Source organism: Heptranchias perlo, chromosome 32 (genome assembly GCF_035084215.1).
Source record: "Heptranchias perlo isolate sHepPer1 chromosome 32, sHepPer1.hap1, whole genome shotgun sequence".
Lineage (NCBI taxonomy): Eukaryota > Metazoa > Chordata > Chondrichthyes > Hexanchiformes > Hexanchidae > Heptranchias > Heptranchias perlo.
The window spans coordinates 22,845,628-22,955,347 of record NC_090356.1 but is presented as its reverse complement, the minus strand read 5'-3'; the positions used below and the strand labels follow the sequence as shown (position 1 = coordinate 22,955,347).

Genomic DNA, 109,720 nt, shown 5'->3' with positions numbered 1-109,720 from the left:
AACATGCCTGGAGAATACTAAGGGCCAAATGGCTCAGTTGCCCAAAAATACTCCCCCTCCCTCAATCTGCCCTCACATACGCTGGGATTTTGTCTTCAAGTTTTTTTTAATTCATTCATGCGATGTGGGCATCGCTGTCAAGGCCAGCATTTATTGCCCATCCCTAATTGCCCTTGAGAAGGTGGTGGTGAGCCCCCTTCTTGAACCGCTGCAGTCCACGTGGTGAAGGTTCTCCCAGAGTGCTGTTAGGAAGGGAGTTCCAGGATTTTGACCCAGCGACGATGAAGGAACGGCGATATATTTCCAAGTCAAGATGGTGTGTGACTTGGAGGGGAACGTGCAGGTGGTGGTGTTCCCATGCACCTGCTGCCCTTGTCCTCTGTGTTGCCTCTGTATTTTGCTAGGAAACACAAGCCTAATATCACAGTAAAGTGCATGCCCCATCAGGAGAGTTTTAGCTTGGAATCATAGCTTGCTAATAATGCTGTTTGTTGGTTATTACTTTGCCCAAGGTTAACATCACATTAACAGGTAAATAAAATGATCGTTCCAATCGCCACAGAGGTTAATGCATGGTAATAGCCCGCATTCTTAAGACTATCATTACTTACTAATGGTAATAATGAACATTCCAGCATGTTTAATGCTGTAATAATGGTTTTCAGACTGGTTAAACAACTCGATGGCCCCCTTTGCACTTTGCTTAGCTCCACCTCTAGCATAAGATGCATAAGAAAGGTCCCCCATGTCCTTTGGGTAAATGCAGCCCCCCAGTGTGCTTTTGAGCTCGACAGACCAGAAGGTCATCGACCTCTCTCCACAGATGCTGCTTGACATGCTGAGTGTTTCCAGCATTTTCTGTCAGAAGTTCTCAGAATTGATCGCTGATTGGGGCACTACAGCCAGAGAGAGGTAAAAGCACCCAGGGCACTCATTCCTGACCTGCAACCAATGACTCCCACTGGAAAGTGCACCTGTAGATGTTGGGTACGTAAGGGTTGGGCTTGGCTGCAAACCCACCCCGCCCCCCAACACCCTCCAAAAATGGACAGCCTGCCAAAACTCACCATCAAGGCTCACACACAAACAGTGGCCACTTGGTGAGGTACCTGTGAAATGTACCCCACTCGAGTCAGGAGGAGAGAAAATTGGATGGACAATATTTGTCTCTGCCTTCTGAAAGGGGTCCTAAGTGAAGTGAATTTGGAGCAGTCTTAACCCAGCTCCTCTACCCTGCCCCTCAGCTGTATAAAGTGACCCCAAGAGCCACAAGCCCAGTGGGCAGCGGGTAGAAATTATCCCAGGTGTGATTGCCAGCCACTTGCTGCTACTGAGATAACAACAGCGATAACAACTTGCATTTATATAGCGCTTTTAACATAGTAAAACGTCCCAAGGCACTTCACAGGAGCGATTATCAAACAAAATTCGACACCGAGCCACATAAGGAGATATTAGGACAGGTGACCAAAAGCTTGGTCAAAGAGGTAGGTCTTAAGTAGGGTCTAAAAGAGAGGTAGAGAGGCAGAGAGGTTTAGGGAGGGAATACCAGAGCTTCGGGCTTAGGCAGCTGAAGACATGGCCACCAATGGTGAAGCGGTTAAAATCGGGGATGCGCAAGAGGCAAGAATTGGAGGAGCGCAGAGATCTCGGTAAGAATGCCAACCCAAACGTAAGCAAATGAATGTGTAATATTAGCATATGGGAGTGCGATATTAGCATATGGGTGCTTGATATCTGCATATGAACAAATGATATTAACATATAAATGTGTGATATTGGTATATGGGTGCATGATATCTGTATATTAGCATATAAACAAGTTATATTAGCATATAAATTTGTGATATTATCATATAAATGTGTGATATTAGCATATGGACGCATGATATCTGCTATTTGGCATGTCAGCCATGGCTCAGTTGGTAGCACTCTCACCTCTGAGTCAGAAGGGTAAGGGTTCATGTCCCACTCCAGGGACTTGAGTACAACATCTAAGTTGACACTTCAGTGCAGTACTGAGGGAGTGCTGCACTGTCAGAGGTGCTGCCTTTCAGATGAGATGTTTAACTGAGATCCCATCTGCCCTCTCATGTGAATATGAAGAAGAGCAGGGGGAGTTCTCCCTGGTGTCCTGGCTCATATTTATCCCTCAACAAATATCACTAAAAGAGATGATCTGGGCATTCTCACATTGCTATTTGTGCGACATTGCTGTTTGCAAATTGGCTGGCTGTTTCCTACATTACTACAGTGACTACACTTTAAAAGTACTTCATTGACTGTAAAGTGCTTTGGGACATCCTGAGGTCATGAAAGCAGCTATAGAAATGCAAGTCTTTCTTTCTTCTTTCTATATTAGTATATGAACAAGTGATATTAGCATTTAAATTTGTGACTATTAGCACACAAGCACAATGTGATCGTATCAAAGGAAAAATTCTGCGACCCTGCAATGTTGCAGCTTTATCCCTGAACTGTGTCCCCTGCATGTGAGGCTCCCCCACTGGTTTTATCGGAATGACGCCTTAAATTACTTGCCCACTATCTCAAACGGGTTAATGCCTGTGTTAAAATGGTGGACAAAGTCATTTCCATACGAACGCATTCAAAATCCAGCCGTTAATATCATAAGAGTCATTTTGAAGCTAATGTCATTGAAACAAATCACTGCGCTCGTTAATTTGGCCAACGTCAGCGGGTTCCTGGTAGTTTGAAGAATGCAGACTATTATTATGTGCTAACCCCCCCCCCCCGGTGACTGGAACGATCATTTTACTGACCTGTTAATGTGAGGTTAACCTCGGTCCACTAAATACATTAACAAATATTTGGCAAACGTCTTTCTTTGCTATTTTTTGCAAAACGCAGACATTATTGGGTGGCTTCACCACCATCATACTGGAAATAAATCTCGACATTTTAGCCCATTACAGGTTGTTTTAATTTGGACTTTATCTTTCCACTTTAACATCTGCCCTTTTATCACAAAAATTAAACCAACGCAAATGCTCCTGTCACATTTGCTGTGAGTATTAGAGGTGGGCAGGCTCAAGGTTAAAGACACACAAAATTTAGCCCTTTGGAGACTATCCGACTCCCAGTAATCATGAAAAAAAGTTTGCTAAAGACATACTTCTGTGAAAACAACTGCCTCCATTTTTTCCGGCTATTTTGTGGACTGCCAAACTCGCTACCACATGGAGTGGTTGAGGCGTTTAGCATAGAGGCATTTTGGGGGAAGTTAGATAAGTACATGAGGGATAAAGGAATAGATGGATATGCTGATAGGGTTAGATGAAGTAAGGTGGAAGGAGGCTCGTGTGGAGGATAAACACCAGCATAGACCAGTTGGGCCGAATGGCCTGTTTCTGTGCTGTGTAATTCTGTGTGTATTTTCCTCCTTTCCCTCCTGAAGTCAAGGAATTCTTGCTGAGGTAACATTCTACTGGCACATCACTCCCTATGAGAGGGTTGTTGAAGCTTTGGCGTTTGTGGGCCACATCGGTGCATGCCATGGTGCCTTGGGCCACATGTAAGGGGTGATACAACAATCAGGTGCTCCCATGGACGATGGAAAGAAAGAACTTGCATTTACATAGTGCCTTTCTCATCCGCGGGACATCCCAACGCGCTACACAGTCAATTAAGTACTTTTGAAGTGTCGCTGTTGTCATGTAGGAAAACAACCGCAAAATTTTCAGACTTTGCATTCCCAGTGGGAAGCCTGTACTTTTACGCTCCGACGTTAAACCCGGAAATAAAGCCGGGTTGCGGTCACGACCCAAAAAACAATTATTTTCAACTCCCACCCGCCCCCAACCCACCCGTTCTTGGGGTTTAAAATCACCCCTATGTGTCTGTAAATCGGCTTCCTAACCCTACAGTACCTCACCCATTGCTTATTTCTCATATGTGAGCCTTGGTAGTAAGGCTATTCTCCCACAGGGGCCATCACAGCCAAGCCCAATTCTGCCAACACCCGCACTTTTCAGCTGGGGTCACTAGATAGTGATCAGGAGGCGGGATGAGGGGGGATACTAGCTGACTTTCCCCTCCCTGTGCAAAGGGGGCTGAGCAAGCTGTGACTCCCCTACCCCTGCCCCAGTTGCAATCAGCTAACTCAGCACAGCTTATGGATGGAATCTCGGCCTTCCCTGGTCTGTAAGGCTTAGCCACTCACTGGATGCAGCTGCTGAGGCTTTAGTGGAGCTCATTAAAAAGCATTGCTAATTATAACCCTGTGCAAACTAAATTTCAAGAGCCAAAGCAACGTTAATTAGTGCACATTTTTGCTTAAAAACTTGAGCACATAATCTAGGCTGACACTCCAATGTAGTACTGAGGGAGTGCTGCACTGTCAGAGGTGCCATATTTTGGATGAGAAATTAAACCAAGGCCCCATCTGCCCTCTCAGGTGGATGTAAAAGATCCCATGACATTATTTCGAAGAAGAGCAGGGGAGTTGTCCCCGGTGTCCTGGCCAATATTTATCCCTCAACCGACATCACCAAAACAGATTATCTGGTCATTATCACATTGCTGTGTGTGGGACCTTGCTGTGCGCAAATTGGCTGCCGTGTTTCCTATATTACAACAGTGACTACACTTCAAAAGTACTTTGTTGGCTGTAAAGCACTTTGGGACGTCCTGAGGTCGTGAAAGGCTGGATGTAAATGTAAGTCTTTCTTTTCACATAAAAGGAGAGTAGCAGCAAGGTCTCATTGCCACCATCATCAGTCTCCGCAGGCCAATGACAGTGCCTAATGGTCACTTCTTTTGAGAACTTCATTCCGTGAGCCTGTGATTTTGAATTGTCCATTATCTGTAAGGTGAGTTGCCATCTGGGACCTGGACCAAAACCCAATTCTCTCGTAGTTAACAGCCTCACACATGGTCCAGGGACTGGGGCAGAGCAGTTGAAATCTGAAGGATTAAATAAAGAATGTTCCAGACTAATCCGCAGATATTTCCAAATCCAGTGCTCCAGTCATAAAACAACAACAATGAATGAAGGTATTCATTTTGCCAAAAAAAATCTTTAAACTGGTAAACACATTCGAATGTTCTTATTCTAGCTTCTCTGCACCTGTGGTACTGAGCCATACAGACCAGGACGGTCCCAGGTTAGATCCCCAGACTGTGCTGAATTGGCTGATCTAAGCTGGGCTGATACTTGGGACAATACCGTAGGCCTTTAGTGCCCTTGGGTTAGGGTTTGTGAGGTTTGGCAGAACAGGGGTGAGAAGGAAATTAACCAACGTTCTACCTCCTGATCGATGTCCAGTGACTCCTGCTAGAATGTGTATGTGTGGGCCTCGGATTGGGCTGTGATTCCTCCTTCCCCTCTTGGTGACCTGTCTTGATTCAGTATAAAACAGTGTAAAAAATACTTTCAGATGAAATATTGTGCAACACTTTGGACCATTCCAAAAATGAGTCATATGAGCAGAATTTTGACTCAAAGCCTCAGGATTATCACTAGAAGAACAAAGTTAAAGAATTTTTTTTTCACGTAAAGTTATTAGAGCATGGAATGCTTGACCACAAATGGCTATTCAGGCAGAGACTATAACATTACTTAGAAAGGAATTGGGTAAGTATTGGGGAAAAATGGATGTAAAAGGATACGGAGAAGGGACAAGGAAATGGGATTATGAGAGGACAGCTGGAGTTGACTGGAACATGCATGACAGGCCAAATGGCCTCCTTTGTGCTGTAATTTCTATGATGCTAATGTGTACTGGGTCAGTTCATGTTAGATTAAGTCTAAATAATCTCGCTTACTTTCAGCTACATTCCTCCTAGTCACATAGTAAAACTCGGACCTTTTTCAAAACACATTAAGGAGTAATGTCGGTTGCTGACACCCACTTAACGTGCACCCTTCTAGTTGCCATATTGGCGCAGCTCTACTGACCTGGAATTCTGAGTCGGTTGGATTTGACCCATTGCATGAATGGAGTTGTCATGGGGACGCACAATAACATGTTTATTTGACAGTCGTATGACGAAGCTCAGATGGAGCAAGTGAATGGCGGAGGGGCTCCTGCTGTGAGTTCCTGCAGTAACTGGATGATCCCTTGGAAGCTAATGAGAAATGTCTCACCACAGGTCACACTTTATTGTTATGAGGATGTGCACAGTCAGTCCATAACTTATGCCTGGTCCCTAATACTGGTTGTCGACAGACATTTCATCAAAGTATTGGTCTCGATGAATTCTGTGCAGCTAATTGAGTGAAATAGAAGCATGCTTGTGGTTAATGCTTTCCCCCTCCACTCTTTTCTTAACTCTCTCATGAAGTTGCTGACTCTTCCTGGTATACAGTTGGTACTGTCAGATAACTGCATCATCACTATTCACATGGACCAACAGTTAGATCCTGCTCATAGCATTCATAGAGAGTATACACAATTAAATTCTGATAATGGTATTCGGGGAGAATATACACAATTAGATCTGGATAATGGCATTTGGAGTGAGTATACACAATTAGATCTGGATAATGGCATTCGGAATGAGTATACTATCCAGTGATTTCTACTAGAAAGTGCACATATATGGACATCAAGTAAGGATAGGATTGGGCTCAGTTGTGATATACCGTATGGTTGAATAGCTGTCTGCGCTTACACTTGAAAGACAGCAACTTCAGCAAGGTGTCAATGGGCTGCTGGCATCTGTGTAACTGAGGGGGTAAAGATGGAGGTCATTTTATACAAAGGAAACTGAAGGTGGCAGGATATGAATGGGAATTATTTTATCCACAGTTAGCTACACTAAGTGAGAATGTTGGGATAATTTCTCTCCATATTTTCTTCTGCCTCTCTCTCACTCGCTCTCTCATTCATTAACAGATTGTAATTCTCAGCAAGTATCACAGACTGAAGCAAATATGAATAATTGAGGTAATTACAGTTATTTTCATCCCAAGCGAACCAGTGCCAAAATGGAACAGTCCAACGGCAACACAAGAGGGATGAATCCACAATCCAGCAGGAATGACACCCTCACAGAACACATCTCAGGTAATTATGGTCTGTAAACAAAAGAATTTTCATTTATATAGAGCCTTTCAGAATCTCAGGACAACCCAAAGCACTTTTGTAATGTAGGGAAATGCAGTACTCAATTTGCACACAGCAAGCTCCCACAAAGAGCAATGGGATAATGACCAGCTAATTTGTTTTAGGTGTTTGGTTGGGGGATAAATGTTAGCCAGGACACCAGGAGAACTCCCTGCTCTTCTTCAAAATAGTGCCATGGGATCTTTTACATCCACCTCAGAGGGCAGATAGGGCCTCAGTTTAACATCTCACCTGAGAGACAGCACCTCTGACAGTGCAGCACTCCCTCAATACTGCACTGGAGTGTCAGCCTGGATTATGTGCACAAGGTCTCTGAAGTGGGACTTGAACCCACAACCTTCTAGACTCAGGGGCGAAAGTGCTACCCACTGAGCCACAGCAGACACTAGATCATTGTAACCATGGTCTGTATGCCGGCGATTTTCCAAGATGCCGGGGTAAATTTTAACATTGAGCCGGGAAGGGAGTGGGGTGGAAGATTTCCAGGTGCAAAACCCGGAAGGTAAGTGGGCAGAGATCACGGCCTTAATGAGGCCAATCAATTGTACTTCCGGGTTTCGTGCCCAGCAGCCAGCCTGATTGACAAGCTGGATGGCTGTCGGGCAGGAAGGCCTGTTGCAGCAGGCCACAGCCGAGGATCAGAGGGAGGGAGGGGAGAAGGGATCGTGGGTCAGGGCGATCAGGGTGGCCGGGGAATAGATCGGAGAGCGGGGAAGAAGATCGGGGTGCTGGGAAGAAGATCAGGGGGACCGCGAAGAAGATGGGGGGCTGGAAAGAAGATGGGGGGCTGGAAAGAAGATGGGGGAATGGGAAGAAGATTGGGGAGCTGGGAAGAAGATTGGAGGGCTGGGAAGAAGATGGGGGGACGGGAAGAAGATCAGGGGGGCTGGGAAGAAGATCAGGGGGGCTGGGAAGAAGATCAGGGGGGCTGGGAAGAAGATGGGGGGATGGGAAGAAGATGGGGGGATGGGAAGAAGATCGGGGTGCTGGGAAGAAGATGGGGGGACGGGAAGAAGATCAGGGTGCTGGGCAGACGATCGGGGGGGCAGGAAAGAAGATGGGGGAATGGGAAGAAGATTGGGGAGCTGGGAAGAAGATCGGAGGGCTGGGAAGAAGATCGGGGAGCTGGGAAGAAGATGGGGGGACGTGAAGAAGATCGTGGGGCTGGGAAGAAGATTGGGGAGCTGGGAAGAAGATCGGAGGCTGCTGGTGGTCAGGGTCGGAGGTAGGTGGGGATCCACAGTGGGAGGGGTTCACCATCAGCGGGGGGGGAGTCGGCTGATTGCGGGGTTCCTGTTGGCCAGGTGAGCTTGTTGGGCCTGGATGAGGCACTTCTACTCCTCCGGGCCCACAACCAGTGCAATATAGGCACTCACCTCATGGATCTGGCCCGTCCCACCTGCTTTCACCTGAGGTGATTTGGAAGCAATGGGAAACCTGAGCAGGTAAGGTTAAATTCATTTTATTATTCCAATGCACAAAATATTAAGTACCTCAAGCATCTCAATGAGGTACATTGCCCTTTTAAGTATCGTCCCGTCGGTTTTAAGTGGGGGGCAGGACCTCCTGGTGTCTACTGGCCACATGCAGACAAACCTGCCTGGGTTAAACCCAGAAGTGGACGTGTTGGAGCCAGGATGCGGTCCCACTCCAAAAACCTGTTATTTTAACATCCCACCTGCCCCCAACCCACCCGTTCTTGGGGGTTAAAATTTACCCCACAGTCTCTGTGAGCGTGGTCCCCATTGGAAACACCAGATCATGGGATAAGCACTTAAAAGATCCATCAAAGATAATTCCCTACATCTGCAGAGGTAACACTAGTACATAAAACTCTTAAAAGCCTCAGGATTAACACCATCAAACCGTGACCTATAGTATGTTAGTCCACTTCCTCATAGTATTAACCAGACCCGATCTGGGAGGCCTAAGTATTAGTTTCCTGAATGGATAGGTGATAGTCTATCAGGGTGTATCTCCCACAAAACAGAAATACACAACACAGGATCAGAATTACATCTCTTTGACCTCTTGAGTACTTAGTGCAAAGTGTTAGGATTAGCTTTTGACCTATTCAAATGTACCATACACGATCTGCCCTCTAATTAGGATTACCACAAACTGGCTGAACGTTGCAATCACAGTCAAGAAGGCTTAATGTCAACTACAACACAAGTGAGTTTACTGATTAACCTAACAGTGGAGAGAATACAATGCCTCCTACTCAGAAAGCTCCTGGTGGAATGACCTGGGTTTGTGTTTTTTATTTTGGAAACCAAGGTGAAAGGTCAAGTCCCAGGATGCAGGACACCACCAAAGCTCAAAACCGTAGGAAGAAAGAACTTGCATTTATAATAGCACTTTATCACATCCCAAAGCACTTTACAACCAAAGAATTATAACAGTTGTTAAGTAGGCAGAGCCATTTTAAACACAGCAAAGTCACACAAACAGCAGATGAGTGACTCGTTGATCTGCTCCTGGTGGTGTTGGTTGAGGGAGAAATGTTTTCCAGGACACCGGGAGGACTCCCTGTTCTTTTTCAGGTGGTACCATGGGAACTTTTACCTGAACAGGCAGATGTAGCTTTGGTTTGGGCAGGAGCTGCAACAACGCAGCATTGCCTCAGTACTGCACTGAAGTGCCAGCCTAAATGAAATGCTCAAGTTGTGGAGTAAGGTTTAAAGCCAAAACCTTTTGACACCAAGTTGACAGCACTACCACCTGAAGCAAACTGACACTTGGAGGAGATGGTACTAGAAGAGATAAAGCAGGAGTTAGGTGAGACTTGGGTTTTAAAGTCTGAAGATTGTAAGTGGGAAGTAAGGAGTGATATGGTTTGGCCTTTCCCCAACACATATCCCTACTGCTCAGAGAAGAGAAACAGTTTCCATAAGCAGCTTGAATCTCCAAATGAAGTAAAATCTGCACCTTATGTAGACCATGAGTGGATACTACGCCTTGAGACTAATAATTACCCCTTAGTGCACTGGAGACTACATATTCTCCTCTCTACTCTGAAAGAAGATAAATACCACAATATCCAACCATTATATTCAGGTTAAGACGGATGGTTAAGTTTATTTACAAGCAAGATAATTATACAGAATCAGAAATCCAAAGTATGAAACTATTAGTAAATGCTTGACTCACATTGAAGAAACAGTCCAGAATCCTTGTGATTTTTTTCTGTAGTTTCACATTGAGTCTCTGATGAATGTTTCATGGGAGGTAACTTACACAGAGCTTCTGTTAGTTCCCTTACACGATTGAGACAGTGCAAAGCATAGAACTGAAACCAAGGGATGTGCTGTAAATTATAATGGGTGTCCTTTCTTTGACATGAATGCAGGCCGCCTCATAGTCCATTTACTGTTGACACCTGCTGGTCTTCAAAACTGCATTTTATCCCGTTCTCACATTCGGTGCTTTTAAAACAATGTACAGCCTGGACTTCTCTTAGAACAAAGTTCCCTTGATAGTTCCACCATTTAACATTCAATGAATTCATCTGTACGTTCACAGATTTTAACAGGTGTCAGCAATTAAAATCTCATCATTATCTAATGGGCAGTAATTAGAGTCGACATACCAAATACCCATTGTAGCTCAGAGAACTGACACTTTGATTAGCTGCTACAACCATATTTCTGTATCCTGGCTCATCTACAGATCAAAGAACATGCCTGCATTCTTGCAGAATTTCCAGTCTCCTTTTTGAAGTTAAGGGAAGTCAGCTTTCCATCTTAACTGTAGTTGTTCCAAAATTGCATCAGAAGATACAGAATTTCCCTGTCTTGTGCAGAACGAAAATTCTGCTTTCATCACAGGACTTTCACCGTTTTGAAGTCCTGCGACTTAATGAATTAGAGTAGCAGACAGTATAATGAGCCTTAAGGCTTATTTCTCGATCAGGCATTCCCAGTGAGGAGCGATGCTTACAAGGAATGTTGTTTGGGAATCTTGAGCCCACAGCCCTGATTGCACGCCATTAATTCGATTCCTTTCTGAGGAAGAAGTGAGGAAGAGAGTGTGGGACAATGTATTTTCACCTGAGGAAGCAGAGAGGAATATTCAGAGGACCACTGACCGCATTAGTTCAATGTAATAGTATGAAGATTTCCTCTGTGCACCATGCCTAGCAAAATCATAAACATGTTCTTCATTAACAGGTTTCAATTTCCCTGCACAAAGTGAATCCTCCCTGATAATGATATGGAAAGGTCACAACAGAGAGGGAATGGGAGAGAGGGGGAGAGAGAAAGAGAATGGGAGCGTGCAGACTAGCAACCCAACAGTTGTGAACAGGAAAGTTGTGAATTTGAATGTAATAAACCTGGTCATTTGTGGGCTGGCATTGTTGGATTGTTGTAAAAATCCAACTTGTCCACTAATGTCCTTCAGGCAATGGAACCTGTCACCCCTACCTGACCTGACCTGCACGTGACTCCAGTCCCACACTAGATGGTTGACTCCTAATGCCCTCTGAAGTAACGAAGCAAGCTACTTAGTAAGTAAAACAGTGACCAGACGAAGTCCCAACACTAGCATCTTACAGCAACCATTGATGGACAATAAATGTGCCTTGCCAGCATTGTCCACATCCTGAAATCAAATAAAACAATGAATAACATGATAAATCTAATCCAAATACAAATTCATGACATTTGTTACCAAGGCACCAGAGAGCCAAAGGTGGGCAAATATATTTCAGGTGGTCACTATTAACAAGGTGGACCTTGTTCATCTGACCTGCCAGTATCACTGGAGGAACATATTTGAAGGTTATTTAAAGTTGTTTAAACTGAGGTTTATCCATCAATTATCAATGTAGGAACTGATCTTCATCAAATAGAAGAATAAAGGTGTAGGATTTAGAATTCTTACTCAATGAAGAAGGTGGAGGATATAATGGGAGCAGCCCAGTGTCAGCAGCATCAGGGGTCACTAAAGATCATATTAATCACAATGCTAAAGGCCTTTTGTAGTGAATGGAGACTCAGGTGTATAGATTCAAACAGGTTTGTTGAAATTAATCTCACAGAACAGCTCACATTGAACCTGGCATCAATTTGACTCAGTTGGTAATGCTCTTGCTTCTCAGTCCGAAGGTTATGGGTGTAAGTCCCATTTGAGGACTTGAACATATAAACTAGGCTACACTTCAGTGCAGTACTGAAGGACTTCTGCATTGTCAGACATGCTGACCTCTCAGGTGAGATGTTAAACCAAGGCTTTGTCTGACTGTTCTGGTGATTCAAGAGAACATAAAAGATCCCCTGACACTATTTGAAGAAGATGTTCAGGCCAACATTCCTCTCTCAGTCGACAGCACAAAAAAACAGATTAATTGGTCATTCATTGCATTTGCTGTTAGTGGGACTTTGCTGTTTGCAAATTCACGGCCACATTTGCTGTTTCCCTGTCTAATCGTGACTGTACTTCAAAATTAATTCATCGGATGAGAAGCACTTTGGGATATCCTGAGGATGCAATAAAGGGCAATATAAATATAAGCTCATTGCTGCAAACCTGATAAGTATGAACATAAAGTCCAGTGTGAGGAAAAGTCATTCAGACCAATCAAACCTTCTCCATCCAGACTCCATTTATAATGCATGATTGTTCGATCATGGACTCCCCCACCTGCTGATCCCTTACTTTAAGAAACACTAAGCTCCTTCCAACACCCCCCTCCACTGAAAAAACAGTGCTAACATCCCTAAAATCTTCAATTTCCCTCAACAGATATTGATCCAGATTTCATTTAAAGGTGTCAAAGGTCAAAGGTACGTCCGACCTCCGACTTCTTCCTAAGACAAAGTTCCCTTTCCTACTTTCTCTAGTCTGTCACTGAAGTCCTCGAGCAGACTGTCAGATAAAAAACATAGAATGGATCAATATGCTACGCCATTCTATTACTTTACTGAGCTGTTATCTCCCAGGACTGAGATCATTATGGTACCTGTCATTTAAGTAGAGAAATAATTGACCTTTTCCATTTTAAAGTTACAGAAAACACTCCACTCACTTAAAAGAGAGTGAATCATTGGGACTGACTCAATAGTTTCAATGATTGCAAACAAACAGCTCATTTATAGCAATCAGTTCAAGTGGGAGAATTTTTTGTGCTGAAGGACTGGTGCTGGTCACAGCAGGTTCTGCAATGATGTGTATGCAAGCTTGTTGACCGTAAGTGCCACACAGCTGTCATTTTATCACAGCACTTGGACTTAGATGTTGGATTGTACGTCAACTTGACCCAACAAAATACAATAGCCAAAGCTGCGGGCTCTGTAATTAGTTAAATATACTATATACTGGATGTTTTCCAAGGCTTTAGGATTAAATGTTTGAAAAATACAAAGCCACACGTGATGTTAAATCCTTAGAAAAACTCATGGTGAGAGTGGAAACGGTTTTTTTCACATGCTCCTTGAGCCCCTGGCACTGTCTGCACCAGTGATTTGAGAAGTGGACATGACTTAAGTGCCTGGTAGTGCAGCTGACTCATGGTGAGGCTTCTACATTTGTTCTGGGATGTGGGCGATGCTGATGAAACGGCATTTATTGCACATCTCTACATTTTTTGAGAAGGTCATGGTGGGCTTTCCTCTTAGCGATTGTTTGTACAACTGAATGGCTCGCTCGGTCACTTCACAGGGGATTAAGGGTCAATCCATCTTTCGGATGAGATGTTAAACCAGTCTGCCCTCTCAGGTGGATGTAAAAGATCCAATGGCACTATTTCGAAGAAGAGCTGATGGAGTTCACCCCAGTGTCCTGGCCAATATCTATTCCTCTGCCAACATCACTAAAAAAACAGATTATCTGCTCATTATCACATTGTTGTTTGTGAGAGCTTGCTGTGCACAAATTGGCTGCTGCATTTCCTACATTACAACAGTGATTACACTTCAAATGTACTTCATTGGCTGTAAAGCCCTTTGAGACATCCTGAGGTTGTGAAAGGCGCTATGTAAATGCAAGTCTTTCTTTTCAATCAAGTTGTGTGGACTAAAGTCGTGTGTAGGCTGTGCTGGGTTGGGCTGCTAGGTTCCTTCCCTGGAAGACATTTGTGAGCCAGTTAGATTTTATGACTAGTATAACTTGGGATGGGCAATTTGGGATTTGTATTCACAACCATGAGTTACGTTCCACCATATGAACAATGACGGACAGGAAAAGACGCTCAGATCCATCCAGCCTGTCCCACATCACTGCGATGCCTTGTGCATCACAATATATACACTCTCCATCCCACCCGATATCCATGTGATTTCCTGGGAGAGGTGAAAAACCAGATTAAAAACTCAAGCCATACCTGTGTTCCAGCTCACTCAGTGCCTTCCGATAACATCCTCCTGGACCTCAACATGAAAGAGCTTCTGGGATCCTTCCCAACTATGATGGTACATCCCACTTAGGTGGCATCAGACAGTTCTCGCCCTTCCCCAACCAGAGTAATGTGGCTTGAGACATGATGACAAAAATAGCCAATTCTGAATCATGTGCTCACTGTGGCAGAATCATATGGAACTCTGAAAACTCTGGTCCCCATACCTGGCCACTGCCAATAGCTGACTCGCCTAATGGCAATACTCTCCATGTAGCCCAGGCACCGTGACAGAGGTACATGCATTCACCCAGCCCGTTGTGCAAGTCTTTGGTGACAAAGCCACGAATCCACCACACATAGGAGTACACACAAACACTATTCCACAAGGATCATGTGCAAACTATAAGGCCCAAGATTAACTCCCTGTTATGCTGTGTCATGTATACTGCATCATGCATATGTCATGACAACCATGCATATGCGTGGCCTGCACTGAGTTTACTAATAGTTGGGACAATGGTAAACTTTACTTCAGCACCACTAGACTATGACGGCAGAAAAATCAGCTCCAGTTCCACTCCTAGTCACTCTCATGATGGAAAGTGAAAGAAAGAAAGGTTTGCATTTATATAGCACCTTTCACGAACTCAGGACATCCAAAAGCCGTTTACAGCCAATGAAGTACTTTTGAATTGTAGTTGCTGTTGTAATGCAGGAAAATGCAGCAGTCAATTTGTGCACAGCAATCTGATAATAACCATATAACCTGTTCTAGTGATGTTGGTTGAGGTATAAATATTGGCCAGGACACCAGGAGAACTCCCCTGCTTTTCTTCATAATAGTGTCATCGGATCTTTTACGGCCACCAGAGAGGGCAGACGGGGCCTTGGTTTAACGTCTCATCCAAAAGATGGCACCTCCAACAGTACAGCACTGGAGTGTCAGCCTAGATTTTGTATTGAAGTCCCTGGAGTGGGAATTCAACACAAAATCTTCTGACTCAGAGGCGAGAGTGCTACCACTGAGCCACAGCTGACACCGTGTGTGTAAGTTGGCTTGAATACGCTGCTGCCGCGTTGAAAAACGTGCTGGTGTTGAGGCGGCTCACACGTAGCCACTTGTGCGAGGTACCGGAGAGGTGCCGGCACTGGTCGAACTGTACACCTGCGGGAATTGGCGCCATCAGAGAAGGACGAGACAAAATGGAGGACCTTTTTTTTTAAAGATGGGAACTATTTTGGCATTCTCCACAAACTGATAACATCATTTTTGATGGCACCTTATGTTAAAAGCAAGAAAAGAAAATAGGTGGAGGTTTCAATTTATATCAGTGTCAGCTTGGTTCAGTTGGTGTACTCTTGCCTTTGAGTCAGAAGGTTGTATGTTCAAGCCCCACTCCAAGATTTGAGTACATAACCTAAGCCAACACTTCAGTTCAGTACTGAGGGATGTGCCGTTCTTTGGATGAGGTGTTAAACCAATATCCTCTCTGCCTGTTTGAGTGGATGTCAAAGATACTGAGTCACTATTTGATGAAGAGTCGAGTTCACCCATTGTGTTGACCAACATTCCATCCTCAACCACTAGCACATTAATAGATTAATTAATTGATTGTGAGATTTTGTACAAAATGCATTTGCCTAAATACTGCCATACATGTCAACTGTCAGTGTTTCACACTGATAGTCAGCATTTTAGGGGCCCAGTCAGTATGTCTGCATTTGCTGTCCAAAGTCAGTGAGGATCTTTCCCCTTAGTCCCACTCCTACCTGAACCTAGCTGCTAATAGGCCCGAGCAGACACCTCTTTTCTCAGTTCCACTCCTTCTTGAATCCAACTGCCAATAGACCAGACTGAGCCCCTCTCCCCTTGTGACTGTAGATTAGGTGCAAGTTGTGAAAAGTTTCATTCTGCAAATTAACATGATGATTCTGGGTTTAGATTCCCAGTGAAAGGAATTGGTCCCCATAAAGCTGTATTGAATAAAGGAAGGATTTATAATTATCTAGCACCTTATCATGTCCTCAGGACATTCCTAATCAACTTGAAGTCCTTTATTTTCATATTTAAAATATTTCTATTTTCTTTCAGGAGAAAATATTTTTGTCTTGAAAGGCAGTAGACTTCGAAATGCTGCAAGTTGCACCAAATATAGTGCCAAATATTAACATTTCCAGGCCATACCACCAGACTCTGGAAAATAAATCTGTGCTCACATTCCCCTTCATTAAGTTCTAAATCCAAACTGTGCTTTTGTACTTTAGGGTTTCCCCCTGTCAGCCTAACTCCTTGCCGTCATGTGGTTTTCAGGCCTAAATTCAAGGCTGTTTTCGAGTTGTCAGCGTTTTTTGAAGATACTGGTCAACTTTTGTTAGTTTCTAGGTGACCTTTTGGGCAAGGTTGCCAACGGGAGATCAGGGCTCTTCGAGCCATATCCCAAGGTGCATCAGTGCCTTCAGCGGAGGAGGGGAGAAAATTGATAATTAAATCAGTAAAATGACAAAGCAGATTCAGACAAAAGCGGGGTATTGGGCAGAAAAGGGCAGTGCAAGCAAATTTAAAGGAAATTTCCAGGAAAAAAAAATGGAAAAATTACTAAGGAGGAATATGACAAAGAGTTGATAAAAAGGGGAAAAAACAAAATTGACTGGAAGAGGGAGGCAAACGGTAAAGTGAGCGGAAAAGAGCTACTGCAGCTCAGAGCAACAGTCCGTGACATGATCGTACCGCTTCCAAAATGCTTCCTGTGGGCCTACTACAATGGATTAAACACGACACAGAGTTAATCTCCTTTGTTATAAATGCCAGAAACAGTCACTGTAAACTGCAGGCACCAGGTCCGATCCTGGCAAATGCTCTCTTAAAACGCAGTAGATCCCAAGCACAGCCTTCCCTTGTGTTCTACATTCCATGTTTAAGGAATCTGAGGCCTGCTGAGTGAGATGTAATCCCTGAGTAAGTGTAAGCACATGCTGGGTCCGTCTCCATGGCAACTAGTGAGGGGGGCCTTTCATCTGTAAATTTACCCAAGTAGTATGATGATTTTCTAAGTATAAGCAGCTCTCAAAGGCCACATTTAGCGATTGTTGGTTGATGGTTTTATGAACAGTATTCCAATTGACTTACTTTCTGTGCTCAGTGCCCTCCTTTACCATGTAATAGATTTAGTGTTTCTGAGCCTTTAAGTAAGTACTGTGCTACAGTCATTGGTTTGGGACCAGACCCTTTTCCTGAGCAAGTAAACAAACATCACCAAAAAAAAAACTGTGGAGTTTGCTATTATCATTAAGGTATAATTACAATTATTTAAAGATTTTGCTTTCATCCAGTTTGTGTTGAGTTATCTGACATTAGAGTAGCGGTGCTATAATCTGCCCAGAAGGGACCAAAAAATATCAAACAGGGTTCTTGCATCTCACAAGATAATTACGATTGAGGAAGGCCATTCGTCCCCTCTTAGTTCATCGATCCATGATAACCCGAAAGTCACATCAGCATCCAACTGGTTCTTAAAGGCTTCTAGGATTTTTGCCTGCATTATTTTCTGTGGAAGTCCAATCCATGTATTGATCACTCTTTGTGTGAAGAAGAACTGCCTGATATCAACCCTAAATTTGCCTTTTACTAGTTTGACTTTCATAATTTAAAGTAATTTTCCAGATTTGCTCCACAGTCAATTAATTACTTCTGAAGTGTGGTCACTGTTGTAATGTAGGCAAATGCAGCAGTCAATTTGCACACAGTAAAGTCCCACAAACAGCAATGAGATAAGTGACCTGTTTTGGTGGAGGGATAAATATTGGCCAGGAACGGGGAGAACTCCTGTGCTCTTATTACATCCACCAAGACAGGCAGATGAGCCTCAGTTTAATGTCTCCAATAGTGCAGCATTCCCACAGTGGTGCATTGAAGAGCCATAGAATGATGGAATCATAGAATCATACAGCACAGAAGGAGGCAATTCGGCCCATCGTGCCTGTGCCGGCACTTTGAAAGAGCTATCCAATTCGTCCCACTCCCTTGCTCTTTCCCCATAGCCCTACAAATTTTTCCTTTTCAAATATTTATCGAATTCTCTTTTGAAAGTTACTATTGAATCTGCTTCCACCACCTTTTGAGGCAGTGCATTCCAGATCATAACAACTCGCTGCGTAAAAACATTTCTCCTCATCTCCCTCCTGGTTCTATTGCCAATTATCTTAAATCTGTGTCCTCTAGTTACTGGTCCTCCTGCCAGCAGAAACAGTTTCTCCCTATCTACTCTATCAAAAGCGCTCAGAATTTTGAACACCTCTATTAAATCTCCCCTTAACCTTCTCTGCTTTGAGGAGAACAATCCCAGCTTCTCCAGTCTCTCCACGTGACTGAAGTCAGCTTAAATGACATACTTCAGTCCTGGAGTGGGATTTCAAACTCCATCCATTGTCTTGACTCAAAGGCAAGAGTACTACCTCAAAGTCAAGCTGGCACTTATACAATCTTCTATACCTCTCTAAGATGACCTCTCAGGTACCCTCAGCTGGTGGCTGGATAGGGCGTCTGTACATGGATCTTGGGTGAGGACTGGATCGGGTTCAGTTGCAATTCTTTCCCATAGTTGACAGCCGGCTGACACTCACCATCTAGGCTTACACGTGAATGGCTATTTGGGCCAGTTACTGGAAGCCCGCTTGTGCCTGTAGGACTGTACTTGGCATCTTTTGGGGAGAGGGTGAGAATAAGGGAGGAAGAATAATAGCAATGTTGGAGAGACTGAGGTAGAGCAGAAACTACAGCAATAACATTCCATACCTTGGAAAGGTCATCCAATGTTAGCCAGTTAGCAAGGGAGATATTTAACTAGAAGGTGGCGTGTTTGCAATCGTCTCACACAGTGCTACGTGGTTCTGACTGGCGTGGTCACTTCAGGGTTAGCTCAAGCCTTATTATAATGCAAAGTACTCACCTTCTGGGCAACTCTAACCTGCATAAATTAACCTCCATTAATTTAACCATGTCATCACCCACAACTCCTTTCAAAAGTTTAGAAGTAATCTGATGGAAAAGTACACTGTTATATAAAAGTTAAAATTCTAATTTACTTTAAAAATAAATTGTAGAAAGACTTGCGTGTATATAGCACCTTTCATGACCTCAGGACGTCCCAAAGTAATTTACCAGCCAATAAAGTACTTTAGGAGTTGGTTACAGTTGTAATGTAGGAATATGTAATGTTGTAATATGTAAAAATCAAAATTTGACAAAGTTCAGTCTTTCCCCCCAAATTGAGATTGTTTTAAATTGGTAGACTGGCAGTATTGTGGATTAGGGTCTCTCAGCTCTGGCACCTGTGTTCAAATTGATGTTTGAAGTTCTCCTCAGTCTGCTGGCTGTAAGGGTCCTGTGTGAAATGAGGTTGGCCAGTCTCAATCCAGTTCCTAGTGGACACCTCACAAAAACTGGCCCCCAATCTAACACCAATTGGTAATCTCACTCAGTGAGGCTACAGGATGGCCGGTGAGAGGAATGGAAGCAGTGTCACACTGGTGCAGTAGGGGGCACTCTTCTGAGGTTGGAGCTGAGTCGCACTGTTGGGGCAGGACAGAGGCAGTTTTACTCCGCATCTAACTGAGCTATTCCTGACCTGGGGAGTGCTGGATGGTGACACTGTGGTGTCTGAAGTGGGAAGTGTTCCATTCCTTACCTTGATAAGCACAAAATGTACGGAAAAGCAGTTATTCCTTAATCCATAATCGTTTGAGAAATACAGTTAAATTCCCACATGGAAAATAAATATTCCTCTTCTTTCTTCCAGATAATTCTGTGAATCAGCGATGCTATTCTGTGATCCATATCATGTTCCTCGTTTTATACTAAATTTAATGATAGCTTTGGGAAAATATGCAGCTTCAAAGGCTATTAGATATTCTAAGAAAGAACTTGCATTTATATAGTACATTATCCTTATGACATCCTAAAAGACCATACAACTAATAGGTTACTTCTGAAATGTAGTCACTGTTGTTATGTAGGCAAATGTAGCAGCCAACTTTACAGCATAAATAGCAATGAGATAAATGAGAAAGTAATCTGTTTTGGTGATGTTGGATGAGAACTCCCTGTGCTTCTTCAAATAGTGTCAAATGGGATCTTTTACATCAACTGGCACAGGATGACAGGGCTTCTGTTTAACACTTGACCCAAAAGATAGCACCTCCAGTAACGCAGCACTTCCTCAGATTCCTCAGAATTCTGGCCTCTTGCGCATCCCCGATTTTCATCGCTCCACCATTGGAGGCCGTGCCTTCAGCTGCCTAGGCCCTAAGCTCTGGAATTCCCTCCCTAAACCTCTCTCTCCTCCTTTAAGATGCTCCTTAAAACCTATCTCTTTGACCAAGCTTTTGGTCACCTGTGGCTCGGTGTCAAATTTTGAAGCGCCTTGGAACGTTTTACTACGTTAAAGGTGTTATATAAATGCAAGTTGTTGTTGTTGTTGCTGTTGGAGTGCCAACCTACATTATGAGCTCAGTGAGGCTTGAACACACAAGCTTCTGACTAAGAGATAAGAGGGTTATATTCTGGCACTAGACTGTTCCTCTCCTCAGTTTTCTCCCCTTCCTGTCCAGAAGGCACTAACTTATGCTGGTCAGGCTATTCAACCATGGGAGGAGTCACAGTGCTAGCCTGATCCTACCCCCATGAGGCATTCACACTTTTCAGAACCGTAACAGTAACCCGGGCCAATTTCCACCACCCCCCCAATTCCTATTCCAGGTGCACTTAGATCAGCTGTATCATCCTAACCGCTGTCCTGGCTGGGATCGGCTAATTCAGGACAGGCCCGCAATGGAACCTGAGACCTTGCTGGTCAGTGTGTGGCTCAATTCTATACTGAGCTGTGGATTCTCCAAGTGAGCCAGTGGAGTCCTTTTATTGTCGGAGGTGGGGGATTAAAATCTGCAATTGGAAGAGTTCAGCAATTGGGAAAGAAAGTGACACATGGGTGGCAAAGTCGTCCTCTCCTCATTATTACATTTTTATCCTCCGTTATGTGCAACTAACGTGTCTCATTCAGAGAAAAAGGCCTCTCAGCTCCTCCCCTGGGTCCTGACTTTAACTGTCAATCACCCACAGCAAACTGTCCCCAGTATAACAAGGTCAGAACATGGCACTCGATTTAAAGGGGCAGACATCTTTATTTTTGTTTGCCTGCAAATACATGATAGGAACACTGCAAACCATGTCAAAACACACATGAAGTGGCCATGGCAACAGTGACACAGAGGACTTTCACTTCTTCTTCCTGAGAGGAAAAAAAATTAGCCAAGCACTTTCTTCATGAGGATAACATGCCCCTGTAAGAGAAGAAATACAGAGCCCAGCAAGATAAGAAAGAAAGTTTACTGATTCTTTTCCCCCCATCTTTCTCCCAACCTGCCCTGAGAGCGCTGAGTCTCGCTGGGGAACAGTTCTGGGGTGCAGGGCAGTTAGCAGCCCTCCGGTGCCTTACCCAGGTGACCATTCTTCAAGTGTCAGTCTAAATAGTGAGTGTTAACAGGCTATTTTTCCATGGGGGGCATTACAGCTGAGCATGTTTTCCAACAAAGGAAGGGGGGGTGTCGCTGGAGAGTGATCAGCAGTGGGGACCCTGGCTGCTTTTCCCCCTCTCTTGCCCAGAGGTACTAAAACTAATCGTAGCATCAAAACCCTCCCCTCCCCCTGTCCCCGTCCCCCCCATCCCTCTCAGTTGCCATCAACTAACTCCACACAGGCCAAAGATCAAACATGGCAACTTACTGTACAGTTCCTGGAATCAGTCAATGTGGCTCTGGGTGTGAAACAAAACAACTTCTGTTTGATACACTTTTGCTTGAGGCCCAGGCAGTGAAGTGGAGGCAAGTCTACACTAACAGACACAGTGCACATCAGTCCCATTGGGTTGTTAGCTGTGGCTCAGTGAGTAGCACTTGTTGCCTCTGAGTTAGAAGTTTATGGGTTCAAGTCCCACTCCAGAGACTTTAAGCACATAATCCAGGCTGATACTTCAGTGAGACATTAAACTGAAGCCCCATCTGTCCTCTCGGGTAGAGATAAAAGATCGCGTGGCTGGGTATTCTACAGCGAGTGACTCACCTCCTGACTCCCCAAAGCCTTTCCACCATCTACAAGGCACAAGTCAGGAGTGTGATGGAATACTCTCCACTTGCCTGGATGAGTGCAGCTCCAACAACACTCAAGAAGCGCGACACCATCCAGGACAAAGCAGCCCGCTTGATTGGCACCCCATCCACCACCTTAAACATTCACTCCCTTCACCACCGGCGCACTGTGGCTGCAGTGTGTACCATCCACAGGATGCACTGCAGCAACTCGCCAAGGCTTCTTCGACAGACCTTCCAAACCCGCGACCTCTACCACCTGGAAGGACAAGAGCAGCAGGCACATGGGAACACCACCACCTGCACGTTCCCCTCCAAGTCACACACCATCCCGACTTGGAAATATATCGCCGTTCCTTCATCGTCGCTGGGTCAAAATCCTGGAACTCCCTTCCTAACAGCACTGTGGGAGAACCTTCACCACACGGACTGCAGCGGTTCAAGAAGGCGGCTCACCACCACCTTCTCAAGGGCAATTAGGAATGGGCAATAAATTCTGGCCTCGCCAGCGACGCCCACATCCCATGAACGAATAAAAAAAAACTATTTCGAAGAAGTGCAGGGGAGTTCTCCAGGTGTCCTGGCCAATATTTATCCCTCAACCAACATCACTAAAACAGATTATCTGGTCATTTATTTCATTGCTGTTTGTGGGACTTTGCTGTGCGCAAATTTGCTGCCATGTTTCCTACATTACAACAGAAGACTGCAATTCAAAATTACTTCATTGGCTGTTTAGTGCTATGAGAGGTCCTGAGATTGTGAAAGGCACTATATAAATGCAAATCCTTTCTTGTTAAAGTTGTCTCCAGCGGCAATCTGTTAAGGCAGTTTGTCCTCCAGACCAGAAGGCGGCAGCTGACTCACTGATTCCACCATGTGGTCTATGTAGGAATAGCAACATTTTATTTTAAACAGTCGAAATAACCTCTTGAAAGAATCATAGATTCATAGAAATTTACAGCACAGAAGGAGGCCATTCGGCCCATTGTGTCTGTGCCAGCTGAAAAAGAGCTATCCAGCCTTATCCCACTTTCCAGCTCTTGGTCTGTAGCTTTTTGGGTTACGGCACTTCAAGTGCACATCCAAGTACTTTTTAACGGTGATGAGGGTCTCTGCCTCTACCACCCTTTCAGGCAGTGAGTTCCAGACCCCTCCACCCTCTGGGTGAAAAAAATTCTCCTCAACTCCCCTCCAATCCTTCTACCAATTACTTTAAATCTATGCCCCCTGGTTATTGACTTCACTGCTGAGGGAAATAGGTCCTTCCTATCCATTCTATCTAGGCCTCTCATAATTTTATACACCTCAATTAAATCTCCCCTCAGCCTCCTCTGTTCCAAAGAAAACAACCCCAGCCTATCCAATCTTTCCTCATAGCTAAAATTCTCCAATCCTGGCAACATCCTCGTAAATCTCCTCTGTACTCTCTCTAGTGCAATCACATCTTTCCTGTAATGTGGTGACCAGAACTGTATGCAGTACTCCAGCTGTGACCCAACTAGTGTTTTATACAGTTCTAGCAAATCTCCCTGCTCTTATATTCAATGCCTCGGCAATAAAGGAAAGTATCCTGTATGCCTTCTTAACCACCTTATCGACCTGCCCTGCTACCTTCAGGTCCCTCTGTTCCTCTACACTTCTCAGTATCCTCCCATTTATTGTGTACTCCCTTGCCTTGTTTGCCCTCCCCAAATGCATTACCTTCCACTTCTCCGGATTGAATTCCATTTGCCACTTTTCTGCCCACCTGACCAGTCCATTGACATCTTCCTGCAGTCTACCGCTTTCTTCCTCACTATCAACCACACGGCCAATTTTTGTATCATCTGCAAACTTCTTAATCATGCCCCCTACATTTAAGTCTGAATCATTGAGATATACCACAAAAAGAACTCATTCGCGAATGAATGACCAGGCAATCTGTTTTTAGTGGTGTGACTGAGGCAGGAATCTTGGCCAGGACACTGGGAGACTGGTCCTTTTCAAATAGTTAGCATCCACCATGCCAGCCTGCGTTTCTCCACCCCATAAACTCCAACTGGTCCAAAGCTCAGCCACCCATCCCCTGATCTACTTTAAGTCCCAGACGCCCTATCTCGCATGATTTACATTTTAAAGTACAGTTGCTGCCATGATGTAGCAAACCGAGCAGGCAAGTCTATGGGCTTCATTTTAGCCCCCGCTATCGGGTGCGTTCCTGGCGGGGGGGCTCCGAAAATCGGGGAATCCCGGAGCGGGTCGGGAGCCCAGCTCCAACCCGCCCGCTTCCGGGTTCCCCACTGACGCGCCAGCGTGCACGCGCAGCCCCCGCATGTGGGACTCCCGCAGGCAATTAAAGCCAGCGGGATGCCACTTGACAATATTTATCTAGGTATTTCAGGTCATTAACAGACCTGATTAAGGGATTATGTGAGGAGGGGTGGGATTTTAGAGACAACTGGGACTGTTTCCCACACTGGGGGAAACACCCCCAGTTGAAATGGACGTGTTGCAGCTGTCAGCCTGTGGCAGCTGCAAAGGTCCATTTGACTGGTGGGGGGGGGAGACCCTCACTCATTGCAGGAGGCCACTCTGTCACTTGGGACAAAGTTTGGCCTCCACCACCCTCCTCCTGACAATCAAAGTCACCAACTTGCACACTTACCCCGGGGTCCAGAGACATGTACCTACCTTGCTGACCCCCTCAGATGTACATCTTCCGGATGGGGGCCGCCGTAGCTGCAGTCATGACCTCCTCGGAGGGCGAACAGCATCACCAGCCTCGCCATCCACGCCGTCCACCTCTGACACGTGGAGCTCCACAACACAGTGCTGTGACACATCCACCTGCACAGCAGAAGGGAGGGCAACCGCAGAGAGAGATGCGTCGCAGAGGGCACTACCCTCGCCACAGGGTCCACAGACCGAGGCTCAGCTTCCTGGACCTCTCTGAGCAGCAGTGCACACGGAGGCTCAGAGTCACTCGACATGTAGTCGTGGACATCTGCAGCCTCCTTCATGCCAAGCTGCTCCTGGCTGGCCTGAGCACCATCTTCTTACCTGTCGCTGTCAAAGTCACCACTGCCCTCAACGACCTCTCCTCCGCATCCTTCCAGGGTGCCACCGGGGACATTGCCGATGTCTCTCAGTCATCTGCACAAAAGAGCCCTGCAAATACACCTACACCCACTCTGCAGAGACACAATGGGTGTCATCAGTTGTGGGTCTTCATTGTGATCCTCAGGAAAGGGCATTATTGCACAAACCAGACAAGATTCGCAAAGACGTGGCAGTAGTGGTGCCAATATAATATGTAATGTGAGTTGGTCAGAAATTCGATATAAGTAAAAACCATGACAAACCCTCAGACACCCTTGTGCATCCCCTTCATGCTCACAACACATTTGCCTTACGCTTCCTACTGCACATATGTGATGCATGCCCCGTGGCTGCAGCACAGGTAGTGGCAGGTTGAGTGAGGCTGACCGTGAAAGAGATGCACGAGAGGGTGAGTATGAGATAGAGCCATGAGATTGTATGAGGATTGGGTTGAGTGGTAGTGGCGGGATGAGTACTGGCGAGGTGAGTAGGTGCAGGTAAGATGAGGATGAGCTTTGAGTGGGTGTGAGGGGTGATGTGACAGAGTAGTGTTGGCTGTGCAGAAGGAGATGTGGGGTGGGGGCAGTGATGTGACAGATGGAGTGTAGGGGAATGAGTAAGTGTACTCACTTTGGCTGACCTACTGAGGTCATTGGAGCACCTCCTGCACTGTATGCAGGTGGGCAATATGTTGGTGGTACAGGTTACCTCCTCTGCCACCTCGAGCCAGGCCTTCCTGGTGGCAGATGCAGGCCGCTTCCTCCCGCCCGCCGGGGGGAAGATCTCTGTCCTCCCCCTCCTCCTCACCCCATCTAATGATACCTGGAGTGAGGCATCATTAAACTGGGAGCAGCCTTCCCCCTGGGCTGCTCCATGCTGTAATTTTTGCTATTTGTTGCAGCATCTGTCAGTGGAGGACTGCCCCTTTAAATAGAGCTCCTCCAGCTGACAGACCTTACTGCGCATGCGCAGCCCGCCCGATGCGCAGATCAGCAGCGGGGAACCCGGAAGACCAGGTAAGTGAATCCAATCAGCCTACGATTGCGCGCGGGGAGCTGACTGATTTCGCCGGGCGCGTTACCCACACGCCCAATAGCCCCCCTGCCGTGAACCCGCAGCCCTGGTAACATCGAGCCCTATGTCTTTTTAAAATGAGCAAGGATGGCAAGTCTGTTTAGACAAGTAACAAATAAGAGTTCACACTGAGCTACACAGCAAAAAAGTACCATTTATTTGTGAATAAAACTCCACAAGTGCTCAGTACAGAAACATTGACAGATTATGCACCTGAACATTGGGACATTTAGATAAAAAACAAGGCAAGTGGTGACAGACTTGCACTGTAGTGTCACGTTGTATTTGTGTTACTGAAAACAGCAGTAAGTATAAATAACACAAGTATCAGGACCATTGAGAGACAGCAGGACAGACCTGGTCAAGGAAGTGTTTAAATTTTTGCCATATTTAGTGTGGAGCATGAAATATATTCTCAGTTCCTGGGGAGTAGCAGGCTATTGATTTTAAAGTCTGACTGTTACACTGAGGGGACATTCTGTGAAATTGTACCCTGTTTTGGAACTACACTGGTAACACATAACAAAATGTAAAAATTTGATGTAATTTTTTCCCAATTTTCTCCCCTCGTCTCCTGAAGGTGTTGACTCTTCCACCATGGAGAGCATCACAATCATGCCCGGTTACTGGATACCGATCAGGAGCAGGAATCTTAGTTGCCTTATTTTGCTCCCTTAGCCCCTGCGACCACAGGGAGCACAAAATACTTTATCAGCTACTGCAAGGTCAGTATGCTGGTTTCAATGCTCTCGCAACACACAAAAAGGGCCAGGTGTAGGCCAGAGGCCCAACCAACAATCCTCGGGCCCCCTGCAACACCTGAGCCCCACCAATCATGGCTCAAGGGCACTGAGGCTGAGTGTAACATCTGAACTACTGCCCGAATGAGATCAACTAACTCAGCATAGACTGGGAATCAAACTAGGGAGCTTCCTGGCCTGTGTGGCTCAGTATCACTCTGGACAACGCACTTACTGCCTGAGTCATCAGAGCAGCATACAAACTAGTTCAAGGAGAGGATTAAGTAGTGTCATTATAGGTCACAGTCAGGTGTGGACGTGGTGCTCAGCTTGGAAACATAGAGAATAGGAGCAGAAGTAGGCCATTCGGCCCTTCGAGCCTGCTCTGCCATTCAATATGATCATGGCTGATCCTCTATCGCAGTACCATATTCCCGCTCTCTCCCCATACCCCTTGATGCCTTTTGTGTCTAGAAATCTATCCAGCTCCTTCTTAAATATATTCAGCTTACGGGCAATGAGCTGCGACATACACTAAACAAACATGTCACGTGACTCAAAACAAAGTGATACATTTTATTTGGTGGTCTGTGAGCATGAGGCACACCGGCTGGGTGGGCTACGTTAATAGTGACGGCGTCTCGACCCTGCTGTTGGGGTTTGATGCGACACCGAAAACAGCCACGGTCGATAGAATTCGTTTCAAGTCTGACAAACACCCAGCTCCCCCCCGCTGGATTCATTAGTAAATACCCAACCTGTAGTCCCAAAGCCCTGTGCAGTGCCTGAGTCCCAACCAATCTGACCCTTGAAAGCCAGGCACCTCAGATCGATTTGCACTTGAAGCTTTTATTCACTGGTTGGCCCTGTTTGTATGTTGTGGGCCTGGAGGTTTGGAGGTTTAGTGCTGTTACCTCATTAGTGGGTAAATGCTACGTCACAGCACCAGGGTCTGTTAGCATCAGCAACTTGAAACTTTATACAAACTAATAGGAGCGGGGATTTAAATTTTATCAGTAGCCCTCAAGGCTCCAAGGTACCTACCTACATGGCCCATGGAGACAAACAACTTGGACACCCTTGGTGCAGAGCATTCCCCAGACCAGCTGTCCCGAGCTAATTTAATGCTAATATGTAGGCAGTTTTGTGCCTTGGGCCCAGGCTTACCTGATTGACTCTTTCCAATTTAACTTCTCGTCAGACCTTCACAGTCAGAGGAGACCTCAGTCTCGACTGGATCTGAATTCAGACCAGGAAAGTCAAGGCTTCGTCAAATGGCTCAAGTGGTGAAGGGACTGATAGCCGAGGCACACACGGCACAGCGTTCTCACGTTCAATCCCTGGTCTGTGCTGAGTGGACTGTTCGCTGCAGGGAAGGCACTAGGAGTGTGGCACTTGGCTTCCTGAAGAGGAAAGTCACCCAGGCTTCTGCCTCCTGACTACTATTGAGTAATCCCTGCTGGAAAAGTGTGTGTGAGTGAGTGAGAGTGCAGCTGTATGTGTATGAGGGTGTGAATGTGTTTGTGTGTGTGTGTGTGTGTGTGTGTGTGTATGAGTTTTTCCGCTGATGAGGGAGTCTAGGATAAGGGGACATAACCTTAAAATCAAAGCCAGGCCATTCTGGAGAGAAGTTAGGAAACACTTCTTCACACAAAGGGTGATGGAAGTGTGGAACTCTCTCCCACAAAAAGCAGGAGATGCTAGCTCAGTTAATAATTTTAAATCTGAGATTGATAGATTTGTGCTAGCCGAGGGTATTAGGGGATATGGAGCCAAGGTGGTTGGATGGAGTTAAGGTACAGATCAGCCATGATCTCACTGAATGGTGAAATGGGGGGGCTGAATGACCTACTCCTGTTCCTCTGTTTCTATGAGTGTGTGTGAGAGTGTGTATGTCTATATGTGTAAGAGTGCATATGTTCAATAAGGATGGGATTCGGCTTGGTTGTGGTGTCCTCTGCAATTGGATAGCCTGTTGACTGTCATTGTCTAAGCCCACACATGAAGCAAAGTGAAGTACTGGGGAGGGGCTGTTGAGGAGCAGGAGGGAGGATGGATGGGGGAGGAATTAGCAGAAAAAGAGGGTGGGAGAATGATCCAGGATGGTCCCAGGTCCAATCCCTAGTCTGTGCTGTGCAGTCTTAGCTGACCTATCCTTGGCCCCCTCCCATTTCTCATCTACATGCTGCCCCTTGGTGACATCATCCGAAAACATGTCCTATTCCAAGTGTGCACTGACGACACACAGCTGTACCTCACACCACCACCTCCCTCGGCCCCTCACCATCTCTGATTTGTCACACTGCTTGTCCGACATCCACTACTGGATGAGCAAAAGCTTCTTCCAACTAAATATTGGGAAGACTGAAGCCACTGTCTTTGGTCCCTGCCACAAACTCCGTTCCCTAGCCACCGTCTCCATCCCTCTCCCTGGCCACTGTCTGAGGCTGAACAGACCTTTCGCAACCTTGGCGTCCTATTTGACCCTGAGATGAGCTTTTGACCACGTATTCGCTCCATCACCAATTCCACCTACTTCCACCTCCATAACATCGCCTGTCTCCGCCCCTGCCTCAGCTCATCCCTCCGCGGCCTCGCCCCTCCCTATCTCTGTAATCTCCTCCAGCCCTACAACCCTCTGAGATCTCTGCGCTCCTCCAATTCTGGCCTCTTGCGCATCCTCGATTTTCATCGCCCCACCATTGGCGGCCGTGTCTTCAGCTGCCTAAGCCGTAAGATCTGGAATTCCCTCCCGAAACCTCTCGGCCTCTCTCTCCTCCTTTAGGACCATCCTTAAAACCTACCTCTTTGACCAAGCTTTTGGTTACCTCTCCTAATATCTCCTTATGTGGCTCGGTGTCAAATTTTGTTCGATAATCGCACCTGTGAAGCGTCTTGGGACATTGTACTAGGTTAAAGGCGCTATATAAATGCAAGTTGTTGTTGTTGTTGATCTCAATGATGAGGCAATGGGGCACTACAGTTAGCTTCAGACATCCTAGGGTAGGGAGGTCACTAGTAACCAGTGGCCCCGCCTGGGAGCACATCCATATGGTGCCAGATAAGGACAGAATCAGGCCCAGCCTGAGCCCAACTGCCCAGGCCACGCATGCTGAATTGTCCATCGCCTGAGATAGTAGGTTGCCAACAACCTCTGAGACTGTAACAGTTCATCGAGAAGATTACAGGAAGTTTCAGGGACTGTAAACAAGCATGGTGTTGCATGAATAAGAATTATTTGCATGTTGGAGCACACAGTCTGTGTGAGATAAGCAGTCTGTCGCTCCTACCTATCGGCACGTGCACCAACATCAGAGGTCATCTAAGGTTTAAAAGCTGTGCCCTTCAGTGCTTCCCCCTGTGGCTCAATTGGTAACTGCACCGTGCAGTGAGCCATAGAGACCAGAAAGATCCTAAATTCACAACATAGTCTGTGCTACAATTGTCCGCCGTGCATTTGGCACAAGCCAAGTTCGGGGGAATACCAGGGCTCCTACTCCTGATTGTCACCAAGTGACCATTCCCCCACTGGAATGTGCATATGAAGAAAAGGTCAGGCCGTGGCAAGATTGGGGTGGGCTGTGATGCTCCCTCCAGTGGAATAGCTTGCCAACACTCACTGCCTAAGCTCACACCTGAAGAAAGGCCTCCTGGAGAAAGCACTGGAGGGTGGACAGCGGGCAAGGAACAACACACCCCGGCAAGAATCAGCACCTCCTGCCGAGGGAGGGAGGAAATTGGAACAAGGGAATAGACAGTATAACACAACAGAACAGAGTGACTGAGAGACACTGGCTAGTGCGCACGCAGCTCCCTTTAGAAGCTGGAGGAATACAGGACAATACAGTAGAAATCTTCCCCCATTAAAGAATACTGTTTACAAATGGGACAGGCTGGATGGACCAGAAGGCCTTTTCCTGTCTATCGTCATTCGTATGTAAATACTTTTGAGCGCCAACTGATGATATCTGTATGAATCCACTTTTACTTCACAACACCGTTGCCTCACTAAATGTGTGAACACTGCAAAACCTGGAGTGGATCCAGCGCATGGCACTGGGTGTCAGTAGCCCAGACTGTTCCAACGATACTTGAGGTTGGACAGATGACATGGATCTTAGTTGCCCCGAAGGGTTGCATATTATTGGCTGGAAACAACTCTGAGCATTTGCACACGATGTTTTCACGCTATGAGAGGGACTTGCTGTGCGGTGATGACAGATCAAATGTCATCATGTTTGATCTACAAGGCCCATAGTGTGGGGACATCACCGAGGGTGAACGGGTGGGGGAGAAGATGAGATAAGTCAGGAAGTAAGATTAGAAGGTGTCAAGCTTGGGGTTTCAAAGCCTGTAGACTGAGGGAGGTAAGGCGTTCCATAGTTTTGAGGTCCTAAATTGGAACACTGTTATCAGAAGCAACTAAAGAGCAAAACAAACGGGCTTTATATCAGACTGAACTGAACAGTAATGCCCCATTGTGTGCACTTGGAAGTAGTATTACAACTCTTGCTTTGTAGGGCGCTCGTTCAGAGCTGCTGAGGCCTTTTGATCTAAAACAGGAGGTGGTGTCTCCTGAGAGGAGTCTGATGTGTTTATTGTGGAGGAGTCGGACACCGGGACTCCTTCTCTCTCTGCCAGTTGCCCTTTCGCCTCAGTCTGTTCCGACCTGGCTCCTCCATCGGATTCTGCGGCATTTGCCGACTCCTTGGTCTGTCGCTCGCTCTTGGACTCGGTGGCCGAGGCCTCAGTCGGCTTGTGATCGTCAGGACCAGGCCCTTTGATTTCCCCCTCGTCGTGCTGCAGCTCCTCCTCCGCCCCAAACAGCATCTTCATCAAATCATCTGCCTCAATCCTCTCCTGTGTGGCACAGAGTGAGTGAGAGCGCTGTTAGCACGGTTGGACACTTATCGGAACCAGGATGAGGCCCCAACCTCACTCCGTAATGGCAAAGAGTCCAGCTTAAGGCCACCCTCCTTTCCAATTCCCTCACCCCCACCCCACTCCCCCTCCTGAAGGTGGTGACCTAAACTGAGCCAGTTCCACAGGTCCTGGTCGCCCAATGCCCACTGCAGCACAATCAGCCACTAGTGTGTCTTCCCGGGATTGGACAGCTCCACCATCAACTCGTTGGGCGAATTGTTGGCCCACTCATGTAGGTGCTTTGGGACACAAGGACCACCGGAATGGCTGAGGAGGGAAGGGAACTAAAAATGGTGGGGGAGGGGTCACTCCCCCAGCACCGTGCTCCCCTCCCCCATGCTCCCCTTCCCCAGCACCATGCTCCCCTCCCCCAGATTAGATTACCAGGATTCTACCGTATTCTGCAATGAATCTCTGCAAAGTGTCGTACCCGTTCCTTCTGCCGCGGGTCCAGGGTGAACCAGATCGCCATCCCGCATCGCTGCCCTTTGGTCACGGCTTGTACCCCATGCGGATTCTCAGCCCCCGAGGAGAAGCCCACCACTCGACCACACTTCGGTTTCACCGTCGCCTGGACGGGGAAAGATAGTTGGAAATAGTTTCAACAAGTCTTAACATATTTCAGTTGAGGAACTGAGGTGAAGGGTCAAGGGCCATAGTGCGGGATACCACCTCAAGATCGAAAAGAGGAAGGGAGAGGATGAGATAAATCAATCAGAAGTAAGCAGGTGACGCCAACCTTGGGTTTTAAAAGTCTGTAGATTGTAGGAAGAAGGGAAGACTTGGGGGAGAAGAGAAGTAAACTATTCCACAGCTCTGAAGTCCTGGGAAAGAAAGAGTTAAAATGGGAGACAGTGCAATGGGTCTTTATTTCAACACAGGGAGAAGGAAGAGTGTGCAGGAACAAGCATTAAAAGGAGCAATGACCATAGTAGCATTGATAAATTAGAGTGAAGAAATGATGTAATGGAGAGCAAGAGGTCAGATGGCAAAGGTGAGATAGGCATAGCCTATCAGATGACAGCCTTTTCTTGTGTCCTATCAGGAGTACGAGAGAGGTATAGAAGAACCTCCCCAGATAGGAGAAGAGGAATCAAGTCTTGGATGGACTTGGGCTTTACAGGGAGTTGAGTTAGTGAGTGGAAAAGAAATGTTTGACAAGAAAGAGAAAACCAAGCTTCTTGGAGGTAGGGTTAGCGATGGAAGAGATGTGGGAATTCCATCTGAGATCAGAGAAGTTGGACCAGATCTTGCTAGAGTCGGGCATCTCAAGGTGTCCCCCATCAGTTAGACTTTTCTCTGCACCCTTGATCTCAAAATGTTTTTGTGCCGTAACTTGCTGAAAGTGCGAGCTGATAACAGCGCAGCAAGGGCAACGGGGCATCTGAGACCTTATTGAACGACGAGACCAACAGTCTATCTCCTTAATCAATGGGATTAAAGGATTGAGAAAGAAACAGAGGAACGACGGAGCAGGAGGGTGAATTAGAGTCAAATGAGGAACAGAAAGAGAAATAAAGGGGAAAATAAAAATTGGTTAAAGAGAGAGAAAAAAGACACAGAAAGGAAAAGTAAGAAAAACATTTAAAATTTGACAATTTTAAAATCTCTAACAATTGACTATGTGCAGGAACGAGATTGAACACTTTACATTGTTCCCATTCTGGGCTAGAAAGGTTGATTGACATTGCATTAATAATTGTCACGTTGTTAAAAATGTACTTACGCTCTTAATTACCAGACTTAACTTTCTGTGGCGAGTTTAATGGGCAATTAATATGCAAATCCAGTAAGTTCTTAAAAATAACGGGGAGGATAAGGGCAAGATGCTGTTCGTGAGAAGCAAATGGCGGAATGGCGTGAATCGACCAGCAAGTTCACTGTGTATCTCGTCATCCCCTGAACGTTCTGGCCGATTTGCCCTTTAATAACGGCGTGCGTCGTTAACACGCCGTTATCTTCCGAGCAAGAACCGGCCTACCGAGAACAAGAATAGGTTCTTATACATTAATATGAATCCATCACTACTAATGGATGTCAGCTGAATTAAATACCAAGGTAATTCTCTTACAAGCACCGGACTTAAAACAAAAGCCTTAGCACTTCCGCCAACCCGCTCAGGATGGTGGGAGTGCAGCGGAGTGGGATTTCCATCTATTGCGTAGGCCTCGCCTGGACTCTGTCCAAAATCGGGGTCATTAGAACATTCGGGGCAGGTAACATTTGTAGAGACGTAGCAGAGGTGCCCGTCCCACTATGCCAACGGAATCTCGGAGCAGCACCTGGCCGTTGTGGGGGGAAGGGAGAAGCCAATCCCCAGAACTAATAGCCCTCACCTTGATGAACAGAAATAACATTTCTTAAAAAATGTACATCATCAAAACAAATAAAAAAGCAAATGATAAATAAATTAAAACTTACTGTAATCATTTTAGCATCAATTTCTGTGAAAATGAAGTCCCCACCTTCAAAGTCGTGGTTTAAATAAAGGATAGCGCTAGAAAAGTACACAATCTTTGATCATTAAGAATCTGTAACAAACACTTGTCAGCATTCACAAACAACAGCTGAGGGTTTATTGTCATTCCCTGTGGCCATGATGGAGATGCTGGCTCAGTCCTCCCATTCTAGCCCAAGGATGCTGAGACCAAATATAAAACCCCGGCTGAGGTCGGCTGATTCAGGACAGAACAGGGATTGAGCCCGAGGCCTTCCCACTTCACACATCTCAGCTACTCACCGCTGTAATCCGCTGAACCGCTGGCACATGGTGATGCCACGCAGTGCACTGATCGCTGAGCCAACGGAGAGCTGGCATGAAAAATATTTTGTGGAAACTGTATCGTTGTGTAGAGTCCATCATCACAAACAACACAAAAGTGAAAGAGTTACAATCACACTCTGGGGAAAGTGGGATCTTATTTTCAACTTATTCAGCACAATACGAGGGTTTAATCTCCAACAACAACTTACATTACGTGGTGCATTTAAGGTAGCAAAATGTCCTAAGGCGCTTCACAGTTGGGGGTTCCAACCCAAGCAGGAGTTGGGTGGGGGGTGCGAGGGTAGGCGGCTGAAGGCAGAATCCACAACCTCATCCAACTCGTTAGGAATTGGACAGGTTTTCCAGGAACACAATCCGAATGTGGAAAGAATCACCCAGGGGATTGTTAACTGACCATAACGCACAACTCGCAGGCACTGAGGGTTCGAGGTTACATTATCTCACTGCTCTTCCCTGGGTAGTTACTGCTCATCACATGGGAACAGTTACCAGGCTGCCCGCTCACATCCTTGGTTCTGGTGAGGGTAGGACCAGTGGTTCTCCCCCTTCACCCGTGGTCCTTGGGAGACCTGTTGCTCCTCCGTGTTCCATTGTTGGCCGAGCTGGAATTTGGTGCCACTCCCTCCTGTTCGCTTACTCCCCAGAGGAAGAAGCAAGGGAAGACTATTTGGAGGCAGAGTAATCCCAGTTTTTGCGCAGTGAGTGAAAGGGCCCTATTAAAATAAAACCCATTTAATAAAATTATGGATCATATGTTTTTTTTCCCCCTCTCCCTGTCCAGAAGCACCTGCCCTCACTTGGCAGGTGGCCACAGTAACATCACTAAAATCAGCTCATTGTGTGGGGAACTATCTTACACCCTCCATAAACTTCAGTTCATCCAAATCTCTGCTGCCCGTATCCTAACTCGCACCAAGTCCCATTCACCCATCACCCCTGTGCTCGATGACCTACATTGGCTCCCGGTCCACCAAGGCCTCATATTTAAAATTCTCATCCTTTTATTCAAATCCCTCCATAGCCTCGCCACTATCTATCTCTGTAACCTCCTCCAGCCTTACAATCCTCCAAGATCTCTGCACTCCTCCAATTCTGGCCTCTTCTGCATCCCCAATTTCCTTTGACGCATCATTGGTGGCCGTGCCTACAGCTGCCTAGGCCCTACAATCTGGAATTCCTTCCCTAAACCTCTCTGCTTCTCTCTTCTCGTTTAAGACCCTCCTTAAAACCTACCTCTTTGATCAAACTTTTGGTCATCTGTCCCAGTAACTTCTTATGTGGCTCGGTGTCAAATTTTGCCTGATAACGTTCCTTTGAAGCACCTTGGGACGTTTTACTAGGTTAAAGGCGCTATATAAATGCAAGTTGTTTTTGATGTTGAAACCGTGCTGCGGTGTTCCTGAGAGTGATCCTTGAGGAAGACATTGCTTGGGATTGTGACCCTTGACAAAGTGTTAGTGAGTCATACCCTTGCAGGGCAGGCACTGACTTGGTTTAGTTTTACCTGTAATCTCGCTCGGTGTAGGCCGGGTGCTCCTTCCGACACTCCAGTGCCTCCGAGTTTAATATGCAGTTGTCAACATGGATTGAGTGGCTCAGATCAGCGCGTTTGTCCTGGATTCCTAACGGAGGGAACGAGAAACCAAAGGATTCTAATTTAATATCCCACAGAAACCTGGATCGTGAACAACTTATCGGTGAGACAAAACAGGAAAGACACAGTCAATTCTGGAAATCTGAGACAAGAACAGGAAATGCTGGAAATACACAGCAGGTCCATCAACATCTGAAAGGAGAAAAGACAGGTTATCACTTCGGGATATATAAGACAGCAAATGGTACAAAAATATAAATCCATGGCATTACTTCAAATTAAACTCTGACCGTAGATCAAGGGGGCACAGAGTTAAACTGGCGAGAGGTAACTTGAGGGCCTGATGTCACAAATACAGGAATGCACTTCTGGGAAGGATAGTAGAGACAAAACCCCTGGAAACATTTAAGAAGCTGTTGGATGTTGTTATGGGCAAACGTAGGGCCCTTCTGGATGGGCCGAATGGCCTCCTTCTCCTTTATCTGCCTTATTTCCTCTTTCAGATGCTAACAGAGCAGCTGTGTACTTCCAGAATTTTCCATTTTTGTAACAACTTATTGACATTAATGGCTCAATGTTCATCCAGTTACTCCATATAGAATGTGAAAATAGTCCTTCATGTCTCCCCACGGCTCAGTTGGTAAATGCATTGCCCAGAGAGGTACATAGGAACATTAGGAATAGGAATAAGTCATTCGGTCCCTCCGGCCTGTGCCGCCATTCAATTAGATCATGGCTGATCTGTACCTCAACTCCATTTACCTGCCTTAGCTCCATATCCCTTGATACCCTTATCCAACAGAAATCTATAGAACTCAGTCTTGAAAGCTCCAATTGTCTCAGCATCCACAGCCTTTGGGGAGAGAGAATTTCACATTAGCACCACCCTTTGTGTGAAAAAGTGCTTCCTGATTTCCCTCCTACATGGCCTGACTCTAATTTTAAGAGGATGCCTCCTCATTCTTGATTCCCCCACCAGAGGAAATAGTTTCTCCCTATCTACCCTAACAAACCCTTTTAATATTTTAAACACATCGATCAGATCACCCCTCAATCTCCAATGCTCAAGGGAATACAAGCCAGGTTTATGCAACCTGTCCACTATACAGACCAAAAGGTCCCATGTTTTATTCCTGGTTTAAACTGAGTTGGATAATCTCCTGTAGCATGAAACAGGGATGATACAATTGCCTTCAGTGCCCCTGGGATGGGGAGGGGAAAGGGAACAAAATCAGCCAAGGTTTCTGCTCCTAGGAAGTGCATGTATGTGGGTGTTGGGTGAGGATAGGATCCAACTTGGCTGTGATGCTCCCCCTGTTTGAATAGCCTGCCGATGCTCACTGTCTAGCTTCACACGTAAAGAATGGGCAGGTGGGTGCACTAATAGAAGGTGGTTGGTGACCATATCCTGTGATATAGCCAATGACCTCAGGAGAGAAATGGAGTGAACTGAAGAGTGCAAAGAAAGCCACTATATACAGAGACCAACAGCCAAATCTGTGATAGGCACGATCCATCCGGGTATATCCATGGAGAGTTGAGGGCGGGGTGTAGGACTGCACAGCACTGTCATTATCTGGTGGTTCAGCAGTTAACAGTATCCAGAAACTGAATACTTAAGCTATCCAGATGCCCTCACACCCAGGGAAGTTCGCTTTGGTATACATACCCTTCCCTCAAACTGAGTACCCCTCCGTGCTCCCAACTCTGTGCATTTCCCACCCACCATTCCCATCTTCTCTGCATGTCCTCACCAGAGGCAGATTAGATTCCCCTCTATATGGTGCCTCCTCAAACCATAGGCCCAGTCTCCTTATACTCCCAGTCCAGGTAAAATATAAATGATGACAAATTACTACTGTATATTACATATACATTATACGTATACGTTCCTACATTACCACAGTGACTACACTTCAAAAGTACTTCATTGGTTGTAAAGTGCTGTGGGAGGTCCTGAAGTTGTGACAAGTGCTATAGAAATGTCACATGGCATAAACCGAAAATAAACTTGCAGCAAGAAGAGAAACATGTCCCCCCCTCCCCTCCCCGGCCCACCTAAAGCTAATACAAAGATCATTACCTTCCACAGCAGTCCGACAGACGAGGTGCGTGTAGGAGAAGTAGAGCGGGTTTTCCAGTCGGAAGTAAGATTCAACGATCCTTCGAACTTTCTCACTGATGTCGTAAAACAGCTTTGATGTTTTAAGTGGGATTCTGCCTTGCTGACTGAGCTGTCAGAGGACACATTGTTGTAAATGAAAGAGAAAAGCAGAAAAGGGAAATGGTGTCCCAGCAGTTAATTCAAAACAGGAGCACCAGTCCTCAATGAACATCATTCACTTCCAGTTCTCAGCAGAAAACTGGATGATGCAATGACTTGGAACACCAGATCATGCAAGTATAAAATGTTTGGTGACTACTGCAATAAAAACAAATAATTGGTTAAAGGCTTAAATTCATCAATTAATATGCCCCCTATTAGTCAACGTTAATTTTGTTTTACTTCTTTTCCAATTTTCCCTTCTCCTCTCCCTGAAATAACTGATGTTATTCTGATGGCCTATCTACTTTGATCTGGGGTGTTTCTAAACCTGTCTGTGGAATTGCATTGGTGCTGCTGGATTTCCCCATGTCTCCAGTTCCCTGTTTGGATGCCTATTTCCACACACACTGGCAGTAACAGGGGCTTGTGGGGTTTGGTGCCAGCATTACGTTTATCAGAGACTGGAGGGAACCGTTTTGGACTTTTTATTATTTTTGTTTTGGAGCAGTTTAAATATTGGTGTGAGTCAAATATTGCACTGCTAGTTATTTACTGTACTATTTTACTTATGTGTAATTATATTCCTTGTAAATAAATTCAACTGTTAGCTTTAGCCTGAATGACACAGTCTGATAGTATGGTGCTTATTTTTGTTTTCACGTGGACAGGAGTGTGCGTATGGGTCTCCAGTGCTTAATACTGTGGTTAAAAGGGTAAATGCAAGACTGGTGAGTGAGGTCGTGCTGATTCAGTTTATAACCGTGCTGAATCATTTTATCAATTCTTATTTCAAATTCAAGGTGATTGAGTTGTCTACCAACTTCAATAATGGGATAGAAAGATATGGGCAGAAAGGCTCGTATTACCACTTATAAAGGGTTACTGTGTCATCCAAAGTCATCAAAACAATCTCCCAAACTCATACCTCCCAAACATATGACCTCCACCACATAGAAGGACAAGGGTAGCAGGCACATGGGAACACCACCACCTCCAAGTTCCCTCCAAGTCACATACCATCCTGACTTGGACATAAATCGCCTTTCCTTCATCGTCACTGGGTCATAACTCCCTACCTAACAGCACTGTGGGAGTACCTTCACCACACGGACTGCAGCAGTTCAAGAAAGCGGCTCACCACCACTTTCTCATGAGCAACTAGGGATGGGCAATAGATAGCTAGCGAGGCCCATATCCCAAAAATTGATTTTTAAAAACAGATTATCTGGTCATTTGTCTTATTGCTGTTTGCGGGACCTTGCTGTGCACAAATTACCTGCCATGTTTCCTACATTACAACAACGACTACACTTCAAAAGTACTTCATTGGCTGTGAAGCATTTTGGGACGTCCTGTGGTTGTGAAAGGCGCTATATAAATGCACGTTCTTTCTTCTGTTCACGTTTAGAATTAACGGACAGCAAAGATATTCATATTGCAAATGGAGTGATTCACGCTGCCAACAGCATATATGTGTAAATTTAAAATGTTACCCAAAACTCAGAAACCTAGGTAAAGAGAACTGGTGAGAGAAATAGAAATGTATCAACTTTGTAGTTAGGGGAGTGAACATAAGGGAAGATGTCCCTGAGGCTGTCCCAGGTTCAATGCATAACTTGGGCGCAGAAAATATCAGAAAGTCCTGTGAAGGAACTCACCCAGCTTTCCTTCCTTAGTTACAAAGAGATACAACAATTCATGTTAATAGATTATTTTCTGGGTGGTTCCTGGGGATTTCAAGGTATGCTGGATTGCCGAGGGGCACAGGATCCTGAGTCAATTGGATAAGCGGGTCGATCATTTTGTGACCTCAAGAGCCCCAGATACTAATGAGCGGGTGGGAAGTTAGAGGCCTCATGCTGATCAACTGGTGGCTGATTCCTTGAACCGGGTGATCAACCAGCACCGAGTGAGCCTGTGATGGTGCAGCCCAGATCATAGAGGAGTGATTCAAGAAGTTATGGATATAATAAGGTGGGACACGGAGAAAACAACTGGGGGGCCCAGAGTCTGGGACACGGTCAGGGAGACCAAGTGCCACCAGGAGGTGAGATTGTTGGTGTACAGCAACTCCCAATCTGGTGCAGTAATTAGGCCCAATCGCAGTAAACGAGTGGCCAACAGAAGGCTTGTAGGATATGGGATCTAGACTGATGCTGATGCATCCTTTTTTAATTAATTCTTGGGGTATGGGCATCGCTAGCAAGGCCAGCATTTATTGCCCATCTCCAGTTGCCCTTTAGAAGGTGGTGTTGGCCTTTCTTCTTGAACCTCTACAGTCCATGTGGTGAAGGTGCTCCCACAGTGCTGTCAGGTGGGGAGCTCCGGGATTTTGACCCAGCGACAATGAAGGAACGATTATATACATCCAGGTCAGGGTGGTGCGTGACTTGGAAGGAAACTTGGAGGTGATGGTGTTCCAATTAACTGTTGCCCTTGTCCTTCTAGGTGGTAGAGGTCCTGGGTTACTGCAGTGTATCCTGTGGATAGTACGTACTGCAGCCACAGTGCATCGGTGGTGGAGGGAGTGGATATTTAAGGTGGTAGATGGGCTGCCGATCAAGCGGACTGTTTTGCCCTGGATGGTGTCAAGCTTCTTGAGCATTGCTGCAGCTGCACCCATCCTGGCAAGTGGAGAGTTTTCCATCACACACCTGACTTGGACCTTTGGTCTGAGTGGTTTGGATGTCCTCGTACAAGAAACACAAAAAGTTAGCATGCAGTTATAGCAAGCAATTAGGAAGGCAAATGGCGTGTTGGCCTTTATTGCAAGGGGGTTGGAGTACAAAAGTAAGGAAGCCTTACTACAGTTGTACAGGGCTTTGGTGAGACCTCACCTGGAGTACCATGTACAGTTTTGGCCTTCGTATCTATGGTAAGATATACTTGCCTTAAAGGCAGCGTAACGAACATTCACCAGATTAATTCCTGGGATGAGAGGGTTATCCTATGAGGAGAGATTGAGTAGAAAGGGCCTATAATCTCTGGAGTTCAGAAGAATGAGAGGTGATCTCACTGAAACATATAAGATTCTGAGGGGGCTTGACAGGGTAGATGCTGAGAGGTTGTTTCCCCTGGCTGGAGAGTCTAGGATTAGGGGGCATAGTCGCAGGTTAAGGGGTCGGCCGTTTAGGACTGAGCTGAGGAGGAATTTCTTCACTCAGAGTTGTGAATCTTTGGAATTCTCTACCCCAAAGGACTGTGGATGCTCAGTCATTGAATACATTCAAGGCTGAGATAGATAGATTTTTGGACTCTCGGGGGATCAAGGGACATGGGGATTGGGCAGGAAAGTGGAGTTCGAAGATCAGCCATGATCTTATTGAATGGCGGAGTAGGCTCGAGAGGCCCTGTGGCCTACTCCTGCTCCTATTTCTTATGTTCTTAAGTTGTTGGTGTTGGAGAGACTTTGTGGAATCAGGAGATGAGCCTGACATGAGTTCACGTGTAGTGTGAGGCAAACAGCTTCGAGAAGGCAGAAGTGCCCACATTCATGGGACCCTGGAGGCAATAGATGTATCCTTGGCCTAAATGTGGCTACAAATTGGAGTTTTGGCATCCTGACTGAATGATGCAGTCCTGGGAGACGATATGAATGATGATGAATCTGTAGCTTGTGCAGATTATTGGCAGCAGGCTGGGGCTGGAAAACAGAGGCCGTACGATGCAGGATGAGCGCTGCTGGTTGTGGTGGATGCTGGCGTCATGGTGCAGGGGCAGGGGCTTCACCAGCCTGAACTCGTATTGGGATCAGACTGTGCGAAAGCAGGGGGCCCTGCTGCACTAACTCCCAGTACAGTGGAGGCGTGCGGAGTCGCAGCAAGTCACCTGCAGGTGGCTGCCCAAGGGAGCGTGGGATCTATGAGCAAATCATGGCTAATCTGGTGTGGTGGGCCTTTAGGTTTAGGGCAATCTCCGGTCTGTGTTGAATTCAATCAAAAATAAATGGTCTATAATTTGCCTCAGCTTGGAATGGCAGATAAATCAGACAGGCCTCCTGATTGCCATCCGGGGACTCCCGGCACGTGTGAAAATTCAGTGGGAACAGGATTGAGCTCAACTGTGATGGCCCCCATGGAAGAATAGCCCGCCCACATTCATGCGCAAACCCTACATGAAGAATTGTCACTTGGTCCTGGCCTGCAGAACCCTACCCCAGCAGGATTCAGCACCCTCAGAAGAGGAGGAGAAAAAATTGGGGGGTGGGGGGGGCGGTGGGGAGAAGGAATTTAGCACCTGCAAGGCAGGACTGTCCAAAAATAACTGTATGAAGTACTCACCTTTAATGCTTTGAGGACTGTTATGCCCTGGAATCGCTCGTTTGGTGTGTGAGGAGAGGGCTTCCCTTGGTAACCATCACCCATTGAAGCAGCAGCCTGGATATCCAGCATTATGAAATTAAGGATGTAACATTTGTTAGGAGTAGACGAAGACATTAAGCCCAACAAGCCTGTCCCTGTTTGATAGATCCTCCCATCCTCTCATCATTATCCCTCAATCCCATTAAATTGCCACTTAAACCCAGTTATACTGCCCACTTCACTGATAAGTTAGTCCACGGTACAGTGAGACCTGTATAAACAGACGCTCCCAAAAACTTAACACCTACAAAAAATGGACACTGTTGAGAGACACAAATAACTTACATGGTAAAATATACAAGAGGCACTCTAGAACCACGGACACCCGCAAATTATGAACTACGGACGGCCTTCAATGCCCCAAGCCCTTTTACAACTTAAAACGCAGGACTTAGCCAGTTGCAAAGCTGCTGTACCCGGAACTGTCACTGAGTCAGGATCACTGGCACTTCCCCTTGCAGCTTGCTTCCTTTCTGTCCCCAGATTCCCATGAGGTCAGTGTATGACGGTCAGCGCGAGGTAGCAGCGGGTTTTGTGAAATGGGGAGCTCTTTACCCAGCATCCACAGCGGCAGAGAAACCGCTCTATCTCTGGGATTGAATGCTTACACGGCTTGATCTACTTTTTACAGTACATACAACGCCCATTTTGAAAATAAGGACACCTGCAAAAAAAGGACAGCTGATGCCAATCCGTAAGGTGCCCCTAATTTACAGCTTTCACTGTATTATCAATATGTTTTGGGTGGAAATTTGCCCTCCGAGGCACCCAGCTCGTAACCCTTCTCCAGTCTTGAAAGTAGTTCCCATGTGTACTGAGTATTATCTCTGTACGAATGGGGGTCTTTCGATAGCCAGCAGGGTCCTCGGGAGGCAACGCAGTAGAGCTGACAACAGACACCGCCAGGCCTGCGTGATTCTCTCTCCGGCCGAGCCCATGGGCTGATCTACCTCAGTGCCCGGCAGTTAAACAATCGTCACGGTTAGAAGGGCATTCTGGTGGCGTGCAAATACCAAACCAGTTCTAGAATATTCTAGGCAGTCCTGTTCATCCATGCTGCTTCTTAAACATCACTAAAGTCAACAAGCTTAAAAATGAGCTGGCGTACACTCTTGAGTTATCAAGAAATTAAACTAGATCATAACACTGAAAGAAACAATGTGGCCATTTTAATAGATTTGAAATAGCCACTCCATGTTTACACTCCGCCTACCTCTGTGGTTGGGGAGGGGGTGAGCAGGGAAGCTGAGCAGGTAGGGAGCTGTCACTCCTTGGCGGGGTCAGGTGGGGAGCTGTCACTCCTGGATGGGGTCAGGTAAGGAGCTATCACTCCTGGATGGGGTCCGATGGGGAGTTGTCACTCCTGGGTGGGGTCAGGTGGGGAGCTGCCACTCCTGGGCAGGGTCAAGTGGGGAGTTGTCACTCCTGGGTGGGGTCAGGTGGGGAGCTGTCACTCCTGGGCAGGGTCAGGTGGGGAGTTGTCACTCCTGGGTGGAGTCAGGTAAGGAGCTATCACTCCTGGGTGGGGTCCGATGGGGAGTTGTCACTCCTGGGTGGGGTCAGGTGGGGAGCTGTCACTCCTGAGCAGGGTCAAGTGGGGAGTTGTCACTCCTGGGTGGGGTCAGGTGGGGAGCTGTCACTCCTGGGCGGAGTCAGGTGGGGAGTTGTCACTCCTGGGCGGGGTCCGATGGGGAGCTGGCCACTCCTGGGCCTGGTTAGGAGGAAGATGGCATTTTGCAAACCTCCTCCTTCACTGTCTAAAAACTCTGAAAAAAGTCAAAAAAAAGTTTGGAGTCTCTGCATTAGAACTAATAAATGAAAATGGAAAAAAAAATTCAAATTTTTTTAACGTCCCGATGATTTTTCTCCCGGGTTTGCTTGCAGCGGTGAGCAGATTAATCTTTCATTCCTGGAGACTCCAGGACAATCCTATAGGGTTGGCAACCTACTCCATTAAGGCTTCTTTGGCTGGATCTCACCTAAAAATGGCTTCCTGGTTTGAATTTGCATCTAGGCCTTCCCCCCGCACCCCCTCAAGAATCTTCCCCATCCCTAACTTGACTGCAGCCATTTGGTGACCTCTGACCCAACTTTCCTGTAGAGTCTACGGCGACAATTAAAAGGATTTTTTTCCATGATGGCCTCTATCTCCCTGTCGCTGAAATCGTCATCGATTTTATTTTTCTTAATGGGGAGCTGATTACTTCACTTGAATTGGAAGGGGAGCTGTCACTCCTGGGCGGGGTCAGGTGGGGAGCTGTCACTCCTGGGCGGGGTCAGGTGGGGAGCTGTCACTCCTGGGCGGGGTCAGGTGGGGAGCTGTCACTCCTGGGCGGGGTCAGGTGGGGAGCTGTCACTCCTGGGCGGGGTCAGGTGGGGAGCTGTCACTCCTGGGCGGGGTCAGGTGGGGAGCTGTCACCCCTGGGTGGGGTCAGGTGGGGAGCCGTCACTCCTGGGCAGGGTCAGGTGGGGAGCTGTCACTCCTGGGCAGGGTCAGGTGGGGAGCTGTCACCCCTGGGCGGGGTCAGGTGGGGAGCTGTCACTCCTGTGCGGGGTCAGGTGGGGAGCTGTCACTCCTGGGTGGGGTCAGGTGGGGAGCTGTCACTCCTGGGCGGGGTCAGGTGGGGAGCTGTCACCCCTGGGCAGGGTCAAGTGGGGAGCTGTCACTCCTGGGCAGGGTCAGATAGGGAGCTGTCACTCCTGGGTGGGGTCAGGTAGGGAGCTATCACTCCTGGGTGGGGTCCGGTGGGGAGTTGTCACTCCTGGGTGGGGTCCGGTGGGGAGCTGTCACTCCTGGGTGGGGTCAGGTGGGGAGCTATCACTCCTGGGTGGGGTCCGGTGGGGAGTTGTCACTCCTGGATGGGGTCCGGTGGGGAGCTGTCACTCCTGGGTGGGGTCAGGTGGGGAACGGTCACTCGTAGGTGGGGTCCGATGGGGAGCTGGCCACTCCTGGGCCTGGTTAGGAGGAAGATGGCATTTTGCAAACCTCCTCCTTAAGTGTCTAAAAATTCTGAAAAAAGTCAAAAATAGTTTGGAGTCTCTGTATTAAATATGTAAAGTTACAATCTCTGTTTTCTATCCAAAGAGACAAACCATCTGACTGTGTCTCTTTGGTTCCACCACTAGCTCACGTCCGGCTCCTTCTACTGACTCATCCACACTCTCCCCTGTTAATCTGCTTGGGGCAAAAATCAAAGCCCCTCTGACCTCGTTAACATCAAAGTGCTGCGTGGAGTAATTCAGTGCCCTTCGCACAGAGGTGAGGCACATGACATCAAACAGGACAAGATGGTGACTGGGAGGGTACTCACATTGGAGAGGTAGTGCAGTTCCTCACATTCCTTGTCCTTGATCACACCATCGAGCAACACTCGCTGCGTTCCATTCAAAAGCTTTGCATTCATTACAACCTGAACACCGTCATACAGCAAGGGACCCCCTAGAGCAGGACAAAGAAGTTTGGGAATATTTAGACAGCACATCACTGGGAAGGGTCAGGGATTAAGGCTGGAGGTGCTCCTATTGACAGCCAGCGAGTGAGGTTGTGTGACAGCACCCTGCAACGCTCGAAGGCAATGCGTATGAAGCAGTTAGACATTGGTTCGCACCCATAATTCCCTTACAGGATGAGCTCCTGATCTTAATATTTGATCCTAATATTTAAAACGGCAACAGTCACACACAGTAAGACACCCATCACCAAGTTTTACATATTAGGAGTGATTCCATGGTCCCGTGCTCCCAGAGCTGCGTTTACAGGGAGCACGAGTCTGAGATAAGAGAGAAAAAAAGAGAAAGAGATTCACGACCTCAAGATGTCCAAAAGCGCTTCACAGCCAATGAAGTATTTTTGAAGTGTACTCACTGTTGTAATGTAGGAAACGCAGCAGCCAATTTGTGCACAGCAAGCTCCCACAAACAGCAATGAGATAATGACCAGATAATCTGATTTAGTGATATTGGTTGAGGAACAAATATTGGCCAGGACACAGGGGAGAACTTCCTTGCTGTTCTTCGAACTCATGCCATGGGATATTTTACGTCCACCTGAGAGGGCAGACAGGGCATCGGTTTAACGTCTTATCTAAAATATGGCACCTCCGCCAGTGAAGCACTCCCTTGGTACTACACAGAAGTGCCCGCTTAGGTTATGTGCTCAAGTCTCTGGAGTGGGGCTTGAAACCATGCCTATCTGACTCAGGGGCAAGAGTGCTAGGCTGACACCTCGATATGTGCTATAACATTGTAGCCCCAATTCTCAGACCCATGGACCTTGTCAGCATGGCTCCCTGTTGGAAGCACAGGACTGCGGAATCACCCCATTGATTTCAATGGAAATGAAAGTTGGGTAGCTGAATCAATAGTGCAAAACAGGTGCTGTCGGCCAAATTCAAAATTACCCCCCCAAGTGTGGCAATGCTGAGGTAATATAGATCAGAACAACAAATTCACACCAGAAGCCAAAAACCACCAGCCACTGATCTTACCAACGCTGGATGCTTACCCTCTCTCACCAACTTCACAATATCAGCTGATTCCTTGGTCTTCTCATCTACCAGGTTCTCAATCTCTTTCATCAGGTTTCCAATTTCTTCAGTGATCCGAGCTGCAGTCTCTCGCTCCACCCTGTTTCAAGGACATTTTGTTTTAAAAGAACTGTGAGAGAAAGAATTTTTAAAAGGTTATAGGACGTTCTCCCTTCCTCTCCTGGAGGCACTGACCCATGTTGCAATAACGCTCTAGTAACTTCACTCATGGTATCAACTTTCACTTTCGAGCCTTCCCAGTGAGTGTTGTCCAGCTGTTTGACCATTTGTGTCAGGGTATGGATATTACAGCTGGGCCTAATCCTTTCCTAATCCACCCTCCATATACTAGTATTTTCCAGGAGTCACTGGAGACCAGACTGATTTTTACCCACCTCTCTTGTCCAGGGACTGTAGTACTATAATGTCCTATCATCAGCCTGGCTGAAATCAGCTAACCCGGCACAGGCCGAGGATTGAAAATGAGACCTTTCTGCTCTGTGTGGCTCAGTACCAGTAAGCCAGCACGGGAGTATGAAAACAATTTGAAAAAAAACACAAAACCTTGTGCCACCTGTGGATTAACACTTGTTTCTGAACCAGATCTAAATAGGTTCCAGCACCAGATCTGCTTGCAACTCGAACCAGAGAATGAATTCCTGGCACCATACATAGCACCATACCCACAGTGTGCAAGGGAAGAGGGATCTCTGTTAATCAGTTCACCCCATTCAGGAACCAACAATTGCTCTGGTTAGCAGGCTAATAAATCTTAACCATTTCTCTGGCCACCATTTTTTCCAATTTATTTTTATGGGATATTCAGGTGTTTCTCCCCCAAGAATTTTTTTTTGTATTTTTCATTCAGTATCCAGACTGATTCCTGGGATGGCAGGACTGTCATATGAGGAGAGATTGGGTCGACTCGGCCTGCATTCACTCGAGTTTAGAAGAATGAGAGGGGATCTTATCGAAACATATAAAATTCTGACAGGGCTAGACAGACTGGATGTAGAGAGGATGTTTCCCCTGGCTGGGGGGGGAGGGTCCAGAACAAGGTGTCACAGTCTCAGGATACGGGGTAGGGCATTTAGGACTGAGATGAGGAGAAATTTCTTCACTCAGAGGGTGGTGAACCTGTGGAATTCTCTACCACAGAAGGCAATGGAGGCCAAGTCACTGAATATATTTAAGAAGGAGCTAGATAGATTTCTAGACATAAAAGGCATCAAGGGGTATGGGGAGAGAGCGGGAATATGGTATTGAGATAGAGGATCAGCCATGATCATATTGAATGGCGGAACAGGCTCGAAGGGCCGAATGGCCTACTCCTGCTCCTATTTTCTATGTTTCTATTCTTCTTCTCCCAGGCCTGGACACATTAGGGAGGGTGGACAGATAAAGGCACAACTCAAAACCTCTTTTCCAAAGAAATTAAACTACAACCAGCCCCCTAAACAACACTATGCCCAGATCTCCCTTTCACCCACTTCTGGGATCTGTCACCAGGGAGGGCCACTGAAGCTGTCGATACAAGTCGGCTCAGGAGATAATTACGTACGTTTCTGGACTGAGGGATACGGCGACATGACAGGTAGATGAGGTTCATCTGGGAAAACAGGATCGAATGGCCTAATGATTTGGGTGCAAACTACAACCGTCATTTCAAATAAAGAGACTCAGTTTCTGGCCTGTTCCAAATCGCAGGCTTCAACTGGACTCATGATGAGGCTTTGAATCTTACTTTTGCTTCTCTTTGAGTTTAACAGGCATCACTTCCTCTGGAGTCCACTTGTCCTGAAAAAGCAGGAAAAAGTTAGTCAGTCACCTACTCCTGGAAACCTTGGGGCAAGTTGGACCTTGGGCAATGGTGTTAAACGGGCAATATCAGATTGGCCGTCTGTTACACATCTCTCCTGATTTTCATTTCCATTAACTTCAACAGGCAGTTGATCCGATATTGCCTGTTTTATACTATCGCCCAAAGTCAAAATTACCCCACTTTACTTTTAGGTTCTCCTGCATTATTCCACCCTCCCCACCCCCTCACTCCATGGTCAACTTATTCCCCACCCCGCTTCACCCCTTGGCCAGTCCTAGCGGCAAGTTACAGAGAAGCACTGGCAGATAAGGGTGGTCTGGGTTACGTTATACCGATTACAATCTCACTCAAAAGCCACTTTAACGTTTTCATAAAGGATCCCAGAGGAACAGGGTTAGATCTCTCTTAATTATCTTACTTGCAGTTGCCGCTCCAATCAAAGACTGTTGGAGATAGACGACTATAGCTAAAAGGGAGGGAAATTGGCCTTATGCATTAATTTCCAAGTTTGGACTCAACAATAGCTCATGAGACTCGCAAAATCTGGGCCTCCAGAGGTTGGTGTCCTTTATATGAAAGGATGCAGTCAATGGTAGAACCTATAAAGATGTTAGAGATGCCACAGAGTGTCAACACTGGTGAAATAGGGAGTGCTTTTCTGAGGTTGGGGCTGAGCAGAGTTTTACTCTGTATCTAACTGCACTACACCTGACCCGGGATGCTTGACACTGACACTAGATGTTAAGGGCTCTGTCTCCCAGTGCTAACATCCCTCCACTTGATGAGCACAGAATTCACCAACAGAAAGCCGTCGTTGGTGTATACAATGGGGCCTTATATAGCAGCGTGCTTTCAGAGCCAGCCACTGCAGACGTTCAGAACAGAAGGGGAATCATTTACAACTGTTCAGCAGATCAAGCTGAAGATTTCTCCAAGATGATGGTCAAGCAGCAGAGTGGTCACTCACCGGGTCTATAAAGGTGACTCCAAAGATTTCATTAGCAAAGTACAGCAGCTCCTTCTCCAGCAATGAGTTGTTGATGTATGTCTGGATGTACTGTGGGAATGATCAGAAATCGTCACGGTCGAATAAACCGCAGTGGCCAATAAAATTCACACAGAAACGCAACAACATTTGTAATAACACCCCTCGCATACAATACAAGGGCCCCCAAATTGGGTCGTGCCCACCAGTGCCTTCCAACCCTGATCCCCGCCCGAGTTTGTGGGGTCAGTGGGAGGGCACATCATTTGCACTGGACCAACAGGCGGATGTGCCACTTGGGGTGTTTCTTTGGTCTGTCTGCATGCCCCCTGTGCCTGGAAATTGGAGCAGCCACCTGCCTGTTGCCCAGCATCCTCCCACCCCCTTCCGCCACCACTGTCCCCCAACCCTGACCACAGCTTGGGGCCGATCTAGGAATTTTACTTTTAAAATTTGTCCTCTCCGGGGGTCCAGATGCCTTGTCGAAACTTGACCGCACCAGAATGGGTGGGAGCAGGTGGCCACATGTGCCCTCATGGAGGCTATTTCACCTCATCTTTCTCATGCGTACCAGCCCACTGATATACTGGGCCCCTGTCCAGGGACAGGTGCAGGAGATCCTGGCTTAGGGTGTCCATGCTCCTAGTCCTGCCTCCAGCCCACCATTTGCCTTGCGGAAATTGGCAGAAGTGGCGAAGACCCAACGTAACCAGGTTGCCCTGCCTCCTCAAGGGTTCTGTCGGTCTCCCACCCAAATTACAGCAGTAGACGACCAGAACCCCTGTGGAATTTCATGGTCCGGGGGGATAAAAGGATTTGGGAACAGAGCGGACACATGGGATTCAGGAGTACTGCCGGTGTGGAGGATAAACACCGATTGGTTGGGCCGAATGGCCTGTTTCCATGTTGTAATTTTGATGTAAAGTCCCCAATCTGTTCAGGAAGATCCCAAATCACCTGTGCGCCTCCAACTCCCTATATTGCTGACATAGCTCCTTGCCACAATTGTGCTATTCAGTTACCTTCTGTGGAGTAATGTAATCAGAATGTGATCGGGATCCTCCCAGGTGAATTGAGTGCCATGCTGTGGTGACTGATCAGGAAAAGAATAATATAAACTTCTGCTCAACTATATTCATAGAATCATAGAATGATACAGCACAGAAGGTCATTCGGCCCATCGTGCCTGTGCCGGCTCTTTGAAAGAGCTATCCAATTAGTCCCACTCCCCTGCTCTTTCCTCACAGCCCTCTAAATTTTTCCCCTTCAAGTATTTATCCAATTCCCTTTTGAAAGTTACCATTGAATCTGCTTCCACCGCCCTTTCAGGCCGTGCATTCCAGATCATAACAACTCGCTGCATAAAAAAATGTTTCCTCATTTACCGTTCTAGTAAATCTCCTCTGCACCCTCGCCACGATATCCTTTCTAAAGTATGGTGTCCAGAATTGGCCACAATACTCCAGCTGGGGCCTAACCAGTGTTTTATAAAGGTTTAGCAAAACTGCCTTGCTTTTGTACTCTAAGCCTCTATTTATAAAGCCCAGGATCCCGTATGCCTTTTTAACAGCCTTCTTAACTTGTCCTGCCACCCTCAAAAATTTGTGTTTGTGCACCTCCAGGTCTCTCTGTTCCTGCACCCCCTTTAAAATTGTACCATTTAATTTAGATTCCTCTCTTCATTCTTCCTACCAAAATGAATCACTTCACACTTCTCTGTGTTAAATTTCATCTGCCAATTCACCAGTCTGTCTATGTCTTCCTGAAGTGTTACTATCTTCCTCACCGTTTACTACATTCCAGAGTTTTCTGTCATCAGCGAACTTTGAAATTATACCCTCTATACCCAAGTCCAGGTCATCAATATATATCAAGAAGAGCAGTGGTCTCAACACCGACCCCTGGGGGACACCACTGCACACTACCCGTTAGTCTGAAAAACAACCGTTCACCACTACTCTCTGCTTCCTGTTCCTTGGCCAATTTCGTATCCACGCAGCCGCTTTAAAGCCACTTTAAAGCCCCTTTAATCCCATAGGCTTCAATTTTGCTTACAAGTCTTATTATGTGGTACTTTATCAAACGCCTTTTGAAACTCCATATACACAACATCAACCGTACTACCCTCATCTACCTTCTCCGTTACTTCATCAAACAACTCAATCAAGTTAGTCAAACACAATTTGCCTTTAACAAATCCATGCTGGCTTTCGTTTATTAACCCATATTTTTCCAAGTGTCAATTAACTTTGTCCCGGATTATTGTCTCTAAAAGTTTCCCCACCATCGACGTTAGGCTGACTGGTCTGTAGTTATTGAGTTTATCCCTCTCCTCTTTTTTGAACAGGGGTGTAACATTTGCAATCCTCCAGTCTTCTGGCAGCACTCCCATTTCTAAGGAGGATTGGCAGATTGTAGCCAGTGCGTCCGCAATTTCCACCCTTACTTCCCTCAGTAACCTAGGATGCATCCCATCCGGGCCAGGTGACCTTTCTAATTTGAGCGCTGCCAACCTTTTAGTACCTCCTCTTTATCTATTTTTATCCTATTCAGTTTCTCTACTACCTCCTCCTTTACTGTGACATTGGCAACATCCTCTTCTTTAGTGAAGACAGATGCAAAGTACTCATTTAGTATCTCAGCCATGCCCTCTGCCTCCACAAGAAGATCTCCTTTTTGGACCCTAAAAGGCCCCACCCTTCCTTTGACTACCCTTTTACTATTTATTGTTTCCTGCATTAATTTCATCACCCAACGGCTCCTGGTCTGAACACTTTTTGAATGAATCTCATAGTTGGCTGGACCTGCCACAAAATGGTGACAATACAGATACACAATAACTGCAGGCAGTCCAGGAGGGAGGTTACCAGTGGGTAAGTCCACCTCTTCACCTATTGGCAACTGGAAGTAGAAAGCCAATTTCAGGATCCAGGAGAAGGGGGCAGACATTGACTGAATTTAGAGGGGTGGAGTTGCCACGCCAAAGTTGCCAGTTGTTAACCCACGACAGAGAGAGAGAAATTAATAGAAAGACTTGCATTTCTACAGAACCTTAACATGCCTCTCAGAACCATCTCAAAATGCTTTGTGTAGAATGATTACATTAAAGTGTGGTGACTGTTCTCGCGTAGGCAAACTCAGCAGCCATTTTGTGTACAGAAAGATCTCCACAAATGGCGATGATCAGTTAATCTGCCTTTTGGTGGTGTTGGTTGAGGGAGAAATATTGGCCATGAGATTGGGCAGGCTCCCTTTTTTGAGGTACTTTTTCCCTTCGCTCCCTTACTTGAGTTTCTCCATGCCACACACCATCCCTGGGGTGTGTGGACAAGCAACCAGCTCTCAGGCCCCTGCAACTTGCAACTAAGGATTGCACTAGTGTAGTGTGAGCAGAACCTTACCCAAAGTTTCCCTCCCGCATTGTGGCTTTGATCAATGCTGCCACACACTGGCATAACAGATCAAGTAAGGGTGAGGAGGACTGAAGGCCCAAAGTGGCACCCTACTACTTTGGTCACTATTACTTTAATAAGTACTTGAACTGGGTGAAATCTACGCAAGATCTTGAAGCCTGGAATTAATTTTATCCTCCATATTTGGAGTAGATCTACCTCTCTGTGACTGAGAGATTTGGCCTGCTCTTCTCCCAGCACTGCCTGGTAATACTGAAGGTTTTGGTTCATTACTTCGTCATTCGGATGGAAAAGCAAACAGGTTTTGGCGCATTCAATGGCCTTGGGGTAGTTCTCAGCTGCAATGAGAATAGAGACAAAGTAATTATTGAAGACCTGAGCCCCCAGAATGAGAACAATCATTTTTGTGAAACAGGAAAAGACAATTGAACTCAACAAACCCATTTATCTTAATAGTCCAACTGATAATAGGAAAGATTAACTATTGCCACCTCCCAATCCTCCTTCCCATACATGGTTATGGTAACTTTTACTTAATACCTACTGATGAATGTTAAGCTGGTAAACCAAATCTATACCAATCCTGAATTGGCTGAGTGTTTTGCCTCACCAGTCTGGGAATTCCCTTGTGCCCATCCCTTTAAAAGAATGATGCCGTGCACTGGAAAAGGGACCAATGGCCATCTTAATGTCTCTTTTGCATATCCATGATGTCATGTGAGCATAATAGTGTCAATAGAAGTTATCCTTTCTCTCCAAGGGGAGAGACTTTTAATCTATTTTTCTTTTTGTGAACTTGTCCTTAATAACGTGAGCGATGCCAGTGTTGGGAATGGAATTCTTTCCACTTTGAGTCCATTTGTCAGCATCAAATGCTCCCAGATCAAGCACAGCATGGGTTAGATGCAGAATGAAAGCACCCTCAAACTTCCTCAACAATGTACCTTAACCCTAACTTGAGAGGTGCAGTTCCTACTGCATCAATATGGATTTCCATTTCCAACACCAGCCACGTTTGTGCCTCTTTGAGTGAGTTTCCAAAGTTGGTGCCAAGCACTACTGAATTATAAGTGGCTTTGCATTGTGCCCAGATCATAAGGTGAAAGGACTGTGTACTAACCAACTCAGTCCCTGGTACAGTGTCATATCATAGAATCATATCATGGAATCATATCGTAGAATCTTACGGCACAGAAGAAGACCATTCAGCCCATCGTGCCTGTGCTGGCTCTTTGAAAGAGCAATCCAATTAGTCCCACTCTTCTGCTCTTTTCCCATAGCCCTGCAATTTTTTTATTTTCAAGTATATATTCTTATCCACAAAACATATTCAGTAAAATCCATATATACTTTTTTTTACAGGGGTGTTTGGGTATGTGTCCTCTTTGTTTATCACGGGTGTGTACAATTCAACCACCGGGGGTGATGTCTGAAGCGGAGAGGGAGAGAGCACACCCTGCTTCCTGGCTGCTTTGTGCATGTGATGATGTTGGGCGAGGAAAGGTTCAGACATGAAGGATCAAACATCCTGGCAAAACTCGCTGCCTAGGTTCACATGTGCAGTATGGCTACTCGGGCAAAGTGTAAAAACTTTCCCCCCATGGTCCAACTAACGGAGGAAATGGAACCATTTTCAGAGTGATATGGTTCTGGAACCCAACCTGCCCAAAAAACCCCCTCCCCTGGCCCGAGTGTGGTGACAACTGCCCCTTTAAGATGAGTGCATCAAAGACACTAGACACTCACAGCTGTAATAAGCAAATTGAAGGTAGTCAAAATGGGCGGGGAGGAAGTCATCAATGGGTGTATCTCTGTCAGGCCGGCTCGCCAGCTCAATAACACAGTTCTGTTTGCAGCCCAGCACCTGAATATAGTGATCTGAAAGCAGATGAACAAAAGAGAGTAAGATGTACACCATCACACTATAATCCATGTAAAAACAGACCTGAAACAGCAGTTTGATCCAGACATCTTTTGTGGATCTCCTAGGAGATTTGGTACAATTTTGTGCAAGAACCTGTGGCCAAAGCCCCAGGTGATCCATGCCAACTCTGGTGTGGCACTTGTATGGCATCCACAGCAGGAGTGGTGAATGCCAACATTGGTGTCATGTCTAGGTGGATACCCATGCCTATAACGGTGATAATCAGTGGCAACACGAGCCTACACACTATTAATGGCACATCAAAGAAATGAGAGTGTCTGCACCAACTCTGCAGTAATATCTCTCTTGGACCTGTGACTGTAGAAGGCAGTGTCTTGGGCTCCCCAGTGGCTCAGTTGGTAAGTGCATTGCCCAGCGTGGAACTGAACCATACAGGCCAGGAAGGTTCCAGATTCAATCTGTGTCCTGTGATACCAACTGAGCCATGGCTAACGCAGCGAATAAAGGATACCACGACTATACTAGCTTTAGAGGGAAAAGGAGGCAGCAGAAATGAAGAGTACCTGTTATAGCCTGGAACAGGTCCGCGTTGTAGTCCATGTAACCGTAACCATCAAAGTTGTATGGACCCTCACAGAGAGCTCGACACTCCGTGTCTGCCTTGAAGTATTCCACCAACGCATTTTCTAGATACCTGATTGCCGGCTCAAACTGCTCATCCATGTAAAGCCGGACCCCTGTGCGGAAAGCTTCCTACGAAACAAGGCAAGAGAACTGAGAACGAGCAGGATACTTACCCAGAATGAGCCACGCACCTGCCTTAGAGACTCAGAACAATCTGATCTCTGGTTATACTGCTCCTTGCAGGGCAGTATTCAGCGTGCCAGCTGTGACGCCACAGTGTCTGCACACATGTGATCCCACACGTACACAGGTGTCTTCAAATCATGTTTGTGTTTGTGGACCCAGAATATCATCTCCCCCGTCAGTGAAAGGATGTACAGGCCAACAAACTATTCAGCTGGCCTGCAGCCAGAGCAAGATGGCAGCTTGCAACATATAATGAGACTGGCAGTAACACTTTCACCAGGAATTTGCTTGGGGGTTCTCCCAATTGGCCAGCATAACTATGGCGGAAAATCAACGGGAATCCCATTTATGCGGTGTAGCCGGGGTTTCCGCTGAAGTTACACCAGCCGATTGGGAGAAGCCTCTCACGAAATTCCTGGTGTGCCTCCAGTGACACGGGCAAAAAACATCTCTTGAAGTGGGTCTCCATGCCCCCAGATAAACTAGCATGCCTTGTTTATATTGCAACACTCTAATATAAATGCAGCGTTATCCCAGGTCTTAGCCAGCACCAGCCCACGAAACAAAACTGTCCATAATTCAGCATCGATGACTACTAAATTGGAAATTTCATTATCAATAAAGTTATAATGATGGCTTATACAGGAATTGGAATTGTCCTACTGATTTTTTTTTTGTTAATTCATTCTCAGGATGCGGGCATCACTGGCAAGGTTGTCATTTATTGCCCATCCCTAGCTGCCCTTGAGGTGGTGATGGTGGGCCTTCTTCATGAACCACTGAAAATAGCAGTTTGATACAACTGGGTGACTTGCTAGGACACTTCAGAGGGCAGCTAAGTCAACCACATTGGTGTTGGATGAGAACCACATATAGGCCACTAGGTAAGGAGGCAGGTTTCCTTCCCTAAAGGACATCAATGAACCAGTTGGGTTTTTCACGACAATCCGACAGCTTCATGGTCATTTTTACTAATACCAGATTTTTAAAACTTATTTCAAATTCTCAAACTGTCACAGTGGGATTCTGAATTTATGTTCTCTGGATTATTAGTCCAGGCCTCTGGATTACTAGTCTAGTAATATGCCGAATTCATCCTGGGATACAGCTCTGCCAGTTGCAATGTTGGGTCATTAGACCCATTAGCGCATTGGGTCAGTAGCTAGTCGTTACCATGTGCGGTTTGGCTTCCAGGTCCTTAAAGTCAGTATCCTTCACGCCAGCCATCAGCTTATAATACTCCAGGTTCTTCCTCATCTCCAGGTGTTCTGGGTTTACCACATAGAAGGTGTAAGCCGCGGCCACAGCCTTGTCCAGTTTCTTGATCTGTAATGCAGATACATGGGGCACATTTCAAACACCATCATAAGGGCTAAAGAGATATAGAACACGCAGGAAGTGCACAGCAGGTCCTGAAAGAAAAACAGGCAGGTAACGTTCCTGAGGGAGCCCTTTCAGCACATGGTGTTCTGATGGGTCAGATGATAATCTCCCCATGTGCTACTGAGCCAGGAAGGTCCCACTTTTGATCCCTGGTCCAAGTTTACTGATCTCAGAGTTAAGGTCCTACAATTGGCCAGAGCGCCCCTCAGTTTTAGTTTTAACAGTTGATGAGTCGCACAGACCAGCAAGGCCACAGGTTCGATCCCCAGCCAGTGCTGAGTTGGCTGATCTGTCAAGGCAGTGGAAGGGGTGCTCCAATTGGATTCAGCACCCCAGGTTAGGGAGAGGAAAATCGGCCAGGGAAGGTTACACATGTGGACATTGGGTGAGAACAGAATTGGGCTCAGAAGAGATGCTCCCCTGGCGACACTCACTGTTAAGGCGCTCAAATGAATAATGGCCACATGGGACGGCCAGTGCTGTGGAAGCGTACCTAAGCAAGCAGTCAACGCCATCAGGAGGGGAACAGATGGAAAAAACACAGCTGTTAACATCATCTTACTGAGGTTATAACATAAAATGACAGAAATATATAGAGATGGAGTAAGAGGTTATAATTTAGTCTCAGGTTTCAGACGATGTTCATAAGGAGCTTTAAATTCATTAAGTCCCTTGGGATACACAAGAACAATAATTTGCAATTATGTAGTGCCTTTAACATAGAAAACTACAAGCCCCTTCACAGAGGACAAAGCAACAGATGCTGAGCCTTTGTGGGGGAATTAAGAGAGATGACTGAAGGCTTGATTGAAAATGTGGGGTTCAAGAAGACTTTTGAAGGTGGAGAGAGAAGTAAGGATGCAAAGGGATTTATGAGGGAGGGGCGATGGAAGGTCCAGAGAGGACTGAGATAATGACAGGCTAATTCCTGCTTATTGCCAAACAGTGAGATTTCTGTAATTTGAACTTCATGCCAAATAGAGATAGTTATGTTTTGTACTAGACAAGTTTATACATGAACCTAGTCATTTACATAGCCCAGGCTCTGATTACACAGTGTTATGTGCAGAAGTCTGGAATCTTGTGCAGTCAGGATTGTTGCTGGTTTTAGGCCTAAGGCTCCTGCTGACCTGAACTGTCACTTGTGGCAAACTCTGTAACTGGAGGCAAGGATTCAAACTCAGAAGGAAGGTGAACAGATAGTTTAGATTTAACTACTTCATACAAAGGGTGGTGAATGTGTGGAATTGATTGCCCAGGAAGACTGTTACAATGCCGTCTTCTTCCCAACCCTTTTTGCTCCTGGTCGATGCAAAAGTCAACTTCCATGGAAGGCCCGCACATCTTATCAATCGAAACTTGTCTCTGTGTGTTACAGCTGGGATAACATTGCCACAAGAAAGAAGAACTTGCATTTATATAGCACCTTTCATGATCTCAGGATATCCCAAAGCTCTTTACAGTCAATTCAGTAATTTTCAAATGTAGTCACTGTTGTAATGTGGGGAAATGCTGCAGCCAATTTGTGCACAGCAAGGTCCCACAAACAGCAATGAGATGAATAACCCGATAATCTGTTTTTAGTGATGGTGGCTGAGGGATAAATGTTGAGCAGGACCCGAAGAGAACTTCCCTGCTCTTCAAATAGTGCCATAGGATCTTTTATGTTGACCTGAGAGGGAAGATGGGGCCTCAGTTTAATGTCTCATTCAAAAGACAGCACCACCGACAGTGCAGCACTCCCTCAGTACTGCACTCAAGTGTCAATAGATATTTGTGCTCAAGTCTCTGGTGTAGGATTTAAACCCACAACCTTCTGACTCAGAGGCAAGTGTGCTACAAACTGAGCCACAGCTGACATGGCAAAGATTGACCCCTTCTACCACTGGGCTATGCATCAAAGGTAGCACTTTCCACCCACTATGTGCTCCAGACCTCTCCGAACTACTAGAAAACACCACGCTGCCAGACTGTACATCTCAGGCTAGAAACTACAGATCATATTTACTAAGAAGAAAGATTATACAGAAACAACAAATTGGTCAGCAGATTAGGTAGCAATGTATTATTTAACTTAACCATTTCTCTAAGTCTAATACAATGAATCCTCTATATTTCTGTAACCTCCTCCAGCTCGACAACTCTCTGAGATCTCTGCGCTCCTTAAATTCTGGCCTCTTGCACATCCCTGTTTTCTTTGCTCCACCATTGGCGACTATGCCTTCAGCTGCCTAAGCCCTAAACTCTGGATTTCCCTCCCTAAACCTCTCCGCCTCTCTCTCCTCCTTTAAGACACTCCTTAAAATCTACCTCTTCGACCACGGCCCATAGTGTAAGACATCTCCTTGATTGAAATAGTAGGAGAGAAGATGAAGTAAATAAAGTAGATGAAGATGGTGTCAGCCATGGCTCAGTTGGTAGCTCTCTTGCTGAGTCAGAAGGTTGTGGGTTCAAGTCCCACTCCAGAGCACAAAATCTAGGCTGACATTCCAGTGCAGTACTGAGGGAGTGCTGCTCTGTCGGAGGTGCCATCTTTTGGATAAGACGTTAAATCAAGGCGCTGTCTACCCTCTCAGGTGGATGTATAAGATTCCACAGTGCTATTTTGAAGAAGAACTAGGGAGTTCTCTCTGGTTCCCTGGCCAATATTTATCTCTCAACCAACATCACTAAAACAGATTATCTGGTCATTATCACATTGCTGTTTGTGGGAGCTTGCTGTGCACTAATTGGCTGTCGCATTTCTTACATTGCAACAGTGACTACATTTCATAAGTACCTCATTGGCTGTAAAACGCTTTGGGACGTCCTGAGGTCGTGAAAGGTGTTATATAAATGGAAGTCTTTTTCTTAAAACAAGAAGTAGTAGTAGTTAGGCTATGCTAATATTGTAGGAGAAAGGGAATGGTGAGGGAGATAAGGAATGTAAAACTGTGTAAAACAGTGTGGGGAAAAACAATGTATTAAACAGGACAGGAAAGCTGACAAAAATCCAGCGGCTAAAGGCCATTGAAGAAACTTACAACAATCGGTATCCCTGCTGACTGAAGGAAGTTTTATAATAATCACCGAGTCGGACTAAACTAGAAGGACTGTTCCTACAGGAGATACAAGCTTCTTTTTATTTAATTTTAAGACAAGGAGGCCTTGACTCCTTCAAAGATCAGCCTTTACGGAGTGGGATTTTCATTTCTGGTAGCTGCGGACTACGGAATGGAAGCTGCCTGAAGTAACAGAGAATTTTAGCCGACACCCGATTCCTACGTGGCACTCAGGCCGGGGGGGCTTGGCTGGGGGAGGGGGGGGGGGAAGAGGCCCAGCTACAGCTCTCAAAGTCTTGCGAGGATGAATAGGCAGCAAGGAACCGAGACCTGATTAAAACAGACTAAACATGTCACACTGGAAGACCACAAGTCGGGGCAGGCACCCATTGTGTTTCCTTCAGCGCTGAACTAATCAAATGTTAGAAGAATGGGACTTAGTGTCCACAACGTTGCAAAGCTTTTAGCCATAACTCAGTTAGCGATCAAACATGCGAATGAAATCCGACACAAGCCAGCAGGTTACAACACTGTAGAAAATAGTTCCCTACAGTCTGTAGAGGATTCCCGTTGAGTAGGAATGGGAGATAGGAGAAAGAGAACTGTGTAAATCTGACATTCGGTGCTGTGTTACTATATCTCCGATTGTTGCTCAACGAGATTTTATTTTCTCTGTGGCCCAGGGGTCCCTTCCTATTTCTGCAGGGCAGTCTACACTCGAAGGATGAGGTGATTTCACTTCCTCTGTCTCAACCTAAAGACTTTTAACATCTTCAATATCTGTCCCAACTAAAGGAACTGGGGGCTTTTGAAACTGGGTGCCTGAAATAGGAGGAACCTCCAGCCCCCAACACTACCATCCCTCACTATAACGAGCACATACATTTACCAGTTCTTTCTTGAAGTGTATGGAGAAGCAAGAGGTGAGTTGTTAGTGAGAACTTTAAGGTTCTGCTTCTGTGGGATCTCAGAAATAAAAACATGAACTATTATTTTAAGCTACTAATCGAGGCAATTGGCTTGTTGTTTTCATGATAAGAATTAACAATCACAGAAAGCCCCTGTAATTCATAACCACTGCTAGAACTAGTCTAGACAGAAATAGTTTGAACAATGATAGGAGAGTTTCCGTCCAGATGTGTTTTGAAAGGATCGCAGGTAGTTCTGATTAACATTACCTTGAAATAAGCCATCTGCAGGTAGTTATAGGGAGTCCTCTTCTGGAACTCAAGCCGAAGTTCCTCAGAGATCTGGTGCATGGTGTAGGGCCCCAGTTTTTCTGCCTCACACTCCCTCAGGCAGTTAGCCTTCCTCAGCACTGTGTTGAAGAAGTTTATGTCGAAGAAGTCCTGCCAGCTACTGGACATGATGAATCTCGTCTCGTTGTCGCAGTGGGTGCGACAATGGACCTTAGCCTGGCGCAGGGTCACTTGGTTCTGCAGCGCCCGTTCCATGTTGATGATCACCCCTTGCCAGTCGTTGCGGTAATAGGCCTCCACCGCCGCGCTGAACAGACGGTCATACGACTCCAGCGGGGGTCTGTCCTCCCGCCGCTCGGCCCTGCTCCTGCCGGCCGAGGTAAGAGCGAGGAAGATAGTCAAAGAGAGCCAGAGGGCCATGTCAGTGGTGGAGAGAGAAAGAGAGAGAGAGAGAGAGAGGCACCGCAGCCTTGTGAGGAGACGGGGTTAGGATGAAATTTGAACTAGAGAGAGTGCTTCCTCCCCGAGGGAGGAGCCTGGGCCCATCTCCTCCCTGCAGCCAGTCAGCAGGGAGCGAGTCAGGAAACACAGCTCACAAACCAGAACTCTTTAAACATGGAATGCTTTTTGGTAATTTGGTGTTACGGTTAGCATTAAGCTCGAGCTTAAAGCAGGGGGAGAGCGGGATTTCCCGAATGGTGGGAGAAACAAGGACTCACTTCAGAGAAACTAAAGAAAAAAAATCCAAGAGACTATCCTTCTACCTCCCCCTTTAGTTTCAGGAGCTGAGGGGTGGGTTCAACACAAATCTTTCCACTTTCGAAAGTCTCTTAAAAATCTACTTCTCTGAGCACCTCCCCTAACCCTCCTCCCAGACTGCTCCTTGGTGTCTGATTCCCTCTTTGTAAAAGGCCTTGGGACATTACATGGCGTTAAAGGTGCTGTAAAGTGGCAAGTTATCGTTTTTACAAAGTCAAGGGCCCCTTTCCCCAAAACTTTCCCCACGTATTGTACGACAGGAGTTCTCTTGCTCTCGCCCTCCTTATGTTACAGCGCTCTCCACTTCTCTGCTGAGCTGTTCTGGAAATAGTGGGAGTTGAAGTGTGTGCAAAAGATTAACTTAATGAATCTGAATGCAGGAATTTTTGTCCTCTGATCCCATTTTGTTTCTTGTGGCAAGGGTGGGAGGGAATGACTACCCTTTGCTTACGTCCATTTTACAGCTTCTGAATGTATCGTTTTGACACTGAATGGATTGAGAACAGCTTTTAAACAGAGCGTTCGACTTTTTTCTCCCATCTTGAGGCTTACGTTATTGGGGGGGGGGGAGGATCCTGTATATGAAAACAGCTGCTTCTAATCAGTGTGTGCTGGCAGTGGGGGAGGAGCAGCTGGAGCCGCCACTGAGAATTGGGAAATGTAACCCTTTCCTTACCAGCCTAGGATTCTGATTCTGCCGAATATGCATTGTGTTATAGTTAGGGTTGCCAACCCTCCAGGATTGTCCTGGAGTCTCCAGGAATGAAAGATTAGTCTCCTGGACACTGCCACGAGCAAAAACCCGGGAGAAAAATCATATTAAAAGAAATTGTGAGGGAAGAAAAATCATTTTCTTTGACCTCGTTTGTTTATTAGTTATAAAACCAATGGAGATGGGGCGAGAAAAGGCTGTTTGACTGGGTGGGGCAGTTAGAGGGGGGGTCACGTGTTGAAACCTCCAGGAATAAGTCCAACCAGAGTTGGCAACCCCGGGAATGGTGCATAGGTTTTCAAATTGGGGTATCCAGACCCCTGGGGATCTGTGAGGAAACCCCATTGGGACCATGACCTCATCGGATTTCTATATTTTTTTGTGGGTGTTGACTCACCATCGAGTAATTCCTGTTTCTGTATATTAACGAAAAGCAGAAGTTGATGAGGTGAGATGAGGGGAATTCTTTTACGCAGCGAGCTGTTATGATCTGGAATGCACGGCCTGAAAGGGCAGTGGAAGCAGATTCAAGAGTAACTTTCAAAAGGGAATTGGATAAATACTTGAAGGGCAAAAATTTGCAGGGCTTTGAGGACAGAGCAAGGCAGTGGCACTAATTTGATAACTCCACGATGGGCCGAATCGCCTCCTTCTGTGCTGTATCATTCTATGATTCTTTGAAGTATTAGAGGGGAGAGAAACAGGTTTGGGAGACTGAAGTAATGAGAGAGAAACAGAATTGATAAAGGATTGTGAAATAATAGTAGTGAGCAAAATAGAAGAATGAAAGGCGAAAGAAACAGAAATAATAGTGAGAGCGACCAAAGTATTAGAGGTGAGAGAAACACAGTATTAGAGGGGAAAATAGCAGAAGTAATGGAGAAAGAGAATCAGCTAGGGCTCCCCCTCCTGATCACAATCCTGTGACTCCTGCTACGAAGTGAGTGTGTGTGCACAGGATCAGGCTCAGCTGTAATGCCCACCACAGTTGAATAGGCTGCCCAGACTCATTATCAAGGCTCACAGATGAGGAATGGCCACTTAAGTGAGGTACCAGAGAATTGCCAGAGCATGTGGAACCCATACCACAGCAAGAATCACCATCTTCAGGAGAAAAGGGGAGAGGTTTTGGGAAAAATACTGCTGCAAATCTGAACTCTGAACATAGATATATAAAAAATAGTTTTAAAAAATCAGTGAATCTGAAATCTGGGTAGAATTAAAACTGACTGTGTGATAACACTGTCAGACACCCATTCACCAGTATAAATCCAAACAGAAAATCACCCAATCAATTCATAGAATCACAGAATGATACAGCACAGAAGGAGGCCATTCAGCCCATCGTGTCTGTGCCGGCTCTTTGAAAGAGCTATCCAATTACTCCCACTCCCTTGCCCTTTCCCCATAGCCCTGCAAATGTTTCCCCTTCAAGTATTTATCCAATTCCCTTTTGAAAGTTATTATTGAATCAAAACCCTTTGTGATTTTGAACACCTCTAATAAATGTCCCTTTAAATTTCTCTGCTCTAAGGAGAGCAACCCCAGTTTCTCTAATCTCTCCACGTAACTGAATTGTCCTGTCTCTTCCTCTCCTGATGGTGCTGATTCTTGCTGGGGTACAAACCCACAGGGACCAGCAATGACCACCAGTACCTCCCCTGCATGGCCACTTATTTCATATGCGAACCTAGACTGTGAAAGGCAACTGGCTATTCTACCATGGGAGAATCACAGCCGAGTTTGTTCCTGTCTTTGCCAGAGGCTGTTAAACGTGCACTTTCCAGCATGAATCAATGGATAGTTATCTGGAATGGGAACCCTGGAATATTGTCTTCTCTTTCCCCCCTCCCTAGCTTAGGAGCACTGAGACTGAGTGCAGCATCCCCCGCCCTCCCCCATGGCTGCACCAATTGAGATCAGCTGACCGGAGAGCAAACCTCGGACCCTCCTGGCCTTTGTGGCTCAGTATCGCACCAGGCAGCATTTGTACAACTGATCCACGGGGTAGCACATCAACACCAATCTGCCAACAATCTCATCGGAATTAAATATATCAAAATCTTTTTCTAAGACTTTTCTGTCAGTTGTGGCTCAGTGGATAACACACTCACCTTAGAGTCAGAAGGTTGTAGGTTCAAGTCCCACTCCAGAGTCATAAGCATAAAATCTAGGCTGTTCTGAGAGAGGTGCTGCACTGTCAGAGGTGCTGTATTTAGGACAAGACGGTAAACCAAGGCCCTGATTGCCATCTTAGGTGGATGTAAAAGATTGCATGGCACTATTTTGAAGAAGAGCAGGGGAGTTCTGCCTGGCCAATATTTATCCACCAAAACCAACACTTACAAACAGATTATCTGGTCATTATCACATTGCTGTTTGTGGGACCTTGCTGTGTGCAAATTGGCTGCCGTGTTTCCTACATTACAACAGTGACTCTACTTCAAAAAGTACTTCATTGGCTGTAAAGCGCTTTGGGATGTCCTGAGATCATGAAAGGCACTGTATGAAAGCAATTCTTTCTTTCTTTGAAAAGCCTGCGGTAAGAGTTTTTTTTTGTGCAGCATTCTCGTTGCTCTCTGCTTGTGTCTATGCTTATTGATTTTGCTGTGTTCAGTGAGTGTGTTGTTGAGTTCCTGGCTCTGGCAGCTGCAGAACACGCGTGTCTGTGACGTAACAAATGTAATAGTGTTACACAAGCTGCCAATAACTGGTAGCTGCCAGACACTCGCCTGATCACAACCTTCACGATCCTCCATGGTTTCGCTTCTCCAGTTAATGCCTACAATTTTTCTAGCTCGGTCCCTATGCATTGCCCTTTAATTGCTAACTCATCGGTCACTTTGGCACGGTGGAAAGAGAGTTGAGCCATGTTGCTTTATTTTAGGAGCTGTGAGGACAGCTGTTTTGGAGGAGGAAGGTCCCCTGGTAAGGAGAAGCTGTCACCGAAAGCTGTTTACAGTCAGTGTGGTGAAGAGGGTGGAAGTGGATGGCCTGAGGCCTTGGTAACCAGGGACAGCATGAGCCATGACAACCCTGACAGCGGTATGACGACCAGCCCAACTGGTAAGAAAGAGGTCAGACACCTTGTGATTATTGATATGAATTTTACTGGAGTGTAACCGGGTGCCATAAGTTGCTCTGTAATTTTGCAGCCAGCCGTATCAGCCCCAAATAATTAGGTGAGAGCAAGTGAGTCTTTTATCACTCAGAACCCAATATTTTCTCTACCTTGGTTTTATGCCAAATGTAGACATTCACCCATAATTCTACCTGGAATGTGCTCTTTGATCCAGTCAGTGGCAGTCAGGCTGTAGACAGGCTGCATCGAAGCTCTTTATACTCCCGAGTTCAGGCAAGGCACAGCACTAACACCCTCATCGATGTCACCAAGGAGCAGCACGTAGATGGGACATAGGAGGGGGCCAAGGATAAATCCTTGGGGGACTCAAGAGGTAACGGTGCGGTGGTGGGAAGGGGATGCCGTTGCAGGAGATTCTCTGACTACGACCGGTTAGGTAATAATAGAAATAGGCAAGGACAGTCCCACAAAATGGAGGAAAGGCATTGGAGCAGGATTGTCAGCCGTGTTAAAGGCTGCAGACAGGTGGAGAAGGATGAGGAGGGATAGTGGGCCACAGTCACAGATTGGGGCAGATTTAGAGCTGTGGCGGGGGCGGAAACCTGATCGGAGATGTTCAAACATGGAGTGGCGGGAAAGATGTCAGATGGGCACGGGGCCATCGGACAGTAGCATTGCCTTCAATGCCACAGCTGCAGACAACGCACATTGGCCTAGAAATTCGGGCGTTCCCCCACCCCGTGCACGATACTTACCCTGCGCATGACCGGTAGGGTCCGAGGAGCCCCGGATATTGGGTCTCGGACCTCATTCCCAAATGATCGGCGCTGCAGGAGGAGGCCACAGAGGTGAGTGGTGGAGGTTCAGGCTGCTGCTGCGGCCCACAGGTACATGAAGGCCTCAGGAGATGGGGGGGGGAATCGCCGGCCTGGGGGTGGGATTGGGAGCGGCAGTGATCGGCGGGGGGGGTTTAATGAGGGTTCAGAAGGAGCATTCCAGCTCCTCTCAGCTCCACATTCAGGTGCTTTCTTAGTTGGCAGGCGGTCCCTAGGGCTGGTTTTCCTGAGTGCTGCCGACGATTGCTCAGGACAAACCAATATTGGAGAGGAGACCAACAGCACCAAAAAAAAATATGAACTGGCCATTCATCTCATTCCTCTTTGTGGGACAATACTGACACAAAATGACCACCTGTTTGCCCATATCATATCAGTTGCTGAACCTCAAAGTAATTAATTGTGTGAGAAGCCTTTTGAGATGTTTTGATGTGTTAAATGCCAATATTGTTCAGCCGTGTTTTATAATGCAGCAATTAAAAACAAAACCTTTTCTGCCTGGCTCCGTTCCACACCAGGTGGGGCATTCACCCATTAACCCGTCGGGAGCTGACAGAGGCTGATTGCACCTCCTTAACGGTTCTTGTTTTGTTTACAGTGGCGCTGGTGGAAAGCAATGCCAGCCCTGCAGGTCTTCAGCTGATCAGCACCTACCGAACCAATCGGGTCGGGGACCCTATCGACATTGTAGCCCTGGCAGAGGAAATCAAGAAGGTATTGTTTCCCCCTAATTTTTACACCTTCTCTTTTCCCCCCACCCCCCCCAAGCTGCTGTCTACTGCTGGACTATAGTTCCTTGGGTGATGGTCACTCTTGGCTATCTTTCCCTAGTGGTTGTCCTTTCTTCATACGTGGACCACAACAGTCAGTGCCAGTTGGCTATTCAACTGTGGAAGGCATCACAAAAGAGCTCAATCCTGCCCTCACCCGACATTTAAACACCTGCACACTTCCAGTAGGAGTTGCTGGATCGCAATCAAGAATAGGAACCAAGTTTGATTGTGTTCTTTGTTAGTCCAGGGATACTGATGACAATTGTAGTTCCCCCGACTGCAAACCCGATGAGATTAGCTAATTCAGGACAGAGTGGGAATTGGAACCTGATGGACCTCCCTTTTTACACGGTGTTAGTGCCACACCATGTAGTGTCCTTGCCCACTGGGCTATCATCTTTCACATCCAGAGCATACCTCTATTATCATTCTATAAATGCCCCTCTCGACATCTGCTGTCGTAAATCATCTTTCTACTGTCAGTCAGTGTGCCCGTTGCCTGGTACTGGGATTCTGATTATAGAGCGCTCATTCCCCTCTCTTCCTCACCCATTACAATGTGCCGAGTGCCTTTTGGGGGTCGGAGTGTGAAGTGGGATGATGTGGTGGAATGGGCAGGTGTAATATCAGGAGCTTGTACGGTCCACCTGTACAGAATATGGAATGTGTCGGTCACCAGACTGCAGAGGAGAGAGTGGTGGGGAGGGAGAGTGCAATGCAAGATTATTGCTTTCAATATCTTGGGGTTTTCCTCTCATCCGTTGACAGTACAAGGAGGGGTTTTACTAACATGAGGATGAAAATGAAAGCAAAAAAAAAAGCATCTCATCCAGCAAAGGCCCTCCCACCCTCCCCTTTCTCTTCCCCCACCTCCATACCCACCAACTGATGGTTTTGATCAAATTTACGCGGATGGTGCTTTTTGCAAGATGGGACAGGTCTTGGGTGTAACGATGCAACAGTTTCAGTATGAGAATTTGGGAGTTTTCCCTTAACACCAGTAAGTGCATTATCAATGTTACAATTAAGCAATCGGTTAGATCTAGACCAATGTTGTCCAGTAGAAATTGCTGACTAGCCACAAGTGTGGCCACAATAACACTGTTTTAGCCACATGCACTAATTTTAGTCGAAAACGCCTTGTGTACATTTTCTTAATAAACATTTACCACCATTCAACAACCAAGGAAGAAACACACTCGCACACTCTGCTTTCTGTCTTACCATTTTACCAAAAAACGCACTAAAGGTTAAAGGGCACATGCAGATACTGTGTGCATATGAGTATTGCGATCGCATGCCCAATGACGGGGACTATTACTCATTTTTAATTTACTAATCAAAAATGCGATTTGCCACGTCTGGATTCCTAATTAGCCATATGTGGCTTAAGTATCAGATAACACTGATCTGCAAGCCAGAGTTTACAGGCAGACAGTGAGCAGCTGAATAGAAATTTGTTTTCAAACATAAGAAATCTAATTGTTTTTCTCTTTATCATTTGATTCTGGATCACCAGAAATCCTAAATTCAGAGCATAAAAAGACATTGAGGTAGATCTTGACTTTGCACACTGGTGTAGAACGGGAGATAGCGAGTCGGCAGCCTGTTTTACATCTCTCCCCATTTTTATTGCAACTGAAGTCAATAGAAATGAAAATGGGGAGAGATAAATCGAGCTGCCGACTCGCTATCATCTGTTTTGCGCTATCGCATAAAGTCAAGGTCTACCCCATTGGGTGTGAACAAAGAATTCCACATATGTGAGGCACTTCAAACACTTGTGGATGCGCCATTTTATAAATTTGAATGTCCCCTCCTGCCGGATTTGCTTTGCTGGAGGGGCTGCATTCATAGCTCATTCACCCCTGCTCGATGGCAGATGAGGCCACAATCAGATTCTTCCATTTAGCTCCAGATTGTGCCATTGCTTGCGTCTCCATTTACTTTCATTGGCCCAATTTGTGTTCGCAAAACCATCGAGGTACCATGGGGAAGTGGGAGGGGGCGGTCATAGGAGGAAGAGGAGAGTTTCATCCAGTCAGGCTCTGGTCCATGTTATTCAACCATCACTGTCTTCACTGTTGATACCAGTAATCCTGGAATTGAGTCTCACCAAAGGGGCAGATCTTTGACAAACAGGTAATAACATTTTTGGGATTTACTCCAAATATTTTTCTCGGGTTCGGCATCTCCAACCATTCCCCTAGGCGAGCCCTTGCTCCACATAACTCGGAGTGTGTCTTCCCAATATCTCGATCATTTGTAGTGAGCCGAAGGATCAGTAAGAAAACCCTTGACCCTGTATTTCGGCTCCTGATTATATCACAAACTTTCGTGTCGTCTTCCACGATTTTGGAAATTGGTAGAATAAACCATTCGATTAGGCCACAAATTGCCAAATAGATTTATTCATCTGTCAAGTGGATAAATGAACAGAAGCACTGACACACTGTCCATTTTACGGGAATTACAGGCTTAATTTATCTCTGCAGTCATGTCTATTGCACTGAAAGTCATTGTGAGCTAATTTAAGATCTCCAACATGGCGGTTCAAAGTTTACTTTCCACAGTCTCTCTGGCCTAGCTGTATCTCTCCAATGGTTCAGATGAATTACTCAAATGGAAGAACAGACTGAGATATGCTTTCAAAATAGTGTGTGGAATAAGTGCTTTCAAAAAAAAAATTGCCAGTTTTCCACTTCTGGAAAACAGCAAAGAGGAAGGAGCTCATCAGGGGTCTGGAGGTGGGGGTGGGAGGGGGAGGAAACCGGGATAGGAGTTGGGTGGGGGAAGAAGTGGGAGTGAAGGCCCAATTGTAGTATGGGCCAGAAGGTGTACTGGCCTGAGGTGGGAATGGGGTGGGTGAGTGTCCATGCTGGGCCTACAGCTAGCTGGGGGCAGGAAAGAGGAGGGGCAACCTGAATGCCAAAGACCTGCAACGGGGAAGGTGTATAAGTTCGTGGAGATGGCTGAAAAGAAGTAGGATTGAAGACAATGGGTGGATGACAAATAGAAGTAGCACAGACGGGTGGACAGCTGGTGAGGGAGGGATGGCAGATGGCTGATGGTTAGAGGCTGGAGTGGGGAAGATGGATGTCGGGTGGAGGGTGAAGTGGGGCAGGCGGATGATGGGTGGAGGGCGAAGTGGGGCAGACAGATGATGGGTGGAGGGCGAAGTGGGGCAGACAGATGATGGGTGGAGGGTGAAGTGGGGCAGACGATTGGAGTTGGGCAAAAGGCTGATTGATACAAATTGAAGTGGGTCAGAAGATTGATGGGTAGAGTTGGAGAATCGGTAGACCCAGGATAGAGCAAGGAATGGAGGGGGAAAAACCCAAGGCTGTGGAGCAGCAGGTTACTGAACTGAAAATAAACCTGAGGTCTGTGAATGTAGCAGCAGGTTAGGAAAATCAAAATTTAATTTAGTTTTTAAAAATACATCCAGTGCCACCTAGAGCATAGGTACACAAAGCTGAACATGAAAGTAATATCCAGGCCCTGGTTCAAGTGTGACAAAATCATGATACTGGAAGTGTGACAAACAGGAAGTCTGCACTGGACTTTTAATATATAGATAGATTTTATGGATAGATTGTGTCTCTCTGTATTCTATCGAATGTCCGCTTAACCTAGCCATCTATGAAGCCCTTTATCACTGTTGGTATGCTCCTCTGATTGAAAAGGAAGATTTGCATTTATACAACACCCTTCACGACCTCAGGAAGTCCCAAAGCATTTTACAGCCCTTGAAGTACTTTTTTTGATGTGGAGATGTCGGTGATGGACTGGGGTGGACAAATGTAAGGAATCTTACACAAGCTTTCAGAGCTTACTTCCTTCGTCAGGTGACTGAGTGAAGGGATCTTAGAACCCTTCACTCACTCATCTGACGAAGGAGGTAAGCTCCGAAAGCTTGTGATTTTCAAATAAAACTGTTGGACTATAACCTGGTGTTGTAAGATTCCTTACTTTTTTTGAAGTGTAGTCGCTGTTGTAATGTAGGAAACGCGGCAGTCAATTTGCACACAGCAAGGTCCCACAAACAGCATTGTGATAATGAGCAGATAATCTGGTTTAATAACGTTGCTTGAAGGCTAAATATTGGCCAGAACTCTGGGGAGAACTCCCTTGCTCTTCGGAATAGTCATGGGATCTTTTACACCCACCTGAGAGGGCAGACAGGGCCTCGGTTTAATGTCTCATGCAAAAGACAGCACCTCCGACAGTGCAGTGGAGTGTTGGTCTAGATTTTGTGCTCAACTCTCTGGAGTGGGACTTGAACCCACAATCTTCTGACTCAGGTGAAAATACTGCCAGCTGTGACACGGCTAACACCTGATTGGGTGTGGAAAAAAAACATTTTCCCTCCCCCTTGTTTTTTGGTTTGTTCAAAGCCAAGGTGCATTTCCTTTAGAGTCTAGGGAGGATGTTCGTCTGGCTTGTCCCATGCTGAACTGAAACAGCCTCTTAAACAGAAGTGAAACTTTTTTTTTGTCACTTACCATCATGCGGATCAGTCTGATCAGACAAAGAAAACAGGAACTTCCCTTATCATGTATTCTGGATCTTCCAAAGTGCGTCACATACAATGGATGTCATGATGTGGAGATGCCGGTGATGGACTGGGGTTGACAATTGTAAACAATTTTACAACACCAAGTTATAGTCCAGCAATTTTATTTTAAATTCACAAGCTTTCGGAGATTTTCTCCTTCCTCAGGTAAAATGAGGAAGGAGAAAATCTCCGAAAGCTTGTGAATTTAAAATAAAATTGCTGGACTATAACTTGGTGTTGTAAAATTGTTTACAACATACAATGGAGGTTGAGTAGTCGATTTGTACACAGCAAAGTCCCATAACCAGCAAATTAGTTGGAAAAAAAGAAAGGCTTCCATTTAAATAGTACCAAAGCGCTTTACAGCCAATGAAGTACTTTTGAAGTGTAGTCGCTGTTGTAACGTAGGACCAGATTATTTGGTTTTGGTTGAAAAGGCATGTAGGCCAGAACACTGGGAGAACTTCCTGCTCTTCAAATATTGCCTGTAGCTTTAACATCTAACAGAAGAGATAGGCAGGGCCTCGGTTTAACACCTCACCTGCAAGACAGCACCTCTGACAATGCAGCACTCCCTCAATACTGTTCTGAAGAGTCAATATAGATCGTGTACTGAAGAACTGGAGGAGAGCTTGAATCTACAGCTACCCACTGAGCTTAGAAAGCTCCAAATGTCACAATTAGGGTGTTATTTCTGAATGTTTCCTCAGTTTCCTCCACTTTATCTTGAACTAAAATCCTTATTGTGTCTAGTTTTTTTCAGAGGTAGTCACAAAGTTACTAGGTGCTTTGGATCAAGAAGCCCTTTGTCCCATTTGATCATCCTTCTAAGTCCCTGTTCTACTGTTTCCCCATTACAGCAGTCCTGTAATTGTGATTCTGTTTGGGGAGAGGGAGGGAATTTTATAACAAGGGGTGGTAGAAAAGTGTGAAACTATAGAACAATTAATTTATCAGTGCCTTTGAACTGTTAGTACTGAAATTCTTGGGCATTATAGGAGATCTACATTTTATCATTATTGATGAAATATTCTTGTCTAAAAGTTTATTTTTCTTTTGAGGAGGGAGATGTGTCAATATTGGTGTTAACTGAATCCATAGTCAAATAACGCAAGTTCCTTGCCCTGTAAAAGTTTGTGTGATTGGCAGTTGCTTGCCGTTTAGTTAAAATGACTGATTACTAAACAACACAGGTTTTGAAACTCTAGGGTTCTTCCTAGTTTCTAACCAGCTGAATGTAAGGACAACCCCCACAGCGGTTTGCTTTCTGCCTATCATCAGATGATGGTGCCCTGACTCTGCCCAGTACTCTATTCTCTGGTTCGGGCCCTCATTAGCGGTTTACTGCTTCTGTGGCTGTTTTATACTAATCAGGGGTTAGGACAGCAGCAACTGATAGTTCTCTGAAATTGGTGCAGGAGCACTGGCGTGTAATTCTGCGTGTATCTGTAATTTTTGTACATGATTTTTGTACCTGCATTTAATATATATACAGAATATTGATGGGCTCTCCTGTTTTCGGAGAAGAGCCTATTCAGCCTATCGTGGCTTTGCTCTGCTCCAGAGTTATCTACTCTACTCACTTTTCCTTACTCTTTTCCCACAACATTCAGTATTTTTGTTTTTCAAATGTCTATGTAATTCCCTCTTTAAATGAGACTGAATCAGCGTCAATAGCCAATCTGCGTGGAGAAAATAGAGCCTATCCCTCATGCCTTATCTTATCTCCTTATGTTATTCGTGATATGGAATTTATCTCTGTATTCCCGTTGTATTTTATATCTTCCTGCTACTTGTGCAGCAGTATCAGGTTTCAATGTTGTCCCTGTTTGAATTTTGGGTGTTTTCCAGTCAACTTTTAACTTCAGTTGTCTGTGGCACACTCCAAGGTCCAGGAGTATGTGTTGCGGGAGGCACTGAATCAAGGTGCGACCTACGCAAAGGCTCTATGGGGAAAGGCCACCGTGTAAGGCCACCCCACCTTGTATTGTACACCATAAGTCATAAGAAATACTGTGTTTGAATTGTAATAATGAGATCGCTTTGTGTACGATCTGTAGTGTTCTTGGTTTGAAATGTACTAGTTTGGAATTGTGATATTTACTTTGAACTGTGTGTACCTTTAAATTCTACGAATTAAAGTATATTTTGAAATAAAAGAAGTGAGCCTGCACGTGAGTGCTGGCAAGCTACTAGACATGACAGCCTGGCCCAACTAAATCCTACCTTCACCTACCATCCACACACGCACTTTCCACCAGAATTTTGACCAGGACTAATCTCACCCCCACCCCCGCCCTATCCCACGGCCATGGGCATTGAGGCCAATTATAGCACCCCAATTCCTCAGATCAGTTAACTCAAGACAGACGGGGAATTGAGCCTAGGACCTTCTGGCCACTGACCCATCAGGGGAGTTGCCCCAGTATTTCTTAAATGTCAAATCCATGTTTAATGTAGTGGGGCTCAAACCTAATTCATTGGGTACTTCCAGTGCATGTAAAAGTGTTTCATTTTACAAGCTGTAAAATAACCTTGAGATTAGAGCTAGGCCATTCAGGGGTGATGTCAGGAAGCACTTCTTCCACACAAAGGGTGGTGGAAATCTGGAACTCTCTTTCCCCCAAAAAGCTGTTGAGGCTGAGGGTCAATTGAAAATGTCAAAACTAAGATTGATAGATTTTTGTTAGGCAAGAGTATTAAGGGTTACGGAACCAAGGCGGGTAAATGGAGTTATGATATAGATCAACCATGATCTAATTGAATGGCAGAATAGACTCGAGGGGCTGAATGGCCTACTCCTGTTCCTACATGTGTGTGTGTGGGGTTGTGATCAAAGTAATGCGTGGACTGTAGCTAGTTACAGGCAGTGCGGTCACTGTCCAGTGATCAGTCTGACAGACCAACATGGGACGAGTCTTATTGTCAGGCCCACTTTAGAAATGTTCACTGTATTAAATGTAAACGCTTGTATTTCCCAGGCAGATGACTTTGTTCGTGCCAATGCCTGTAATCGACTGACTGTGATCGCTGAGCAAATCCAATACCTGCAGGAGAAAGCTCGAAAGGTATGAGGAGTCTTCAAGTTACGTATCGTCTTCTCTCACTGTCCTCTTCCTTTCATCCTCTCCCCAGGTCCTCAACCTTAGCTGAAGAGCCCAAAAAGGTAATCTGGTCCCCAGGTTAGCATTGCTCTGTAACTGGCTAACAGATGCCCACAAGATACTGAGGGAAAGTTACTTGTGAGGTTGTACTTACGACTTATTTACACGTGTTGTGAATTCACCTCCTTTACGTTGCAGGCTGGAATTCAGGTCGTTTTAAGCAACACTGGGGCAACTGCGCACAGGTAGGGTTGCAGGGATCGCAACTGTGACTTTAATTTTCTGGCTGTGGCCCTCCCTGGTATCAGTACGTTTCTGTACAGGCCTAACGATTGCTAGGCTGCAGGGGCTGGGGGGGCCGAGCTTTCTGACTGCCTGCGACCAGGACAAAATGATGGTCTCTGACCTTCAGACCCGCCAGACGCATCATCCATGTTTGTCTCTAGTGTTTCTCCACCATTGGTGGCCGTGCCTTCAGCTGTCTAGGCCCTAAGCTCTGAAATTCCTTCTCCAAACCTCTTCAGCTCTGTCTCCTCCATAAAATTCTGCTTTAAACCTACCTCTTTGACCAAGTGTTTGGTCACCTGTCCTAATGTCTCCTTCTATGGCTCAGTGTCAATTTTTGTCTGATTTACAATCCTGTGAAGCACCCTGGGACATTTTACTATGTTAAAGGTGCGATAAAAATGCAAGTTGTTGCTTTGTCTCCAGAGGCAACCTTGAAGACCCACATATGTTGAACATTGCTGTTGGGTTTTAGTTGTTACAAGTGCTGCAGATTTCCGCTCATGGCTTTATCACATGACAGGAAGTGTTTACTGAAAGTATCTTTTTCTGGGTTACAATCATATTCAGAATGTCAGGCTCATTGTGGTCATCAGCACATTCCAAAATCTTACATGAAATGCATTCTTTATGTCAAAATGCTAGATCTCTATACAACTTAAAACATTCACTCTCTCCACCACCGTGGCTTGCAGTGTGTACTATCTGCAAGATACACTGCAGCAACTCGCTATGGCTTCTTCGGCAGCACCTCCCAAACCTGCGACCTTTACTACCGAGAAGGACAAGGGCAGCAGGTGCATGGGAACAACACCATCAGCACCAAGTTTCCCTCCAAGTCACACACCATCCTGACTTGGACGTATATCGCCGTTCCTTCATCGTCGCTGGGTCAAAATCCTGGAACTCCCTTCCTAACAGCACTGTGGGAGAACCTTCACCACAAGGACTGCAGGGGTTCAAGAAGGCAGCTCACCACCACCTTCTCAAGGGCAACTAGTGATGGGCAATAAATGCCGGCCTTGCCAGCAACACCCATATCCCGAAGAATGAATTTATTTTAAAAAACACCTGTTTCTTATGCCAGTGAAACTACCCTACAAGTGGTGTGTCAGTTCTGCCCAGGGCAGCTCTCTAATTTTTGTGTAAGTGCACTTTGGGTGACTTCATACTCAAAATAAATTACTCAATTCCTGTCCATGCAATGTTTCCCCTGGCTGGGGGGTCCAGAACGAGGGGTCATAGACTCAGGTTACGGGGTAAGACATTTAGGACTGAGATGAGGAGAAATTTCTTCACTCAGAGGGTGGTGAACCTGTGGAATTCTCTACCACAGAAGGCTGTGGAGGCCAAGTCACTGAATATATATAAGGAGATAGATAGATTTCTAGACACAAAAGGCATGAAGGGGCATGGGGAGAGAGCGGGAATATGGTATTGAGATAGAGGATCAGCCATGATCATTTTGAATGGCGGAGCAGGCTCGAAGGGCCGAATGGCCTACTCCTGCTCCTATTTTCTATGTAACTCTTAAAACAAAAGGAATTTTGCCCCAGTATTTCCCCTGTTCAACCCCCATCTCTATTTTTGGTGCCTCCATTGTACATGGTGCTAATCCTTAATGATATTATCCTGTATTTTTTCCCACGTGTTCATCCCTGGATATCTGTGCAGGTACTGGAAGAGGCCAAGAAGGATGCAGAGCTCCATCACGTCGCTTGTAATGTTGTGAAGAAGCCCGGGAGCATCTATTTCCTGTACAGACGGGATTCTGGGCAGCAATACTTCTCCATCCTCTCTCCAAAGGTCAGTGGCTTTTCCCACCTCCTAAGTAAGTAAAAGGGAATTCCAATGAATTTCAGCTACACTTTAATGTAGTTTGGGGAAGATCAGGAACTTGGGTTTGGTCGCTCAGCCATGCAGGCCAGGAAGGTCCCAGTCATGGCTCAGTGGGTAGCACTCTCACCTCTTGAGTCAGAAGATTGTGGGTTCAAATCCCACTCCATAGACTTGAGCATATAATCCAGGCTGACACTTCAGTGCAGCACTGAGAGAGTGCAGCGCTGTCAGAAGAGCTGACTTTCGGATGAGATATTAAACTGAGGCCCAGTCTGCCCTCTCAGCTGAATGTAAAAGATCCCAGAGCACTATTTCGAAGAACAGCAGGGGAGTTCTCCCTGGTGTCCTGGCCAATATTTATCCTTCAATCAACATCAATAAAACAGGTTCATCTGCTCGTTATCACATTGCTGTTTGTGGGACCTTGCTGTGCACAAATTGACTGCCGTGTTTCCCTACATTTCAACAGTGCTTCAAAAGTACTTCATTGTAAAGCGCTTTGGGACGTCTTGAGTTTGTGAAAGGCGCTATAGAAATGCAAGTCTTTCTTTTTTATTAATTCTGTTGTTTTTTCACTATTCATCTTAGGAGTGGGGGCAGAGTTGCCCACATGAGTTCCTTGGTGCCTACAAGCTGCAGCATGACATGTCATGGACATCATACAAGGAGATTGAGAAAAGGGTTGCAGAAATCGGTCTCATTGACAAGCTCTTGACCCAACAGCAGGCACTGCCACAGAGCACAGAGCCCAACTTCCAGGGACTGACCCAATGATACTACCTCCTACCTCCCCGACGAGAACAGACTCGAAAACTCGACGTGTCCTGACAAGGATGCTTTGATTTAAGAAAATACCATGCATCCTGATGTTTACATGGGGACATTTTAAAAGTTTGTTTTCTGCTTGTTTCACTGCAGTTCTTGGTTCTGTTTTTCATTTACATTACAGCCTAGAAATGACTGTTTGTGATAACAGTAGACAAACACTTGATGTGTTCATATGACATTTCTTTTGTCTACCGCTTTAATGCAATGGTATTTTATTTATTTTAAATGGGTTATTGCCTGCATAAAATAGCACATGAGGGAATAGCATAAGAACACGTTAAGCATTCATCTGCTAATATCAGCAACAGCAAACTCTAGCCTAAAAAGGGAAGATTTCACCTTCCCATTTGTCACCAACCAACAGCCATACTTACAATCAGCTGGGAATCTTGGATTCATAGAGGGAATCCAACAACAACTTGCATTAATATAGCACCTTTAATGTTGTAAAACATCCCAAAGCATTTCAAAGAGCATTATAAAACAAAATTTGACACCGAGCCACATAAGAAGATATTAGGACAGGAGGAGGAGAGAGAGGTGGAGAGGTTTAGGGAGGAAATTCCAGGGCTTAGGGCCTAGGCAGCAGAAGGCACGGCTGCCATGGTGGAGCGATGAAAATTGGGGATGCGAAAGAGGACAGAATTGGAGGAGTGCAGAGATCTCAGGGGGTTGTAGGGCTGCAGGCGGTTAGAAAGAGGGATGGCCAAGCAGTGAATTTGACTAAATAATTCTTAAGTTATGTCACATTTACTTGCATACTTTGAATATTGCAACTAGTGACTGGGTCCACGACCTGCTTATACCAAGGATATCAACATTGTAACTAGGCTTGTTTAGTGCATCAGTACCAATACACAATTGGAAAATGTCTGCTTAATCCAGTACACTTTAATACTCCATGATACCCTTACTTCATCCCCTCAAATTGCTCCCATCATCTGTGGCAAACCTGCAACTGTCAGTATTTCAACTCAATGTTCTCCAGGTCTTTTCCAAGTTTGAAGGGACAGGATCTATAACTCTGCTGCTGGGTGTTTTATCAGGTGGTCATAAGATGCATTTTTCACACAGCTATCAGTTTGCTTTACTGAAATCCTCATGACAACAGAAATAAATTTGGAGTGTTAAAAACAGGCACTGAAAAAGGGAACTCTGTTATGCCTGTTGCAGATTAAAGTAATGTGACAGTGACGTCACAGACAACAGCTGTGCTGCTGCAAATCTGTAGAGCTGCTTCTCCCAGGGGCAGGGTTGGGACCTGTGTAAAATGAGCTTGGGCAGTTTCAATCCAGGTCCAAGCGGGCATTGGTGACCGGCAGAAATCTGCTCCTAATTTACCACTAAATTGGCAATCGTGGCTGGTGTGGAAATTTGCAAAAATATCACCCTGGTGCATTAGGGGGTGTTTTTCTAAGGTTGGGGCTGAGGCACATTACTGGGAGGTAGAGCAGAAGGAGCTTTATTCTGCATCTAGCCTGATTTGGGCGTGCTTGGTGCTGACACCGGATGCCTGAAATGAAGAGTTCCACTTCCCAGCACAAATACCCATCATCTTGTTGAGCACAAATAAAAGTAACCAAAAGAAAACAGGGCTGAGTTCTCTTTGTTCCTAGTCAGATTTTGGGAATGTGAAGTAACAAGATCTACAAGGGATAAATGAAAAGCAAAAAAAAAATACTTGTAGAACAAGAATTAGGGAAGGAGCAGTATGTCTTAATAAACAATTTAATTAATAATTTTTTTTTTGCTTTGTTTTGTTCACCAAGCAGCCAGGGGAGGGGAGCTGACTCCCTCCCCTGTGCCCAGTAAGAAGTGGGTTCTACTGATGCATGAAGGGGAAAATTGTCATATTTATTGGCCCTTTCACGTTGGCACCTCAACGGTGGGAGAACAATGCCAAACTGCACCTGATGTGCTACACTCAGGTAGTGTTCAGAGGACCAGCTATCCTTTTTCTAGAATCGGCCACTAATAAACCTGCAGGGGAGAAGGCAAATGTTACTGTGGATGGTCACTTGATTTTTTTTAAAAAACCATTCTCATTACGGGCCCGGGAACAGGTGTTCCACTGCATCATACTTGCCGTGTCATGATGTAACTTCATGTTATGAGGCAACCGTATTGACCTGGTTCAGTGTGTTTAGAAGGCTCATTGGAGATGCTGGTTCTGGCATCAGATCAGGAGTTCCATGATAAAATGTGTCTCTCCCACTGTTGGTAGAACAAAGGCCAATAAGTTGATATTTGCCAGTAACATCAATTGTGTGTGTTGACAATCAATGATGTGGAGATGCCGGTGATGGACTGGGGTTGACTGTTTACAATTGACAATCAATAGGAGGAGAGCAAAGTAAACAGTGTGAGCATTGGCACCACTGTGTCAGCCAATGAGTTGGAGGCAGGGCGGGATTTACGGCAAACAGAGTCTATTTACTCAGCAAACAGTCTATATGAACAGTCAAACAGAACTCATGACCGAAACTACAGCCGAGTCTACCGATTAAAGGCAGAATTATTTCTCCAGCAAAATGTAGTGAGTGGAGGATAGGTGTGCATAAAATCAATCCCAGTCACTTACAGCAGTGCAGCCTCCAGGCGTGATTCACAGTGGAATTACCCAATCACCTCCATTCTGGACTGGGCTTGTGGTGTTTCTATATGCAGCCACTACAATGCAAAAACCATTCAAAAAGGTGAGATTCATACTGACTGTTTCATACCGCAGCTGACAAGGGACCTTTGTTCAGTCTGCATGATAAGAGATATATTGGTGTGTGGCTGGGTATCTGCGATGTGCTGCCCATGATGCTGCTCCCCACTGGGAGCACCAAACCACAGAGACCAGTGGCAAGCCCCCAGTGGCTCAGTTGGTAAGTGCACAGCCTAATGGTACTCAGCTAAGCTGAAGCAGGAAAATACCAGGTTTGATCACTGGTTTGTGCTGATCTCCCAAGATGCTGAAAGGGGTGTTACAATTAGCCTCAATAATTCTGGGCTAAGAGAACCAATTCTGACTGCTGCCCATGGACTCCTGCTGGAAAGTGTATGTGTGTGTGTTGATGTCAGGTGTTAGATTAGAATGATCAGATATTTTCAGAAGGATAGTGGTAATGCACTCATGCATCTTATGGTGAGTTGTGCTACTTCCTATGCCACTTGTGAGGAACTCCTGTAGCAAGGACTCAAACCTACACTTGTAAATTGTCTGATGACTAATTAATGACCATCCTCCCAGGGGAGGGAAGGTAAGTGGGTTAAGTTAGCTCCAAAATGATTAAACATCTTGCCAAAATTCACTGCCCTGGATCATTTGAAGAATGGACACTTATGGAGGGGTACCAGAGGGCAGCCAATGCTGTGGAACAATATTTTACCGTGTGGCTAGGGAGTGGGGATTAGTGGTAGATGGGAATATTGAATATTTAGAAACTTTTCTGGTGGTAGGCACAGCATTTGCTATTCTAGCCCATATTAAATTGCTATTTATTTTTGATGTGATTGTGTGATGAATTGAACCCAACATGTGCCATTTTGGGTTTACTGCCTGACCTTTTGAAATAGGATTTCTTTTCTCAAGTGCCCCTTTCCTAGGACACTGGGTGGTGCAACATTGATTTCAGTTCTCGGGCCTGGGTTTAACTCAGCCCAGACTAATAGGATGAAGGCCTCATTTGCCTGTTGAAGTGAGGTTGGGCAATTTCAGAGCAGTTTCTAATTGACATGTGCCCGTCAGACAAAACTGCCCCTAATTTGGCACTAAATTAGCAATCGCCATCAGAAGCCACCGGATGCCTGATCAGGGGCCCCTTTCACCATCCAATATGGTGCATCTCAGAATGATAGCTTGCACCAAGCTCTTGATTTCAATTGTACCACCCTGAGCTGTTGCAGAGTAAAGGCCAGGCAACTGCAGCCGGTCCAGGGAAAGGAAACTACAGGTTTGATATTCTGGGCAAAACCAGCAGTCCCATCAGTCTTTTCATTGGCTGTAAGGATGCTGTGATTGCTCCACGCCCTAATAGCATTCCTTTATTCCTTATCTCATTGAAACATACAAAATTCTTACAGGGCTCAACAAGGTAAATGCAGGGAGGCTGTTTCCCCTGGCTGGGGAGTCTAGAACCAGGGGTCACAGTCTCAGAATAAGGGGTAGGCCATTTAGGACTGAGATGGGGAGAAATGTCTTCACTCAGAGGGTGGTGAATCTTTGGAATTCTCTACCCCAGAGGCCTGTGGAGGCTCAGTCATTGAGTACATTCAAAACAGAGATCAATAGATTTCTAGATATTAAAGGCATCAAGGGATACGGGGATAGTGCAGGAAAATGGCGTTGAGGTAGAAGATCAGCTATGATCTTGTTGAATGGCCAGATGGCCTACTCCTGCTCCTATTTCTTATGTTCTTAGCTTTTTCACTCCACATTCAGAGGACAAGGAGAAACAGCCCTGTCAATATCCTACAGCTAGGTAGGCTGTCAACAGCAGCCAGAGATATACAGCTACAGCCCTGCCGAGAGCCATAGGCAAAGAAGAGGGCGCACAGCCAATGATCTCTAGACTCTATGTTGTCGATAAAAGGCCACTTTGTGTTTTTCTAGCAGAGAAGGCAGATATCTCAAAGGAGATGGTGGGTGTATAGATGGAGGGACAAGACAGATGTTGCTGGTCTGTAACCTAGGGGCAGCATGCAGATGAGAAATAGGAAGGGGCCCGAGGATAGATCCTTGGGGGACGCCAGAGGTAACGGTGCGGGGGGCAGGAAGAGAAGCCATTGCGGGAGCTTCTCTGGCTACGTCCGGATTAGTAAAAGTAGAACCAGGCGAGGGACAGTCATGATCACAGTCATGATCACAGTCACAGAGGCTGTCATTTGTGACTTTGATCAGGGTCGTTTTAGTGCAGTGGCAGGAGTGGAAGCCTGATTGGAGAGGTTGAGACATGGCGTTGCTTGAAAGGTGGGCACGGATTTAGAAGGTGACAACATGCTTAAGGACTTTGGAGTGGAAAGGGAAGTTGGAGATGGGCGGTAGGTTGCAAGGACAGAGGGGTCAAGGGTGGGATTTTGAGGAGGGGGTGGGGGCAGTACCGGAGACGAGGAAACATTTACAGTATCAGCAAGCATGGAGGCCAGGAAGGGAAATTGTGTGGTCAGCAGTTTAGTGGGACTAGGATCGAGAGAGCAGGATGTGGGTCTCATGGAAAAGATGAGCTCGGAGAGGGCATGAGGGGAGCTAGGAGAGAAACTAGAGAAAGATGCGAGTTCAGGGCTAGGGCAGGGGGAGCTTTGGGGGAAGTTTGGCTTGGAGGGCAACAGGGAGGGATGCGGCACAGGCAGCTGAACTGATGGTCTCAATCTTAGTGACAGAAGTCCATGAGCTCCTCGCACTTGTTGTTGGAAGTGAGGGTGGAGGGGCAGGGGAGAGGGCTTTAAGGAAAGGGTTGGTCTTTGCATTTCATGATGATCCTGGAGTAGTCAGCACTTTAGCAGAGGAGAGCTGGGCTCGATAGTGCTTGAGGTGGTCCAGCCAGATCTGGCGATGACTGGCCAAACCAATTGTGCACCACGAACGTTGAAATCTGCTTCCCTTGGACTTAAGGGACACAGTCATCTAGGACTCATGCTGAAGAAGGAGCAAAGGTCGGTTTAGTCTTCCTTGAAGGATACAAAAATCCCATTCCAGGTTAGGCTTGTGGTATATTTGTTTCCAAATAGTTCCCCTCTCCATGGTTCAGATCGAGGCATGTAACAGAAAGTTTCTTCTGGCCCAAGAGCAAGATTCAGGATCAAGTTATGGGGTGGATTGATGGCAAAAGCTGAAGTAAATACAGGGTGGGAGCACTCTGGCCTATCCTGGAGAAGCAGTCAACTCAAGGTGGGCATGACCCGTTATTAAAGTCTCTCGCACGCGGACCTGGATTAAGTAGTTGACGAGGAGCAAGTGTAGTACGAGGCATTGGATTAGGGTATCTGCAACATCTCGGTAGCCACCACAATGCCAGCTATCCCGTATAGGCCCTTCCACCATGCTAAAAGCAGATGTCCATTGTATAGCTGATGAGGAAACTCTGAGACTTGGGATGACAGCTGCTAGAGGTCAGGTATGAATGAGAACACATGCACATATCTCCAGGGCTTGGTGCCTATTGTGACTGGGTTGCAGCGAGACAAGTATTTGCAGCTAAAACGCTGCACTTCTGGAGAAATCAATGTGACATGATATCTGTTCATGCAGTGGTTAGGAGGATGGTGGCAGTGCACTCACATCTTATGCTGCTCCCCATGCCACTCTTGAGCTCCTAGTATCTGCTGTCCATCCAGTGAGGGCTCAAACCCATCATTTGACAGTTGCCTGACAACCAACTGGTGACTCTAGTCCTAGGGAGGAGGGTAAACAGGGTCTCTTTGGGGTCAAATTAGCTTCAAGGTGACATGCCTGCAATGGAAGCTCAGAAGTAAGTCAACCCTCTGTGGAAGCCTTGGTAATCGGAGACCTGAAACACACAGATCTGCAGTACTCCAAGGCATTGTTAACGATTGACCAGAAGCCTGGCTCGTTAATGGAACCTAAAGGAGTAGCCTGGGGGGCCAGGATTCTTCCCACTCTGCTACAGACAATCCTACAAGTGAATGCCTCAACAGGTAGTATGTTCAAGGCTGGGTAAGCCAAGGGAAGTAGCTCTGATAAACTCCAGTGCACACATGGGGGTTCTTATGCCTTTGACTCTCCTAAGACGCACCTAAGCTCTCCAGACTCGGGCAATATATTCCTGAGAGGAGAGAGTGTGCACTCTGTATTGAACAAACAGAAACCCTAGAGGCGGGTGTTGATTTCTCGGTAGCTTGATTCTGAAACTCTCAGGCATCGCGTTGGATGTCTGTGCATTTCGGACACCTGGCTGACCAAAACATACAAAACCAGTTTGAGTAACAAATGAAGAGTTGCACTGGGGCATTTTAGCTGGCTGGATGAGATGATAAAATAATAAGTGACATCCTGTGCCGCAAACAAGCCTTCCACAGTGCTGCCTCGTGTCAGGGTACAACTCCAAGCTAGTGTAAAACATTACTTTCATTGTGTTCACCAAGGTGAGGGGTGTTTAGTGCTAAGGAATGGGACTTTTCCCATTTCATGCACTCAAGTATCAGCATTGAGCACTCCTAGGCCAGGTATGGTACTGTCAGCTGCAGAGTAAAACTCCCTCTACTCTGCTCCAACAACACACCTCAGCCCCTTCTGTATTAGTGAGACAGTTCTCTCATTTTCCACACCACTCATCCTGTAGGCTCTCAAGACACTATCCATTAGTGCTGGATTAGGGACAGTTTGGTGTATGCCCAATAAGAACTGAATTTAGACTGCCCAAACTTATTTCACATCAAAGACTTTCTTCCCATCAGCTTGGGCTGGATTTGAACTCAGGGCTCAGAGGTGAATGGACAGTGTCTAACCCCCTGCACCACCCAGTTCCTGAGAACATGTTACTTATTGGAATGTGGACACTATAAATTATCTGCAAAGTCTGTCCCTTGAAGTATATAATAGTTCCAGCTAAATGGAAAGCTTGGTTTGCTCTAAGCTGCAGTTTTATGTACACTGTTTAGGTACTTGAGTTAATTTATTTTTTTAGTTGTTGCTGCTCCTTTAGTTGAAGAATTATTCAGAGATGTGTTAAGTCAGATTGATATTAGTAATGTTTGTACTACTGAATTAAAAACCAATTTCAAACAACAGATTAGAACAGGTAAGATCATTTAAAGTGAAAAAAAATAAGGAAAATATCCCAAAAAAGTGATTACAGAAGCAGTAATAAAAAGGTAAAAAATGTTATACATTCTTGTATGTTGAGCCTGCTCAATGGGATTTTTAAATGCCTTCTGAAATGGCCTTGCAAGCCACTCTGTCATATCAAACTCAGGGCATCTAGGGATAGGCAATAAATGCCAGCCTTGCCAATGACAAATAAAAAACATGAGTTTTAGATCAGGCTGTACATTCAGCCTATGGGTGTTGAGGTTACACAATATAGTTAATGATGTGCCCCACTGTTCTGATTCAGAGAATGACTGCAGTACATAAATGATCACAGCACAGACTTCCTATACCTACACATCTAAAGGGAGTGGAACTTTATACTGTACTGGTTTTCCCCCTTCCTCCAGCCATGTTCCGATGGATCCAATATGTACCCAGCTCTATCCTGGGAAGAGTAAAAAGACGGATTTGAGTCTGTGCTGAGTTAGCTCTCATCCAGGATAGTCAGCTAGCTCCTACAATTGCCTTCAGCACCAGGCGTCAGGAGATGTCCTGAGTGGACAAGGCACAGTCACGGCAGGGAAGGTTACACAGCTTCACCACCAATGAAGCAAGTTAGGGCTACTCTTTTGCTCTAGCCACCATTCTAGTTAGGTTGTTTGGATTAAGAGCTTGATGGAGTGGAACCAGACAGGCCTAGAATAGAGTCACATACTGAGCGTTGTATGGTTTTGTGCGGTGGTCACCGTAGGGTGTGTGGATGTGCCTGTGACGTGGAAATAGGGTCCGATTAGGTGTCAGCCTTGGCTCAGTGGTAGCATTCTCGCCTCTGAGTCAGAAGATTGTGGTACAAGTTCCACTCCAGCGACTTGAGCACAAAAGCTAGGCTGACACTCCATTACAGTACTGAGGGAGTGCTGCACTGTCGGAGGTGCCATCTTTCAGATGATACCGAGGCCCTGTCTGCCCTCTCAGGTGGACATAAAAGATCCTATGGCAGTATAGGAAGAGCAGGGAAGTTCTCCTAGGCCAATATTTATCCTTCACCAATATCACTAAAAAACAAATTACCTGGTCATTATCTCATTGCTGTTTGTGGGACCTTGATGTGCACAATATGGCTGCTGTGTTTCCTACTTTACAACAGTGACGACACGTCAAAAAGTACTTCATTGGCTGTAAAGCACTTTAGGACGTCCTGAGGTCATGAAAGGCATGATATGAATGTGAGTCTGTCTTTCTTCTTTAAGTGCTGACCTCTATCTCCACCTATTATTGTTGATAATAGCTGGACACAGTAGCAGCTTACACTAATGCAAGTTTCAAACAATCTGTAAATACATTTCCTCTGTACAGGGACAGGATGAAATTTCAAAGAAAATCCATTGGTTTCAATCTCAGGAAAATACTGAGCCTGGTATAAAAATAATTTATTTTTGTTTCCCGTAAATACAGTACCAAATCAGGTGAGTTAAAAAAGGAAAATTGCAAATGTTGGCAATCAAATACTGATCAGCTTGCTATGTATTTCAGCAATTTATTTTCCTCATCCCAGTTCCTGCCTCCTCTCCAGAAAGTATCACCTCCTTCCTGGAGTACATTCTCACAGGTATCAGTTGCCCTCTTGGACTTCCCCGACCGATCGTGCTTCGGCAGGCTATCCAAATGCAAAGGGCATCACCACCAAGCCTCTGGTGGTCTCTCTCCGTGGCCAATTTGACTGTACCTAATCTCAGGGTGCTGCAGTTAATTATAGTGCCTCTATCATTGCCCGAGTTGAAATTAACTAATTCATCCCTGTCTGGGGATTGAACTAGGGACATTCCTGGTATAAGCCATGGAGTTCTCTGCATTTTAGACTGGCTATCTTTAGTTATAGACCTTTAAGCACGTTCACTTGTAGTCAGCAAAACAGAATTGTATTAACTTAGCATCTTACCATAAAGTGCCTCGAAATGCTTCACATACAATGACTTATGGCAGACATCTTGCACACAGCAAAATCCCACAAACAAGTCAATTTTGTATTTTGACTAGGAAAGTTTGCATTCAAAATGGTACTGAAAAGTAACTGTATCAGAATCTTCAGGTGCACTGAACGACCAGTTTTGTAGCAGCAACGGTTGCTACTTTTCAGACGTTATGTCCTTCAGGTAAGAATTAATGAACGGTAAAAGTTTCCAGTTATCAGTGACAATGTCAACCTTCGCAATATCGTCCATCTGCTCCACATCAAACAAAATATTGATGCGAGGGGGCAGGAACAGAAAGATTTTGTAAGACTCTGGGTCAGATTGCTTTGAGACCACGTACTTCTGAAAATGCAAGTTTACGAGTTCGCTCAGAGGTCTTTGGGCTGTCTTGAAGCAGAAGCGACTGAGGTCTGACTGGCTGGATTCAGTCTGGACCAAAGATGTCCACAGCTGGTTAAAGAGGCTGGCCTTGATTTTTGACGGCCAATTGGTTAGCACAGGAAGGGGCAGAAACAAACGGGAGAAACCAACATCGACAGGCTCGAGCTGACTGCAACATGTGCGGCCATCCTCCGTGGTAAAGATGGCGCTCGTGTATAACGTGATGGGGTATGGTAGGCGTGGCTTGAAAGCCAGAGAGAAAACGTGAGGCTTTCTGTTGAAGAAGAGACAGGGTATGTGGAGATCACTCAGTGGCTCGTAGTGAGAGTTCCTCAAGTCAAAGTGTAGAAGTATGGTGAAGACTTTGTGATATTGGGGATCAGTTTTCTCTGCAAAAGTCAAATGGAATTTCATCACAACTGTAGAAGCAAATCCAGGATTACTGAATTGGTCCAAGTATTTCTCCAAGTAATCTTCTTTGAAATCCTGTTCGCTGGTGTCTCCAGCAGGATCAACGTTGGGAGAATCTTCTTCTGGAACTGGAATGAGTTGTAGTATCGGATGCTTGATTGGAAGCACGGAGATAGAGTGACCTGCACTCTCTGACATTAGGGATGAGAGTGATCGAGTCTTTGCCCGACTACAGTTCCCTGTCCCCACCGCCACAATTCCTGCTAGCTTCTCACTGGAGAGGCAGGTGAGCAGCGAGTAATAGAAATGAGCACGATCCTGAATGTCTACGTCTTGGAATTGGAGGTGGACATGCTGCAAGAGGTCTGCAAGGTTGCTGAAGATGGGTTCCAGGTTCTGGTAATGCAGAACGTTTCTGCACACAGACAGGACTGCGTTACCCATTCGCCAGTCGCCCAACCCACAAAAGCCAGAAGCTTGAATGATGTTCAGCAAAAACTGAACTGTCGCCTTCTGTAATATTGTGGCTTCTTTGGCCACTCTTGCAAGGACCTTGAGGTGCCACATGAGATGATGAGGGGACAATTGCTGTAATGGGAGCTCCACTATCTGTTTTCGCAAGGCCTCTGCTAATGCAACAGGCCATTTTGAATCTTCCAACAGTTTTTGGGTGCTGTTTATAAGGTTAATCATGTGTGGAGCTAAGGTACAATGTCTCAGGTACAGTTTGACCATATAGCTGGTCAACTCTGCCATGTACCCTTCATTGGCATGGAAATAACCCACAAATATATACACAGCATGGAAAAATGTTACTGTTCTTTCCCGGCTTCCATTGGCGTCCACCAGTTTATATAAAGACACTAGGTAGTCAAAGACCTCAGCAAGCCCTCTTTCCTCCTCAGCATTCTCTAGACACGCAAGACTCACCAAGTTGAGACGAGACAGCATTGTACTGCTGTCATTAAATAATGTGGGGAAAAGGCAAGCCGCCATCTTTGGGGTGAACAAAACTGGAAGGTTCTCTTCCAGGTTAGAGTTTATGGGGCGGTTTTCAGGAAAGTGAAGTATGCAGTCCATGTAGAAGAGTTTGAGAGGAATGCTGAGCAGTGGGTGCTGGGCCATGCTGACCAGGCGTTTCAAAAGGAAGTTCTCATCCTCAATGGTGAAAAGACTGTCAGTGAAGGTTGCCTTCATGTGCAGCATGGTGTGCAGCAAGGACATGTCCATTGTCCCAAACAAGCGCAGTAACTGGGACCTGAAAATCGCTGGAGAAAGTGAGCGCACCATAAGGACCACCTGGATCAATTCTCGAAGCAAAGCAGCTTGGGATACTGGAGTAAGAAGGAACGACTCCTCCAGCAGCAATGACACAGAAGACTTCAACTCCTTTGTTTCGACGGTAGAAGGAAGCAGGGAAAGATCAGTTGTCACGGTGACAGCCGATAAATCCTGCTGTTTCTCCATCACCTTCCATTTGATCTCCTCGTTCCTTGCCAACATCTCGCGGATGGCGCCATCAGACACACTGCGTGCCTGGGAGACCGTGCGAATCGCGTTTTTCAACACTTGGCTGTACAGGAGTGTGTAGGCCTGGTGCAGAGGAGTGACCTCCTTTCGCTGAAGGGTATGTAGAAGCTCCAGTTTTCTTGACAGGAGGCCTGGGTAGCACGTTTCAAATTCGCGAAGGCAGGCACACGCTACGGCCCTGAGGGGCCTAAAACTCCCACCGTGTTTGCGATCGTTTGCATCACACACCGCATCAATCAGCTGTTTCATCAAATTCCTCAATATTTTCTCATTGCCGATCAGATAATCGGTGGCGATTACCACGGTGGTTACTGAGAGCAGCAGGTGACATTTCAGACTTACTGACTTGGGTACAAACGGCAGCTGCGAGAAGGTGTTGAAGAGTGACTCCGCTGCCCGTTCTGCTGACTGTGAGTTGGTGAACAGCAATGTAGGAAACTCCTGAAAAACCCCTAGAATTTGCAGCTGAAATGTAAACACAGACAAGAGAGTGTTAGAAACTAGGAGCTGGTTAGATTTTTCATAAAAGCCCACATTCATTTTAAAACACACTCCCAAATTTTCATCCAGAATCATTTTATCTTAAATCAAGAAACCCAACTGAAAGGCCAAGGCCCACGGTGCAGCACACAACCCAGGATGAAGAGAATAGGACCGAAATGAGGTAAATCAAGAGTTAGTGATTAGATGATGCCAAACTTGGGTTTTAAAAGCCTGTCGATTATAGGAAAAAGAGACAACTGCTGGTGCCAATAATCTCCTGAAATGAGGCTTTGGGATGAATGAATTACAGTGGGAGACGGTGCAATGAGTCTTGATTTCAACATATTGAGGATGCAGGGAGCAGGAAGAACACATAGGACAGCATATTAGGGGCTTAGGTGGAACAAGTGAGGAAAAAGGATACAAGATAAGTCAAGCAGTGATTAAATGACACCAAGCTTGGGTTTCAAAAGCCTGTAAAGGGTAGATGAAAGATCACCATAGGACAATTAAATATCCTTGTGTGATTTCACATCTCTGAAAGGTGGTAGTGATAATATCCCAGATGATCTGAAGTGCTTTTTTAAAAAATTATTGTCCTTCAATTTATCAGCCAAAAGATCAGCCATGATCTGATTGAATGGCGGAGCAGGCTCGAGGGGCAACGTGGCTTACTCCTGCTCCTATTTCACGTTCTTTATCTGGGATCCACATGAAGTGACCTCTGTAAGCCAATAATGATTGCAGCTCTGGGAGAACCTGATCCCTGGCAGACTGCAAAGTTTCTACTGTTATCTGGAAACGCTTTGTTTTACAGCAAAAAGACATTAATGAACAAGCTTCTCCCCGACAGCTCAGTTGTCAATCACACTGCCCAGTGTGGAAGTCGTACAGACCAGAAAGGTTCAATCCCTACCCTGTGCTGAGTAAGTTGGCATCAGTTGGGGCAACAAATGTGGGGGTAGAGTTGGCCTCACTTTCCCCCTTGGCCCCAATTGCTAGCCTGCTGAAAAGTACGCAAAGGGTGGACATCAGACGATGGCATGACCGGGCTTAGCTATGGGGTCTCTCCCAATGCAGTCAAACAGTCAGCCAATACAAAATCTCTGGGTGAAACTTACATGAGGTATCAGAAGGCAGCCAGTGCCTGTAGAATGGCAACAAAACATGAATTAGCATCCTCAGGAGAGGGAAATAAAAGCATTAACAAGGTGCTGCACTTTAAGACAATCCATGCACATTTCATATAGTGAAACTGAGGCCCATCACTCAACTGGGACACAAAGATATAGGACAGGGTAGTGCAGCACCTTTATGTTTTCACTGATCTTCTCCTCTGTCAGGACCCTCAGCAGATCACATACAAAGGTCTCGGCTGTTGTACTTGCAAGAAAATGCGCTGGATTGGCATAGAATGCTGCTACCTTCTGAGACCATTCGTAATTAGACACCGCCATGGCACTGGATTACTGCAAAAGAGAATAAGTTACAAATAGTGAACACACGTTGCAAGTGCTCCCTCTCCCCCTCTTCCTTGACCTCAGGTGGTCAACAGGCTAGTAATGAAGTGATACCATCCATTACTATCCTGGGTTCTTCTTGACATTTCAGTGGCATGGAGATGATTTCCTAGTCTACCATGGTGCCTGGTGTTGCCAGATTGAGGCTTGTTTAGGTAGATGTCCATCACTCATTCTCAGTACATTATCATAGAATAATGCTCACTCCCTAAACACACATCCATAAAGAGTGGTTCAGGGGTGTCCAAGTATTGTTGTCTTCGTGGGCCACATATTGTTGTCTTCGTGGGCCACATATTGCACATTCTGGAGCCTTGGAAGCCACATGTAAAGTGGAAATGCCTGTTCCCATTAATTGCCACATATCTTAAGTTGCTAATACCAACAGATCTTAATGTTTTGATGTAGGATTTATCTACCAAAGGGGCAATAGCACTAAAACAGCCCCTTGCCACAGGCCCATAAAATTCAAACAAGACAAACCAGCAGGCAAGTACAAATGGGGACTGAACTGCTTGGGCTTCAAGGGCCAGATTGCCAGGGGTTGGGGCTCACACATAGTTCAAAGGCTGTGGCTTGGACAGCCTGTTACAGCTGGTATTTAGGGCAAGTAATTTGTTGTTGCAAATAATTTATCATTGTTTAAAAAGCTGTGGTAAGTGGGCAGCAAATTGCATAACACCGGGTAAACATAGAAATTCACAGAGATTTTCAGTGTGACATTGTGACAAATCATTTCCTTTTATACAAGGGTACTTTTGGAACCAGTTTGGCTCCAAAAATAGCCACTGTCCAGTTCCAAAAGTGCAGCACTTAGGCTTCCTTCTAAAATGATACCAGACAGGAACAAACGGATCTTTTGAGTGTGACAAGTACAAGCGCAAGCTGGTTTGCGTTCTGCACTACACAGAAAATAGCTGAGTGTGCTGCTTCTGAAGGATCCCACCCATAACATTAACCTTTTATTCCCCTCTTTCAGATGCTGACTGATTTGCCTATACATTTCCAGCCTTTTCTGTTCATCACACATCATCATCTCACACAAGACAGTGCGAGGACCACGTCTCCAACCTGTTTAATATTCACCCACATAACAAGAGTTGCAGTATTTTAATGCAATTCGTTGTGTGTGAAGTGCTTTAGCTGCTTCCAGAGATCTGACGGGGCATTATATGAATGTAATTTTTTTAATATTCACTGGGCTGTTGCAACCGAATCAAATTACAAATGGTGCAACAGGAGCAAAACTAGCACCATCCGGAGTATCTAAGTGACGGAAGCCAATATAAATCGGGGTATAATCTCCAGGTTTATTGACCTACACCAGGGCTGTCCAAGCTGTTGGTCTTCATGGGCCACAAGGGTAAAGTTGAAATCCCTGTTCCCATAATTTTACATATATCCCAGGTTGCTGATACCAACAAATCATTGGGAACTGATTTAAGATTTATCCACCGTTGAGGCAACAGCATGAAGAACAGCCCTTTCCGAACCTCCAAGCCCATGAACTACAAACAGGGCAAACTAGCAAATAAAAAATACAGGTGGAAATAGGACCGAGTTGCCTGGGCTTCAAGGACCAGATTGCCAGGGTTTGGGGACCGTATATGGCCGACAGGCAATAGTATCGACACTCCTATAAGGAAAACATTAGAGGAATCCTGTATATAAAAACTAGGGAACCAAGGGGTGCAATTCCTTCTGCCAATGCTTTAGTGGAAAAGTCGGTATACCACGTGTGTTTAAAGTGCTGGTGAGAAAGATTTATAGCACATTTCACGACCTCAGGCCATCCCAAAGCGCTTTACAGCCAATGAAGTACTTTTGAAGTGTAGTCACTGTTGTAATGTAGGAAAATGCCGTGAGCATACAGCTGGGCCTGGTTTAGGAATATGACTGCATGTACTTCTGGCAAATGCAGGCAGCCTGAGAGTGCAAGAAATCACCACTGGAGTGGGCAGGTGAGTAGGACTGAGCCACAGAAGAAATCTCTACATAATGAAGTCAACAACAACTTGCAATTATATATATATTGAAATTTTTGCCCGTTACCTTGGGCTTCACCATATAGAGACTCCAATGTAGTAGTTTTTTGGTGAAGAACCCAGCAATTCTAACCGCCCAATTAATATATATCACATAAAACCAAACAATGCTTTGTAGTTAAAACTGATTGCCTGGGTTTCCCCCCCATGACTCTGTTGGTAAATGCCCTGCCCGCTAAAGCACTGGACGAGGTGAAACTAGGTCACAGGTTCTGACTGTGGCCTGTGTGGAGTTAGTTGATCTCAGTCAGTGAGGTAGTAAGGGCAGCTACAATTAGTCTCAGACATGATCTGACTCAGTTGCGACACCGTCTGAAGATGGACAGCCTGCCAGCATTCACCGTCAACGCATCAATAATAGCCAAATGGACAAGCTACTGGAGAGCATCCGGTGAGGGAGTCAACATCATCAGGAGGGGGAAGGAGTGTAAGTGATAAAATTGGAAGAGACAAAAATCAGGAAAGTAGCACATAGTGCAATAATTGATGCCATTTCAAACTGGAAAAAAAGGGCAGCAACACAGCACTACATCTGTACTTTCTCTTGTACTTTCCTCCCAATCTCTGAACCCGAGGAACCCATTTCTTCCCTTTCCTGTCATTTGGGAAAAAGCATCAATCCCAAGGAGGGGTAATTTTGCAGGGTATCTTACATAGCAACCTTTACAGCAGCCAAAAATGTTCCAAAAAGCTTGAGAAAGAATTATTGAGGGAGGATGGCATCAAGTTTGCAGACACTTGCCATCTGGGCTAACACATGAAGAAAGACCACATGGGTGATATAAAGAAAGATTTGCATTTACACAGTGCCTTTCACTGGGTCATCAGGAGACCCCAAAGTACTTTACAGTCCATGAATTACTTTTTGTAAGTGCACTCACTGTTATGTAGGCAAACACTGCAATTGGCACACAGCAAATAAGTTAAAGGACCAGCTAATCTGTTTATGGTCAGGTTGGTTAACCAGGACATCAGAACTCCCTGCTCCTTTTAAGATAGCACCATGGATCTTGAACAACCTAAACAAGCAGATGGGGCCTCAGTTAATGTCTCACCAAAAGTACAGCACCCCTGACAGTGCAGCACTCCTTCAGTACAGTGCTGGATAGCCTAGATTATTTGCTCAAGTCCCCAAGTGGGACTTGGACCCACAACCTCCTGACTCAGAGGTGAGAGTGCTACTGACTGAGCCAAGCTGGCACTTGGTAGGAGGCGGTCAGTGGCCCTGCATAAGTGACCCAGCCCACAGTCAGCACCTTCACAGAGTAAAACTACCCCTGATCTCAGGGACCCCCAACTCAATGACCCCCCCCCCCTCAGGGGTAGGTCCAAGACCCCCAATTCACTGTGACAGAACTGACCCCCTGCCTCCTCTCCCCCAACTCACTGTGACAGAACTGACCCCCTGCCTCCTCTCCCCCACCCCTAGGGACAAGTCCAAGACCCCCCCAACTCACTGTGACAGAACTGACCCCCTGCCTCCTCTCCCCCACCCCTAGGGACAAGTCCAAGACCCCCCCAACTCACTGTGACAGAACTGACCTCCCCCACCCCCGAGGCACAGCCCTGCTCCTCTGCGGCTTTAGCCGCTTCAGCACCACAATCCGAGTCACTTTAAACCTGATCCATCTATATGAGTAACTTTATCTTCCGCGGGTCCTGAAGCCGGACACTATCCTCACCGTCCCAGGAACGCCGCACCACGCAGGCCCAAATCACATGACACCCCCACCGTCATGTGACAACTCGGGCCTATTGTTTTAACGAAAGAAGGTCCACGGAAGTGACGCCATTGCGGGGCAAACACCGCCCTCACGCTTCGGTTAGTGCCGTGCGTCACCATCTTTAATGTGGGCAGAAAGCAGGCGGGAACGTAATTGGAACAAGTCAAGTGCTTGAAATAGCTGTGCTCATTGAACTAGGCTTGTTCTTTAAATTAGCTTTTTCCCCCAGTAGATCTATTCACTTTTTAGAGTTGGTGGCTCAGTGGGTAGCAGTCTGGCCTTTGGGTCAGAAGGTTGTAGGTTCAAGTCCTACTGCAAGGACTTGTGCATAAAATGCAAATTGATACTTCAGTGTAGTACTGAGGGAGTGCTGTACTGTCAGAGGTGCAATGTTTGGGATGAGATGTTAAACTGAGGCCCTGTCTCACGTGGATGTAAAAGATCCCATGCCACTATTTCAAAGATAAGCAGGGGCATTCTCCCCAGTGTCCTATCCAACATTTATCCCTCAACCAACACTACTAAAAACATATTATCTGGTCAATATCACATTGCTGTTTGTGGGAGCCGGCTATGCACAAATTGGCTATCTGTGTTTCCTACATTACAACAGTGACCACACTTCAAAAAAAGTACTTCATTAGCTGTAAAGCACTTTGGGACATCCTGAAGTTGTGACAGGCACAATATAAATGCAAGTCTTTCTTTTTAAATTGAAGACAGCTATTTGACATAACTAACTACATCTCACTTGACAGACACTTTTTGTTTAAAAAAGGTATTATCTCAAAATGTAATCTCTTGTGTATTTAGATGTAAGAGGAAAGATAATGGATTTGAAACCTTTACCACTATTTTTCTGAAAATAAAACTCACTATTTCCATTAGTCTGACTTGCAGTGGTTGAAGTGGGCCAGAATGGTCTGGTAAGCCATTCTAACTTTTAACTCATTGGGTACTTTATAGTACCACTTTGGGTAACTTGGTACCCTCTATGCTCCAACCTGATACTAATCCCTAGTATTGTCTGAATCCTAGCCTTACTACCCTCCACTGGTTTCTTATCCAACAACGCATCAAATTCAAAACCTTTGCTTTTATTTATAAAATTTATCTTGGTTTGCGGCCCACTCAACCTCTACAACCTCCTCCAGCATTATGTCCCAACCCATGCCTATAGTCTTTGACTCTGGCCTTTATTGCATTCCCTCCCCTGCCTGTCCGTCCAACCTTTCAGCCTCTGGAGCTCCCACCATTAAACCCTTCTCACTTACTACCTCTCTCCCTGTCTTTAAAAGCTTCCTCAAATCTTTCTTCTTGACCGCAGTTATCTCACCTCTGAAGCACCTTGGGAAAGTTGTTGTAGTCTGGTCCTGTCCCATTCCTGACTGCCGTAAAGAACCTGATCCGATCCCATTCCTGAATGTTGCCCATGGGCCAACATTTATCACATTAGCTCCAATAACGGACCATGAAATGTTGAACTGAACAACAGTGTCTTGTTATAATAAGACCATTAATATTACAGAATTCTTGTCTGGAAAGGACACAAGTCGTGTCTTGTTAATACAAGAGCTGCAGTTTAAATCTAAACAACATTCATTTTCTCTGTGATTCTGATTGTGTTTCATATTCCAGTTCAACAAATTTCAGGTGAAATATATAATGTAATCATTTGCAAGGTAAAGCATGGGTTATATCTTCCACCTCTCTACCCCAACTGTGTATCTTAACCCCAGTCATTGAAGATCAAGCCAGTAACTCTTCCACTCCACACACTAGCCATCTTTGAGAATGCAGGAGGGTGGTTTAGTGGCCTTAGCATTCCTGGGCTGAGATGGAGAAAAATCAGGCAGTGTACCAGAGTTCTGATTGCTATCCAGTGATTCCTGCTTGAAAATGTGCAAATGTGCCTGTTTAGACATTGGGTGACGACAGAATTGGGGTCGGCTGTGATGATTTCCACTATCATTCATATAGCCAGTTGATACTCACTGTCTCGGCTCACACATAAAGAATGGCCATTGGGGTGAGGTATTGGAAGGGCGTTACTACCTGTGGAACAGTATCCTAGTGGTTACAGGAAGAAAGAAGAGAAAGCTGGCCAAAAAACCTGCCTTCCTTTGCGCAGTTGGTAGTACAGCTGTTTCTAAGGTTGTGGGTTCATGCCCTGCTCCAGAGACTTGAGCCGATAATCTAGGATAACACTTCAGTGCAGCAGTGAGGGACTGCTGCACTATCAGAGGTGCTGTCCTTCAGTTGTTAAGATGTTAAATTGAGGTCCTGTCTCTCCTCTCAGGTGGATATAAAAGATCAGATGATACCATTTGAAGAAAAGTAGGTCAGTTCTCTTGATGTACTGGCCAATAATTATCCCTCAACCGACATCACTAAGACAGAATATGTGGTCATTTATCTCATTGCCCTTTATGGGACCTTGCTATGTACAAATTTGCTGCTGCATTTTCCTACATTACAACACCAACTACATTTCAAAAGTACTTCATTGGCTGTGAAGCGCTTTGGGACATCCTGAGGTCATTAAAGGTGCTATAAAAATGCAAGCTCTTTCTCTTTTTCTTTTCTGTCATAATGTTATTATTAAGATTAATAGAATTCAAAAATTAAATCTCAGGGATTCTTCCCCTCTATTATGGAGCTCAAATAGATCTTTCAGAAAATAGATTTAAAGATTATGAATTACTGCTAGAAGACCAAAGATTTAATACATTACCCACTTATTTCCCTTCTGGAGTGATCATCTGACCGTTATCCAACCAGACTGCTTGAAGCAGTCTTTCTCATAACATGGACGAGTGGCTTGTCATCTAATTTCTTTTCCTTGGTTGATTACCCTGGCCGGAAAAAGGAGATATTCAGCTCTGGCCTGGAGTCAGAATGTTGCTAAATTAGCACTTCCTTAAATTAATTTGGATGCGTATGCTCATGTTTTAACTTAGATTCCCGGCTCAAGGATAATCAAGTCTACTTTCTGCTCCACCCTTATTTGCAATTACAGTTTATCTGATAACTAGGCCTTAGTGCCGCAATGGCTCAGTTAGTTTGTGTACGGCCCAGCTACAATGCACAGATCAGGAAGGTCTCTAGTTTGAACCTTAGTCTGTGCTGAGTTAGCCAATCTCATCTAGGGTTGTGGTAGGAACGGTACATTTGGTCTAGATGCGCCTGGACTAGGGAGCAGAACAGTGAGCGAGAGGTCCTGTTCCTGTTCACAATCCAGTGATTCCTGTTGGAAATTGCATGTGTGCAGATGGTGGTTGAGAACAAGAGTGGGCTCGGCTGTGAGGCCCTCAATGGCCTGCTGACACTCGCTGTCAAGGCTTACACATGACAAATATCCACTTGGGTAAGATTCCAGAGGGAGACCAGTGAACGTGGACCCGTACCCCAGCAAGGAGTAAGCACCTTCAGGCAGGAAAAGGGAAGAAAATCAACAATAAAAATCATAGTTAACCAATCGTCATAACCACCAATCACAGTAACTCCTCCAAATCAAACAGCCTGATGTCATGAGTATTGTTAATTCAAAAGCTTTTCTTTTGCCAATTTTCTCCCCGGCTCTTGGTGGCAAAGGGCTTTTTGGTGTTGGGTGTTCTCCAGTACCTCACCCAAGAGCCCATTCTTCACATGTTGTGCCTACACGATGAGTGTTAACAGATTATCTGACCATGATGGGGGATTGGATCACAGCTGAGCCCAGTCCTGTCCTAACCCGACATCCACACAAAAGTTCTTTCCAGGATGTCAGTAGACACCAATCAGAACTCTGGCTGGTTTTCCCCTCCCTAGCCTAGTGGCACTGAAGCCATTTGTAACACCGTTACTGTCACTCTGGCTAAGATCAGCTAATTGAACCTGAGACCCTTTGCTCCATATAGATTAATAGTACATTAGCCGGGACTTCTATATTCAAATTTTGGAAAAATAACAAGCGGAATTCAAGGGAAGAAAGCAAGTGTATGTTGGCATTAATCAGAATTATTTGTAACTGAGTCTTAAAAGGGATTGTGATGGTGAGACTTTGAAGTATATTTAATTAAGGAGTAGGAAATTAGTGTGAGCAAGTTTAAGAACTATGTTTTGTTTTCTTCCTACGCTGAAACCATTTAAGCTGACTTGAGGGCATGCTAATTAAATAAGCTAATATTAAAACTCCCCCCTTCCCTGCCTCCAGTAGTTTGATTTTCCTCAATTCTGAAACAAATTCTTCCTGGTGATAATTTTGCTGATAATTTTCCCCACAGAGGGGAAAATCCGTTTTTGTACTCATGCCAACTTTTTCCACTAAGATTATTCAAGGGAGGGGTTTCATAGTTTGTTTTTTTGTGATATTCCCTTCATCTCAGGTGGATCCTGATTATGGTGGCAGCGCTGTTTTGTAATTGGGCCTATGCTGCTGCCACTGGAGGCTATAGATTGTTCAAAGACAGCAGCACTGTCGGCGGTAACTTTTTAAAAAATTCATTCATGGGATGTGGGCATCGCTGGCAAGGCCAGCATTTATTGCCCATCCCTAATTGCCCACGAGAAGGTGATGGTGAGCCACCTTCTTGAACCGCTGCAGTCTGTGTGGTGAAGGTTCTCCCACAGTGCTGTTAGGTAGGGAGTTCCAGGATTTTGACCCAGCAACGGTGAAGGAACGGAGATATATTTCCAAGTCAGGATGATGTGTGACTTGGAGGGGAATGTGCAGGTGATGGTGTTCCCATGCGCCTGCTGCCCTTGTCCTTCTAGGTGGTAGGGGTTGCAGGTTTGAGAGGTACTGTCGAAGAAGCCTTGGCAAGTTGCTGCCGTGCATCCTGTAGATGGTACACACTGCAGCCACAGTATGCCGGTGGTGGAGGGAGTGAATGTTTAAGTTGGTGGTTGGGGTGCCAATCCAGCGAGCTGCTTTGTCCTAGATGGTGTCGAGCTTCTTGAGTGTTGCTGGAGCTGCACTCATCCAGGCAAGTGGAGAGTATTCCATCACACTCCTGACTTGTGCCTTGTAGATGTGAGTCACTTGCCGTCGAATACCCAGCCTCTGACTTGTTCTTGCAGCCAGAGTATTTATGTGACTGTTCCAGTTAAGTTTCTGGTCCACGGTGACGCCCAGGATGTTGATGGTGGGGGATTCGGCAATGATAATGCCGTTGAATGCCATGGGGAGGTGGTTAGATTCTCTCTTGTTGCAGATGGTCATTGCCTGGCACTTGTCCGGTGCGAATGTTACCTGCCACTGCCCTGAGGAACTCCGGCAGCGATGTCCTGGGACTGAGGTGATTGGCCTCCATCAACCACTACCATCTTCCTTTTTGCTCGGTATGATTCCAGCCACTGGAGAATTTTCCCCCTGATTCCCATTGACTTCAATTTTACTAGGGCTCCTTGATGCCACACTCAATCAAATGCTGCCTTGATGTCAAGGGCAGTCACTCTCACCTCACCTCTGGAATTCAGCTCTTTTGTCCATGTTTGGACCATGGCTGTAATGAGGTCTGGAGCCGAGTGGTACTGATGGAACCCAAACTGAGCATCGGTGAGCAGGTTATTGGGAGTAAGTACCGTTTGATAGCACTGTCGATGACACCTTCCATCACTTTGCTGATGATTGAGAGTAGACTGATAGGGCAGAAATTGGCTGGATTGGATTTGTCCTTCTTTTTGTGGACAGGACACACCTGGGCAATTTTCCACTTTGTCTGTACACAGTACACTGTAACTGTATACAGTTCCTGCTACTGGCTCAGTGGGTAGCGCTCTGGTCTCTGAGTTAGAAGGTACTGGGTTCAAGTCCCACACTTGAGCGCATTATCTAGGTTGCCTCCCTGAGGGAATGCAGCTGTGTTGGAAGTTCTGTCCTTCAGAGGAAATGTTAAATTGAGGCTTTCTCTGGTCAGGCAAAAGTTAACAATCCCTTGGCACTATTTGATGTGTTTCCCTGGTGTCCTGCCCAAAAATCCTCTTTCTACCAGCACCACTAGAAAACAGGCTGCGATGGACCAGAGAGCTGTCTTTTTTCAAATCACAGAAAGACTCGTCTGCCTAGCGCCCTGTTTTGAAGCCTGATTTTCGAGTGGACCTCGAAATCGGTGGCCAGCGCTCTTACCCAAAAGAGATGGGAGCATTATTTCAATATTTAAGTCGGAGTCCTTTGCCGGTTGTAGGACCCTAACGCAATTTTCAGATACCAATGGGCAGAGCGTTGCGCAAGCTCCGCCCATTGGTACTGAGTCTAGAGCAGCCTAACCAGCAGTCCTTAAAGGGACCACGAGAAACAGCATGGGTAAGTTTTTTACATGATTTTTGTGGGGACAGGAGGAGCACAAAACAGCACTGCCATCAAAGTCAGATTTGCCTAGTCCCACAAAAATCTTCTGGTCCTCTGCTGGTCCTTCTCTGCCCACCCCCTATCCCTTGGATGACCTCCCTCTCCCCCTTTAAGCAGATCCTTCTCACTTGGCTCCACAGAGAAGCCACCAGATTCCCTAACCCCCTCGACCAGCAAGGTGCCAGTCAGTGCCCGTTGAGCACTGGCAGCTCACTGATACTACAGAAAAGAGGCCTGGCCCTGAAAATTGTTCCCGCTGCGTACCGCTCGAGTGGTTTGCACCAGAGTTGAGAATCGTTCCCTATATTCTTTCAGTTTTTCTTTATAGGATTTTGTGTCTGGCCTGTGCTGTGACCACTTTAAACAGGTTGCTATATGGCTGGGAGCAGCTAGCTCAGATGGAATGCATGCATTATCTGGACCAGAATTCCCATCACCTATGGCTCATAGCTATATAAGTAGAGTAAATTTGAGTTCCTTTTTTTCTCTGATGTACTTAATTTCATTTGAAGGAAATATGCATGGCAATAGACAAACTATGGGAGTTGGAAGCTTTCTCCCCTTATTGTTTAGAACCATAGAAGCTTACAGCATACCATACAAGCTTTGGTATGGTAGGAAGGAGGCCATTGGGGACATCATGTCTGCGCTTTTTAAAAAAATTCATTCTCGGGATGTGGGCATCGCTTCAGAGGGCAGTTAATAGTCAATCACATTTGGTGTTGGGCTGGAGTCACATATAAGTCAGACCAGGTAAGGATGGCAGGTTTCCTTCCCTGAATCAGTTAGGTTTTTACGATAATTAAACAGCTTCAAGATCACTTTTACATGTACCTGCATTTTTAAAAAAAACATAAGAGAATACTGGAGATAAGGCAGTCTGCAATGAATGAAAGAGGCTGTTTGATCTGGTAATTAATTATTTAAGGGCCAGAAGACTAACAGGTAGCCATACAAACTATCTCAGTCCAGAAACGTATTCGTACCAGAATGCGGGAAGGAGACTGAGCTAATCCTTTGGGATTGCTGGCCCACTGGGAGGTGTAAGCCTGTTGTAGCAGGCATTTTAGTCAAGAGGCCTGATTCTTGTGTTTATTGACAACGGTCTTAGCCCATCTAACAGAAAATAGACACAGGCACCTTCTCCCAGTTTGGTAGTTCCCTTCTAGCTGTATTGCTATATAGCAGTATGCTAACGAAGGACTCCATGGGAGTTCAGTCTGACATAAGGGGTGAAACTTTCAACGTTGGCGGGGGTAATTATTGGGCAATATCAGATCAGCCGCTCATTATACAACCCGTCTCATTTTCCTTTGGAAAGGAAATTTGGTGGGGTATATAAAGGACAACTGGTCTGATATCGTCCGTCATATGCCCCCACTGAAGTTGGAAGTTCCGGTGAAGGTTTTTCCTCAAGATGTGTGTTCCAAGTTTTAAAAACTACTAAAGCTTCGGGATTTTTATTATTTTGAAACAGGGACAGGGAGTTAAGTAAAGCGCTGTAATCCAGTCAAATCCGCCATGTTTGCTCTTGCTTCTTTTCATTGGAATTCTCAAGGAACCTGATTTGTAGTTTGTAGCTATGATCTGGCAGAGAATTATTTTCTGTCAGTCAGAGAGATCAGGAGCTTACATTATTTCCAGTGTGTTTCTCGTTGGTAAAAGTGTTCACTGTTCACCCCGTGACCTGTTATCTCACACTATTTTACATGTAAGGTGACATTTTGGTACATAGGCATGAGAAAAAGTAACTAGAGTGTGCCCAAATCTTAACAGTCATTCATCTCATTGCTGTTTATGGGACATGGTGGTCCAGAATGTATGCTGTGTTTACTTACACAATAACTGCTCATTGGTAGAGTTGCACAGTAGAATTGCAACTTTTGCTTCTAAAAATGTAGCTGATTTGTATCAATAGGTTTGAATCTGTCTCCCTTTTGCACTAAAATATCACATTCAACATTCGACCTTGCCAATTCACTGAACATTCACTGTGGCCCACAGATTTGCAAGGAGGAAGAAAACACAACAAATCTATCAAGTTTCACTTGTTTCTGTAACAGTCTGTAATTTAGTAACCTCTTTCTATGGGTCTCACTGCGAATACAAACAGCCCCATTCATATTTTTCTGAACCACCCCCTCCGAAACTCTTGCTGTTTCCAATACCTTGACCTTGGCAAGTGTATCCCAAAATTGAAGCTAGAGTTAGCTGTGTTCTGTTTGCACTTCCTGCAAAACAGTAACAATGTTGAAACAACGGGTTTTAAAAATGTATTTTAATGTTTTCCCCTCCTTTCTTGGAGATGCTGACTCTTGCTGAGATGCAGGGCCATGCAAGATGGCAGCCCTCCAGTACCTCATCCAAGCAGCCATTCTTCCTGTGTCAGCCTTGAGAACGAATGTCAGGGGGCTATCTGAGCATGCAGGACATCACAACCAAGCCTCCAATGACCACAGAGACACGCACTTTCCCACAGAGATTGCTGTGTAACAATCAGGAGCGGGAATTCTGGCTGAATTTTTTCTCCTCTCCCTAGCCCAGAGCCCATTTGTAGAGCGGTGAAGTTTTAGATGAGCTGGAGTTTAGGAGGCTAGTGAGGATTGTGTTGAGGAAATTGAGGCTGGAGGTAACAAAGGCATGGATGAGGGTTCCAGCAGCAATGGGAATGAAGTAAGGGCAGAGGTGGGCAGTGTTGCAGAGTGGAAATTGGTGGTTTTGGTAAAGGATAGGATATGGACCTTTCAGGTCAAACAGAACACAGATGTTGCCACTGCTAAATTCAACTTGAACGAATCAGAGAGGGGGAGGGAATTAGTGGCCAGGGTGCAGAGTCTTAGGTTGAAGCTGAACAGAATGGCTTTGTTTTTTCTGATGTTGAGTTATAGAAAGTTTTAGTTCATTTGTGATTTGGATGTTGGACAGTGTACTAGTGGTTATGGAGTCAAGGGTGGTGGTGTTAGCATACACATCGAAGCAGATCCCATGTTTTCAGAGGATGATGCCAAGCAGCAAGTAATTAAGGAATCCAAGGGGGTTGGGAGAAGCTATTGCAGGAGATGTGCTGGCTACTTTGGGAACCAAGCAAGGATGGTACCATGGAGATGGATCATAGAGACGGTAGGGGAGAATGGAATAGTTGACTGTGAGATTGGGGGGAGGAAGAGGAGGCTGCTTCAGCCAAACAGAAGTCAATCATTAAGGAACACACTAGAGTAGTCTAGCGATGACTCTATGCCCGAGGACGAGGGGGATAGCATGCCAGGGTTGCAGTCACAAATGATGTTGTTGATAACTTTGATCAGGGTGGTCCAGGTATTGCAGGCAATGTGGAAACCATAGTGAAGGGATTTGAACAGGGAGTGATAGAAAGTTCATCACAGAACTGTGGCAATGACACAATTGAGGACTTTAGAGATAAACGAAAGGTCAGTGATGGGGCAATAGTTGGAGAGGATGGAAGAGTTGAGGGTGGACATTTTCAAGAGGGGGTTGATAAACCAGCTTTGAAAGATGAAAGGAAAGAGAGCTCATGCTTGGCATCAGTGAGCATTGGGCCAAGCAGAGATATTTGTGTGGTCAGAGGTTAAGCTGAGAGGGGTCTAGGGTTCAGGAGGTAGATCTCATGGAGAAGAATAACCTAGTAGGGGAAGATAAAGCTGCAAATTGATATGAGATCAGGATATGAGATGAGGAGAGCTGGGTTTGGGGCGGAGGAAGAGGAGGCTGCTTCAGCCAAACGGAAGTCAATCATTAAGGAACACACTAGAGTAGTCTAGCGATGACTCTATCTGATTTTGCCTCCCCTATCCTCTGGGAAAATGGCTGTCCTCTCTTCAGTCCTTTCCTACCTCAATGAAACTTATATGCTGAATAGAACTACTTCAAATGGACTTGGGGTCTTTTGGTCTGTGTAGTGTTAGACTGGCCACACTAAGGTATCAGAGAGCTCAGAAAAGATATAGGATAGCATCCTGGGTGTAATGGTTTTGATAAAGGATCTCAACAAAATGTTCTCCTCCAAATGCTGAATGACCTACTGTGCATTTCCAGCATTTTTCATTTTCTTTTTATCTCTTTCTTATGCCTTTTGTAGTTGGTGTAGCATGCAGATGGCTAGTTTGACAGGAATGACTACTATTTATTGCACATTAGTTTGACAAGCTGAAGTTATTTGTTTCTACCTCAACAATTTTTTATTGCTTTTTTCCCTTCCTTTTTCTGCCTATTTACATCCTTCTCCTCCTTTTTCTCCTTCAGATGCTGACTCATGCTGGGAGATGGTTCAATGAGCTCAGTCACCCAATGGTGCTTTGGCTAAGTGAGCCTTGGCAGTGAGCCATGACAGGCTATTCAACCATGAAATACATCATTGCCAGCCCAGTCCTTTCCTCATTCAACACCATGACTGTATTTTCCAACAATTGTGCTGAATAGTGATCAGGACAGGAAGCCTTTTAATACATACTAGTTGATTTCCAGGAGCATTGCACATGAGGAGTCAAGATCAGCTGAAGCAGGGTTAGATGGTGGGGGATAATTAGACCAGGGCACAAAGACTCCATTCAGGCTCCATTTTAAAGTCATACTTCCTGCCCTTATTTTCATATTCCATTATAAATTCCTATGTTTATATTTATAATGGAATCTGCCAATGTAATCGCAGTAATTACACCCTCCGGGAATGATCAGTAAAGCCCTATGATTGGTACCTGTGTAACAGCCCTGACTCCTGTCTCTTAGTACCGATGTCAGTTAACTGTCCCCAGCTCGCAATTTAAATCCAAAAAATAATACAACTCCTTACTTTCAAAAACTAATTTGTCTAATTAATCCTTGATTTAAAAAAATTTGTACAATTACGTACTTTCAAAAAATCAATACACCCATATCAAATACTTCTAAATTTTGCAAATAACACCTCTTAACTTGCAGTATTTGCTTGATTCAGTACTGTACTGTTAATGACTGAAACTGTAATTTTTCTTGCACTGTTGGTAGCAGTTTTGGCAATTAATTGTGAACTGGCAATGAGGAGGCACTTTACTTGTGAGTATTACACTGAGAATCTAAATTTTGCATTTTTCAAGCACAATAAAAACATTTTGCTGCTTACCTGAAGACTCTACAACAACTTGCATTTAAATAGCACCTTTGATGTAAAGAAATGTCTCAAGACGCTTCACAAATACATGTAGGGAAAAAGGACACTGAGACAGGAAAGGAGAGATTAAGAGGAGTGACCAAATGCTAGGTTGATGAATTGGGTTTTGGAGAGGTTTTTAAAGGTGGATATGGAAGTAGTTGGCACAGACGTTTAGGGACAGAGTTCTAGGGACTGAAGGTTCTGCCACTAGTGGCTGGGCAAAGGGAGGAGAGATGCACAGAAGTCCGGAGTCAGAAGAATGGAGTATTAAGATGGGGGTATAGGGCTGGAAGAGATTACAAAGATAGGGTAGGGCAAGGCCACGAAAGGATTGATAGACAAAGACAAGCATTTTCTGTGTTACGGGAAAGGAAGTCAGTGTAGGTCAAAGAGGATGGTGTGATGGACAAACAGGACTTTGTGTGGGATAGAATGCTTGTGATGAAGTTTTGGACACATTGTAATTTATGGAGGGTGGAGTATGGGAGACCAGCAAGGAGAGCATTAGGGTAGTTGAATTTAGAGGTGACAAATTCATTCATGTGTTTCAGCAACAGAGCAGCTGAGGCGGGGTGGAGGCAGACAATGCTGCAGAATTGGAAGTAAGTGGCCTTGGCCAAAGATAGGATATGAGTTTGAAAGCTTAGCTCAGGATCGAACAAGATACCAAGACTATAATCAGTTTAGTTCAATGTAAGAGATTGGCTGAGGAGGGGGATGGAATCAGTGGCAAGTGAATAGAGTTTGTGGCAGTGACTGAAAATAATGGCTTCAGTTTTCCAGGTGTTAAGCTGGAAGAAGTTGTAACTCATCCAGGACTTGATGTCAGACAGCACTGAGGGAGTTGGGGAGGAGTTGGAGAAGAGGTAAAGCTGGGTTTCATCATATGAAAGCTGACCCCATGCCTGCAAATGATGTTGCCAAGGGGCAGTATGTAGGTAAGGAAGAGGAGGCGGGGTGGGGGGGGGGGGCGGCAAAGGATAGGTACTTAGGAACTCCTGGAAGTGATAGTGCAAGGGAGGGAAGAGATGCCATTGCTGGAAATATACTGGCTGCATTTAGATTAGAAGGACTGGAACCAGGCAAGTTGTTTCATGGAGCTGGATAACGAAGGAGAGGTGTTAGAGGAGGATGAAATGGTCAGCTGCATCGAATGTTGTAGAAACGTCAAGGATAAGAAGGGATAA

The 109,720-nt window shown here is 45.7% G+C and overlaps 3 protein-coding genes across 8 annotated transcripts; 1 reads left to right on the top strand and 2 right to left on the bottom strand.

The window, feature by feature from the left end:
- Positions 1 to 26,858: 26,858 nt before the first annotated feature.
- p3h1 (prolyl 3-hydroxylase 1) lies at positions 26,859 to 62,991 on the bottom strand. The gene is made up of 15 exons (XM_067970629.1): positions 62,437 to 62,991; positions 58,008 to 58,160; positions 56,588 to 56,777; positions 55,886 to 56,017; positions 54,338 to 54,477; positions 50,709 to 50,798; positions 49,664 to 49,716; positions 47,898 to 48,019; positions 46,705 to 46,832; positions 43,313 to 43,408; positions 38,850 to 39,000; positions 36,677 to 36,794; positions 34,809 to 34,884; positions 32,818 to 32,958; positions 26,859 to 32,324 (listed from the first exon to the last, which is right to left on the bottom strand). The coding sequence occupies exons 1-15, from the start codon at positions 62,875 to 62,877 to the stop codon at positions 31,965 to 31,967; spliced, it is 2,391 nt and encodes a 796-aa protein (XP_067826730.1). The 5' UTR covers positions 62,878 to 62,991; the 3' UTR covers positions 26,859 to 31,964.
- A 3,849-nt stretch (positions 62,992 to 66,840) lies between these two features.
- On the top strand, positions 66,841 to 80,823 carry c32h1orf50 (chromosome 32 C1orf50 homolog). Its single transcript, XM_067970628.1, has 5 exons — positions 66,841 to 66,994; positions 68,445 to 68,560; positions 76,159 to 76,245; positions 78,241 to 78,372; positions 78,994 to 80,823. The coding sequence occupies exons 1-5, from the start codon at positions 66,949 to 66,951 to the stop codon at positions 79,177 to 79,179; spliced, it is 567 nt and encodes a 188-aa protein (XP_067826729.1). The 5' UTR covers positions 66,841 to 66,948; the 3' UTR covers positions 79,180 to 80,823.
- On the bottom strand, positions 77,071 to 97,072 carry ap5b1 (adaptor related protein complex 5 subunit beta 1). Of its 6 annotated transcripts, XR_010958240.1 has the most exons (4): positions 93,078 to 95,289; positions 88,929 to 91,749; positions 81,320 to 81,447; positions 77,071 to 78,393 (listed from the first exon to the last, which is right to left on the bottom strand). XR_010958240.1 is itself a non-coding variant. In XM_067970624.1 (3 exons), the coding sequence occupies exons 2-3, from the start codon at positions 93,222 to 93,224 to the stop codon at positions 89,116 to 89,118; spliced, it is 2,781 nt and encodes a 926-aa protein (XP_067826725.1). In that variant the 5' UTR covers positions 93,225 to 93,236; positions 97,015 to 97,072; the 3' UTR covers positions 86,970 to 89,115. The 6 variants fall into 6 exon arrangements, 5 of the variants coding, with proteins under 5 accessions (XP_067826725.1, XP_067826727.1, XP_067826726.1 ...); XM_067970624.1 differs by lacking the exons at positions 77,071 to 78,393; positions 81,320 to 81,447 and adding an exon at positions 97,015 to 97,072 and having other exon boundaries at positions 86,970 to 91,749; positions 93,078 to 93,236; XM_067970626.1 differs by lacking the exons at positions 77,071 to 78,393; positions 81,320 to 81,447 and adding an exon at positions 96,953 to 96,990 and having other exon boundaries at positions 86,970 to 91,749; positions 93,078 to 93,236.
- Positions 97,073 to 109,720: the final 12,648 nt, after the last annotated feature.

What these genes read in the sequence shown, in the direction of transcription:
- p3h1 (XM_067970629.1), bottom strand. Translation starts at nt 62,877, where the DNA reads ATGGCCCTCTGGCTCTCTTTGACTATCTTCCTCGCTCTTACCTCGGCC. An exon ending in TGTGAAGTTGGTGAGAGAGG is followed by an intron (nt 46,833 to 47,897) that starts GTAAGCATCCAG and finishes GTCCTGCTCTAG; the next exon opens with GGGGTCCCTTGCTGTATGAC. An exon ending in AACTGCACTACCTCTCCAAT is followed by an intron (nt 43,409 to 46,704) that starts GTGAGTACCCTC and finishes CTGGATATCCAG; the next exon opens with GCTGCTGCTTCAATGGGTGA.
- c32h1orf50 (XM_067970628.1), top strand. Translation starts at nt 66,949, where the DNA reads ATGAGCCATGACAACCCTGACAGCGGTATGACGACCAGCCCAACTG. An exon ending in TGGCAGAGGAAATCAAGAAG is followed by an intron (nt 68,561 to 76,158) that starts GTATTGTTTCCC and finishes TGTATTTCCCAG; the next exon opens with GCAGATGACTTTGTTCGTGC. An exon ending in TCTCCATCCTCTCTCCAAAG is followed by an intron (nt 78,373 to 78,993) that starts GTCAGTGGCTTT and finishes TATTCATCTTAG; the next exon opens with GAGTGGGGGCAGAGTTGCCC.
- ap5b1 (XM_067970624.1), bottom strand. Translation starts at nt 93,224, where the DNA reads ATGGCGGTGTCTAATTACGAATGGTCTCAGAAGGTAGCAGCATTCTAT. An exon ending in AGATCAGTGAAAACATAAAG is followed by an intron (nt 91,750 to 93,077) that starts GTGCTGCACTAC and finishes TTTACATTTCAG; the next exon opens with CTGCAAATTCTAGGGGTTTT.